General features: G+C 35.8%; 12 protein-coding genes, 1 non-coding gene and 2 pseudogenes across 17 annotated transcripts; 3 read left to right on the forward strand and 12 right to left on the reverse strand.

Annotated features, from left to right (window-relative positions):
* The first annotated feature begins 4196 nt into the window (after positions 1 to 4196).
* LOC132627015 (uncharacterized) lies at positions 4197 to 5252 on the forward strand. Its single transcript, XM_060342065.1, has one exon. The coding sequence runs from the start codon at positions 4197 to 4199 to the stop codon at positions 5250 to 5252; it is 1056 nt and encodes a 351-aa protein (XP_060198048.1).
* Positions 5253 to 10147: 4895 nt separating this feature from the next.
* Positions 10148 to 28190, reverse strand: LOC132628761 (plant intracellular Ras-group-related LRR protein 6). Of its 4 annotated transcripts, none has more exons than XM_060344531.1 (21): positions 27908 to 28190; positions 25451 to 25514; positions 25213 to 25349; positions 25015 to 25101; positions 24862 to 24937; positions 16452 to 16526; positions 16280 to 16349; positions 16117 to 16194; positions 15936 to 15996; positions 15720 to 15798; positions 15417 to 15507; positions 15066 to 15126; positions 14911 to 14978; positions 14764 to 14825; positions 13926 to 14075; positions 13333 to 13437; positions 12728 to 12852; positions 12554 to 12650; positions 12398 to 12472; positions 11509 to 11564; positions 10148 to 10473 (listed from the first exon to the last, which is right to left on the reverse strand). In XM_060344531.1, exons 1-21 carry the CDS (start codon positions 27970 to 27972, stop codon positions 10398 to 10400), a joined length of 1758 nt encoding a protein of 585 aa, XP_060200514.1. In that variant the 5' UTR covers positions 27973 to 28190; the 3' UTR covers positions 10148 to 10397. The 4 variants fall into 4 exon arrangements, with proteins under 4 accessions (XP_060200514.1, XP_060200520.1, XP_060200509.1 ...); XM_060344537.1 differs by having other exon boundaries at positions 13926 to 14063; positions 27908 to 28189; XM_060344526.1 differs by having other exon boundaries at positions 14764 to 14834; positions 27908 to 28189.
* Positions 28191 to 31341: 3151 nt separating this feature from the next.
* LOC132627022 (uncharacterized) lies at positions 31342 to 31944 on the reverse strand. The gene has a single exon (XM_060342076.1). It carries the CDS (start codon positions 31942 to 31944, stop codon positions 31342 to 31344), a length of 603 nt encoding a protein of 200 aa, XP_060198059.1.
* Positions 31945 to 36651: 4707 nt separating this feature from the next.
* Positions 36652 to 38503, forward strand: LOC132628775 (putative F-box/kelch-repeat protein At1g15680). The gene has a single exon (XM_060344543.1). The coding sequence runs from the start codon at positions 37025 to 37027 to the stop codon at positions 38243 to 38245; it is 1221 nt and encodes a 406-aa protein (XP_060200526.1). The 5' UTR covers positions 36652 to 37024; the 3' UTR covers positions 38246 to 38503.
* A 10704-nt stretch (positions 38504 to 49207) lies between these two features.
* Positions 49208 to 50375, reverse strand: LOC132627028 (putative F-box protein At3g23950; annotated as a pseudogene).
* A 385-nt stretch (positions 50376 to 50760) lies between these two features.
* Positions 50761 to 53248, reverse strand: LOC132639512 (E3 ubiquitin-protein ligase RMA3-like; annotated as a pseudogene).
* Positions 53249 to 54144: 896 nt separating this feature from the next.
* LOC132628779 (uncharacterized) lies at positions 54145 to 62880 on the reverse strand. Its single transcript, XM_060344547.1, has 2 exons — positions 62546 to 62880; positions 54145 to 54713 (listed from the first exon to the last, which is right to left on the reverse strand). Exons 1-2 carry the CDS (start codon positions 62766 to 62768, stop codon positions 54400 to 54402), a joined length of 537 nt encoding a protein of 178 aa, XP_060200530.1. The 5' UTR covers positions 62769 to 62880; the 3' UTR covers positions 54145 to 54399.
* A 1258-nt stretch (positions 62881 to 64138) lies between these two features.
* On the reverse strand, positions 64139 to 69330 carry LOC132628785 (3-deoxy-manno-octulosonate cytidylyltransferase, mitochondrial). 2 transcript variants are annotated; one of them, XM_060344554.1, is made up of 8 exons: positions 69005 to 69330; positions 66228 to 66273; positions 65980 to 66066; positions 65754 to 65878; positions 65345 to 65484; positions 65204 to 65255; positions 64999 to 65109; positions 64139 to 64620 (listed from the first exon to the last, which is right to left on the reverse strand). In XM_060344554.1, the coding sequence occupies exons 1-8, from the start codon at positions 69230 to 69232 to the stop codon at positions 64528 to 64530; spliced, it is 882 nt and encodes a 293-aa protein (XP_060200537.1). In that variant the 5' UTR covers positions 69233 to 69330; the 3' UTR covers positions 64139 to 64527. The 2 variants fall into 2 exon arrangements, with proteins under 2 accessions (XP_060200537.1, XP_060200542.1); XM_060344559.1 differs by having other exon boundaries at positions 69022 to 69044.
* Positions 69331 to 72693: 3363 nt separating this feature from the next.
* On the reverse strand, positions 72694 to 84809 carry LOC132628798 (uncharacterized). Its single transcript, XM_060344565.1, has 13 exons — positions 84192 to 84809; positions 81851 to 81963; positions 81679 to 81735; positions 81076 to 81171; positions 80886 to 80956; positions 79383 to 79425; positions 79210 to 79290; positions 79040 to 79099; positions 78164 to 78214; positions 74975 to 75072; positions 74822 to 74870; positions 74420 to 74464; positions 72694 to 73594 (listed from the first exon to the last, which is right to left on the reverse strand). The coding sequence occupies exons 1-13, from the start codon at positions 84493 to 84495 to the stop codon at positions 73151 to 73153; spliced, it is 1512 nt and encodes a 503-aa protein (XP_060200548.1). The 5' UTR covers positions 84496 to 84809; the 3' UTR covers positions 72694 to 73150.
* Positions 84810 to 87709: 2900 nt separating this feature from the next.
* Positions 87710 to 95730, reverse strand: LOC132628806 (probable ubiquitin-conjugating enzyme E2 26). The gene is made up of 8 exons (XM_060344572.1): positions 95544 to 95730; positions 93907 to 94009; positions 91181 to 91276; positions 89818 to 90663; positions 89672 to 89735; positions 89343 to 89482; positions 88955 to 89266; positions 87710 to 88294 (listed from the first exon to the last, which is right to left on the reverse strand). The coding sequence occupies exons 1-8, from the start codon at positions 95573 to 95575 to the stop codon at positions 87986 to 87988; spliced, it is 1902 nt and encodes a 633-aa protein (XP_060200555.1). The 5' UTR covers positions 95576 to 95730; the 3' UTR covers positions 87710 to 87985.
* Positions 95731 to 103814: 8084 nt separating this feature from the next.
* Positions 103815 to 119417, forward strand: LOC132628812 (vesicle-fusing ATPase). Its single transcript, XM_060344578.1, has 21 exons — positions 103815 to 104052; positions 105857 to 105953; positions 106045 to 106126; positions 106819 to 106869; positions 109764 to 109931; positions 110050 to 110204; positions 110337 to 110445; positions 113999 to 114098; positions 114174 to 114229; positions 114349 to 114414; positions 114532 to 114614; positions 114743 to 114876; positions 115278 to 115488; positions 116045 to 116176; positions 116245 to 116305; positions 116409 to 116468; positions 116582 to 116640; positions 116775 to 116862; positions 117841 to 117963; positions 118678 to 118743; positions 118930 to 119417. The coding sequence occupies exons 1-21, from the start codon at positions 103896 to 103898 to the stop codon at positions 119071 to 119073; spliced, it is 2202 nt and encodes a 733-aa protein (XP_060200561.1). The 5' UTR covers positions 103815 to 103895; the 3' UTR covers positions 119074 to 119417.
* A 1366-nt stretch (positions 119418 to 120783) lies between these two features.
* LOC132628820 (cytochrome c oxidase copper chaperone 2-like) lies at positions 120784 to 125025 on the reverse strand. The gene is made up of 2 exons (XM_060344586.1): positions 124884 to 125025; positions 120784 to 121245 (listed from the first exon to the last, which is right to left on the reverse strand). The coding sequence occupies exon 2, from the start codon at positions 121231 to 121233 to the stop codon at positions 120997 to 120999; it is 237 nt and encodes a 78-aa protein (XP_060200569.1). The 5' UTR covers positions 121234 to 121245; positions 124884 to 125025; the 3' UTR covers positions 120784 to 120996.
* A 4654-nt stretch (positions 125026 to 129679) lies between these two features.
* Positions 129680 to 131631, reverse strand: LOC132628825 (uncharacterized). The gene is made up of 2 exons (XM_060344590.1): positions 131379 to 131631; positions 129680 to 130789 (listed from the first exon to the last, which is right to left on the reverse strand). The coding sequence occupies exon 2, from the start codon at positions 130579 to 130581 to the stop codon at positions 130147 to 130149; it is 435 nt and encodes a 144-aa protein (XP_060200573.1). The 5' UTR covers positions 130582 to 130789; positions 131379 to 131631; the 3' UTR covers positions 129680 to 130146.
* Positions 130055 to 130161, reverse strand: LOC132618556 (U6 spliceosomal RNA). Its single transcript, XR_009574169.1, has one exon. It is a non-coding gene; the product is annotated as a U6 spliceosomal RNA (small nuclear RNA).
* Positions 131632 to 136579: 4948 nt separating the features above from the next.
* On the reverse strand, positions 136580 to 141681 carry LOC132640247 (beta-glucuronosyltransferase GlcAT14B-like). Its single transcript, XM_060357116.1, has 5 exons — positions 141358 to 141681; positions 139348 to 140387; positions 138612 to 138687; positions 138397 to 138512; positions 136580 to 137248 (listed from the first exon to the last, which is right to left on the reverse strand). The coding sequence occupies exons 2-5, from the start codon at positions 139958 to 139960 to the stop codon at positions 136755 to 136757; spliced, it is 1299 nt and encodes a 432-aa protein (XP_060213099.1). The 5' UTR covers positions 139961 to 140387; positions 141358 to 141681; the 3' UTR covers positions 136580 to 136754.
* Between the last annotated feature and the right edge of the window lie 2498 nt (positions 141682 to 144179).

Below are 144179 nucleotides of genomic sequence, written 5' to 3' on the forward strand. Positions count from 1 at the left end.
GCCTATTCGGGTGAAGTTATATAGAACCTATGCCTTGTCCGGCAAAGGTTCGTGAAAATGAAGTTATGCCTTAATTTCGCAACTATGCCTATAGGCATAGATTCTATGTAGTTTCATAGACACTTTTATTGTGTTCGGCATAGTTTCTATGTAACTACATAGCGAATAGGCATAGTTTCACATGAACTTATGCCTTGTGCATATTTTTTTTTTGACTAAGTGTGGTTCGAACCCAGAACCTCGAGATATTTTCGACCACCTTCCAAGTAAAGGGCAAAAATTAAAGACCAACAATTTAAGGGACAAAAATTAAAGACCAGCACCCTTGAACGGCAATCGTGCAAGTTGCCCTAGTTCAAGTACTTATACCTTTTCTTTTTTCAGAAAATAAAAAATTATTTGTTGTTACTTTTTTCCAACCTACCTTTAGGAACGACTACTTTATGACAGAAGTACATTTTTTAAATGGTATGCATAAACTTTAGAAGACAAATAATATGAAAAATACTTTTGTATTTCATGATTATCATTTACCAAACACTTGAAACTCCTTTTTTGTGGAAAAAAGGGGAACTTTTTTCAGTTACCCCTCACGCCTCACATGCTAGTGCAATAAGTTTAAGTCTAATTTGCGTATGCAATCATGTCTTTGCTTTTAGCAAAGGCATATGATTAGCCCAACCTTAAGCAATTTCTATTTAAGTTGAGTTAAGAAATCAAGAATTTTACTAAGAGTGTTTAGAAATATTAATATGTATTTATATTATTAATTTTTGACATATATAAAATATAGTTTATATATGTAGTAGGCGTTTGGACATACGATTTCATGTTATGAAATGATATCAACGTTTGGACATGCGATTCCATCTCATGAGATAGATCCTAAAGCATTCAAAAATGCATGATTTGAGATTTCAAATCATGATTTTAAAATTTTTAAATATAAACTTGACCCATAAGTTTATATTTTGTAAAAAAAGACTCATAAGTTGGTAGATATTTTTAACAATTACTCCCACCAACCATTTACCAACCTCATTAACTTCTACTAACCTTTATTTATGTGGGAGGATTATATTAAAAAGTAGTTACATTACTATTCATATTAAATTTTCCCTTTTATTGAACTAAAGTTGATCAATTGATGTTGTATTTTTTAGAAAGGTCTTTTAGTAGCATATTAATTTTGTTATGAACTATGACCTGCTCATTTGGTTAGATTGTATAAGAATTGAGAAAGTTTTGATAGTTTTCACAACTTGTGGGGTTTTTATGTCTATAGAAAAAATACAACTTAAGAAATTCAAATTGCCTGTATAAACATGATTTCATTTCATGGTTTCATCTCATGATTTCAAATCATGTCCAAACGGCTCCGTAGTACTCCCTCCGTTTCGATTTATGTGAACTTATTTGACTGAGCATGGAGTTTAAAAAAAAAAAAGACTTTTGAACTTGTGGTGTAAAATGAGGCATATATATTTTGTGTGGCTATAAATCAATGCATAAAGATAAATTGTTTCCAAATATGGAAAGAGGTTATTCTTTTTGGCACGAACTAAAAAAGAAATAGATTTACATAAATTGAAATGGAGGGAATATAACTTTTCAATAAATGATTTTGAACTGATCACCTTTCGGTTTATGTTTGTTACACCACTATCAATTACCACCAACTAATTGGTGAGAGGCGAAGCTACAATTTTACTTAGGGGTTCAAGGGTTTAGCAGAACCCAATAACGGCCCAAACTACTATTCTTTTACTTATTATGCAAAAATAATTTCTCCAAAATTCAATATATATACATTCAAAATCTGACCTCTGGCTCTTTTTTCCTTTTTCCTTTTTTTTTTTTTTTTTTGGTGCAATGACCTCAGTCTCTACCAATAACTAAAGAATGGAAAAAGGACACTATATCTTTCACTCCATTTTGCTAATAATAGTACTACACAGTTAGAAACGTGACATGAACAGAAAGGCCCACTAATTTAGTGGGTGTTACAGAAACTTGGAATAGGGATTAGAGTGTGTGCTTTATAAAATAAGGTATTACAATTATAATAATGCTTTGAGTTAGAAGCAAATCAAGAATCTAGCATAATTAAGCAGATTTGACATTCTGTTCTCTCGAAATTTTCAAAAGAGATACACATAAGATGAAGAATTAATAATTAAATGGTCTTCCAATAAATTTGGGTTTTAAAAAGATTTATTATTCTCCTATGCTTATCTATGGTAATAAGGTTTTAACAGAGGTAGGTAAGATTTTGGCTCCGGTAGGTGTTAAAAAGATATCATGAAAGATTGCAGTGGGTTATAAATACTTTTTCATCCTTTATCAGAAGTTTCAATTTCGAGCTCTTTATTAAGAAATATTTTACCCTCAATATGAAACTTCATGACACGAATCTAAATTTATTAAGTTTCAAAGTGAATATCGAACACTAGGTAGAAAAAAAAAGTGTTTAAAAGATACACCAAAGATTGTGTGACGTGGTAAGCACTCTTCCATCTTTACCGTGAAAATAAGGCTTCAACATAGATCTTGAATTTGAGCCTTACGTATTAAGTCACCTGGTAGGAGGCACTTTGCCCTCCAAAGTGGAAAGGCGCGGAACTCAATTAATTGGTCCCAAACAGGGTATCACAACAGGTAGAAAACAAAAAGAAAAGTGTTTAAGAGATGCATGCCACCAAAGGTTGTGATGAAATGACAAGTACTCCTCAATACTTAATAGAGATCACAGATTCGGTCCACGGATATGGAGTCTCCTTTGGTCGAATTAATGAGCCTTGAAGTGGTATCAAACACCGGATAGAAAATAAAAGCAGTATTTTGACTAGTTGTTTATTTATTATTTATATTATATTTTAGCAGTCTTCAAATGAGGGTAACATGTCTCTTGGGACTCGTGCATATGAGTAGCTTCATTGGCGCTAAATTCTTGGGGATCTGATTGTGATTCTTAGAGGACTTTTGGATTTAGATTTTGTTTAGTGTTTTAAAGGATTTATTTTGAGAATAAAGTTGGAAACATTTTGGAAAATGGTTGCTTGTTTAAATTAGATCTTGTATTAGGTTTGCATTACACTGCTTTCCATGAACAAATTGTTGAATTAGATTGCTTCTAGAAATCAGAATTTTTTTCCTTTTAGAAAAGTTGAGTTTGAGTTGATTTTTGTTAGAGAAAATGGAAAACTAGTCTTCAAAGTAGTTCCTTAAATATATTCTTGAACAATTTTGATCCTTTAAATTTTGTTATGAAATATAGTAAATATAGAGTATGGATGTCCACTACACAAATATAATGCCTCTTCCATTATCTTCCACCATTTTAATGGATCTTCCACCATCTTAATGGTTCTTCCATTATCTTCCACCATCTTAATGGTTCTTCCATTATCTCATATATTGAATGCATATGTAGCACTATAAATAGAGGCATAAGTTTTCATATGGGAGATACTTGAACACATTTGGATGAATAAGAAATCTCTCCTCTCTTGTCTCTCTATTTCTATTGTGTTCATCCTTTACTATTGTGACTCTTTTAGCTTCATTTTACAACACGTTATCAGCACGAGTCTCTAACTTCATTACCGTCGCTCCAATCACTCCAAGTTGAATCTACTTTTTCATCTGGTATGCGTTTTTACCACCCTTCTAATATAAGTTATGCAAACAGAAAGTTAATTAGCTTCTAAGTCATCTGCCAATTCTATTTTTATGCAAATATTTTTGTACCATACATTTGGTCTGTCAATTGATATTCCGCTGCCAATTCGCTTTTAGTATTCTCATGAAATAATAAATCTTTATGTGCTATAGTAGTAAACATTTAACAGTTAACAACACTAATATGGTAATTTTTATAAAACAGTACTTTAAATATATATATATTGGTTGGTGGTTGTGGATTAGTTGTTCTTTTAATAAGACCATGATTATATGTTACTGTTAATTTGATTGGGTTATATTGACTACAAGTTTGAGAGAAGAAACAGGTTGTTTTGTGAAAAAATAAAAATAAAAAAGTATTGTTTGAAAAAAATAATGTTTTTGTGAAAAAAAAAAGGAAGGTACTGTGTTTGTAAAAAGGTATTGTTTTGTGGAAATTAAACTTACTATTTTTGAGATTATGTTGTTTAACTGTATCTAACTCAAATATTTCTATGATAGTTTTGATCATCATGTCGAATTTGTCGAAGCTTGAGTTTGTGGCACTTGATATCTCGGGAAAGAATTACCTATCATGGGTACTTGATGCTGAAATTCACCTAGACGCCAAAGGTCTTGGTGCCACTATTACTCAGGATAATACAACATCAAGTCAGGACAAAGCGAAGGCAATGATTTTCCTTCGTCATCATCTGAATGAAGGATTGAAGGTTGAATACCTGACAGTGAAAGATCCACTTGAATTGTGGACTGGTTTGAAGGAAAGGTATGACCACATTAAGGTAACGGTATTGCCCAGGGCTCGTTATGAGTGGATTCACTTACGGTTACAAGATTTTAAAACTGTATGTGATTATAACTCTGCTGTCTATAGAATTACTTCCCAACTGAAATTATGTGGGGATAATATAACTGACGAGGATATGTTGGAAAAGACTCTTACGACTTTTCATGCCTCCAATTTGGTATTACAACAACAGTACCGTGAAAGGGGTTTTAAAAAGCATGCTGATTTGATATCATGTCTTCTTGTGGCTGAGCAGCACAATACCCTTTTATTGAAAAATCATGAAGCCCGTCCCACTGGAACTGCTCCATTCCCGGAAGCGAATGTGGTAGCAACACATGGCCCAACTGAAAGAAGACAAAATAATCGAGGCCATAATAATGAGCGTGGGCGTGGCAGGGGCAAGGGACGATATAATAATCGTCGTGGTGGTGGTCACCATAAAAGGGAGAACAATATGGGTTATCAAGGCAATCCTTCAAGGAACAACTGTCATCGTTGTGGTTTGAAAGGTCACTGGAAAAATGAATGCCGGGCGCCTGAACATTTTGTCAGGCTTTATCAAAATTCCTTCAAAAGAAAGGCAAATAGAGGTGGTGCCTCTTCTGCTAATGCCCGGGTGGAGTCACACATGACTTTTAAAAATAACGATGAGGCAGGGCCTTCACGAAAATATGATGATAATGTTGAAGCTAATTTGGCTTTGAAAGATGATGATTTTGATGGGCTTGATGATATTACTCATTTGGAAGTTGAAGACTTCTTTGGAGATCGAAATTGAGATTTGATCGTTTCACTGGGGAATGTGTTATGTTATTATTTTTATTTATGTGTTTTAAGTTGTCTTTATGTTGTTTTATTTTCGAGAAGTACTTAAATTCTCTATGTTGTTTTATCTTCTGGATTAGTAATTAAGTTTATATTGTTAGTTTCCGTATTTCTTACGATGTATTTTTGTTTTTATGAAGATAAATAAAATTCCCCAGTCTTTAATTGGATCCAAGATGAGTAATAGAGATATGTGCCTTTTGGATAGTGCTACAACTCACACTATATTAAGAGAAAAGAAATATTTCTCTCATTTGGTTATGAAAAAGACTTGTGTTAATACAATATCTGGTAGTACAAAATTAATTGAGGGCTCTGGAAAAGCGACCTTATTACTACCTGGAGGAACAATATTGGCCATTAGTGATGCACTATATTGCAGCAAGTCTCGAAGAAACTTATTAAGTTTCAAGGTTATTCGCCAAAATGGCTATCACATTGAGACTGCCAATGAAGGAAAAGTTGAGTGCCTTTATATTATTACAATGAAAGCTGGGGAAAAGTTTGTGCATAAAAAATTACCCGCACTTTCTTCCGGGTTGTACCATACAAGTATTGGTGCGGTTGAAACACATGTTGTAGTAAATAAAAGGTTTAATGATTCTAATGATTTTATCATTTGGCATGACCGGTTGGGCCATCCCGGTTCTAGTATGATGCGCAAAATAATTAAGAATTCACATGGGCATACTTTGAAGAACCAAAAGATTCTTCAATTTAAGGAATTCTCTTGTGCTGCTTGTTCTCAAGGAAAATTGATTATTAAACCATCAGCAACTAAGGTTGGGATTGAATCCCCCGCATTTCTGGAACGTATACAAGGTGATATATGTGGGCCAATTCACCCTTCATGTGGACCATTTAAATATTATATGGTCTTGATTGATGCATCTACAAGATGGTCACATGTGTGCTTATTATCAACTCGCAATATGGCTTTTGCGAGATTGTTGGCTCAAATAATAAGGTTAAGAGCACAATTTCCAGATAATGCGATAAAGAAAATTCGTCTTGATAATGCTGGTGAGTTTACATCTCAGGCCTTTAATGATTATTGTACGGCCACGGGAATAACAGTTGAACATTCGGTTGCTCATGTTCATACTCAAAATGGTCTGGCAGAATCAATGATTAAACGCCTACAATTGATAGCTAGACCATTGCTAATGAGGACAAAACTTCCTGTTTCGGTATGGGGACATGCTATTTTGCATGCAGCAGCACTTGTGCGTATAAGGCCAACCAGTTATCATGAATTCTCCCCATTACAATTGGCTTTTGGTCAAGAGCCAAATATTTCCCATCTTCGAATTTTTGGATGTGCGGTATATGTTCCAATTGCTCCACCACAACGCACAAAGATGGGTCCCCAAAGAAGGTTGGGGATATATATTGGGTATGAATCTCCTTCAATTTTAAAATATTTAGAACCGATGACTGGAGATTTATTTACAGCAAGATTTGCCGATTGTCATTTTGATGAATCAGTATACCCAACATTAGGGGGAGAACATAAGCAGTTGGAAAGGAGATAGATTGGAATGCATTATCACTATCTCATTTAGATCCTCGAACAAATCAATGTGAGCAAGAGGTTCAAAAGATGATTTATTTGCAAAATGTCGCAAATCAACTGCCAGATGCATTTACTAATCTTCCAAGAGTTACTAAATCTCATATTCTAGCTGCAAATACTCCAGTTCGAGTTGATGTCCCGGTAGGACAAACGGTTAATGCAAATGATTCCAGGCCACGTCTGAAACGTGGTAGACCAATCGGTTCCAAGGATAAAAATTCTCGAAAAAGAAAAGAAATAAATGATCAAGATGATCATCCTGTGAGGGAAATTGCTCAAGAAGAGGCCCGAGACATAATAAATGATAAGCCCACAGAGAAGGTCCAGATACTTCAAAATAATGATAGTGAAGAGATCTCGATAAGTTATGTCTCGACGGGGAAAAGGTGGAACCGAAATGATATTGTGGTCGACAATACTTTTGCATATAATGTTGCTGTTGAGATAATGCAACAAGATGAGGATCTTGAGCCAAAATCTGTTGATGAATGTAGACAGAGAAATGATTGGCCAAAATGGAAGGACGCAATTCAAGAAGAATTGACTTCACTTGAAAAACGTGAAGTTTTCGGACCAATAGTCCGAACACCTGAAGATGTCAAGCCAGTGGGGTACAAATGGGTGTTTGTGCGAAAACGAAATGAGAAAGGTGAAGTCGTAAGATATAAAGCACGACTTGTGGCACAAGGATTTTCGCAAAGGCCTGGCATTGATTATGTGGAGACATATTCTCCTGTGGTGGATGCAATTACCTTTAGGTATCTAATAAATCTGGCAGTTCGTGAAAAGCTTGATATGCAACTGATGGATGTTATCACAGCCTATTTATATGGCTCATTGGACCAAGAAATTCTTATGAAAATCCCTGAAGGATTCAAAGTGCCCGAAACATACAAAAGTTCGCAGGAAACTTGTTCAATAAAACTTCAGAAATCTTTATATGGATTGAAACAATCAGGGCGGATGTGGTACAATCGTCTTAGTGAATATTTGCTAAAGGAAGGATATAAAAATGATCCTATTTGTCCTTGTGTTTTTATAAGAAGATATGGGTCTGAATTTGTCATAATAGTTGTGTATGTTGATGACTTGAACATCATTGGCACTCCTAAAGAGCTTTCAAAAGCTATAGAGTGTTTGAAGAAAGAATTTGAAATGAAAGATCTAGGTAAGACAAAATTTTGTCTTGGCCTACAAATTGAGCATTTGACAAATGGAATATTTGTCCATCAATCAACATACACTGAAAAAGTTTTAAAGCGCTTTTACATGGATAAATCACATCCGTTGAGTACCCCGATGGTTGTGAGATCGCTTGACATAAATAAAGATCCATTTCGACCTAAGGATAATGATGAAGAGCTCATTGGTGATGAAACTCCATATCTCAGTGCAATTGGGGCATTGATGTATCTAGCCAATAATATCCGACCAGATATATGTTTTGCAGTAAGTTTATTGGCAAGATTCAGCTCCTCCCCAACAAAAAGACATTGGAATGGTGTTAAGCATATATTCAGATATCTTCAAGGAACAATTGATCTGGGATTATTTTATTCTTATGAATCCAAGTCAGATATGATCGGTTATGCAGATGCAGGATATTTATCTGACCCACATAAAGCCCGATCTCAAACAGGCTATTTATTTACATATGGAGGTACAGCTATATCATGGCGTTCAATGAAACAAACAATAGCTGCCACTTCTTCAAATCATGCGGAGATAATAGCCATTCATGAAGCTAGTCGGGAGTGTGTTTGGTTGAGATCAATGACTCAACATATTCAGGAAATGTGTGGTTTTATTTTGAAAAGGGATATTCCAACTATATTGTACGAAGATAATGCTGCATGTATTGCTCAACTGAAGGGAGGATACATTAAAGGAGATAGAACAAAACATATTTCACCAAAGTTCTTTTTTACTCATGATCTTGAAAAGAAAGGTGAGATAGATGTTCAACAAATTCGCTCGATCGATAATTTGGCGGATCTGTTCACTAAAGCATTACCAACCTCGACATTTGAGAAGCTGATATACAAGATTGGAATGCGTCGTCTTCGAGAATTAAAGTGATCTTTTCATCAGGGGGAGAAAATACGCGCTGCACTCTTTTTTCCTTGGTCAAGATTTTATCCCATTGGGTTTTTCTGACAAGGTTTTTAACGAGGCAGCAAATAATGTGTAACGAGGCACATATATGGACATCCAAGGGGGAGTGTTATGAAATATAGTAAATATAGAGTATGGATGTCCACTACACAAATATAATGCCTCTTCCATTATCTTCCACCATTTTAATGGATCTTCCACCATCTTAATGGTTCTTCCATTATCTTCCACCATCTTAATGGTTCTTCAATTATCTCATATATTGAATGCATATGTAGCACTATAAATAGAGGCATAAGTTTTCATATGGGAGATACTTGAACACATTTGAATGAATAAGAAATCTCTCCTCTCTTGTCTCTCTATTTCTATTGTGTTCATCCTTTACTATTGTGACTCGTTTAGCTTCATTTTACAACAAATTTGTAAAACTGAACACTTTTGATTTTCATCATACAATTACACTTCAATGGGTGGTAATCTATTGGTATTTAGTACTAATTCCAAGAAATTGCAACAAAAGGGGAAGAAAGAAGCCACCTCCATTATGGTACCTAATTTATTTATTCATTTTGCTTTCCTGTAACATTCATTATAAGACGGATTTCTAGGCTTTGAAATCAGAGCAAGAATCCTTTTGATGAACAATTGCGTAAATCGCAATTTACGCAACATTGTGCAATCTTCAACTATTTCAGGCCAATAAATGGTTCTTTCTTTTTGGGACCATACTAAGATTGGAACCTTGGTGCTCGAGGCTTATTACTTGTTTGATCAAGTTTCTAAGAAACCAAAAGTGTTTATTTTAGAGAGGTATTTTGCCAAGCTTTTAGGAACAAAGATAGAGTGAGTGTTTTTGGGAGTTAAACTTAAGGTATTTTGCCAAGCTTTTTGGCCAAACACAAATTGATGAACTAATATTAAACAAACGTTTTCCAAATTGATTAGTCAAACACAAATTGCTACTCTCCAAAAGTATATTTCGAAAAACACTTCTAACGAAGAGTTCTTTTCAAACGAAGTAAATCTTAAAAGTTTGGCCAAACAAATTATCAAGACTCATTTCATCAATCATAAGGTCACACCCTTATATGCTTTGCTAGGTGAACATTAGGAATGACACCAGTAGAAATTTTTACGAAAAAAAAAAAAAAACATGAGTAGAACTTATTAGCATTCATACAAACCAAGATGGTCGTTTGTCCAATTTGTCCATCTGGTCATTCTCAGCATTACAAGAATAAACAATGGGATACAACAATTGTACACTCCAAGTACACCTTAAATCGGGGATTATATCTCAAATAAGTGGTAACGTACAAATTTTACATACTGGACTCAGAGACAAGTGCTCTGATTAAATTCACACACCCACAGGCCTCATTCAGGAATCAAGATTCAAACAGGCTAATGCTCTACAATTCTCTCCTTCAAGTACTTCAAAACGCCTTTTGTTCCTCGATCCAAAATGGCCCTTCGAATGCTGGGGATTCAAAAGAAAGAAAGAAAAAGGGAAATATGGTCACAACTGACAGATTAAATGGGACAACCAAAATGAACAAGAATTTACAGCAGGATACTGTATGAACATCTATAAGTACGCGTTTGGACATGAATTTAGTGATATTTGAAAGGGAAAAAAAAAAAAAGAGTAATATTTGACGTTGAAAAATGGTATTTGAAAGTTGAAGTTGTGTTTGGACATGAATTTCACTTGAAAAATAGTTGAAATTTCTGAGTGGGAAAAAAAAATTCACTTGAAAAACTGGTCAAAATCAGTTTTCCAAATTTGAAAAACTAATCTTTAAAAACTAACCAAAAATCATTCTAATTATTACCAAACAATGTTTTGAAAATATCTTTTGAAAAAAAATCAAAATAATTCATGTCCCTTAGGAATCTTGTGGTACTTTGCCAGTAAAGTTGGTGGAACTCTTTTAGGTGTTAGTGGTTATGTGTGCTACGACCAGAAAAATGGAAGGAATCCAGCAGCAACTATTTTACTACTGTGTTAGTTTTCAAGTATTGGACTAATTGGCATATCGAAAATCCACTATTGAATAAAATGAGGATAAACATGACGGGCATGGAAGAAGATGAAAAACAACAAAGCTGAGATAGGAAGGAAGTTCTATAGGAATGAAGCTAACACTAAAAGGAAGATTTATACTCGCAGAACACATTATTCTTTTTAAGATGGTGGTGTTCGGGCCAACTAGTGAGCACCTAGACTATTCCACCAGATACCTGTTATCTCCCACCAACACAATATCCGGTAACTCTGTCCACTAAAACTTAGGCGAATGGAAAGAAATCTCTACAGAACGAAGTATTTTGATTTCTTTGCTTTCTTGTTTCAGTATTAACTGTCACACTAGGCGGACTTTATGTTCATGCTTTTGGTGAAGTGCTTCTTTTCTTGTTTTTCATCCTTTTGTATGTATTCCATTTATTTTAGCGGATAACATCACACAGAAGATAGATAATCAAAAATACTAAAGGAAGGAATTAAATTCACCTTCGCAGTGGGTTGCCATCCAGTCTTAACACCTGCAGAGTAGGTTCAAGCAAACCCTACAAAACCATTTTTTGGAAAAAGTTAGCACGTATAAAATCATCTAACCAAACAACGTGCATACAAGATCTGTTAGATTGCAACACGCATGTCCAGACCAGAAATACGCCGTTCATTATCAAGAGTTTTTCAGTAACAGCACCATTGGTTTCTTCACTAGTTAACCTACAACAGTAGCATTCAAGCCATGGGAAAAATACTAGGATGTCTTTTTCTCTTTTACTTTTTCCAGCCATAATGAAGTTATACACTTCCTGATGCCAATACAGGTAGATTTGGATAAAGATTCAAGAAAAGAACCACCTCGGAAGTGCATGTACAGAAAAGCAAAGATGAAGTAGCAAAATACTACAAAAGAGAAAAAATATCATTCACAAAAACTGAGATACAATAGCACAAATTCGGAGGACATAGAAATACACTTATTTTTTCAAGATTTTGATGAAACAAAAGCAAAATGATTTTCGATGCAGGAGGTAAACATTAAAAATATATCATATTGTTGGAAAAAAAAATGAAGTAAAACTGTTATTGGCTCTGCGAGGATTTGAACCGGTCGTCCATATGTCATTTCAACTTCATTGTCTGCTAGGCCACACCTTTAGTGCTAAATGTACTAGAACTTCATGAATTTGATTGATAAAATACTTGCAATTCAGGAAGTTTATAATGTATGTTCAGGTAAACCCTTGGTTATAAAGAAATAAGGCTTACAAAAATGAATGCTGTGCCAAATCTTTATCTCAGTATGCATATAGCAAGATATTTCAAAAGGCTTATGTTGCCTATTTACTCAAATTATAACTTCTTGAGATCCAAATCTTAAACTTACCAATTCTGGTGGAAGAGAAGAAATGTTATTGTCTGACACGTCGAGTTCAGCAAGAGAATCCAAGTTTACGATATCCTGTAGACAAATGATACCATATTAAACCAAGGTTTCAGTAGGATTCAGAACTCTGTTTGCTAATGAGAATATAATTTTTACCTGTGAAATTGATTGAAGGCAATTTTGGCTCAAATCAAGAATTCGTAACTGCTTTAAGTTAATTATATCGCTTGGGAAAATAGATATTTGCATCCTTCTGTTCAACCAAGTACCAACAATATGTCAAGTCTAAGATTTAAGAAGTTCTATCAACTATAAGCATTGTTAACTGACCTCAGATAAAGTTCCTGCAACTCTGGTAGGCAAGAAAATGCAGGATGCTCTGGTAAAGAACCTATATTGCCACTCAGATCCAGAACCTGAAGCTTGGATACAGCTTGAAAGGCAGAGGATGGTATCTATGATTAGGAAAAAAAGTAGGATTAAGAAAAATTTGGCATAGAAAATATGATCAAAGAAGAATAAAAAGTTAAAAGGGGAAAACACTAGAACTTTCTCCATGTACTTATTTACTGACAAATTTGATGATAGTTTTCTCAACTAACTCATTTCCATGTTTTCAGGTGCTGACAAATTTAATGGTAGTTTTCTCCTCTGGTGATCTGTGAATTTTATCCTTTTGTCCCTTAATATGCCAATCAACTGGCTACCTCTTCCCTATTCAATGAGACACTTCTCAGTATGAAACACCTTCAGATATTTTAACACTTCTAAAATACCAATACCAATACCGATACCAACAGCCTATTTATTCAGTGTTTTCTTGTACAAGGTTATATCGAACTCATTCATTAGTCTTCCTCTATAAGGGTGTCTCGAACTCGGTAACATCAACAAATCTTCTGTTAGTAGCGAAGGACCGACCCAAAGCCATTTACCTGTCTGAGGGGATTATTGTCAAGCTTCAAACATGTAAGTGCAGGAAGAGATGTTAAGACTGAACCAGGCCAATCTTTTATCTTGTTTTTGGATAAAATGAGAGCCTGCAAATTTAAACAGATTAAGCGATTAGCAATAGGCAAGTCAATCCAACCAACCCTAAATTCTTTGTTCACAATTTTCACAATATAATGGCAAACTAAATAAGCATGTCCTAGAAAGTGAGAAAACTCAATAGTTAAATTCGTTATTTTTATCTTTTCATGGATCAAAGGACTATATATAACATGCCAAAAACAAGAATAAATCATGTAGAAATGCAGAAGATAAGGGGGTTAAAGAGGGACTAAAAGAATCAGATACCCAACAAATGTAAGTTGACCGCAAACAAAGGCAATTGAGTGACAATTCAACTACTGCATAATGACAACTATCACTCTACTAAATAAAATCAAAGATACATAAAAAGATCCTGCTTTCAGTGATATCTTCCGTAACAATAATGATTGGCCTTCCTTTTTTTTCTTTGTCAATCAGGCTTGATCATCTTTTCCATGCAAACGTGGGGAAAAAGGGAAATACATTGTTTTACCTCCAAGGAAATACAAGAAGAAAGTTCAACAGGAAGTTCTTCGATTGAGTTCCTTGACAGATCACATTTTGAGATATCATGCGACTTCCAGACATCTGAAGGGACAGCAGTCAAACCAAGTCCTCCTAAAGAAAGCTCCTGCAAATACAACTACTCATGATGATACGGTCACCAGACAGGGAGAAGAAACGAATGGACTTCTCTATAGAATGTAGCATTACGTGCAAAGGCACTTAACATTCATTGCAGTTACCAAATTAAGTTATTTTTAGAATACAGAGAAATACTAAGCATCCTCGACTATCAAGTTCTCGCTTCAGGGTACAACACATGCTTTTCACACACATTTGTTTCTAGCAGCTCTCTGAAAACAAACTTCTTTTCATTTGTCCATTGAATTAACAGAAGATTTTGATAGAAACTATAGTGGAAAGCTAGACAGTAGATGTCATAATATGGAATTTATAAAATGTGTAAGCTCTACAAATTAGAAATGCCCCTATGCACAAATATTTTGAAGCTTCAAATGAAAACAAGGTTGTGATAGTAGCTAAACTGTTTTTAATCTCATAGTCATGTCTATATCGCACTTCCACTGCCTCCAGTCCATTGAAAAGTATTAGCAATTAATGGAATGGAATTTTACCCAGATCTGCATTTTCAGACTTATCAATTTTGATATGTAGACTACAAAAACCAATTGACGACATTAGGAAGCTAATTTTATAGTAAGATTTAACTTTATTCGTCTCCAGTGGTGGCCTAACATCCAGCAGAATAAATATATTTTACTGGCATGAGGATTGGGAATTTTAGAATTATAAAGTTAGTGAACAACCTTTGAAGACAGGGACAGCCTAGATGCCATGGCAACAACATCCTCCTTTCCGGGTGTAGAAGCTGCAGACTCTACATTTAGAGTAGTTGCGTCAAGAAAACAAAAGGTAGAAACTACGCCCTTACTGAGCAAATAACACCAGCTTACCTTCATCAGTTGGGAGTCTACTTCGAAGAAATCTTAAGAGAGCAGGTGTAGGTCCGTTTACCAAAGAGCTGAAGATATTTTTCAAGTTAAAAATAATTTCAGCACCGAGGAAACAACTTAAAACAACAATAAAAGCACCAAGATCTAATTACAACCTCCGAAGCGTTCTAATTGGGTTGCCAACAAGCAGAAGCTTCCGCAAAGTTGTCATTAAGCCTGAGTTATGAAGTTGTAACAAAGATTAGCTCATATAAACACAATATAATAACAAAATAGCATTATATGCTCTTGCACTTCCAAGAAAAAAAGGGGAGAAAGCAAAAAAAATTCCTTTATGCTTTTAATATAGTAAAAGTTACACTTAACTCAAAAAAAGGACAGCAAAAATGATAGTGAGAACCAGAATACTAATGACACAATGTCAAACAACATAGCTACCCCCAAATACACTATAATTAAAAAAAAAAATCATAAAACACAGGAAGTGAGCCTCTAATACAGCCTACCAATCTCTGGAGGCAATCCAGACAATGAATTGTTAGATAAGTCCAGCATCGAAAGTTGCAATTTACATGCCTCTGCTGGGTACTCCTTTAACTGCAGACAAGAAGAAACAACTTATTCCAACTGGAGACCCAGTTGACAAAATGATTTCACCAAGAGCAACTGGCCAACACTACAGACCAAATTACAACATTTAATTTTCAGGGCACTGCTAATATTTTCAGCAGATCTTTTTTTCCAATGTAACATTTTGGAATAATTATGAGAATCTCCGAGTGAATTGAAGATTAAGAATAAGTAATAACCTGGTTGGAGTGGAGATCAAATATCCCCAATCTATTAAGTGCACCTATCTCCACAGGTAATGAAGCAAGTGCATTATTCCTGTCGAAGTGGACAAAACCAAAGAATGGGGCAGCAGATGGGGGTGGTGGAGAGGGAAAATGTAAATGTAATGACATAGGATACTTTTAAGCCACTAAAAAACCCATTAAAACACAAGCATTAATGCCATGAAATACCCGATATAAAACTCCAAAAGAGATGAGCAATCTTTTATTGAGGGTGGGATTGATGAAATTCCTACAGTGTTCGAATAAAGAGAGCAAACCAGGTCACGTTAACTAATATAAGATAGACAATGCAAAAATCAGCATTATTTAGAGTGTTGCAACAATGACGAAAAAAGCTTGATGAACTCACTGTTCTGATGAAGGTCTAGGCGAATCAAGCGTGAAAGGCTTCCAATATTCCCTGGAATGCTATTGAGCAAGTTTTTCGCTGTAGAAGTTATATGTTAGGTAAATCCAATTCCTTATTAAGAATCAATTTGACAGTACAGAGAATAGAATATTCAGAGTTTTACATGCATCGAGTTCAGTAAGCATTCTGCACGATGCCATCAAACTCTCAGGTAGCATAGTTAACTTGTTTCCCTGGCATGAAAATAATAAAATGCTAATGTCAAGCATGACTTTCTGAGTGCAGAACTATAAAAAATCATCATCAAGCAGTAATAATTCTGATGGTTTTCGTACCTTGACATCCAACTTTGTTAATTTTGAACACTTTGCTAGATCTTCTGGCAAACTGGAAATGCTATTGTTTGATGCCTGATTGAAGGAACGGCCAGAAGGAAAAAACAAACAGGTATGATATAATGGAGGAGAGGACTGGAAAATGTCTGATAGATTATGATTTGATCAACATGAGGAAAGATTGCTTCTTCGAGTCTCAGCAAGTCTCCATGCTAATAAGACTTAAATGTAATGAACTCCCTCAAATGAATCACTCTCACTAATGAGAATAATCAATATTTTTGTGAGTCCGCCTACGTGAGCATCAAGCCCAGAAAAAGGAAGACAATTGCAATAGGATACAACTAGTGCAAAATTAGTTTAAATACAAGTATTCCTCTAAAATGAACCTGAATGGAACAAAATGGGATACAGAGGATTCATCTAGCCACCCCCACTAATTTATTATTAAGACATAGTTGATTGATTGATGTTGGGAAAAATGTTATTCAACTTATAAGAGCTACATCTTGGACAAACAGCTCCAGACATACAGAACAACTGGATATGGATCAACAAACTAATTACTTTTCACCTTATTATGACAAGTAAGTTGACATGATCACCACATTAAGAAACAAGCTCATATATTAGCAACAAGGATCTTTTGAGTGCATTTGAACTTATTGTGCATGTTACATTCCGTCATCAAGTAAGTGAATCTTCAATGCTTGGCTTCTTGCACTCTTTATCGAACATCATCTGGTAAAATACTCAAATATCTGGTTATTAGATGAAGAGATGGTTTGGGCAATAAATGCAGAATCTGATGATCTCTAACGATCACAATAAAATGCGTCCTCCTTTCCACGACAAAAAAGAAATGTCCTTCAAAATTGTTCGCCATCTCATAGCTTTCCAATATCGTGTTAAAAAGTGAACTTAAAATCATTTATCTTAAAATGACTAGTTATTTGTGAAACACCAAATCTCTCCACAACTTACAACTTTTACAGAGAGTGGATCATCAGATAGACCCTTTAGGAACTTGAATATTACATAACATTCAAGCTAAACTTTTCTGACATAGTGATTTTGGGTCTAACTTATGCTCCTTGATATTTGCAATTTTTATGCTCGACAGGCATTTCCTACAACAGTAATGGAGAAAATGGAAAATTGGTGACTGAACAAAGTGGATAATGAAGAAAAGAAGCCATGGAAGCTCCTTTATTTTTCAGGGGGCATAAGAAATAGGAGAGCTTTTCCTTCATCAATAAAATTAACTTACTTGATAAAAGAAATAGGAAAGCTTTGGAAGGGAGAGGAGATCCATGGTTGAGGGTCAAGTGGAACTACCAACTTGTGTAGAGAGTTTATTTGATTTTTGGAGGGTTTAATCTGTATTGCAGTACATTTGCAAATATCACGCCAACTTAGTTAAGTATAAATAACTCTTTTGATTTATCCAAAAAAGAACATCCAAGGCCAAACTTTTTTTTTTTGAGACTTGTAACAGTTAATCTATATATCCACAGGTGTACTACATCAAAATATGTAGTCCCCCTCCAAAAGGTTACATTTCCAGCATTGATCTCTACAGTTGTCTATTCTTACAAGAGATCTAACACATCAAAAATATCTTCTGTCTGATCTAGAATTTCCTGTTTACACCAAAAATAAAAAAGAGCTAGGCAGTTCATCTTTAACTTCTGTAAATTATTCTGCTTGTTCTCAAAACATCTCTGGTTCCTCTCTTTCCAGACAGCCCACCATATACATGATGGGACAATCTTCCATCTCTCCTCTTTTCTTGTTACATTCCCATCCCTGTTCCAGCATTTTAACACTCCTTCTATGCTCCCAGGCTTCACCCATATGATCTTCCTCAGGTTGATAAACATCCTCCATAGCTGGTCTGTCCATTTGCAGTGCAAGAAAAGATGACTGATTGTCTCATTATGATCCCCACACAAAAAACATCTCGAACATAAGTGAAAACCTCTTTTGTTCAAGTTTTCATGAGTCAACACTGCCTCTTTTGCCAATAGCCAGTTAAAACAGTTCACTTTATAAGGTACCTTTGTCTTTCATATCATCTTCCATGGCCATCCTTCTTCTTGAAAACTTGATACATTCAGGTCTTTGTATGCTGAGTTAACAGTAAAAATTCCTGTGCTATCCTTCTTCCATTCCAGAATATCCCTTTCCCCTGTTAAGTTGTTGAATGCTGCCATTGTATTGTGAAATTCTGCTACCATCTCCATTTCCCAATCATTCAAGTGTCTTCTCAGATCCAGATCCCACCCTTGTCCAGTCCACATCTCAGCAACAGTAGCATGTTGCTTTTGGCTAAGGATGAACAAGACAGGAAATTTCACCTTTAGAGCTGTGTCACCCAACCATATATCATTCCAAAAGGATACCTTTTGACCATTACCAGCTTTACATCTAATTCTTGCAAGCATTATTTGCCAGTGATTCCTGATTGCCCTCCACACAGTGCATCCATATGGAGTATTAACCATGTTTGTCATCCACTTATCCTCCAAACCATATTTAGCAGTAATGACTTCCTTCCATATCATGTTTTCCTCTGTAGCAAATTTCCATAGCCATTTCATCATCAAACTTTGGTTTTGCAATTTCAGATCTTTGATACCCAATCCCCCTGTCTTCTTGCTCACAGTCAGTTCCTCCCACTTGACTAAGTGAAATTTCTTCTTATCTTCATTGCCCTGCCACAGAAAGTTCCTTCTAAGGATATCAATTCTCTTGATTACATTGACAGGTATTGGGAATATGGACATCATATAAGATGGTAAGGCATCTAGCACACTATTGACCATGGTCACTCTTCCCCCAAGAGAAAGATATTGGCTTTTCCAGTTTGTCAGCTTCTTCTCACATTTTTCTAGAACTCCATTCCATATTCCTTTTGACTTGCTCTTGGCTCCCAAAGGCATGCCCAAATATGTAGTTGGAAGCTCCCCTAATTTACCTCCTAATTTATCTGCCAAGCTCTCCACCTCTGCAACCTCATTAATTGGATAAATGAAGCTTTTATCCCAATTAATGTGTAATCCTGAAACTGCTTCAAAGATGATGAAGATAGTTCTTAGGATTAAAATGTTCTCTTCCACTGCTTCACAAAAGACAAGATTATCATCTGCATATTGCAGATGAGTAATCTCCAAATTTCCTGCACCCACCTGAAATCCCCTTATCCAGCCATTCACCTTAGCTGTCTGAAACATATTGCTCATGCCCTCCATTGCCAGGATAAATAAGAAAGGGGACAAAGGATCACCCTGTCTCAATCCCCTTTGAGAAGGAAAAAAACCACAAGGAGTTCTGTTGACCAAAACTGAGAACTTAACAGAACTAATGCAATGTTTTATCCATTTGATTCATCTAGTTCCAAACCCCATTCTCTCCAACATATTGATTAGAAAGCTCCAGTTCAGATGATCATATGCTTTTTGAATGTCTAACTTGCATAGAATACCAGGTTTCTTACTCCTCTGTCTAGACTCCACACACTCATTAGCTATAAGAACTGCATCCATGATCTGTCTTCCTTTAATAAATGCCATTTGTTGCTTGTCCACCAGTTTATGTATTACCTTTTTCAACCTCTCTGCCAGTAGTTTAGCAATGATCTTATAGACTCCCCCAATCAAGCTAATAGGCCTGAAATCATTGAGCTCTATTGCTCCAGCTTTCTTTGGAATCAAAGCCACAAAAGTGGCATTCAAACTTTTTTCAAAATAACCTTCAAAGTAAAAGTTCTGTATAGCAGCTACAAGCTCTATCCTTATGATATCCCAACACTGATTGAAAAAAGCCATAGAGTATCCATCAGGACCTGGAGCTTTGTCCCCTGCACATGCCCTGATGGAGTCCAGTATCTCTTGAGGTTCAAAAGGGGCCATAAGAGTTGCATTATCTTCAGCATCCAATCTAGGAGAATTCCTCATCTCAAATTGTGGTCTCCAATTTTCTGTCTCTGAATACAGCTTCTCATAATATGACACAATTTCTTCCTTCACTTCTCCAGGATCCTCCAGTATTTCTCCATTTACTCTTAACTTGTCTATAGTGTTTGCCCTTCTGTGTGCATTTGCTGTTCTGTGAAAGAAACTTGTGTTTCTGTCTCCCTCTTTCAACCAAATTGCCCTTGATCTCTGTCTCCAAGCAATCTCTTCATGCCTAGCAATGTCTTCAAATTCCATGGTTAGGGCCAGTCTAGAAGTTATCTCCTCCTCTTTTAGGATTCTATGATCTTGTATCTCTTCCAGTTCAGCAAGCTGAGCCAATACCACTTGTTTCTGCATTCCCAAATTCCCTTGTGCTGTTTTGCTCCACTCTTTCAATTTTCCTTTTAAAGCTTTCAACTTTGCTACCAGTATAAAATCTGGCTTTCCACTGTAATTGAAAGATTCCCACCATGTCTTCACTCTCTCATTAAAACCTTCTGTCTTTAGCCACCAATTCTCAAATTTAAAATAAGAATTGGTTTTCTCCCATTCTCCACTTTGAAGTAACAAAGGTGAATGGTCAGATGTCACCCTATGTAATATGGACTGCCTGATGTTCCTGAAGCTAGCATCCCATTCTTCTGATATCAGGAATCTATCAATTCTTGATGCAATATTGTGTCTATCTCCTTTCTTCCAAGTAAACTTCCCTCCTGTCAGGGACAAGTCCACCATTTCCATGTCTTCAATGAAATCAGAAAAATCAGTCATTGCTTTGTTGATTCTTCTGCAGTTCTTCTTTTCAGATGGATATCTAACTGTGTTAAAGTCACCACAAAGGACCCAGGGCCCTGGAATAAGGCTCCTTGCTGCACCTATTTCCCCCCAAGTTTCCTCCCTTTCCATTCTATCATTTGGTGCATAAACTCCAGTCATGTTCCAACTGAAATCTTGACTTCTTCCAGTGAAACTACAAGAAATAGAGTACATGCCCTCACTACTGATCACCCCTTCCCAATCCCTTTTGTCCCACATAATTACTATCCCCCCTCTTGTCCCACTAGCTTCTAATTGAACATAATTGACCCACCTGCTCCCCCAAACTTCTCTCATTATATCAGTGATATCCCCTTCCACTTTTGTTTCCTGGAAGCACACCACATCTGCTTTCCAGGTGAGTAAAATATTTTTTATCATACTCCTTTTTTTACTACAGTTTAGACCCCTAACATTCCAGGACACTATACTCAACTTCATTGATCTTTTATTGCTAGATATCCCCCCTACTTCTAGTACCATTACTCATGAATTTAGTATCTAATTCTAGCCCCTTCAATTCATTCATCCCCTTCCTTTTGGTGATTGATTGTTCCCCCTTATTCTCCTGCTTGTTGCTATCTATCTTCATGAATAACTCTTTGGCTTTCTCTTCACACCCTTTAAAGCTAGCACCAAACTCTGTGCTAAGTCTGATTATATGTTGTTGAATCCATTCTGGAGTTATTGATGCTGGAATGGTTGCTTCTTCTGGTAATTGAATTTTCAGAGGGGTAACATCTTCATTTATCTCTTCTGTATCTATTTCTTGCATCTGTATTTGTAGATGTAGGCCCTTGTCTTCTTTTTCTGTTTCTGCTGGTTCCTCTTCTTCAGATGAATTTCCCATGAACTGTTCAAATTGATTATGTTGAGTCTCCTTTTCTCCATCACTGTTCCCCAGTGGTTCAAACATATTCTGGGTTATTAGTCTTGACAAGTTAGCTTGTATTTCTATACTAACCATGTCATCTAAATGGGCTTTAGAATTTGACTTATGAATTACTACAGCAAAAGGGTCAAAAATTCTGCCCACTTGCTCTATTCTATTAACTGGGCCCAAATGCTCTATTCTTTTAATTGAACCCGCAACTGCCTCCATTGGCCCTTTCCCTCTTGTTTCCAGCCCACTTGTCCAATTCAAATTATTCCCTTTTCCCAAGGTCCCCACATGGGTTCCCCTAATTTCTGCTAACTTTTGATAAGACCCTACTCCTTTATTGACCATTGGACAAAAGGTTTCTTCCTCTCTCCTCCTTTCCTTTGCTCTGACTTCCACCGGAACTTCACACCATATCGGAATAGTGTAGGTATATTCTTCATTGGACACTTCCACCTCTCTCGGAATCTGCTTCCTATCTCCTGCCACTTTGATTCGAGCCCAGTGAAGATGGTTCTTGAGTGAAGTCTCCTCCTCTGTTTCTAAAAACCCTCCGCATTGATCTCCAATTTGTTTGAAGATTTCTTGTGACCATAGGCATAATGGAAACCCTAGCAGTCTGATCCACACCCAATCCCTTTTAATTTCTGCAGGCCAGCAACCTGTAGTTGGTTTCCACCATTCAAGTGCCAACTGCATCTTTTTCCAGGTCCATTCTCCGGTCATGATGTGCTCTGCTTCTTTCCTTGATGGGAGCTCAAAGAGAAAATAGCCATCATTCATGGCATGGACATTTATACCAAAAGCAGTCTTCCAAGTGTTGCATGCCCATCTTCTTACATCATTTAGAGTGGCTATCTCTTGTGTTGGGCTCTGAAACTTCCCAACTACACATCTGCTCAGCAAGTCTATCTCAGAGATTGAAGTCCCCCCTGAGATTTTTATATTGTCTTTCGTGCTCTGAACTTGTGCTTTTTTCGTGGCCTCCGTCACCCATCTATTGCTGCTGCAGGCCTCTTTGAAGGTTTTATCCAGCTGTTTAGTTGTAGGTTCCTGCGGCTTCTGTGTTTGTTCTGGTTCATATGTAAACTTTGCAATTTTGTGAGCTATATTCCCCCATCCTCCATTGAATGTAGTCTCCGGTGTAATAATGACAGATTTGCTCTGGCCTTGTAATGCTATGAAACTGATGTATCTGCCACTCTCGTTGTGTTTTAGAGTGCAGAAAAATTCAGAGAAGTGATCCTTCAAATTCCATCTTTTAACCACCTTCCCCCTGTAATTTGGATGCTTCAATAAATACTGCTACTATCCACTTTAAAACTTTAATGCTAACTTTGACTCGTCTCATTAAATTCCTGCTGCGTTCGACCCATTCGTACCAAGATTCTGCACCAGATTTGCATTTAGTAATATCATAGGACTTAAAACCGGCATTGTAGAATATACTATTTTCCTCTAGAGAAAAGGATCCGGCCATAGTAGCCTGAAAGGACCCCTGAAATGGAAACTAAAACTGAAATTAGACTACAGACTCAGAGACCTCGAAAGCCGTGTCTGGGAGCATTTTTTTGAATTAGGTCACTGGCTAACAATTTAATTCCAAGGCCAAACTTGAAGATCACTTTCAACACTTTTCAAACAGACAATGACCAACAAACACTGTTTCCAGGTAAAAGGCATCAAGCAGCAATCAGCTCGGACTGAATAAAATTAAGATTTACTTTCCTAGAAAAACACATACTCATATATATATATATATATATATATATATATATATATATATATATATATATATATATATTTCAGGAAAAGAAAGTAAGCAATTATTTTCCTCACAAACTTGACACATTTTGCAAAGGTATTATCAGGGAGGAGAAGGTATATATAAAACTGTCACAGTATCATGAAATTTATAAGATTCCATAAGCACCTTAGTGATTTAGCTCGGCATTACTTACCTTACTTATCCAAAATTGGAGCCACATCCTTTTAAAACAGAGAAATCAATTAAACCACTGATATATGTTATTGCCATTTATTGCTCAGGGCTTATTAAGTGCAACAGCTGAAAAACTACACACACCAAAATCATTTTTTCTTCAGAAAAAATGTCTATTTAACAAAAAATTAAGCCCGGCCATAGGTTGTTTCCCCACTTGCAGGAGAGCAATTGAAAGGGTTGAGAAAATTTGAAAGGGTTGAGAAAGATTTTTTACATATAAGGAGTAGCCTCGTCTCGTGTCTCTAATTTCTTTTATGTGAATCTATGATGTTCCTGTTTGAATAGATGATTAGCTAATCTCTAATTTTTGGTAAATTACTTCTAGACGCAGATTTCCTCAACATTAATAAAATAATATACCTTATTAGTTATTAAAAAATTAAGCTTATAATAAGATGCAATTAGTTAGTAGAACACATTGATGAAAAGTTTTTAAAATTCTAAGATCAATACTCGCTAATGGGATTAAAAAGTCCAAAAAAGTTTCTTTTTCCTGTGGCAATTTTCATGTTATTCATGTGAGTATTGGAAAAGAACCTCCTTGTAAGAATGACATCAGATAGCCATTCTCACTGATGCCCTTCTAGAAGTAGACATTCTGAATTTAAGGTGGCGAATAATTCACTAAGATATGCAAAGTGACTGCTATCTACTATCTAAATACCAAGATAAATAGTTCAGCATTTTAATCAGAACCATCTTTTCTTAACGTAGTAACACTAACATATCATCAGAAAGATGAGGTGCTACCTTGAGGTCTGATAACTCCACACATCTTCCAAGGGAGTTAGGGAGATCATTTAGTTGGTTGTTTGAACAATCAAACCTGGAGACAGTAGATGTTTAATAAGACGGTAGTATTTCAAATGTCAGTCAATACAGTGGTGAAATGCCCAAACCTACTTGACTAGAGAAGCTGCTGTTCCAATCTCTTCTGGAATGTTCACTATCAAATTAAATGATACATCTAAGGACTTCAGCATATGAAGCCTAGAAGAATGAAAAGAGAAGTCGTTAAAATCTCTGGATCAGTTTTAGTGGAAGATGCTAAAAAGCACCAGTCCAAAGTATGTCAAGATTGAAGAGGTAAAAAAGACATACTCTCCAATTGCAGCTGGAAGATGGGTAAGCTTGTTGTGACTAACATTCAACACTGACAGTAGAGGTAAATTTTGAAGGTCTTCCTTCAGTGTTTCTATATTGTTATGAGCCAAAATCAGCTTCTGTAGCTCGACGGCCTAAAAATAGTAAAAGGCATTAAGTTGCATTAGCAATTCTCAAGGAAATAATCCAGGTGCCTAATGAACTAAAAAGTATAACTAAGGAGAGATTCATATACCTCCCACCACTTCTCATCTTCACTGGCTGATTCCAAACTTTTGTATACATCATTGGGCACCTCGCTGTACATAAAGAAGCAAGTCATTTTTCCTACTTTTCTCTTACTGATACAAATCAACCATTTACTATGTTTCTTCTTAACAAATGTTAAGATATTACATGTTGAACTTATTATCTACATAACAAGTATAGTAGTCAACTAGTCATTCAAATTCAATCACCTCACTGACGCCTTTTAAAATATAAATGGAGAAAAGACTATTAAATGTCGTGGCATAATATAAATATCTATATACCAACACTTAAGTAGTCAGATGTATAAGATACTGCAAATAATGTGCTTTTCGGCAGAATGGTACTGTACTTTCCTCTATCCAAAGGTACATTATTCAATTGATTCTGACACCAGCTATTGTTTTTTGTATTAGTAGTGCAGAGAAGAAGTAGGATCAGAGTCATTAGACATAAAATCTAATTTGGCACAATGGAATATACAGGAAACTTTTACATCTTCGATCCAAAAAAAGTACCATCAGTTGCTCGTCTTCATTCATGGTTTGAAAATTAATGAACTTTATACCAATAGATAGATTATATCCAGCTACCACTAATGCACCTAGTAGCTTCATTTCCTTCCAGCAGTGACTTCAACGAGACAGAGTCCAATTTCAATTCGTGAGTAACTCTAAATCTCTATTGAATTCATAAAATTTATTCATATTTTGATAAAATTGTTCATCAGAGTACGACTAAGTCCAGAATCGTTAAGGATCTTCATATCCTAGATGCTTTTTCCAACTACACATCCATCCTGAGTCCTCACACAACATTATTACCATAAAAACCGATTGTGCAGGCTTTAGAATGTTCTCATTTCACCATTTTAGGCACAATGCTAACAGCAAACTAAGTCTATGTTGAATTCATAAACTTTTTTCATAAATTCTGCGAGTACAAATAAATTCAGAATCGTGAAGGATCTCATATCCTACATACTGTTATCCAACTACACAACCATCCTCAGTCCTCACTCAACATTATAACATCAAAAAATAGACTTTTGCAGCTTCAAAATTCACCGTTTCATGCACAATGCTAACAGCAAACTGATCATTCAGTGAAGGAGAAAAAGAAATAAATAAATCAACTTAACAAAAACAAAAAGTGTGATAATCAGAGTACAACTAAGTCAAGAATTGTCAAGGATCTTCATTTCCTAGATATTGTTGTCCAACTACACATGATACATCCATCGGAGGTCCTCACACAGCATTATTACCAAAAACACGATCTTTCAGTTCTAGAATATTCCAATTCACAATTTTAGACATAATGCCAACATCAAAATGAATAAATCGATTCATGTGAAACTCTAATCTATACTCCCTCTGTTTCAATTTGTTTGAACCTATTTCCTTTTTAGTCCGTGCCAAAATGAATGATCTCTTTCCTAATTTGGAAACAAATTCACTTTATGAATGATTTACAGCCACACAAATTTTCAAGGCTTATTTTGAACCACAAGTTTCAAAAGTCTTCCCTCTTTTTTAAATGTCGTGCCCAGTCAAATGGGTTCATATAAATTGAAACGGAGGGAGTATTAAATTCATATTGTTTTCATACTTCTGATAAAATTGTTCATCAGAGTACAACTAAGTCCAGAATCGCGAACGATCTTCATATCCTAGATACTATTATCCAACTACACATCCATCCTCCGTCTTCACACAACATTATAACAAAAAAAAACACGATTTTGCAGCTTTAGAATGTTCTAATTTCACCGGTTTAGGCACAATGCTACACATCCATCTTCGATCCTCATACAACATTATCACACACACACACACACACAAAAAAAAAAAAAAAAAAAAAAACCTTTTCAGCTTTAGAATGTTCTAATTTCACCGTTTCACGCATAATGCTAATCCGTCAGTGATGAAAACAAGTAATGAATGCGAGAAATGTTCTATTACCAAAAAAAGGACCCATTTTGCAGCTTTAAAATGTTATAATTTCATCGCTTTATGCACAATGCCAGCAGTAAATTGAATTTTCAGCGATGAATAAATCAACTCAATAAAAATAAAATAAAATAAAATAAAAAACTCCGATGATCAGAGTACAGCTAAGTCCAGAATCATCAAGGATCTTCATATCCTATTTCCAAAAAAAATAAGGATTTTTGCAGCAGTAAAATGTTGTAATTTCACCGTTTTATGCACAATGCCAGCAGTAAATTGAATTTTCAGCGATGAAAAATAAAATGAATAAATCAACTCAATAAAAAAAAAAAAACTCCGATGATCAGAGTACAGCTAAGTCCATAATCATCAAGGATCTTCATATCCTATTACCAAAAAAAGACCGATTTTGCAGCTTTAAAATGTTCTAATTTCACCGTTTTAGGCACAATCCTAACAGCAAATTGAATCGAATGAAATGAATGACTTGCCTGAGCGAGCGATTAGATAAATTGAGAGAACCAGATGTTCTAGCAGCTTTCAGCACTCGATCCATACTGTTTTTCAGATTTCAGAGGAGAAATGTCAATATTTCATCACCAATTAGATTATAAAATACAACTTAATTATCGGTTGTTCACTTAATTATCGGTTTTTCAGATTTCAGAGGAGAAATGTGAATATTTCATCATGAGTGATATGTTGGCGAGTAGCTAACACGATCTCTCTCTTTGTCGCTCGATTGGTGATTGAAACTTGAAAGTGAAACACTTTGGCACCTGCCACAGCCTTATTTGTCACCATAATTAGAGTCCGGAACCAAAATGCCCCGGAAAAATAATTTTGAACCAAAATACCTAACAAAAAAAATGTTACCAAAATACTTTTTAGCGTACTGCGCTAAAGCAGTTAATGGGATGGCTCCGTTAATTACTATAGTGCAATAATTTATTGCGCTATAGTATTTTCCATTTTTTTCAACCCTTTTGGTTAACCCTTCTTCCATTACACTTTTTAACGTACTTTGATCATAGATTAATCATGCTTCGGGATCCTGAAACTTCAATATTTTATATAGAATCCTACTTATTTTTGTGCGATTAATAAGGTAGGATCAATACATCAAGGATACACAAAAGTTCGGATGGCCGATTTAGTGATTGAAAAGTGCTCGAACGTCATTTTCATTTGAAGGCTCGGTGACATTAGCTTGAAGTTATTTACGAATACTTAAACTTGTTTATTAATAATTAATCAAAAGTTAGTCAAAATGGCAGCATTCATATAAAAAAAAACTTAATTAAATTGCATCATTCATAACCTTGAGTAAATGAAAATACTTAACATACTAATATTCTTCAAATAACGGTATAATCATAAATTAAACTTAAAACTAAAATCACAACATTCTTAATCATCATCAGAGTACAAGTCCTCAATATCGTCCTCAAAAAAATAATGGCGGTTTCTTAAGACACAAATTTTTCAGTAGCAGTTAGTTCTCTACCGATTGATGATGCTTGTTCTTCGGCCAACTTTAGCATGTAAAATCTACATCGTCTTGCCAGCATTATGTTGTTTTCTTTTCTAATCCTTTGCACGGCAAGCTCGCAAGTTTCTGGACCTACTTGAGGCATGGTTAAGGAGTACCTTGTTGGGATTGGAGTGTTGAGATTTTTCAAGTCACGAACAAGACGTTCTGATTCTTCGCGCTCAATTGGTCATGTTATTTGTCAAAAGTTTTGCCTATAGATAATTCGATTACCCGCACATAATCGGCCATGTAATGTTTTGTGGCAAAAAATGATCCTTATTTTTGCTAGTAGGTTTAAATTAGTCCCTTAAGTACCACTTGAGTAGTTTTGATCTTTTAAATTCACTAAATATGAGTACTTTTAGTTTTCGTCAAATATGTATCAACCTGATTCACATTTAAAAGTACAGATTTTGTAGTTTATGTTATTTTTTTGATCTAATTCAAGGATCAAATGTAACTTTTTGAGGTGCATTTTCTATTATCTTTTTATCTATTTAATATATATGGTTTAGTTTTTTATATTGAGGTTTCTAAAAGTTTCACAATAAATTCATGTGTTTCTTGTTAAATTTTCTATCTCACATTTTCAGTTAAATTTAATAATACGAGCTTGGTACATATTTGATGAAGGCTAAAAGTGCTCACTTTTAATAAACTTAAAAGATTGTTTTACAAAGATGGACTACATCATGTATACTACATCCTGACTTGTAATACTCCTTATTTTATTCTTGATAAATACTTTAGACTAGTCAAAATTCAACACATAGAATTAAAAATTTAAAATAAGATATACTTTAAATTCATCGTTATCTTGATTGCAAGGTCAAACAAATCAGGATAAAAGAACTTGAAATGCAGAACGTTGTAAACCAGTGTTTTAAAAGGCAGGGGCGTAAGGCGAGACATTTTACGTCTGACTCAGCGAGGCGTAAGCCCCAAGGCACGGGGCGTAAGCCTCATGGGATTTTAATTTTTAGCATTTCATAAAAGGATATAATTATAATAAATACTTTTTATTATACGAACCACACCAAAGGATGTGGTGCAGCGGATGGAGTTTCTTCACTCTTAACCAGAAGTTTCGAGTTCGAGCTCTGGGAATGGAAAAATTCTTGGTAGGGAGCGCCTTCCCCCAAATGAGGTCCTACGTGGCGCAAATTTAAATATAATTGAGCTTCAATATGAAAACCGAACACCGGATGGACACCAAAAAAAAAAAAAAAAAAACAGCTAACCCGATCTCCCCCTCTCTTCGCGCTCAATTGGTCAAGTGTAAGCTGTAGGCTTTGGTGGTTGATTTGGCACCTGCCACCACGTTATTTGTAAAGTTTTGTCCATAGATAATTTGATTACCCGCACATAATCGGCCATGCAATGTTTTGTGACAAAAAGTGATCCTTATTTTTGCTAGTAGGATTAAATTAGTCCCTTAAGTACCACTTGAGCAGTTTTGATCTTTTAAATTTACTAAATATGAGTACTTTTAGTCTTCGTCAAATATGTATCAAGCTCTAATTATTAAATTTAATCAGAATAACGGGGACTCACATTTGGAAGTACAGATTTTGTAGTTTATGTTATTTTTTCGATCTAATTCAAGGATCAAATGTAACTTTTTGAGGTGCACTTTCTATTATCTTTTTGTCTATTTAATATATATGGTGTAGTTTTTTATATTGTGATTTCTGAAAGTTTGACAATAAATTCAGGTGTTTCTGTTTAAATTTACTATCTCACATTTTCGGTTAAATTCAATAATAAGAGTTTGGTACATATTTGATGAAGACTAAAAGTGCTCACCTTTGACAAATTTAAAAGATTATTTTGTACTATTTTCCAAAGATGGACTACATCATGTATTGCATCGTAAATCGTAATACTCCTTATTTTATTTTTGATAAATATTTTGGACTAGTCAAAATTCAATACATAAAATTAAAAATAAAATATACTGTAAATTTCATCGTTACCTTGATTGCAAGGTCAAACAAGCCAGGATAAAAGAGCTTGAAATATGGAACGTCGTAAATTACTTCCTCCGTTCCATTTTATGAGGCAAGGTTCGGATTATAAGAATCAAAGTACTTAGTTATTGACGTGAATTGGATGTTCTTTAAGTTGTTGAAATAAAATTTATATGGTTGCTAACTATATAAAAAGTATATTATAAATCATACTATTTGATGCTTTCATATAAATTAGAACAGAAGAGAGTATACATATAAGTAAAGTAAACCATTTCCGATTATTATATATCTCATCCATATACGTACTACAAATTAACGTCCAAAAGAGATTACACATTACTTTGGTGATTGGCCTCGATACACATTTTATTTTATTATTATTCCTATTCTCGAGGGCACTTTAATTATATTTCATATCCTAGTGACCATCTCGTTTTCTCTTTCCCATGGGCTTAGGCTGATGATCCTGCTTAATTTCCTTTTCCATGGGCTTGGGCTGATCCATTATGGTATTGGGCTTGGGCTTATCCATTATGGTATTGGGCTTGTGCTTTTCCACTATGACATTGGACTTGGGCTGATCCATTATGGCATTGGGCTTGGGCTGATCCATTATGGCATTGGGCTTGGGCTGATCCATTATGATATTGGGCTTGGGTTTATCCATCATTGTATTGGGCTGATCCATTATTGTATTGGGCTTGGACTGGCCCATTATGTCATTGGGCTTGGGCTGATCCATTATGGTATTGGGCTTGGGCTGATGATGATTATGTGCTGGGCAGCCCGTACCGGCTGGTGGCCTACATCCATATGGACAAGGATATTGTGATCTGTGGCTCGGGCAATAGCATTCGGGCAGTTCCCATACTGGAAAGCCCGGTGTTATAACGGCCCGTGGGCTCACATTTTCTTGTTTTTGGGCTTTCATAGGGCCCAGGATTGGCCCATTACTAGCAGAGCCAAGGGTTAAGAATAGTAAAAGCAATGTGCCCAAGAGGAGAGATTTTTGAGAAGCCATTATATTACTATAATATTGTATTAAATGAACTAATTAATGAGTTGATTAAGTGCTTTAATCTGTATTTATAGCTTAGAAAATCTAGGGGCAATAGTTTTTAGCAGTTCATTCTTGTGAGAAATTAAGCACCACATGCATTGTGCGTATTTTCGTGAGGTATTAAGGTGTCATAAATCTTGCATGCATGTGGATACACAAAAATGAGTTATCCATGATGTCTATATTATATTACTATTACTAGACATATTTTGTTTACGCTGATAAAATTGTTCATCAGAGTACAGCTAAGTCTAGAAACGTTAAGGATAATAATACATTATTATTTTCTCAAGGTACCAGGCGGATTCAAATCCCTAACATGATTCAAAGACTAAATCAAGCATGATAATAAGAACTATCAATATTTATAATTTAGTGGTATTGACGAAAATCGCTAACAGGATGCGAATTTGATCCTCACTATCTTTTTTCTTTTTCCCGTTCCTATATATTCAATGAAAATAAATAAATAAAAATCATTTGAACCCTGTAAATCTCCTTGGGAAAATAAATTGCATTTGATATGCCAAAATTGTGTGGAGTATTAGGTAGCTATACATCATGCATTTTAAAGAATTAAAACATGCTTCTTTTCTAAATAAAATCAGTTACAATAAATAACTAAGAAATGTGGCTCGTAGCACGCCACTCCAAAAAAAGGAATTTCATATACGGTATGGCTGTTGCATGCCATGTGGCGTATACATAATTTGTAAAAGCAACTTTAGTGTTATTAGACACTTGAGTTATTTTTTAGACACTAAATATATTATGATAATTGCGAATTGAGTAGGTGGGCTACTGTAAAAATTACTCTTATTCGTTTCAATTTACATGACAATTTTATTTTAAAATATTTCAATATGTCTGACACTATTTTATTTTGGTATACTTTTATACGAGTAACTTTTATGAATTTAAATACATCAAACTATTCACACTTTAACTTTTGCAGCGGACGGATTGAGTAATACTAACACATAAGAATTTATCTGTAAAAAGGGAATAACATCTGAAAGCGGCTACTAATACCACATAGGTTAAGGAGGCTCTGATCGTGTCTTACATATCTTATTGGCCACCAAAGATTGCGGTGTGGTGACAAATACCCTTCCATCATTAATCAAATATCTCGAGTTTGAATCGTAAAAATAGAATCACCTCTAATAAAAAGAGCTATACCTATACCTCTAAAGTAAGGCTTCTTGATCCAAATTAGTTGAGTCACAAAAGTGAGTACCGGACGTTAAAAACCCAAAAAGTAAAAAAGTGGTTTACCTGAAACATGTTTAGATAATTAGATTAAGTATTATATGGTTTAATAAACTAAAAAATTCAACTTCAAATGAAAAGGACGTTATTTCTCGAAACCTTATTCTCCTTCTAGATGACCGGGTACACAAGGATTAAAAAAAGGGGATGAAAAGAGACCTTTGACCCGAAATATACGGTGACAATTGCCCAATTGTCTGGTTAAAAAAAATTGCCTAATTGTCCAACTCTATTTTCTTATCTCTAAAAAAAAAAAAACTTTAAAATGCTTCCTTTGACCAAATAGACACTTCAGTTATTTTTATTCATAGTATATATAATACTCCCGGTTCAATTTTACTTGTCCAGTTTGAACTGGTATGGGTATGTTACCACAATACCCATATTAATTGATGTTTAGTTTTAGATCTTGAGAAATGATTTGGGGAATAAATAATTAGGACTAAGGGTAAAACATGAAAGGAAAAAAAATTCGGTCTATACTAAAAGTGACAAGTAAAAGTAAAAAAATAATTTTAGTATAGTGGACAAATAAAAACGAACAGAGCGAGTAATATAAATAACGCATTACTTATTTTGTTGCGTTTTAATGCTCTAATCAAATGAAATGCCATATATAAAATAATAAAAGACAATATTTTGAGTGTCTTTCCGGTTTGAATTCTGTACTTAATTAATTATGTTTTTTTTTTGTATAAAACGAAATTAAAAGAACAGTAAAGTAAAAGTCTCGAAAGAGTGGAAGAATTCGTCAGCCGCCGGAAGCCAATTTTAATGGACCTGTCATATCGCAATATACTAATCCTGTCTCAATTTACGTAACACTTTTCATTTTTCAAGAATTAATTTGATCAAACTTTAAAGTTAAATTGAATTAGATTAACTTAATATTTTAAGATTAAAATTTATATATTTGAAAACTATATGAAAAATACTATAAATTGCAACTTTTCTCATATCAATTTGGTGAAAAAATATATCTTAAAATATTGATCGAAGTTCATGCAGTTTGAATCTCAGAAAGCGAAAAGTGTCACATAAATTGGATTAGAGGGAGCACTAATTACTAAATGATTGAATGACAAACTAATTAATTTTTTTTTTTGTTTTCCACCGGTTTTAGGTACTCGCTTTGGGGCCCACTAACTCAGATTCGCGCCAAGAAATCTGGTGGGTAAAACACGCAGTACGTAATAATGCATGCTAGCTAGCCACTTTGCAACCCTACAATTGAAGATAACATTGGCTAATTTTCAATTAAAGGGGCTGAAAAGTGTCTATCTGTGAATTTTATCCGCAAAATGTTCCCTACAGAAAGTGATTTCATTTCCATAATTCAACCCGAGATCTCTATTCGTAGGAATTCACTTGTGAAATTTAAAACTTAATGACAAAGACTATTTTTTAATCATAAGGGCTGAAAGTGGTTATTTATGTGTTTTATTCGTAAAACGTTCTCTATTTAAGATTACTTAATTTCAGAACTCACAGACACCGTTAAAGATAAAGGATTATTTACCGCCCATCATAACTTTTGATGGTTAACTAAAATATTGTTTTTTTCAGTTGTTGAAGGACCATAATAGACTCCCTACTCACTCTCTTTCATTTTATGTTTTGTTATTTTGCTTGAAAAGTTAATCATAGATTACCCAAAAAAAAGTTAATCATAGTAAACGCTACAGTGCATAAAGCATAGGCTGAGAATACCTCACGGATAAAGTTAATCAATAATAGTAATGTAATTGCGACATCTATTGATAATCATAACCTTGATGAGTCTATACATTTACCTTTTCAGAAATTCCAATTTAATAAATTTTGGCGTGCTCAAATGAAGTCCATTTGATTTGACTACTTCATTCACTAATTGAATCAAGATTAGCAAATATTGACTAAAAGTAATAAAAGTATATAATGTATTAAAGAAATCACGTTATATAGTTCTAGAGTAAGGTGTTTCAAAATGTATATTAAAAACAACAAATTAATTGCTTTTTACGTACTCACATTACTTCCAATTATGTCAATAGTTTTGTTATTAGTCAGCAAATCATGTCTAAGAAAGTCTTGTCTGCGTATAAAAGACTTCTCAAATTAAACAAATATATAGTTTGTTAACTATGATATGCTTGTTTGAATGAGAAAATTATAAGAAGTTAATTACCTATTTTTTGTCTTAATTTCTAAAACAGACTTTGAATTCAAAGTAAACATTTGAAAATTCTCAGCAATTTTAAGTTTGAACAACTGTAGTTAATAACTATCTTCTCCGTCGTTGCAAGATAGTGACACTTTTCCTTTTTCGATAGTCAGTTTGATTAATTTTAAAGTTGAATTGGAATTAATCAACTTAATATCTTAAAGTTAAAATTTAGATATTAAAACTTATAGCAAACTAGTATAAGTTGCACTTCTTCCATATCAATATGATGAAAAAAATATAATTTAAAATATTAGTTAAAGTTCACATAATTTGAATCCGCAGAACCAAAAAACGACTAATAATTTGGGATAGATGGAGGAACATTTATCCAAATTTCAAACACAAATTTTCAGTATTAAAATTAAGATCTTTTGAGAATTTCCAACTAGTTATTCTTCTAAATAAATAGTTTGCAGTGACTAGTAATACATGTTTGATAAGGGTTTATAGTCTAGTAATATCGGCGGGAGTAGTTTCACACAGTATGAATAGGTTCCATTTGAATTACCCCTTTCTCTTATAATTTCTTCTTTTTGATCTCCGGAGAAGATGGACAAAAATTTTGGAAAGGAAAAAAAAAATTGTTCCAGCAAGTCAAGATTCAAGAGTTCATTACACAATGAGATGTGTAAGTTAGGCGCACGTCGCACTCAATCCGTTTAAATGAAGAAAAGTAAGGGGATGAGATTATTATTTACGAAATTTCAGACGGTATGCCAGTTTATTGAGTTTCCACGTCCGTGGGAGGATGATGAGTTATTCGGTTTTGGGCAATCTTTTCCTCGTGAGATAACTTCTATGAAATTTAGGCTCAAAATCTATTTCCTTGTCACAGTATCAGAGTCAGTCACATCCCGATTCATAATTTATCGCTCTTAGTGGCCCATCTTATATTGTCTACGCTTCAAATATCCTCTTTTGAGCGTGCGGGATCAACAAGTGATGAGTTATACTTACCCTCCGAGATTTCTTGATTATAAAATAAGAGAAGAATAAATTACCCAAAATGCACACTATAATAAGTTATACTACTCAAGATACCAAAATGAGTTACACTTACCCTCTGACATTTCTTGATTATAAAACAATAGAAAGACTACATTACCCAAGATGCACTCTACAATAAATTACAGTTGTACTCTACATAACTACATTTTAATATAGTCTTTTATTTTATCATTTTCATTAAAAAAAGCATACTAGCATATCGAAAAAGAATCAACAAACTTGAGTCATTCTTAACTGCCACAAATGGTCACAAAAGCAAACCCCACGAGGATAGAGATTTTTTGTCCAGTCCTCTATAGGCTGCTTGACTTCTAATCCACACCCCATAATTCTCAAGATTATAAATAGGTAAATTCACTCACTCATTTCTTCATTATTTCCTAGACTCACCAAAAGATTTGGCTAAAAAGTTTGCATTTTTTTTGTGTGTGTGTGCGTGTTTTTTTTCCAAAGTCTAAGCTAAAAAAAAAAAGGATGGATTTTGTGTTTATATCTTAAAGGAAGCAACTTTTTGAGAACCCCATTTGTGGATAACTTGTAAAACCCAAATTAGAGATGTTTATCAATAATGGGTATCTTCCTGATTGGTTCTTGATTGAAGTTTTATCAAGATTGCCTTTAAAATGTGTTTTTAGGTACAAATGTGTATCAAAACGATGTCGTTTCTTGATTTCTTCACCTTCTTTTGCTTCCCTTTATATTTCTAGAGCTTCTTTATTACCACAACCTTGGACTATTCTTACTAACACTCTTTATGTAAAGGGTGTTAACTATTTAGTTCAGTCATTTTTGCCTGACTTGTTCGTCGATAATATGGTACATACAAGATTTAGTACAATTCATTTCCCTTATATTGTTCGCCCTGAGGGCAAACAATATAAGATTGTAGCAGTTAGTGATGGGCTAGTATTGTATGAAAGTGATATGAGTGTTGAAGTAAGTGATTATCACATTTACAATGCTATTACTGGTCATTGTGTTGCTCTTCCTCGAACTTCCACACGTTTTGGATATGTTAGTACAGGATTTTTAACGAAATCTGAAGGGGGGTCTCTGACGAGCTATAAAGTAGTGAGATTCGATTGTCAGTTTGGCGAGTCGTATATGCTCAAGTTTGAAGTATTCTCGTCCGAGACTGGACGTTGGAGGAAAGTTGTCGTGCATATGGATCGAGCAATTGAAATCGTGTGGCTCAGGAGGCCTGTCGCTCTGAATGGGAAGCTACATTGGATTGATCGTCGTCATGGGATTTTGGCGTTTGATCCTTTTAGTAACATCAATCAATGTCGCGTAATTGGACTTCCTGCTGATATTGATGAGCAATGCATTGATGCTAGAAATAATGGAAGTCCTGTTTTGCTTGACGTTCATCAGGGTCGGTTGAGGTATACTGAGGTGTCCGTTAAGCCTGTATATCCCTTTGGATTTTCGGGCTTTTCTGTTTGGGTTCTTGATGAGTATGACTCTTCAAGTTGGATTCTGCAGCACAGGGTGAAGATCCGGGACATCTCATTCGAAGATTGTTTAAGTAGCAAAGCGTTAAATGGGATCATTCCTACTCCGATCGCCTTCCATCCGCTTGATGCCAACGTATTTTACCTTGGTTTTGGGGACACTGTCGTCTCATATGATATGAAAACATTAAAATTGAATGCCCTTGTCGATCCAGCTGGCATTCGAGGTAGCCTTAAAGGAACACCTTGCTGGTCATCAGCGTTCGTGTTGATGCTTCCTCCATGGCCAATTTCTCTTCCTAGTATAAGAAAGAAAAAGTAAGCAAATGCTGATGGTTTCTGTGTATTGATGAACTAATAAAGAGCTGCTTGCTCTCCAGTCATTTAGTTTAGAAACATTTTCTTTTACTGATCATTTCTGCAGTGGCCTAATGGCACAAGATTCCTCGTGCTTTAACGTGCTGTTGAGTATATTTGCATGCTATTCATAGTGTATTCTTAATTTCCTTGCTTGTTCTTTTTTATTGAATTTTGTCGTGGTTCTTTCCCCGACGTGCTACTAGTACTTTTAATGCACCAAGTGAACGGGCAATAGAACTTTTGGTTTCCTATTTCTTGCATAGTCAGTGGCTTTTCAATGCTGCAAAACTATTTTTTTGTGGATTGTCTTTCAGGTCCCAAATAACATTAATGTTGTTTAAACTTCTCAAATATGGATGTTACAATTTTTTGCTCCTTTTCTGGATTATGTTACTAGCTTGTAACAATTTTGTTTACTTTTTGGACTATATTAGTATTAGGTATTTTAATGAGCATATATTATCCCATATTGAGAAACACGTTTGCTGTTAGCTGCTTTCTGTTTCAAACCTGAACGAGAGCCTTGGAGCAACGGTCAAGTTGTCTCTGTGTAATCTATAGGTCATGGGTCCGTGCCATGAAATCAGCCAATCATGCTTGCATCAGAGTAAACTACTTGCATCACACCCCTTGGGTGCTGACCTTACCTAAACACGCGATGCTTCGTCCACGGGGCTGCCCTTTCTGTTTAAGATGTGATGAATTGTTACCTCACATCACTTAGCAGTTAGCACTGACTGGGCATTCTTTTAGTTGTCACAAGTGATACTCTGTTCTATTAAGTTCCGTTAACAACTTTAATAGTCGTAACTAGTTGAAGATTGTAGACTGTACACTTGTAGGAGTGGTTGAAACTCCGATGTGATGTCCGAGAGAACATCACATCTGAGTTTTCAAACTTGAGTAGTTAAAATGAATTTGAATCTTGGAAGTTATAAATATTGGTTACGTGGGGTCAAACATTTTGACATATCCGAAAATGAAAAGCGTGCCTTAGAAAGTAACTTGATTCATTTTGCCTTCGAATTTTCTTCATGTTTGGTGATTGAAGGTTAGCTAATAGATAAAATATGTCGGTACTTGGTCCTTAGTGTTTCCTTTTGGAAGTAAGATTTAGAATAACATCATCTAAAGAAAATTTTGAGGAATATATGTTTCCGTTGTAGATTTGAATCCCACTGTTAAGTAGTCATTCATTGTGATCGGAACTGGAACACACCTAGTTCTCTAGCAAATACAACTCTTTTGATCGTTTCGTGCAGTAGATTAATGCTAAATTTGCTTCAATCTGTGCTTTATAAATTGCTTCGACAGAAAATGAGAAATGACCTCTTCAATGCATATATGGTTGTAAGTTTACATATATTCTCATTATCTTTGGTAAAATCAAGTCTACTGTAAAGACGTTCATACACAACTCTACCACATTAACCATCTTTCAAAGTTGCAAAGTTTGTCACATTGATAAGTCATCTCGTCTGCATTTTCTCTTAGAACTTTGGTTTCCTGTTTCTTCCATAGTGGCTTTTCAGTGCTGCAAAACTGTTTTTGTGGACCGTCTTTCAGGTCTCAAAAAGATTAATGTTGTTTAATCTTCTCAAATATGGATGTTACAATTTTTTCCTCCTTTTCTGGAATAGTAGGTATTTTAAAGAGCATTCTATCCCATATCGAGAAATACGTCTGGGATTTCAAGAGGATGAGTTTACCTTAGATTTTTTTTTTTTTAAAAGATGCAAAAGTGTATTTAGTAGGGTTCGATCCCACAACCCTAAGAGATTAAACGCATCTCTTAACTAGTGCTCCATTCAGTCCAGTTTGACCATGTGTTCCTTCACGTAATATTCGATATATTTTAAGAATTATATACATAATATACCGAGTTTAGTCGGGTGACCATGGCTTCACGTGACCCATTTTTTATACATGGATTCGCCCTGCTTGGAGCAACGGTAAAACTATCTTCGTGTGACCTATAGGTTACAGATTGGCTATCGATGCTTGCATCAGGGTGTAGGTGTGAGGACCCACAGCTGGGCGCTGACCATGCTGTGAACCTCTGGGTATCTGACCCCATAACTGACTGTTGTGGCATCTGCGCCCTGCTGACTAGTCATGACATACTCAGGTATTGTATGAGCAAGAGACACAGACAATTCGATATACGCTGCAGCGGCTGGTATCGAACCCGTGACCTCTCCCCTTTTGTCAATTGGTGAGAGTCGTCTCCTTCGGGAGGACAAAAGGGGAGAGGTCACGGGTTCGATACCAGCCGCTGCAGCGTATATCGAATTGTCTGTGTCTCTTGCTCATACAATACCTGAGTATGTCATGACTAGTCAGCAGGGCGCAGATGCCACAGCAGTCAGTTATGGGGTCAGATACCCAGAGGTTCACAGCATGGTCAGCGCCCAGCTGTGGGTCCTCACACTGCAGCTCAATTGGTGAAAGTCGTCTCCTTCGGGAGGACAAAAGGGGAGAGGTCACGGGTTCGATACCAGCCGCTGCAGCGTATATCGAATCGTCTGTGTCTCTTGCTCATACAATACCTGAGTATGTTGTGACTAGTCAGCAGGGCGCAGATGCCACAGCAGTCAGTTATGGGGTCAGATACCCAGAGGTTCACAGCATGGTCAACGCCCAGCTGTGGGTCCTCATAATGCAGTTCAATTAGTGAAAGTCGTCTCCTTCGGGAGGACAAAAGGGGAGAGGTCACGGGTTCGATACCAGCCGCTGCAGCGTATATAGAATCGTCTGTGTCTCTTGCTCATACAATACCTGAGTATGTCATGACTAGTCAGCAGGGCGCAGATGCCACAACAGTCAGTTATGGGGTCAGATACCCAGAGGTTCACAGCATGGTCAGGGCCCAGCTGTGGGTCCTCACAGTAGGCTACCTAAACTGCATCCCTTGGGGTGAGGCCCTTTCCCAGATCTCGCGTCAACGCAGGATGCTCTTTCTAGTCAAGACCTGATGAATGCTACCTGACAGAACCTAGCCTCTTGAATGTTACCTCACGAAACCTAGCGCTGTCTGTGTATTTTTTTAGTTGTCACATGCAGAGGCGAATTCAGGATTTCAAGAGGATGGGTTCACCATTAGATGCGGCTTAAAAAATTTAAATATAAAAAAAGACATAAAAGTGCATTTAGTCAAGTTCAATCCCACAACCTTAAGGAATCAAACCTAGCACTTAACCAGTGCTCCACCAAGACTTGTTTGACCATGTGTTCCTTCGGTAAATATTAGATATATTTTAAGGATTATATACTTAATATACCGAGTTTAGTCGGAAGACCATGTGTTCACGTGACCCATTTTTTAACCATAAATTCTCCCCTGGTCACATGTGGTACACTGGTACTCTGTTCTCAACTTATGATTGAAACTAGGGGTGTACATGGACCGGGTTGGTTCGGATTTTTCAAATACCAAACCAAACTAATTGTATCGGGTTTTTAAATCGATAAACCAAACCAAACCAACAAAAGTCGGGTTTTTCACTCTCGGATTTTTCGGGTTAGTCGGGTTTTTTTGGGGTTTTTTTTTTTTTTTTTTGGTTCAATACGAAGCATCTTATAGTAGCATTTGCTTGACCAAAAATAAGCATCTTACCCTTCTATTTCTAAATGTGTAAAATGAATGTGTGGTGAATTCATTGACTCATTAAATAAAAAATTCATAACAATTGAATCAAATAAGTATAGAACATGCATGTGATGTATAACTATAACAATCAAACAGAATGTAGTAACAAACAACTTCAATATTGTTCCGTAAAATGAGTTTTAGTTAGCTTTTAAACATTTACTTAAAAAGCCTATCGCTAAATGAACAAAAAGATTATAACTCAAACTTAACATGAAGAATTAATTATACACCACAAATACTTACAAGGAGGATCATACAAGAGGTGTTTGTTAGAGGTTCCCAGTGGACAACACTCACAAAAAAATTGGATGAGCTAATTTTCTAACCTTAGTCTACTAGTTTTGTTTATTGTTTGAGTTGTTTTGATGTGATAAAGGCTAGTTTTGATCGCTGCTAGGCTGTTATGCTATAGTAGTGTTTTGACATTGGACAACAGTAGCTATTTGTAATGAAAAAGTCTCTTTTAATTGCCAAAAAAGAATTAATTATACAATCGGATGTGGTACCAATTCTTAAACGGATTGCATCACGAACGAAGCTGACTAATCAATGCTTAAAAGTGATAAAGTTATACATGTATTTATAAATTATATATGTATAAAAATATTTATAAATTGTATATATATAATCGAATCGGTTTGGTCTCGGTTTGACTTTTTTTTAGTTAAAACCAAACCAAACCTATTATGATCGGGTTTTTTTATCCAACACCAAACCAAACCAAACCAAACAAACCACTACTCGAATTTTTTTTCCGATTTGGTTCGATTTGTCGGTTTCGTACGATTTGTCGATTTTCTTTGTACAACCCTAATTGAAACTAGTTGAAGCTTGTAGACTGTAGACTTTTAGAAAAGAAACATCACATCGAAGTTCCAAACTTTAGATAAAATGAGTTTGAATTTTCAAAAGTTATAAAAATTGATTACACGTGGTCAATCGTTTGGAGATATTCCAAATTGAAAAAGTGGCATATAAAGTACGTCGATTCATTTTGCCTTTGAATTTTCTTCATTTTTTGGTGATTAAAAAGGTTAGCTAAGAGATAAACTATTTTGGTACTAGGTCGTGAGTGTTTACTTTGGAAGATTTAGAATAACATCATCTAAAGAAGTTGCAAATTTTGCTAAGTCAAAAACATTAGGCGATCGCTTCCCGACTGTCCAAGGCGTGATGAACACTGGACAGAGCTACTTCATACCTTATGGAAGGTAGCAAGTACCCTTTAGAATTAATTGAAGTGCGCGCAAGCTATGTTTATTAAAGAAAGAAGAGAAAGTCGAGCCTTTTGCTCTGCATAGGGCGTCAACTAAGTGATAAATGGCAGAATCTATTCCTAAATGTCTATATAACAAATACTTTGGAGTGTTTGTGGAAGCTTGCTAATGAGTACCATGTCTTTCTATTGAACTAGAGTCGTCTTCGTTGGGCATCAATGATCCCAGTAGCTAGTGGCGGAGCTAGGATTCCGCCAAGGGAGTTCAAAATATAAAAAAGTAAACATACGAAGAAGCCCAAGGGGGTTCAACGTCTACTATATATACATAAAAAATAATTTTAACCTTGTAAAAATAGTGTTTTTTCCCACCGAGGGGGTTCGGATGAACACCATCGGCATAGTGTGGCTCCGCCACTGCCGGTAGCCATGTCTAAAGCGTGACGGACCGAGTCAAATCGTTTCAGATAGGGCATCAATTAAGTGATAAATAGAGGAATTTAATCCTAAATATTTATGTAACGAATACTTTGGAGTGCTTGTAGATGCTCGCTTTTGAGCACCACATCTTTTCATTCAAGTAGAGTCGTCTTCATGAATCACGGGGCATCAATATTCTTGATGGCGATGTCCAAAGTGTGATGGACCGACAAACAGAATGGTGAAGGAAATATGCCATTCAGCCACTCAGCATGGACAAGTACTTTATAGCCTGACATTATTCTTCCTCGTTTTTATTATTTTTCCATCAACACTTACCTAAGATAACGTAATGTAATGGACAACGAAAAATACTTAGCTTACACCGAATGTACTTTATTAAAATCAATGAAAACATGATATCTGTTTTTTTTATTGTACTTGTTTTGTTTAACTATACATACTCTTATATGAATTTGTCACTTAACCATAATATACTAATATGATTTGATGTAAACAAAGGGTGCGGGCAAACATGGTGGAGGTAAGGTACCGGAAGGGTGTTCGTACAAATCCCCTTCGTTGAAAAACACTGTATATACATTATATTTTTATATGTATATAGTTGAATCCGCTTACCTTTTTTGTATGTTTATTTCTTTATATTTTGAATTCTCTTAGTGAAAATCCTGGCTCCGCTAATATTAAGTTACTTCCAAAAAAATAATAATTCAATATCCAGCCTAAAACAAGAAAGTGCAAAGTTCAAAATTTCTTCTGTTTTTCTCTGGCCGTCATGCTAATATACACTAGTCTTTATCTGGTAAGACATTAGCAGCCAATTATTCTCATTTGAAAGTTGAAACAAAATGAAAACATTGTCCTCTATTTTTATTTTATTTTTTGGTTTTGGGGGTGGGGTGTTTAAAAGTCTACGGCAATATGGGAAAAATGATAGTGTACTGATCAATTCTCCAATTCGTACTAATCAATTCTCCAATTCGTAGTACTTTTTGGATTAATGGGAGAATATAAATCTACTTCAACATCCACCTCGCATGTGAATTGATCCGCTTTTAAGATCAACGACAAAATCTTATCTAATACAAGAATTTATATCAATATCGATCATATCAAATTAATATTTTAATATTTTATGGAATGAAGTAGCTCAAGCTAGCTAGATCTCAAAAAATATTCAACTAATTAATTCAGGAGAACGCCTATTAAGAAAGAAACAGTAAGTGAAGGTAAATCAAGAAGAGTAAATGAGAGAGAGATGCAAAGATGTAGAGAGAACATTTCATGTATTGAGTATAGAAGTATTGAGTATACACTGATATACAAGGCTATATATAGGCTGATATTCAACCTCCTCATAACCAACTTAACTAACTTTGGGACTTTTAATTCTAACTACTTAACTATAAGAATTTACACTAATGCTGATGGTTTCTGTGTATATTGGCGAACTAATAAAGAGTTGCTTGCTCTAGGAATTTAGTTTAGAAACTTTTTCTTTTACTGATCACTTTTGTAGTGGCCTAATGGCACGAGACTTCTTGTGCCTTAACGTGCTGCTGAGTAGATTTCTGTGCTATGCATAGTGTATTTCTAATTTCTTTGCTTGTTCTAGTTTATAGAATTTTGTCTGTAGTTCCACTACTAAAAAACCTCTATTTTCCCACTGATTTCTTACTGAAAAATGTTCAGTGATTATTTCCCACTGAATGTCGGTGGAAAAATACCTAAATAATAGTGTTTTCACACGGAGAAATTATGAAGTTTCCCAGCGTTTTAGTGGAAACCTGTTTCCACCATGCGTTTTCCCAGTGAGCTGGTTTGGTGCGAATGAGGTGGGAAAATTATGTTTTATAGCACAAATTTCCCACTGAATGTGGTGGGAAAAAACCTCTTTTTCTAGTAGTGTTCTTTCTCCGACGTGCTACTAGTTCTACTATACTTTTCAAAAAAAACAAAAAATGTCGGAACATTGACATAAGTCGCTTGCAGGGTATTAAGTAGTAACAGACCAAGTGACTAGGCAATATAACTTAGGTTTCATAATCATTTGATTTTCAGTGCTGCAAAACTGCTTCTGTGGACTGCCTTTCAAATCTCGCAAAAAGATTAATGTTGTTTAATCTTCTCGAATATGGAAATTACAATTTTTTGCTTTTTCCTGGAATATATACGCTTGTAACAATTTTTGCTGCTTTTTGGAATATAGTAGTAGGTATTTTAATGAGTATACTATGTTAGCGTGCGTTCTGTTTAAGACCTGATGAATTGCTACCTCACAGAACTTAGCACTGTCTGTGTATTCTTTTAATTGTCACATGTAGTACTCTATTTTATAATGTTTTATCGACAACTTAATAACTGAAACTAGTTGATTGTTGTAGCTTGTGGACTAGTTAATTAGCTTAATGCTCATTTTGTTCTTCGTCTGCAAACTTCCGTTGCAGCACCTGACGAAATATGTTGATTCAATCATCTGAGGCAACAATTGCTTGCTCGCTTTGGTTTATTTCCATCTATGTTGCTCGGGCTGTCCAAAATTTTGTCGCATCCTTATCGGATCCTTTAAAAAATGCACGACTTTTGAAAAATCGGACATGTATTCGGTGACATTTTTTAAGAATCCGAGCAATATAGATTTTCATCAGATCCGACTTTTACACTTAGATAAGTTTCACTTTATATATGACGATATTTGTCTCAACAGAAATAAAGTGTTTATTTGATTAATTTGTATATTAGTGATAGCGAAAGAAATATATATAGTTGCTGAAAAGTATTTTTATCGAGAGGACATCACGTTAAGAGTTTCAAATTTTCTGTAGTTAAAATTGGTTTTGAATTTTCAAAAGTTATGAAAATAATTCCGTATAAAGTAAGTTGATTCATTTTGCCTTTGAATTTTCTTCATGCTTGGTGATTAAAGGTCAGCTAATACCCACACTATTTTGGTACTTGGTCCTTAGTGTTCCCTTTGGAAGTGAGATTTAGAATAACACCATCTAAAGAAAATTTTGAGCAACTTATTTCCTTTATAGATTTGAATCCCACTGTTGAGTAGTCATGCGTTATGACCGGAACTAGAATACATCCAGATCCAGTTCTCTAGCAAATACAACTCTTTTGATCATTTCGTGCAGTTTTATTCGAGTAATGCTAAATTTGCTTCAGTCTGTGCTTTATAAATTGCTTCGACACAAAATGAGAAATGACCTCTTCAATGCATATATGGTTGTAAGTTTACATATATTCTCATCATCTTTGGTAAAATCAAGTCTACTGTAAAGACGTTCATACACAACTCTACCACATTAACCATCTTATCTCAAAGTTGCTTAGTTTGTAACATTGATAAGTCACGTCGTCTGCATTTCCTCTAAGTGTGAGAAAGCTTGGTCGACATCTAGTTCTATTCATCAATTAAAGAGTTTGAAAGTTATCTTTAAGGAAGCTTCTCTAGATTCCTAGATGTTTACGTAACAAATATTTTGAAGTGCTTGTGGATGGTGTACCACTTGCTAATGAATACCATGCCAGTGAAGTAGAGTCGTCTCCATGAGGAATAAATAATCCTGATGGCGATGTCAAAAGCATGACGAACCTAACACATTGAATGGAGAAGAAAATATACCATTCAATCACTCTGCATGTACCACTCGATTCCTTTCATATTCTTCCTCGTGTTTATTGTTTTTCAACGCATCAATACTTGTCTAAGACAACGTAACGTAATGGACAAAGAAAAACTTATCTACAGCCGTATTTACTAAACCAACGAGTGCATGATAATTGTTTTTTTCAATATACTTTTATTATTGCTAAACTATAGCAGTCAATTAATATATACTCTCACCTTAATTTATCAGTTGACCGTAATATATTAAAGTAACTCAAGGCGTAAAAGATGGAAATGCCAAAGTAGAAATTTTTTTTTCCCCGACAATGACTAGAGTTACATACTACTACATTTTAGTCTTTATTTGGCAAGTCACTATCAGCCAATTCATATTTTATTCTCATTTGAAAGTTGAACCAAAAATGAAAACATTGACCTCCATCTTTTATTTTGGGGCGTGGGGGTGGGGGGTGAGAATAACAATCTATGTCTATTTGGAAAATATTTACCCGAAATAGCCCATATTTCTATTACCCGAATGGCCCTTTTATACAAGTTTATACATTGTCTACAGTAAGTGTATAATATTGTGTAATGTTATATATTGTGTGTGTAAACACTGTTGCAAAAAAGAAAAGTTGGCTATGCAGATGTAAATTAAAAATATGGCTACGTGGATGTAACACAAGCATAACACAAGCACATGGTTCGAGCACTTCTAGGTTCAATGATGGTGTAGCCCAAGAGACAAATCTGTGAGATCAATTGAACCAAAACAGACAATACGTGTCATGAGCTTGGGTCGTGACAATAAACCCTTCAAATCAGGAGACGGGGCCAAAAAGTCCAACCTGTTTTTTATGTCATCAGTATTTTATGGTTCATAATATTTTCTTCTGAAATGAACTCAGCGACTTAGAAGCAATAACAACAAAGTGACGTAGAAGCAATAACAACAACTCCAACAAGTTAACGGTATACAAGCTTCAACAAGTTTAAACTACTAAGTTGTTAAAGGAACTTAATACAACAGAGTACCACATGTGACAACTAAAAGAATACACAGACAGTGCTAAGTTCTGTGATGTAGCAATTCATCAGGTCTTAAACAGAAAAGTGTGCTAACAACAAAACGAGCGCGTTTCTCAACATGCGATAGTATCATAGTAACAACAACATCATGCCCAGTGTAATGCCACAAGCGGGGTCTGGGGAGGGCAAGATGTATGTAGACCTTACCCCTACCTTTGTGGGGGTAGAGAGGCTGTTTCCGATAAATCCTCGGCTCAAAGAAAGTAAATCCATTGTTAGAAGCGAATATATTCCTAAAAAGGAGCAAAAACTTGTAACATCCATAATTGAGAAGATTAAACAACATTAAAAATTGAGACCTGAAAGACAAACATAGTTGTGCAGCATTGAAAATCCACTGACCAGGCAAGAAACAGAAATCAAAGTTCCATTGCCTGTTCAATTGGTGCATTACTAACTAAGATTCTGCAAGCAACTTACTTCAATGTTCCAATATTTCCCACTCAAACAGCTTATGGTTCCTAGGAAGTACTTTTAAAAAGGATGGTAGAACACGTCGGAGAAGGAAACACTGACAAAATTCTATAAACAAGCAAAGAAATTAAGAATGCACTATCCATAGCATACCAAACAACGACAAATCTTTTTTTTAGTGATGAAGTAGTATCATTGACCGCATCAAGAAGATGCAGATAGTACAAAAGATACTAAGTAGTCTTTCATTGAAAGACATCAAGAAGATGCAAACAAAATTACAAGCAAATAGAGAGTTTGTCTGCTCAAATGCAAAGCTAATCTACAACTAAGGAGACACAATCCGAAAATTGATCACAGCTAGATACCCCTAATTTCGCCAGCTAAATAAGGTCAGTAAGCATTTAGCTTTAAGAAATTGAACAAAACACTAAATAGAGGCAGACACCAAAAAAGCAAGCAGCAATTTTTAGTTCACCAATACACAGAAACATCAACTTCTGGTTTCTGTTTCTTTCTTAATAGGAAGAGAAATTGGCCATGGAGGAAGCACGAACAAGAACGCTTGCCAAAAAGGGGTCCCTTCAAGCCAATACCATTCGCGTGTTATTAAACGAGCTAGATTAGTAAGGGCATCCAATTATCATGTTTTCATGTTGTATGAAACAACAGTGGACGAAAATTCAAGGTAAAAGACGTTGGCATCAAGCGGATGGAATGCGATCGGCCTAGGAACGAACCCTCTTAACGCTTTGCTATATAAAATATCATCGAACGATAAGTCACCGTCACCCATCTTTACCCTGTGCTGCAAAGTCCAATTTGAAGAGTCATACTCATCGAGAACCCAAACAGCAATGCTCCGAAATCCAAAGGGATGCCAGTGCTCAATAGACACCTCAATATACCTCAGTTGACCCTGACAAACATCAAGCAAAATACGACTTCCATTATTTCTGACATCAACACATTGATTATCGATATCAGCAGGAAGTCCAATTAAACGACATTGATTGACATCATTAAAAGGATTAAACGCTAAAATCCATGTCGACGATCAATCCAATGTAGCTTTCCATTCAGAGCAACAGGCCTCCTGAGCCAAACAACTTCAATTGCTAAGTCCATATTTTTTTGAACAGCATTCTTCCAACATCCCGTCTCAGATGAGAATACCTCGAACTTGACTACATACGACTCTCCAAACCGACAGTCCAATCTCACCACTTTATAGCTCCTCAATGACCCCCCCTTCATATTCTGTTAAAAACCTGTACTAACATGTTCCAAAAGCATGGAAGGTCGAGGAAGACCAACACAATGCCCCGTAATAGCATTGTAAATGTGATAATCACTTAGTTCTCTATCATTGTACCAGATATCTAACTTGCTACGTCGATCATACAAGACTAGCCCATCACTGACTGCTACAATATAATATCCTTCTAATTCAGGACTAAGACAAGGGAAAATAATGGTCTTAAAGCTTGGATGCAATCGATTATTGGAGAAAAAGGCAAGATCGACTGAGCAAAATGTGTATCACCCTCCACACGCAGAGTGTGAGCAAGAATGGTCCAATGTGTTTGATGAGGTGGCAACAAAGAAGCTCTAGAAATATAAAGGGATGCAAAAGAAGGTTCAGAAATCTGGGCTGCATATCAGCCCAGTTTTTAAAATAAGGAGACCCGCCCAAACCTAAACGGGTTGAGCGGGTCATGATTTTATGGGCTGATCGTGGTGTCCGTGCGACTTTGCACTCATATGGACTGATTCCACGAGGTACCTACTATCTTCCACCAGCACAGGTATCAGATAGTTCCTGTCCACCTAGTACCTTGACTAATATCAAATAGCTCACATTGTTGGTTTGAAATCCAAATGATGAAAGCATAAATCTAGTCCATTCATGATGAATCCTCTTATATAAGTATCCGCCACAAAATTAACTGCAACTGCGTTTGCTAAATTTACATGTATTTCGAATAATTCACGCGAAGTATCTATATTCATATCGCACTCGTTCAACACGAATACACCAAGGCAAAGTGAAAAGATGTAAATAAATTGTGGGAATAAAGCCACAGAAAGTATATAAGCAACCTTTGCAAGGTATATATAGCCTTTTCTGTTTAATCACTATAAGTTTTTTTTTTAAAATCTATCAACTACATGCCTGACTGCTGATGCCACCTATGCGTTTCAATAGGCCGTCCATAGGTATAGGGCACAGTCACATAATTTTGTACGTCTGTACAATGATGAAGAAGCATATAACAGGTGTAATCAGAATAGGAGAAGGCACAAGATGAAGGCACAGAAGAGAAAGATGGATAATCTGTTAAGAGATTTGTCCACCTGCATTTCTTGCCTTCTCATTCTAGAGCTACCACCGCCTCCCGGGATGGGGTAAAACGAGTTTGCATCTGAGCCCCCCAACATCCTTGCGAGGAACATTTCACTAAACATCACGACCATCGGGCTGAATAACCGAGTCATTGCAGTGCCTCCGAAGCTAGACGGAGCTATGGCTGCATAGCCGCCAAAAGCATTGGTGATGAATCGAGGGTGGTGGATAATACAACGAAGTGTGATGAAGTTGTTGATGGACGTGAGAAGTTGAAGGTGATGATGTATCAACTTGTGTGGTTGTTGTCCAAATTCCTTGAGGCCTGCGAGGTACGGTGACATCAAGTTGGGACTCGTTGGATCCGCATTCTGCTGATGATGTCCCGCGGCCATATAGAGGTACCAGTGAGGAGTTTGAGATGTGGGATTTGCAGACTGGACATTTATGCGTCTCTTCTGATCCCGAGGCAGAGTTCTCAACTTGAAGCCACTTGTAAATGCAAGGCCAGCAGTAGAGGTGACCGCAGAGGGTGACTACAGGATCGTGTGCAGAATCAAGACAAATGTTGCAATCAAAACATCCCATCATATTTCCAGAGTTTGCCGTTGGAACTGGAACGGAGTTCCTCTTCTTTAGGGAAATATCTTCATCAGTTCCAAAACTGATCGTAGGTTCACCAAAAGATTGTTCTAGAGCCATGGAATCTGTTAAAAAGACGGGGGAAAATCAGAAATAAATCAACCACCTGACCATATTTCTTTGAAAATCATCTAAGAAATAAGCATCAAAGTGAAGAGCTGATATTCACACATCTGGACTTTGAGAATAACTGATGATGAGAGCTATGGTTATGGTCTTAAGCTATGTTTCTCGACTCTCCAAATATTGTCTCACGCATGTCGGATTCTCCAAAAATGCACTACTTTTGGAAGATCTGGACACACCCGACAACGTTTTTTAAAAGTCCTAGCACCACATAGGTCTTAAGCATAGGCAATGCTTCAATCAATCACCTACAACTCAATCTCAAACTAGTTAAGGTTGACTAAACAATCCTTTATATCCATTTACCTTTATTCAGATCCATTTATTCCAATTCTAAATAATTTACCTTTCACAAAAAGAATCTAAATAATATACATTAAAATCATTGACTAAACTTTAATCAATTGACAATACCAGAACCCTTGGCCATTGACATAAAGGCCTATAAACGATCTGAAGCATCAAAAATACCCATCAAACGAGATCAATCATCCAACGTATTACGGTGTATATATAGGGTAGATTTTCAGTTTTTGTGTACATATATAAGTTTTGAATACGAAGAGGAGCCTTGACGTAACTGGTAAAATTGTTGCTATGTGATCAGGAGGTCACGGGTTCGAGCCGTGAAAACAGCCTCTTGCAGAAATGCAAGGTAAGGCTGTGTACAAAAGACCCTTATGGTCCAGCCCTTCCCCGGACCCTGCGCATAGCGGGAGCTTTAGTGCACCGGAATGCTTTTTTTTTTTTTTTATATATATATATAAGTTTTGAATACCCTAAATAAATCCAAAAGGTTAGCTCTAGTGATTCAGGGTATTCAAAATTCTCTCCAACGTCTAAGATTCGATAACCTAGGGGGAGCATTTTTTTTATGTTTAGCTTTTGTTATTTTTTCGAACCCCCTGAACGAAAATCCTGATGCGCCACTGACTACCTGTCTACCTCCCATCCATCACAAGCACTAGCTAACCCGGCCTACCAATGATTAGACAGATGACCCTGAATTCGAGCACATAATTTTCAAGTTTTTTGAAATAAAATTTACATATTTGAAAACTAAGTAAAAAAAAATACTATAAATCCCAATCAATGATGACAATTCAAAAATATTTAAAAGATACCAGAGACGATTACGGTCAAAAAAGAAAAAGAAAAAAAAAGTTTTTTGCATCTCGAAATTCGAAAAGTGCAACATAAATTGGGACATACAATGCAAATTAAGAAAGAAGAAAATGAAGAATGTACCGTTAGAAGTGATTATTGGAAGAGAAATTGAAGGAAGAAAATGAAGAAGCAATGAATTGAGCGTGTATTTAAAAACAGAAAAATGTTTTCTCAACCGCAAATAAAGCGAGAAATATGGGCATTACTCTACACGCAAGAAATTCAAGAAAAACTAGACTTTTTTTTTTGTCTTCCAATAAGCCTGATATTTGGACACAGCTTATGCACACCTAAACTAAGGTCTTGGAGACTATTATAATGCACAAGTACAAGTGTCCAATAAATTTATCAATTATGAACCTACATGTAATATGCTTGGAAGAAAAAGAAAAAAAGTTACAAGTGTCGTATAATATGGGCTAACATGTGGGGCTAGTTTGGTTCACATACTAGCTATGTGATGATTATAATGCGTGAAGTATTTATGTCGTGATTAATAATGAAGAAATTGTTATGCGATGATTAGCAATGAATAAATTATCATGCTAGAATTAATAATTAATGCATTGATATACAAAATTTACGTTGAAGATATTTTTATTTTAAAACAGTTTAATTCCTATTTTGCTAATACATGTATCCATGTTACACATTCAATTCCACATAACTTATTAAAACTATTATTTAATAAGATTGCCTTTTCTTGTGCAATCAACCAGTCACTACATTATTTCATCCGAAATTTTATGCCAAATTAGGGTGCTATAGTTGGAATTCGAAATTTTCTTGGGCGCTGGTGCGAATAAAAAATAGAAAGAAAGAAAAATACTGGGGCAAGCAAAAATTAATCAATCAGTCAGATCATTTAACCATATCCGAGGCCAAGTTAACGACGCTGCGAGGGTTTGCCTTCTTTCCAACTTGCAAAGTTAGTGTAGAAGTGTTTGTCAATTTATACCCAACAAATTCTACTCTTTCGTCCGATGTGGAACATCCATTCATTTTCCATTCACAATGCAATCTCAGGGAACTGAACAAGATGATGTACAAGTTTTTGGCTAAAAGCAAATTATACAATGACAAATGTGTAAGGTTCATTCCATCAGAATAAACATTGGATATTACTTCAGATATGATGACTTAAAGTGTAGAGCAATATACCACAGTATTCTTTTTTCTGAAAATGAATATACCAGTGTATTCTACACGTGAGAAACATTAAATTACTAACATAATGCTGAAATAAGAAGAAACATAGCTCCAGAATTTATACTGAAGCATTTCAGGTTTATTAAGTACTATATTCTAGCTGCATTGAAGGCAAAAATAGAATATACATAAAGAAAAGAGAAACAGCAAAAAATTCTTACAAACGTATCTATAAGCGTGTGTGCACCATTCTACTACAAGAACTTTTCAATGCTGGTTGCCAAAGTTGCTTTGGGAACTGCGCCAATCACCGCGTCTTTCTTCTCTCCGCCCTTGAAAATCATGACGGTTGGGATACTTCGGATCCCATATTCGCTTGCAGTGGAGGGGCTTTCGTCTGTATTCAGCTGGAAGAATTTAAACTTGCCGGCATATTCTTGAGCTAGCTCGTTAATGATGGGGTGGATCATTCGGCATGGACCACACCATGGAGCCCAAAATTCAACCAGGACAGGTAAATCAGACTCGATTACAAGTGACTTCCATGTCTTATCAGTAACAGCACCAGCTGCATTTTCCATCAAAAACATGTTAACACAAAAAGAGAAGCTGGTAAATTATGGAAATTCTGCAGAAGCAATGCATCTTTAGGAGCAAATCATGCTAATACCAAAGCAACCTAAAACTAAGAAAAAAATAAAAATAAAATTACTGCCCAAGATAGTTGATGCGTCAAATATCTTAAACATCCTATTTAGTCAGAAGCCAAAAATCAAATTTTACTACATCTGATCTCATTTTCCAACTAAGGATTATTAATTTTAGATACTAATGCAATCCCTATACTCGCGTAACATCGCAATCGATGCTTCACTTTACTGAAGAGTGAAGCATAAAGACTCTTGCAAAGCTAACCACATGCATTTCCGACATCTGAAGTAGTCACACAAAATCAAAGAAAAGGCACGTCATACATAACATATTACATACTCCCTCCGTTCCAATTTATGTGACACTCTTTCCTTTTTAGTCAATCCCAAAAAGAGTGAAATCTTTCTATATTTAGTAACAATTTAACTTCAAACTTCTCATTTTACTAAAATGATTTATAACCACAAAATTTTTTGGCTTATTTTAGACCACAAGTTTCAACAGTCTCCCTTTTTCTCTTAAACTCAGTGCCCAGTCAAACACCTTCACATACTTTGCATTAGAGGGAGTAATTGCTTTTACTCAAGATGCAAAGTACTCATAGTCGTCTGGAAGTTGACAAAGAAGCTGCTTGAGACAATATACAAGCTTCTATGTTGTTCCAAAACATACCTCTTCTTTAGTAATCCTCATGCAAGATAATGAGTATAACGAATTTTAACATATTACCGAATAACCTTATCTCAATAAATGACATATAAAGAATTCCAATGATATCTTATAAGGTAATAGAAGCTCCGAGTCGAGTTAGAATGAGAAGCTTAATTGACTTAACTATTGAACACAGGTTTTGATAACAAATATTACTGCTAGTTTTCCTCTGCTTCTGTTCCGAAAATGACAGATTCATTTTTCAAAAATATAGTTGAATGCCCATAAAACACTTGATGATTTCTTCCCATCTGGCCAAACGTTGATGGGCAAAGTTATCCAGTAACCTATGCTGACCAGGGGCGGATCTATGTGTTGTTGAGGGTGTTCACTGTTAGGATTTAAATCCCAAATCCGACCTTTGTAAGCAGGTTCTCAGGAAAGATTGGAGGGTCACAGCTGGACCACTTAAATACCAACCTCCTTAGACAGAACCTACTTACACCGTGATGTAAGCGAAGAATAAATAACACACACAGATTTATAGTGGTTCACCCTCAATGTGAGAGCTACGTCCACGTTGCTGCTGCAGATCTTATTAAAGAAGAAATATTACAAGTGTTTACAACACTCAACCTCACAACCCCAATCCCAATTACACTCAAGAATTTTACCACAGAAAATTCTCTCAAAGACCTTCTCTTACTTAGGCCTTTCACTAAGAGTATTTCTCTTAGATTTTTCCTCTCTTGGGATGTGTATAGCAAATGATCTTAATGATATCTTACAAATGAACCATAAGCTACCTATTTATAGGAATGAATTTCCTATGATGAGGTAAGCGCTTACATCACAACTATTATGAGGTAAGCGCTTACATCACGACTATGTGAACAAAAGAATTGACTTGTTTGGCCAATTCCACACCTAACAAATCTCCCACTTGAAGACTAATTTTAATTTGTCTTCACACTTTGATCGATGCAGCAGCTCTTTCCTACTTTCATACTTCGTGCAGGCCAACTGAAGTTGAGCATAGCTTCAGTTTGTCTATCGTCACTGCCTTTGTCAGCATGTCTGCTGGATTCTGACTCCCTGCGATCTTCTCAAGCACTAGCGCTCCATCTTCCAAAGCTGATCTAATGAAATGGTACCGGAGTTGTATGTGCTTCGTTCGAGCATGGTAAACCGGGTTCTTTGCCAAATGAATGGCGCTTTGGCTATCACAATATAGCACACTTCCCTCGTGGTCCTGATCCAATTCCCGCAGAAAAGATTGTAGCCACATCATTTCCTTTGTGGCCTCCGTCACAGCAACATACTCAGCCTCACAACTAGAGAGAGCTACTATCTTTTGCAACTTGGAAACCCAAGAGATTGCAGTACCTCCGAAGGTGTAAACATACCCGGATGTGCTCTTTCTGCTATCAATATCACCACCGTTGTCAGCATCAACATACCCTTGCAACCCTGTTTTTGATTTTCGGAAATACAGAGCTGAACTCGAGCTGCCTTTCAGATATCTGAATATCCACTTCACAGCCTCCCAGTGTTGCTTTCCCGGATTGCTCATAAATCGGCTGACAACTCCCACTGCATGTGCAATGTCTGGCCTTGTACATATCATTGCATACATAAGACTACCGATTGCAGATGCATAAGGTATCTTGTCCATCTGCTTCTTCTCATCCTCGGTTGTCGGCGACTGATCCTTTGACAACCGAAAGTGTCCAGCCAAGGGAGTGCTGACTGGCTTGGCATCATGCATGTTAAACCTTTTGATAACTTTCCTCACATATTCTTCTTGTGAGAATTTGATGCCCTCCTTGCTTCGGTCGATTCTCATCCCAAGGATTTGCTTTGCAGCTCCCAAATCCTTCATTGCAAACTCTTCTGATAACCCTTTTTTCAACCGATCAATCTCCTGTAGGTTTGCTCCTACGATTAGCATGTCGTCGACATAGAGTAGCAGTATCATGTACGAGTCTTCAAATTTTTTGAAGTAACAGCAGTGATCTGCCTCGCACCTTGAAAAATCAGCTTTCTTCATAAAGCTGTCAAACTTTAAATACCACTGTCTTGGAGCCTGTTTTAGTCCGTACAGACTCTTTTGAAGTTTGCACACCAGATTCTCCTTTCCTTTGATTTTGAATCCCTCCGGCTGTCGCATGTAGATTTCCTCGTCTAGATCACCGTGAAGAAATGCAGTTTTCACGTCCATCTGTTGCAGATGTAGATTTTCCTTTGCTACCAGCCCAAGAACAGTTCTGATAGTCACCATCTTGACTACGGGAGAGAAGATCTCCGTATAGTCGATGCCTTCTTTCTGTTGAAATCCCTTTGCAACCAGCCTTGCTTTATAAAGCTTGCTTCCATTGGGTTCTTCCTTTATCCGATAAACCTATTTGTTTTGCAATGCCTTCTTATCCTTTGGCAACTCGGCTAACTCCCATGTATGATTTGCCGATAGTGAATCCATCTCATCCTTCATTGCCAGCTCCCACTTAGTCGATTCATCGACTTGCATTGCTTCTTCATAACATTCCGGCTCCCCTCTGTCAGTGAGTCGAATGTAGTTGAGGGATGGAGAGTACCTGTGAAGCGGCTTCCTGATCCTGGATGATCTACGCAGTTCTGTGATTGGCGTCTGTTCATTTGTTTCAGAATCAGCATTTTCATCAGCACCTTCTCGGATTGTTTGTTCCTCTGCCTCGGTTGTACCTGGCTGCGGCTCAGGTGTCGGAAAGTCCCTCAAATCGACTATTTCCGATTCCTTGTCCTGACATTCTGAATTCTTTTGCAGCTTGTCTTTGTACAGTACCTCTTCGTTGAAGACAACATTCCTGCTTCGGATGATCTTCCGATTTTGTTCATCCCAAAATCGGTACCCAAGCTCGGTGTCACCATAGCCAATAAAGTAACACTTCTTTGATTTTGGATCAAGCTTGCTTCTAGCCGTATCATCATTATGAACATATGATAAGCAACCGAACACTTTCAGAAATGAAAGATTTACCTTCTTGCCACTCCAGACTTCTTCTGGAATTCTGAAATCCAAGGGAACTGACGGTCCTCGGTTAATTAAGAAGGCTGCGGTATTGACTGCATCTGCCCAGAATGTCTTGGGCAGTCCAGAGTGTATTCTCATACTCCGAGCACGCTCGTTCAACGTTCGGTTCATTCTTTCGGCTATTCCATTTTGTTGCGGCGTTCCAGGAATAGTCTTCATCATCTTGATCCCATTATCGGCACAGTACCGTTTGAAATCACCATCGGTGTATTCTCCGCCGTTGTCGGACCTCAAACACTTCAACTTGAGGTTTGTTTCATTCTCGACCATGGCTTTCCATCTTTTGAATACACTAAACACATCGGATTTATTTTTCATAAAATAAACCCATACCTTCCTGGTTGAATCATCAATGAAGGTCACGTAGTAGTGTGATCCTCCAAGGGAGGGGACAGTGGTAGGTCCCCACACGTCTGTGTGCACCAATTCCAACTTCTCGACCTTCAACTCCCTGCCTGCATTTGAGAAGCTTACTCGCTTTTGTTTTCCGAGAATGCAGCTCTCACACGTATGAAGGTCCACCGTCTTCAGCTCCGGAATTAAGCCATTTTTCACCAACAGCTTCATCCCCTTCTGGCTGATATGTCCCAGCCGACAATGCCACAAATCTGTCTTCTTTGTGTTGTCAACCACAGCAACAGTATCACGACAGCTAGCCGTCATGTAGAGAATGCCAATCTTCTTTCCTCGGCCAACTACCATAGCACCTTTCGCCACCTTCCAAGACCCATTACCAAAGTTGAGATCATATCCCTCATCATCAAGCTGACCTACTGAGATCAGGTTTCGCATCAGCTTTGGAACATGTCTAACTTTTGTAATCTTCCACGAGGATCCATTTGACATCTTCAAATTAATGTCTCCCGTGCCAACAACATCTAGCGGCTCTCCATCGGCTAAATAAACTTTGCCGAGATTCCCAGCCACGTAGTTTGTCATTATATCATGATGTGGGGTGGTATGAAAGGACGCTCCTGAGTCAAGCACCCAAGAGTCTATTGGGCTGTCAACCGATAGCAACAACGCATCGCCAATGTCTTCCGTAGCAGCGTTGATTCTAGCCCCCTTGTTATCCTCCTTCTTTGGCGCCCTGCAGTTCTTCTTGAAGTGACCTGGTTTTCCACAGTTCCAACACTCATGTGTTCGTCCTGGTCTGGATTGACCCCTGCCATTCCTTGACTTCGATCTGCCCCTATTTCGGGTGTAGTTTCTGTCATAATTTCTGCTTCTGTTTTCAACATTAAAAGCAGAACTCGTCGATGCCTCTCCCGAATCTGTCCTGCGCACCTCCTCAGCAAGGATACGATCCCTAACATCGTTGAACTTTATTTTGTCACTGCCGACAGAATTACTAACCGCTGCTCTCATTGGCTCCCAACTATTTGGTAGGGATGCCAACAAAATTAGAGCTTGTACTTCATCATCGAAATCAATTTTTACCGATGACAATTGATTTACAATGGTATTGAATTCATTTATGTGTGCAGCAACATGAGCATTTTCCATCATCTTTAGATGAAATAGTTTCTTCATGAGAAATACCTTATTATTTGCCGAAGGTTTCTCATACATGTCAGACAATACCTTCATCATATCTGCGGTGGTCTTCTCCTTTGCCACGTTGTGAGCAACGTTCTTCGACAGCGTCAGTCGAATGACTCCCAGAACTTGTCTGTCGAGGAGATCCCAATCTGCTTGCTTCATCTCCTCTGGTTTCGGACTCAGAGGTTCATGAAGCTTTCTGCCATATAAATAATCTTCAATTTGCATTCTCCAGAACGCAAAATCTGTACCATCGAATTTACCGATGTCGTGCGTCGTACCATCTTCGCCTCCCATCGTTTCTAAATCACAACACAACCTGTTGCTCTGATACCAGTTGTTAGGATTTAAATCCCAAATCCGACCTTTGTAAGCAGGTTCCTAGGAAAGATTGGAGGGTCACAGCTGGACCACTTAAATACCAACCTCCTTAGACAGAACCTACTTACGCCGTGATGTAAGCGAAGAATAAATAACACACACAGATTTATAGTGGTTCACCCTCAATGTGAGAGCTACGTCCACGTTGCTGCTGCAGATCTTATTAAAGAAGAAATATTACAAGTGTTTACAACACTCAACCTCACAACCCCAATCCCAATTACACTCAAGAATTTTACCACAGAAAATTCTCTCAAAGACCTTCTCTTACTTAGGCCTTTCAGTAAGAGTATTTCTCTTAGATTTTTCCTCTCTTGGGATGTGTATAACAAATGATCTTAATGATATCTTACAAATGAACCATAAGCTACCTATTTATAGGAATGAATTTCCTATGATGAGGTAAGCGCTTACATCACAACTATTATGAGGTAAGCGCTTACATCACGACTATGTGAACAAAAGAATTGACTTGTTTGGCCAATTCCACACCTAACATTCACCCGAACACCCTCGGCAAAAAATTACAGTGTATATACAGGATAAATTTTCTGTGTTTACGTGCATATATTAACTTTTGAACACCCTCGGCAAAAAATTGCAGTGTATATTTAGTTTTTTTTTTTTTTTAACACCCTGAATGAAAATTCTAGATCCGCCACTGATGCTGACGGGAGGCAACAAGAACTAGAAGGAATGTCGAGGTGTGTGCAAGTTGGCCTAGACACCACCATTATTAAAAAGAAAAAAAGAAGTTGAATGCCTTGGAACTAGTTTACACATATATTTATAGATTGATTGTGTTTTCTATAGCTCCCTGCAAGGTGTTTTCCTTCATAGAATCATTTTTCAATCTTTGGTAATCTTATTTTAAAAAATTCTCCATATTTTCCTTTAAAGTTGTGTAATTTTGCTTTCCACATATTCCAACTCCTGCTCTGTATCACTTACTTCAACTGTCAACATTTGATACTCAGAATAATATCAGCAAATCACTATCATCATGCCTTATCTAGATAATAGTACTAAAAACTCATAGAGAAAATGATTACTCAAAGTAAAACACTATTCATAGAAGAAAACATTCTACCTATAGTTTAAGGCCTGAAGCATCACAATTAAAAACAAATATCCATTTAAGTACTCTCTTCATTTCAATTTGTTTGAAATTCTTTCCTTATTAATCCATTTGAAAAAACTAAAGCATTTCAATATTTTCTTAATTAGAAAGTTTTTAGTCACTAAAATGCTAGGATATGTTTAAGACTCCTAAATTTCAAATATTTACACCCACACAAATGTTATGAAATACTCCAATCCAAATTATATGAAGGTGTTTTATTGGGCACAGAATATAAGAACAAAAAGAATACTTTTGAAACGTGTGGTTTAAAATAAGCCATACATAATTGGGTGGCTATAACTCATTAAGATAAAATGAAAAATTTAGAGTTGAATGGTTACTAAATATAATAAGTTATCTCCTTTTGGGACTAACTAAAATGGAAAGATGTCACATGAATTGGGACAGAGGGTCGGTATTTATTACTCCCTCCATCCGTCTCAATCAATTTATGTTATATAATTTGACCAGGCACCGAGTTTAAAAAAGAAAGGAAGACTTTTGAAACTTGTAGTCTAAAACAAGTCATATTTATGTGTTCGTAAATCATTTCATTATTTCTAAATATAAAAATGTATGTTATTTTTGAGACAGACTAATGTATGTTATTTGTTGGAATAGGATGGAGTATTTAATATTGTAAGTTTCAATTGTCGTTCTTAATTTTATTAAACTTTGTTAAGTACTTTCTATATGTTATTTCTTTTACTTTGACTATCTTATTACAACTGTTTCTTTTTTCTCAAACTGCTTTATCAAGGTTTTTTCGCTTTCATTAGGCTATTTGTATTTATCTGACCTTTTCTCGTCATGTTTTCTCCTGAGCCAAGGGTATTTCGAAAACAGTCTCCTTATCTTTCGAGATAGTAGTAAGGTGTGCGTACACTTTACCCTCCAAGCCCCACATCGTGGGACTTCACTGGGTATGTTGTAGTATGTATATCAAGTCAAACTAAGACAAACGAGGAAAAGAGAAACACACCTGTAACAGCAGTTTCCTGAGCTTCACATACAATTCTTCCACCACGTCGAACAGAACTTGAACGTGAACTGAAAGAAACCTTTGACTGACTAACTTGCACCTTAAGTCCTTTGAACTGAGAAAAACTTACGTTGGACCGACAACCAGAGACCAAAGAATCAGCACGCGCCGACGTGAAAACGGAGGCGCGTGGAACTGCAATGGTTTCCAACACACCAGCCATTGAAAATAGTATAGTAAAGAGTGAAATATGGCAATGTGTAAGAGAGAAAGAGAGAGAGTAGTGATACTTTTCTTCAGAGAGAAGAGAGTGAGGTCTGTGGCTGAGTAGAGTTTTGTGGAGATTTTTCATGATGAGGCTCAGTCCTCCACGTGGCTTTTATATATGCCTCCACAATTTTATTTTTTTCGTGGGTACAATGTTTTCCGAGAATAATATCTCCTATGATTTTTTTTTAAATTTGTTTGTCATATTATCAAAAGCATTACTCTCTCGGTTTCTTATTATAAGTTGACAATTTAAATATCTTACATGATAAGTTTAAAATTACAAAATTTAAATGACATTTTAATATATTACATACATAGATTTATTTTTTAAACTTGTGCCAAGTCAAACTAATAGCTCGCTTGTCAAGCTTTTAAAATCAGCTTATTTTGGTGAAAAGCAGTTTGTATTTGACCAATTAATTTAAAAAGTATTTCTGAGCAGCAGTTTGTGTTTGGCCAAGCTTTTAAAAAGTATTTTAAGTGTATTTTTCGTAAAGTGCTTTTGGACAGAAGCTACTTTTTTAGCTTCTAAAAAATTACTTCGGCTACTCCCCAAAAACACTTAGTTTCTCCTAAAAGCTTGGCCAAACACCTTACTTCTTGGAAAAAATAAGCACTTAATAAGTTGGGCCAAATAAGCTATAAGACACTTAAATTAGGACGGAGAAAATATTTTAATATAAATATCTCCATATGTCATAAATCTTTTATCAGTATGTTATCAACATTCGATAGCAAGTGGGGAGTTGCGAATATAACCATTGCACTTTTATTCTCTTTTTTTTTTTTTTTTTTCGGATTGCCCTTCATTTGGGGTGGTCTTTAATTTTTATCCTTCGACTAATGTTCCGAGGTTCTGGATTCGAGCCCAAGCTCAGTAAAAATATATATATATATATATATACATGTATTTTCGCAAGGCAGATGTTTGAAGGCAAAACTCTGTCTTGCGAATCCAAACTCTACCTTGCGAATTTTTTAAAAATTTTTGACTGAGCAGGATTTCGAACCCGAAACCAAGAGATTTTTAGCGAAGGACCAAATTACCACCAATTTGAGGGACAAAATTAAAGACCACCCCCAGCGAAGGACAATCCTGCAAATTGCCCACTTTTATTTGCATACTATTACACAGCCCACAATGAAAAAATAATCCCAACACCGCATTCGGATATTACCAATGACTAAACCAAGCAGAAAATATTGTCCAAACTCATATAAAATACTAAAGAGTAACGTACCTCAAAATAGCTCTCAAAAGGTGTCCCCAACCTCAACAACTATCAACACACACTTTTTTTTTTTTTTTTTTTTATGAGAAACTATCAAACTGATCAACATACACATATAGGAGTAAATACTTATCCGCACCGGTGTTTACACCAACCAATAAATACATGACACGTCTCTTCACAAATATGGTTATCACTAAACCATAGTTAACTAATACACATTAATTAACTACAAAGTATGAAAGAATTAAGAATACACAACCTTTGCCACAACAAGGGATACGTAAGTGAAACATACACCAAAACTCTAAAATATGAACTATTTGCAGGATTATACAGCAAGTTCCTATTTCTTTTTTCTTCACAAATTTTAACTCTGAAAGATAATTGACGTGTTAATCCAAGTGCAAATTGAAACCAAAGAACTCCACCTTTACAGCTATAGGAGTCATGTAAGTCATCAAAATAACTCATTTTGCTCTAAGCCAAATTCCTCTCACGCATGAACCGCTCTATCTTCTCTACATCTTCTGGTGTGTCAACACCGTGAGCCTCGTGGTCAACTTTTATCACCTGCCCAAAAAAAAAAAAAGATCCATGCAGTTATATACAACAACTTTCTGACAAGTAAAAATCAGAAACTATAGTTAACCAAACAAATCAGAAGAAGAAAAATTGTTGGAAAGGTTAATAAGAATTTCCCTTGTCATTCAAACATAGATATTTAGCATAAGAATATACAACTGTGGCCAGATGCGGAGCTAGTGTATAGTATAGGGGTTCACGGAAACCCAGTAGCTTTTGTGTAGACTTGTGTATATATTAAGAAATTCATTAAATATCTAATAAATATGTGACTATGAACTCAGTTTTATATATTAACTTCAGATCGTTATAGAAACACATAAACTTCAAATCCTGGATCCACCTTTGATGTGGAGGGTATGTTACCTTCATTTTGTATCCATTCTCAAGGACCTTTAGCTGTTCAAGATCTTCTTCTAGTTGCAATGGTGTTGGTGTTAGCTCGGGATATATTTTCAGGAACTTTGTATCATAACTCTAGAATGAAATAAGAGACGCTCTATCATTCAACCAGATAAACTTTTGCAGAAAAACTAGTTGATAGGTGCACCAAAATTGTACAACTTGATACCTGGATCCCAAGGTGCAGCAAGTAAGGAAACTGAGGATTAACCTTGCCTGACCTGAATGTTTGCAAAAGTAGATCAGGTTATATAACGGAAGATATAACCGGCCACTGCAATAGGGTTTCTCAGAGAAAAAATGGACTAACTTGTTATAAGGAATAAGCCCTCGTGAAAAATATATTGCATAACCACGATTGTCAACCACACATTTTACACGATTTGGATCAAATGCATCCTCAGGTTTCAAGGACGTTACTGCAGTGCTAAAGACTGCATCTGGTGCAGCCTGCACAAATCATAGAGTAATGTTGTTAGTCATTTAAAGCCCAAAAGACTAAGCTACGAAGAGAGGAGATTCAATGAGAATTCTCATACAAAGTAAACTCCAGTTATCAAAAAGAAGTATGATATGATGTAACATCCAATTTCATGGTCAATTAGTTCCCCAACATCTCATGGCTATCTGTATGAGATAATACCCTAAAATATCTAGATAATCTCCTAAGAATAACGACAATTCTTATCATCATTAAGAAAAGAACCAAGGAAAATAACCTGCAGGGCTTTGACGATGCCATCTATTATTTCAGGTTCAATAAGAGGTTCATCTCCTTGTATATTAACAACAATGTCATACTTCTTAGCAAGCTTTTGAAGAGCTTCATTACAACGCTCAGTTCCTACAAGTTAACAACTAAGCATCAGGCCTTCAGCTATTCACAAACTGAAGTTCCAGAAGTTGCAAAAAGAGTATTGAGAAAATAAATGGCATCATGTTTACCATTTCTACATGATTCAGCAGTCATTATCACTTCAGCACCAAAACCCCGACAGCATTCAGCTATCTTTTCATCGTCTGTTGCCACAACTGTCAAACAGCCAACCAAATAAGCAGCTGCAATAACCCTTTTCCAAAACTGCGCACACACACTTTCTTTTTCTTTTCTATTGGTGGAGGGGATGGTGGATATGGGAAGGAAAAATAGGCTAAGTTATAGTTGCATCAAGGCAAGTGAAATGGATACATACCAACTTCATCCAATGTCTCAGCAAGCTTTGCCCTTTCCCATGTTCTCTGCGGCATTAAGATTTTGAATATGGTGAGGGTGTCAATTTCTTGTAGCAAGAAAATGATGGCAATCACACTGTTTCTTGATCAAAGCTTCACCAAGGGTAATGGTAAAAGAGAGAAATAGCAAGAATGACATACAAATTTCCAAAATTTACAACCCTCTGACTAGTTTGAAGTTTTTCCGGATTTTTGGGATCTTAATGTTGCCAAGGAAAGCACCTCCCAAAAGCAATAAGTGGATCTAGAAATTTTATACGTGACGATAATAGATCCCTTATTTTAAGTAGTCAAAGCAAACCAATAATTTACTCAGGACTGGCATCATTCTCGGGTATTCAAAGAGATGTTTTTGTTGTAACATTGATTTTGTAACCTATGTTTCATTAGGCATTAGTAGAGTTTCTTCAGTGACTAAACATCCCGCTACCAATATAAAGAAGGGAAGAGGCATGGGTCTGGACTCTGGAGCTATGCCACGTAGAATCATTAATATGCACGAAAACTACAAAAATTCTAGGATCTCTACCAGATACCGGGGCAGGCATGAAACTAAAAACATTATCAGAAACTCTTATCAAAGGATTTGACCTCTGTTGGACCCAAAGCCTTAAAATCGGAACAAGTTTCTCAGTGTTCCTATTCCCTTTTTTTTTTAATAACCTCCGCAAGAGTCAATTGTGCACGGTCCAAAACTCTGTGGATAACGGAACAAGTTTCTCAATGTTCTTACGAGCCTCAATTTACGCTTCATTCCACCACTTCAATAAGGTCCACAAACCAGAACTACGCATTGCTCTATCAACAATCAACAGAAAAGACAATAATCACCTTCTTTTCCAATAGTTCTGCTTGACGAGCGAGTCATTCAGTTTTCCAGTCAACCAATTTGAAATTATCATGCGCCAATCGCCATACAAATATATTGAAACTGGGAGCTGAACTCATTATTAACCGTATTATACTGTGAAAGAGCAAGTAATGACGCCTAGCATGAATCTTTCCGTAGGGACGGGTTACCACCATCATGGCGGAGCTTAGGGGGGACGCAAAGGGCATCCGGATCCCTATTATATTGTATAAATCAAGGTCAAAATTATTTTTTATGTAAATGTAGTAAAGTTGGCCTTTCCATCTCCTCTTCTGCTCTTTCTTAGTAGTATTATTTTTATTATGGTGCCGCGTAGATCATTATCCTTATGTGTGTATTACTGTGTTACATTATTTGTTTGATATCTTCATATTTTGCTGTCTTATTTCTCTTACATTTCTGCATTTGACTACGTTCTTTTTAGCCGAGGGTCTATCGGAAACAGCCTCTCTATCCTATAAAGGTAGAGGTAAGGTTTGCGTACATCTTACCCTCCCCAGACCCCACTATGTGGGACTACACTGGGTATGTTGTTGTTGTATATGTAGTAAAGTTGGAATCCCTTATCTTCTTCGTTTACTTTTTTTTTTTTTTTGATTAGCGCCAGGTGTCCGAGTCTCTTTGAGCCCCGACTAATCCCGGGGGTGCACAGGCCCTCGGCAAGGAGTTTCCCGCAAGTGCACCACGGGTAATTCAGGGTTTCCCCAGTCCGATGGCCCTCAGAAATTGTTTGCACCCAGCGGGTTTCGAACTTGAGACCTTGAAAGGGAGCACCCCAAGGCTCAAGTCAATTGCCACCAGGCCAACCCCTGAGGGTTTCTTCGTTTACTTTTTTATATCAGTGAAAATCCTGACTTCCGCTCCACCATTGATCACCAAGGGTAGATCTAATCATATCGAATTTTGGAGTCACTAAGTTCAATGTACTTCTACTCCCACTCATCAAGAGAGAAAATTCTACCATACATTTCACACTCAATTACAAATATAAATATTTCAAAATTCTTCTTAACTATACATAATTTAAATTGAAGTTCATACAGCTCTAGAAGTACCTGGATCATGAGCTTTCCTAGGGTATTCAATCGTGAACCCATTTATTTAATGAGAAAATTACACTGTATGTTAATTGGGTAACAATGCTACCAAAATTGACCCATTTTTTAATTCTTACAAAAAAAAAATGTCCCGAACTTTTCTCTCTCTGGCGCTCTCTCTCTCTCTGTGCCTTCTTATATGTTTGTATATGTTGGTATAAGTGTCTGTATATGTTTGTATATCTTGGGCTATTTTTTGTAATGTAAGTTTTGGGCTATTTTATTGCAATGTAAGTGACCAACTTGTATATTTCTGAAATTTTCCCCATTTCAGACTCAAATTACAAATATAAACATTTCAAAATTCTTCTTAACTATACATAATTCAAATTGAAGTTCATACAGCTCTAGAAGTACCTGGATCATGGGCTTTCCTAGGGTATTCAATCGTGAACCCATTTATTTAATGAAAAAATTACACTGTATGTTAATTGGGTAACAATTCTACCAAAATTGACCCATTTTTTTAATTCTTACAAAAAAAATGACCCGAACTTTTCTCTCTCTGGTGCTCTCTCTCTCTCTACCTTCTTATATGTTTATATATGTTGGTATAAGTGTCTGTATATGCCTGTATATGTTTGTATATCTTTGGGCTATTTTTTGTAATGTAAGTTTTGGGCTATTTTTTGTAATGTAAGTTTTGGGCTATTTTATTGCAATGTAAGTGACCAACTTGTACATTTCTGAAATTTTCCCCATTTCAGACTCAAATTACAAATATAAACATTTCAAAATTCTTCATAAGTATATATAATTTGAATTTTACCTGGATCATGGGTTTACCAAGGATTTGAACAAGTGGTTTGCCTTGAAACCGGGTTGAAGCAAAACGGGCGGGTATAATACCTATGACCCGACTCCGAAACTTGTTGGATCGGCTAAGGTAAGCTTTAGCGCCGATAGCTACGGCTAATGCAGCTCCAACAGCTAAGCCGTGAAGAATCCATAATTTTGTTGAGCTAGATGATGATGATGATGAATTACAGATGGACATATTTTTGTTAATGTGATTTCACAATTGGGAATTTGTCGGTGTTATTTCAGTGTGCAAATTCGATTGTGAATGATTATTAATGTTAATTGTGGAGTGAAGTAACTTGCATAATTCAATATTGAAATTATACAAATGTAATCCTGTTTCAATTTGCTTGAACTTATTTCTTTTTAATTCGTGTCAAAATGAATTAACTCTTTTCTAATTTAGAAATAAATTCAATGATTTACGGTCACACGAATTTTTAAAGCTTATTTTAAACCATAAATTTTAAAAATCTTCCCTTTTTCTTAAATATCGTATCCAATCAAATAGATTCATATAAATTAAAATAGAGGGAGTAATTTGACAGGTGGCTCAGACGTGTATGTCTAAAAAATTAAGTTTTGTGTACGAAAAAATGTGTATGTAACAAGTTATCAAAAATAAATAAATAATGTGTATGTTTTTTTTTCTAGCGCAAAAGTGAGTAGTTTTGGAGAAATTGGGATGGGATTTCGGATAAACTGAGGAAAATAGTCATCCCTAAATTATTACTTGAGCAATTTTGATCATTTAAGTTTCTCAAAAAATGAGTACTTTTAATATTCCGTAGATATACAAACTCTGACGGTTAAATTTAATCGAAACTATGAAAATAGAAAATTATTTTAACGCAAACTCATAATTAGAAATACAAATTTTGTAGTTTATGTTGCTTTTGGTTTATTTCAGGAGTTTGCTAGCAACTTTTTAAGGTGTAATTTTTATAATTCTTTATCTGTCTGTTTGTGTCTTGTGTAGTTTTATGTGTCTCGATTTCTGAAATTTTGACGAAAACTCTGATATTCCTGTTTAAATCTTTTTAATCACGGTTTCTATTAAATTTAACAATCAAAGTTAGCGGATCATGGGCTTGCCAAGGATATGAACGAGTGGTTTCCCTTGAAACCGGGTTGAAGCAAAACGGGCGGGTATAATAACTATGACCCGACTCCAAAACTTGCTGGATCGGCTAAGGTAAGCTTTAGCGCCGATAGCCACGGCTAATGCAGCTCCTACAACAAGCCATGAAGGATCCATGCTTTTGATGATGATGATGATGATGATGAGTTACAGATCGACATATTTGTTTATGTGATTTCACAATTGGGAATTATAGGTGTTATTTCAGAACTTACTTGTAGAGTGCAATATTGCAACTATAAATATGTATCTCTCTTTTGGAAAAACAAAAACGATAAAGGATCGAATATACCCCTTTACTGGCTAAAGTAGTCAAATATATCACTCCTGCTACAAGTTGGGGTCAAATATACCCATATCGCTAGTAAAGTTTCAAAAATGCCTCTTATTTCTAACATATTTCACTTTGGACTGTGGAGTGAGCTAACTTAGGAGAATGCCAAATTTCAATTATTCAATTTTACAAATTCAATAGGTGGATCAGACATATATCTCTTAAAAAAAAAAAAGTTTGTGTATATGTAAGAAGTTACAGCTAATCTGGATCTATTGCCTTTAAATACGCCCAGTTTGACAGCATATTTGTGGTGGCGATCTACTATTTAAGCTTTATATTTCTAAATTTTAAGATTTTTAGCATTAAATTTATTAGTATATTTTAAAAATTATAAGTTCAAACCTATTACGTGTTGCCATTTAAGTAAACTTTTAATATAAATTTAGCTTTGTGTTGTAAATATTGGGTTCAGATGAACCTGGTGCCTCGATGTTACATCCGCCTCTAATCATCACAATTCAGAGGTGGATGTAGTTAAGTACTTAGGGGTTCTTCCGAAATCAACAGATTTGGCTCAGATCACGTGTGTAATAGAGTTTAACCCCAAAAACTTAAATGGAATGTGGTAAAATTTCAAATCGAATTCATAATGTTCAAATCTGGAGTCCATCCCTTTCGAACTTAATTTCATACTGTAGATGGTTTTATCTACGGGTGTTTTAGGGATTTCAAGGATAACCATAAAGGTTTGTTAGAAGTGTTTGAATGTAAATTTGCGATTGATCTATTTTAAATTAGTGAAAAGATAAAGAATACTTACAACTGGCACATTACTACTATGTATAAGAGACAACCAAGGGGCTTTTGTAGTCCTCATAAAAGTTTCCAATAAAATATCAAATTTTTCAATTAATTACTTCTAGGTCCTAATCTTATTTTTTAAAGTTAAATTTATTTTTTGTACTTATGATCTACTTTTCAAAAGCCTTCAAACATCCTACCGTATTTTTCCTATTTTTTTTTTATTTCCTATGCGGTGTCTGGTGTCCGTATTGGAGCCCGATCAATCTGGATTCGTGTCGCGTAGGGCCTATTCGGGGAAAGCGCTCCCTACTAATAAAAGTTCCAAACCCAGGCTCGAACCTAAGACACCTGGTTAAGGAGGAACGGCCACATCCATTACACTTTATTTTCCCTGTTAGTTTCCTCTATTGATTTTATCTATTAACCTAAAAAATAGTCATTTCTTCGCTAGATTCGTGCTTCTTGTTGGTCTCTCATTTTCTCCTTTTTCATTTGTTGTTTATTATAGATTTTTACGTATAGGCATTTGTACTTTATATTTGTATTATAAAATTTGAGGATTTCTTGAAAACTCTTTTACTTACATATAGGCATTTTTTTACTTTATATTTATAATTTTAATGAGCTCACATGTGTTTAAAAAGATTATTACAAAAATAATTTTCAGCTAGATTTAAAAATTATTAAATGATGTCATATAGTGTTGAAAATGAAGTTAGTGTTATCAGTCAAGATTGAGTTATCTTTAAAATCTCTTGTTTGGTTAACTATTATATTCATCTTTTAAACACAAAATAAGTTTGAAGTAGGGCGGATTTAGAGTGTCGGCTACAGGTTTGATCGAATTGGGAAGTTAAAATATTAAAGGAGTGAAATGAAAATTTTGCTTTTAGATATTGAAAATATAGTTATTTGAAATTTAATTATTACCAAAATAAATTATATTTCTTTAATTAAATTATCTACTTTTATACTTGCACGGTCCTCATGAAACTAATAGGGAAAAAAAAAGGATATTAATGCTCAACAGTTGAATTGTCAGTTCTACCCCTCGTGTGTTATTCTGTTTTTTGTTGTTTTCTTTTATTCTTATAGTACAACCTTCATGAGCACGTTTGGTATGGCACTTCTTTGAGATTTGTCAAGTTCACTCTTTGGAGAAAAGGAGAAATAAAATATATATAGAGCCTCATAGATCAGCTCATCAGTACAAATGAAATCCAAGAAGGATTAGGGGTGAATGATAATATTCTTTTATCCTTAACCAGAGATTGCAAGCTTAAACTCCAAATATGAATTCGGGTTTGAACCCCGAATATAAAATCGCCTTTATTAGAAAACGCTTTACCCCAATGTAAAATTTCCCAGTGCAAATCCGAGTTTAGGCCCCAATGCAGGTACCGGGGGGAAAACGAAAAACACTTCTGGACGCAACTACGTAAAACACTGTATTCATCCACATCTCAAACTACATTTGGCATACACTTTGTTTTAGGAATACATTAACTAGGCAAAATGATCAAATGGTATTTTCAGAAAGTCTCTTTATCTTTAAACTAAAATACAAAGAATAGTCTTACAACTCTGATTTTCTTTCTAAATTACAACAGCAGCTCACTCTTGTCAAAATTGGCATGTTACAACACTGAAGATGATGTTCACTCAATATGAAATCCCACTCCAGTTGCACCTGATACGGAAGCTCACACGTCAATGTTGCCACCATAGAAACTACCTGAAGAACTTTGCCACATAGGCATCTCCTGTGATACATCAGTATACTTACGGCAAGGTTCCTCATGATCTGACCATCTGATGTAGGCTAAATATCATGTAGAGGCATCCCCGTAGATGAACTCTGACAACTGTAAATAAATATCATTGCTGCCTTATCACCATCTGTTATGTTTCCAATGCTTCTTCGAACTTTTCTCTTTCCTCGAGGAATTTTCTTCATCTCTGACATTACTACTATGCCCGTTTTCCTTCACCTTCTTAGCAGAATGTTTTTCCTTTGACGATTTCCTCTTCTTTCCTGAGGATTGAGCACCACCATCCTCAACAATCCCATTTCCTCGCGGGAGTGCTTCTTCATCGTCATCATTTAATTGCCAGTTACAATAGATCTCCTGCTGGTCACCATACTGCTGCAGTCCCTCCCCAGCGCCTGGAAGCAAGTTGTTAAAAGTCACTTCCCCATTTGAACCCCCTTTCCTTTCCACTAGTACTTCATCTGGTCTAATTATTGTGCCAAGAATACTCTTGTTGGGACCTAGGCCAAATATGGCTTTTGCATTTGTCAATGTCGTGAAAGCCATTGCAAAAGCAGATCTGACCTGCACCAATACAAACAAGAACCTCAGAATGTAGCTCCGGAGGAAGAAAGAGGCAACAGGACCAACTGTGTGTAAACACGTAACCACCAAAATCATACAGAGCTAGTGTGTTCTTGATTGAAGTCAGTAACAAAACTACTCTATGATCTCCAGTTCTCATACACAAATCTGAGCAAATATCAAAAGGGATCACATCAAAATTAGGATCTGCATTCAATCTAAACTTATTATTCAAACTTTTTTGATAATTGAGAAGAGAGGGTTGCTCAAGTGGTAAGCATCCTCCACCTCCAACCCTAAGGTTGCGTGTTCAAGTTGGGAAGGGACCAAAGTGGGGAAGCGACCAGCGACGCACGGTCCAAAACTCAGTCGATAATGAGCCCCCCCCCCCCCCCTCCCCCCCTCACCCACAAATTCTACTTAAATACCAAGCTTTTATCTGCGGCAAGGTCCGAACCCGTGGCGTGCGCCTAACACACACATCACGAGCTGAACTCCAACCAGTAGACCAAAGCCCAGGGGCCAAACTTATGTTTCAAACTTGGGTGCTTGGAATCACAAAGCGTATCAAGAACAGCTAAGATAAACCTACATGATAATACATGCTGCTTGACAACAAGCTGCCTCTAAAATACCCCATGTTCATGACAAGGGAACATGCAAAATTCACAATCAGTGAAACTCATATACATTGCTAGACAAAGCAGCTTCTTATATCACCTAACGAAACTTAAGCAGTATTATTGACGTGCAATGCCTCGAGCATGATTTTGATGAAAATGGATAAAAGAAAATGAGCAGAATCTGAAATCATGTGGAATTCACCTGAAAATAATTGAAGGAGCTCTTTCCTATGTCATTTTCTGGTGTCTGCAATCACAAGAAAAAAACTAGTTTAATACTTTGTTTATAATGTATACAACCTTCAAAAGAAAAAAGGCACTCAATTACTATTTACTAAGTATAAGGTTCACCCAACATATAACTGAACAAAAAGGAAAGGGACATAATCCTTCTCTTCATTGCTCCATAAGAAGATAAGACCAACCGAAATAACTGACACCATAGTCAAGCTTAAAAATAAAATTAACTAGAATAACTAAAATAAATATAATTAGGAAAAGAAAGAATGCAAGAACAGAGACAACAATGTTGGCTCATGGATGTTCTTTGTGATATCCAAACAGAAACTAGGGAAATATTAACAGCTCAGATATAAGAGGTAACCTGTGGATCCTCAATGGAAATAAGCGATTGCTTTCCTTTAATTGAGAACCTGAAGACAAAAAGAAGGCAACAAAGTAAAATTACCCAACAGATATATTTATGCAACTCAAAGTAAAACACAGATATAACTTAGTATATATGAAAATTTCATACCCTTTGCTACTCTTCAGGAAGAAGGTACCTTCTCCATTACAAGATACACCAACATCTGATGTATTTAATTTGCGTCCATAAATATCAAAGAAATTAACCTAAATCAAAACATATGAGCAAATGTTTTCAACTTAGCCTGAATAATATGAACCTGTAGGGCGATTTTGCAATAGAAAGTCCCAATATGCTGAAACAACAGAAATAAGGGACTGGAGAAGGAATGAAAGCAGACAGAGATAGCAGGTGAGGAGGAACTGTAAAAGGTAGTCGCTCAGCTTAAGAATTAATTCTGGAATCAAAGATTAAAAAGGAAAGAAGTAGGCACGGGACAGAAGCAAGACGAAATGCACAACCTGCAGTGCACTGCACAAAACCTAAAACTTTCCTTTCTCTTAATTGCTTCTGGGAAGAGGAAACTTCCTTCAAAAACCTTTTAAGTGACAAGAACTATACATCCTAGACCGATAATAATTAGAGCTGTATAGTCTTTCTCCTATAAATATAAGTGTTAAGGCTTTGGTTTTATAAACTTCCTATTGTTCCCAAAATTTTGCCTTTTGGCTTTGATCTTTTTCAAAGACCTCTAGGAATCTGCTTGAACAACCCATTAAAAATTTATTTCTTAGTTCTCCCAGACAAACTAAGATTAGATATGAGTCGAGGTAAAATTTTATCCCCCCGCACTCGCCAGCATTAGTTGGTAGTAGGGTCAAAATAATCTTCTCACCAATGGCAATAATTGCAGCAAAAATTTGAAGAGACCAAAAGAAATTAATAGCAAGTCACAACTTCTAGTAAAGCATAAAACAGATTGAGGTCCAAGGTAATTAGGATATATCATAAAGTAATCTGGAACAAAGGTTCTTTTTAGAAGAGCGAAAAGACCGTTGGGATTCTGGACTATCTATGATGTTCTTGAGGCAAAGATAAAACAGTGAGTTTGGATCTCTATCAATCCTCTTCGGTAGTCTTCAAGAACAACACAATTTCTTGATGATTTTGAGATTGATATAATAGGTGAGTAAAACTATCCTTGGAATTTCTGAGAGACAGCTGCGAAGCAAGGTCAATAAGGCAGTCGTTGTAGAACATGACAACCGTGAACTATCACATTGGAAGTTTGGAACTTTAAAGGAGGAGATTTCTGTATTAGCAAGGAACATATAAAGCTAACATTTTTGAACATGGTTTCGAAGTTCAGCACATCAAGTATTGTTATTATTACTCTCCTAGTATCTTATTCTTCGGTTTTAGTATTACCTGTTATTTCCTTTACTTCAGTTATCGTATTATTTGTTGTTGCTATTATTCTCTTCTTCAAGGACATGTATGAGGGAGCCAAAACCAGGGTAAGGACAATAGGAGGGGACTCAGAGCACTTCCCAGTTGTGATGGGGTTGCATCAAAGATCAGCTCTTAGTCCGTTTTTATTTGCCTTGGTGATGGATGGATTGACGCGACAAATTCAAGGTAAGGTGCCATGGTGTATGCTTTTCGCGGATGACATAGTCCTGATCGACGAGACTCATAGCGGAGTTAACGCTAAGCTGGAGGGTTGGAGACATACCTTGGAGTCTAAAGGGTTTAAGCTGAGTAGGACCAAGACAGAGTACTTGGAGTGCAAGTTCAGTGAAGCACCTCAGGAGGTTGGCGTGGAAGTTAGGCTTGGTACCCAGGCCATCCAGAAGAAAAGTAGTTTCAAGTATCTTGGGTCTATCATGCAAGGCAGCGGGGAGATTGACGATGATGTCACACATCGTATTGGAGCAGGGTGGATGAAATGGAGGCTCGCTTCCGGAGTGCTATGTGACAAGAAGGTGCCATCACAACTTAAGGGCAAGTTCTACAAAGTGGTGGTTAGACCGACTATGTTGTATGGGGCAGAGTGTTGGCCAGTTAAGATCTCTCACGTTCAAAAGATGAAAGTTGCCGAGATGAGAATGTTGAGATGGATGTGTGGGCACACCAGGAGTGACAGGATTAGGAATGAGGCTATTCAGGACAAGGTGGTGGAAGATAAGATGCGAGAAGCGAGACTGAGATGGTTTGGGCATGTGAAGAGGAGAGACACAGATGCCCCAGTGCGGAGGTGTGAGAGGTTGGCCATGGATGGTTTCAGAAGAGGTAGGGGTAGGCCGAAGAAATATTGGGGAGAGGTGATTAGACTGGACATGGCGCAGCTACAGCTTACCGAGGACATGACCTTAGATAGGAGGGTTTGGAGGACCCACATTAGGGTAGAAGGCTAGTAGATAGTCTCGTTATCCTTCCTTATTAGTAGGCGCATTATCTCAGTATAATTTCTTGTGCTTTGATTTCTGCTATTATCTGTTATATCCTGTACTTTGATTATCCTATTTTATCTGTGTCGCTTTCGTTATTTGCATTTTCATATCGCTTTGAATTTCTTAGCCTTATCTGACCTCTTTTTATGCTTTTTATTGAGCCGAGGGTCTTTCGGAAACAGTCGTCCTATCTTGGTAGGAGTAAGGTTTGCGTACACTCTACCCTCCCCAGACCCCACGTTGTGGGATTTCACTGGGTTGTTGTTGTTGTTGTATTGTTCTCTTCTTCATTGTTTTCAGCGTGGCTTTTTCACTACTGTATTTGTTTTACATACTTGATTTTTGATATGATTTACTTGAGTCGAGGGTCTTGGAAACACCCTCTCTACCTTCACAAGGTAGGGGTAAGGCTGCGTACACACCACCCTCCCCAGAACCCACTCGCGGGATTTCACTAGGTATGTTTTTGTTGTTTTTTTTTCCCACCCGGTGTCCGGTACCCGCATTGGAACCCGACTATATCCGGATTCGCGCCGAGTAGGGCCCCATTCGGGGGGAAGCGTCCCTAGTCCCTACCAAGGATTTTTCCATACCCAGGGTGTTTAGAAGTTCATCACACGAATACTCTCATACAGGTGCTATGGCTTTGTATTTATACACATTAGAGAAACTTTGCCTTAGGCTTTCATCTTTCCTAGAAAGAAGTTTGTTTGTTAAAACCATCCCCTTTAAGGATTTTTCTCTTTTGCCCGTCAAAGAAACTAAAGCTTTGATTCTTTTACCCCGTTTCCCCACCTGCAGCTTGACCATTCTCTTCAAAGACAAGAACATTGTTGGGTCATTTTAGGTACAGCATTATATTCTTTGAAAATTTTCAAGGGATACAAGTTTGAAGAAGACGTACCAAAAGAATTCCCAAATTCTGTTCCGCAGAAGCTTGTCCACTTCGATGATTCTGGCAAACGAATTACATAGCAAACCAAATAATCAAAACATGGTAAAACACACAAAAAAAAAAACATTGGTGATAACTACTACTACATGACAATTAGCACACCACAACAATACCCCACAGGGAGGAGGAACTAAAATATAAAGTATCAAAGAGTGGTCTGCTCAAAAGACTCATTCTTTCTTCTTTTTTCAAGGTGATTTCACTAAAACTCTTTTAAAGTAGTTAATACAAAAGTGATGAACAATAGAAAAGAAATCTAGACTTTCAAGATGGATTTAGTATCAAATGCAAAGGTGTAGGAATCAGAACAGACATCCGCAGTACCTCAAATCTCCATTTCTTTCCCATCTCAACCTATGTCTAATAGAAGACACAATTAAGTTTTTCAAACCTTAATGTCATACCAACAGCGGAAAAGGTCAATTCTACTTGATGAAATTAAAGATAACATGCTCGAGTTGTCTAATTTCAGAAACTTGCTTTAATCCATACTCTTCAAATCACAGATAGAAATTCCACCTTTCTTTCATGTGAAAACAGAGCGGCAGTAATATCCTGCCACATGCATTTGGCAAGTGAAAAGCAGGGGTTGGCATAGTTGAGAAAAGATATAGGGCCAGTGAAACATAAAGTGTAACAGAAACAAGAGGGCCTTTTCTGCTTGAGAATTTTAGACCAAGGTGAAACTAATATTCGACTTAGTCACGCCACAATTTCACTCGACTATCTACTTGTGAGACCATAAGTCCAATTATTCAACATAAATTTATGACCAGTCGCAATTTACCATTCACACTACTAGAACATGTGATTAAGTTGATTCACCTGCAGCATTGCTATGAGCATTACAAGCAGTGCATAAGAACCAATCCCACCAGTATAAACCTGCAATATAAGAAGATTATGAATCAAAGCAGAAAAGATTGAACCTTATCATCAGCAAGCAACCTTAACATGCTTTTTACGCATTATATCAGAAGATATTAATGTTTTACCTCATTTAACTCTCTCTGTTGCAAGAACACTTTCAATATCAAGCATAATGGACGCAGAGGAGGCCAGCTAGACATAGCATCCTATAGAAAATGCAAAAACAATATGATCAGACATAGTTAGTTTCAACATCAGTAGATTTTCACTGTTCAGCGAGTAGAACATCGGCACAAACCTTAATAAATTCAGCAGCTTTGGGTCCATTTTCCACATCAAAGCTGTGGCCACAAAACAGGAAATTAGTAATATACAGTTAACTAAATAATTTGCATGTTACAGCAAGAGATATGAAGACAAAATAATTTGCATGTTACAGCAAGAGATATGAAGACATCTTTTTTCAATGAAGTAATTATCATTAATGAAGGCATCCAGAAGATGCATAATTACAAAAAATAAACAAAATGTTAGCTCCAGAACAATATCTATGCTAGAATCAGGGAGCCAACGAAATCCAAAAAATTGTCAACACTGTTTACAGGAGAATGAAAATGCCAACTAAACAATCTAGCTAAGCATGGACTGATCTCACTGTCCAGGAATGAATCTCCTTGTCTTATTTAACATCAGAGGGAAAAAAAAATCAAGTTGGAGCAATGAAGTAGAAGCCAAAAGAGGCCAAAACCGAGAGAGAAAAACCAAACCAAACCAAATTCAAATTGACGATTAATTTGCCTACCTAATCAAATTAATCCAAAACCGAAATGACTCACAGAGTGCATACCCTACTTCTCTCACCACCATCATCTCACCATCTCAAAAATTTGTGCCAAAATTGCCAATTACAAACTCCTGACACCTAGGCATACAGTCATATTGCAGGATAGGGAGGGAGGGCTGCATAGGTTAGGTAAATTCTAGTCTTATAATCAGACATGCTCTTTACTCAATATCAGACTTAGTCATTTGTGTTCAAAAGGTTAGCAGTCTTGTTTGCATAGCAAATATTTGGATAAACTTGAAGCTGCTATAAAACAATGAGGTATATCAAAGCTATTTCCAGTTACCAACGGTGAGGAACGGGTCGTCATAGGTTTTTTCTCTAACTTCCAAAGAAGTGCAGAAGGAGAGAGTTTGATTAACCCTCCATTTGACATTGTTGGCTTGTTAAGATAAGGACTAAAGTCTAAACTAAGATGGACAAATTGCTCAAATGCACCAAGTGAGAAACTCAAAAAAAACACGAGGAAAAAGACTAGCCCAAAACACAAAAATGAATTGCATAATTTTTTTTTGAGAAACAAAAAAAAAATGAATTACATAATTAAACCTGCAGAATTATTTTCCATTAGATAATGAACTGAAACCAAGTCTGGAGAAGCTGAAAAGCAAAACTCAACCTCTCCTTATCCAGTGACCACCAAGTAGGGGCAAGACAATTTGCAGTTTTTGTTTTTGTTTTTGATAAGTTAAGTTTTATTAAGAAACAGTACCAAGAAAGTACTGCAGCAAAATACAAGGGCAATACAATTTGCAATAAGAGACTAAATGGAACAAGTTCTAGCTAATGCAAAACATAGTTTTCTTAGCTATGATTTTGGGATAAAGACAAGACAAATAAACATCAGAAATAAGAAATTATCTTCAACAAACTCACAATATAGTCCGAATCTCATTAAAATAATGCATAATCAAATCTCATGTCGGTCATAAAAAAAAAAAAAAAAAAGAATCGAACCTTATGTCAAATGAAATGCCACTTTTCTTCTCCACAAATTTGATTATTGGTACACGAGCCTTTGAAATCACCTAATTTGGTAAAGTACATGAAAACTCCAGATTGTGAGATTTCTTTGCAGAAACCTATGGTTAGGGGCAAGAAAACAAAAGAAAATGTTCCTCATTGATCACAGGGTCACGTAATGAACCTGTATCTTCTTTGCAACTCCTTTTTGTGAAAGAGCTCTGGAAAGAGCTTGTAACCCAATTTGAGGACTTCTAATATCTGACCCTAAAATCACCAGCTGTATTTCAAAGAGCAGCTCATCACTTCTATTGTAATCTCAACCATGTTTGCAAATACCACAATCAACCAACAAATCATATATGTAAAAAGATCTATCATCGCAGACAAAGAAAGTCTACAGTCTTAAAAACATTTATAACAAGCAACTTGTTTTCTTATAAAAAAAAACATGCTCTTTAGTTGGGTACAGCAGCCTTTACAGGTAACTTCACAGAATAAGTGATCAAATACAGGATTGTCCAGCTTAGCATGACGCTTTTTGTTGCATGTCATGTAGGATTTGAGAACCCAGCTAGTTCAGTATCGAGGGGAAGCTGTTGTTGCTGCCGGATTTTTTTTTTTTTATGAATACGGTATTGAATGGTCGTTGACTAGTAGTTATTTCAAGCGAGGATTTAAATTTAGCCCAACTTTTGCCAGAAGTTACAGCACTTCAGTGAGAAATATATTGTTACCAAGAAAACAAATCTGAAATTTACTTGAAAAATAAGCAGAGTAGGCTTACATCAACATCACTAGTAGGAAGATAAAGTCCTGTCTTGAATGATCCGAAGACCTCTGACTGGAAAAAATAATTAAAAGGAACTTTAACACAGTGAAACAATGTGCTTCTGTACATCACAAATATAATGTACTATATAAGGATGGGATGGGAATGGAAAAGTCTGAGCACAGACCTTACAGTTGGGCCAGATATATCTGATAACATCAAAAACACATTCTATTGCTTCATTACGAGATGCTTGTTCCTCCGGTGTCGGTGATAAAAACTCACAAAAATCTATTATCTCTGCAAATATCTCGCACAGCATGTTTAAGAAAATTTAGCTGCAAAGCTTTTAGGTCAAAAATATGAACTCTAAATATGCGCACACACAAACACGCATGTGTGTGTGTTTACGGTACAGGCATACATACATAATCCACACACATAGCAAATTTAGTCGCACTGTTTCTCAGAAGAAGAATAGTACACATGCATGCATATACAACTCTGTGTCCGTGCAAGCTTAATCATTCTAAGAATTTATCTATTAGTTGAAGCTTGGTTAGAGATCAATCACAACCAGAAGAAAGATCAAGGCTTAATACATAGGTAGCCCTTTAAACTTTCTAGGATATTCCGTTTAGACACTCGAACTAAGCTCTGTTTCAATTGAACACCTCAACTCCTAATAACGTGTTTCAATTAGACACTTACGGTTCAAAATTTGGAGAAACAAAAAGTTGCATGTGTTTCCATTCGTCTATTAGGTAGTTAAGTTAAATCACACAAAATATGTCTATCTCCTTTAATTATACACATTTCGTTAAATTAACTACCTAATAGACAGAATGAAAACACACAAAAAAAAAATCCCATAATTTGAATAGAAAGTGTCTAATTGAAACACTTTATTAGGAGTTGAGGTGTTCAATTGGAACCAAACTCAGTTTGAGTATCTAAATGGAGTATAACAAGTTTAAGGGGCTGACAATGTATAAAGGAAAACAGAAAACAGAATACAAAAACAACGTCGTTCTACCTTTGTGAAGCTGGAGCATAGGACTCTTAAACCAATAATTAGAACGAAACTAATTGCCTAAATATGCACACACACACAAACATACACATTGTGTGTTTACAGTACAGACATACGTACATAATTCCACACACACAGCCAATTTACAGCAAATTTAGTTGCACTGCTTCTCACAAGAATAATATTATACGTGCATTAGGTGTACATATAAACAAACACATATTTAATGGAAATTAACCTTCGTGTTTGTGTTAACAATACAGGCATACATACATACAAATTTAGCTTCACTTCTTATCAGAATAACAATATTATACATGCATACATATACACAAACATATCAATTCTTCGAAACTATCTTTCAGTTGAAGCTTGATTAGAGATCAAGCAGACCCAAAAGAAGGGAAATTTTCACAAGTATACAGCTTTTGAAAATTATTACGCCACGTAGCCTAATTAATATACAATATTATACCCAGGCGGAAAGCATTATACATAATATATCAACCTTGTTTAAAAGCGCATAAAAGGTGTTTTTTATACATAAGTATGGGCTAAACAGGGTAACAAACTCAAAATATAGGCTAAACCAGGTAACAAACTCAAAATATTGTATAATGTTGTATACTGAGGGGAAAGCATTATACATAATGTATTAACCTTGTATAAAAGGTGTTTTTTATACATAAGTATGGGCTAAACAGGGTAACAAACTCAAAATACAGGCTAAACCAGGTAACAAACTCAAAATAGTGTATAATGTTGTATACCGAGGGGAAAGCATTATACATAATGTATCAACCTTGTATAAAAAGGTGTTTATACACAAATAGAGGCTAAACCGGGTAACAAACTCAAAATAGGGGCTAAACCGGATAACAAACTCAAAATATAGGCTAAACCAGGTAACAAACTCAAAATACTGTATAATGTTGTATACCCAGGGGAAAGCATTATACATAATGTATCAACCTTGTATAAAAGTGTATAACAGTGTATAAAAGGTGTTTTTTATACATAAGTGTGGGCTAAACAGGGTAACAAACTCAAAATATAGGCTAAACCAGGTAACAAACTCAAAATAGTGTATAATGTTGTATACCTAGGGGAAAGCATTATACATAATGTATCAACCTTGTTTATAAGTGTATAAAAGGTGTTTTTTATACATAAGTATGCGCTAAACAGGGTAACAAACTCAAAATATAGGCTAAACCAGGTAACAAACTCAAAATATTGTATAATGTTGTATACCCAGGGGAAAGCATTATACATAACATAATGTATCAACCTTGTATAAAAGATGTTTATACACAAATAGGGGCTAAACCGGATAACAAACTCAAAATAGGGGCTAAACCGGATAACAAACTCAAAATAGGGGCTAAACCGGATAACAAACTCAAAATAGGGGCTAAACCAGGTAACAAACTCAAAATAGGGGCTAAACCGGATAACAAACTCAAAATATAGGCTACGTGGCGTAAAATATTACCTTTGTGAAGCTGGAGCATAGGACTTTTAAACCTACAATTAGCCCTAAACCAATTGCCTTCAAGTCCTTTAACCGTTAACGGAGTAGTAGTAACAGCTGGCACCGGCGTTAAAACGGAACTGTTATCCACGTCAGCACCGTCACTGTTAAGGTCGAGTGAGAAATAATCAGGTGCGGCGGTTTCAGGTGAAGGACACTGTAGTGTTGATTGAGAAATCTCGTTACGGAATACGATGTACGGTTCATGTTCGTTGGGGGAGAGAGGGGTTAGAGTATCGTATAAAATACCCTCAGCTGCTGCCATTGTTACGGTCGCGGAATTAATTTGGACCGTTTTCAAGTTGACGGGTAGACTAGAAACCCTGGATCCAATTGTAGAGGGTCGCAGCTACGTTTTTTTTGTCAAAAATACCCTCCAACTATTCGAATAGCTTAAAAATATTTTTCCTACTAACTGTTGCTGCAAATAAAGAAAAATAATCCATTTTTACCCTTGACCAATTTGAATTGGGGGGTTTTGCTCTCCCTGTAAAATTTGAGATTAGTGCGCTTACTTGTAAAGTATTTTAAATTGCAACTTTTATACAATGTTGATAGAGAAATTTCATTACGGAATGCAGTTCATGTTCGTCGGTGGTGGTGATGGTGGTGGTGGATAGAGGGGTGAGAGTTTCGTACATAATGCTGCCCTCAACTTCCATCAGTACTACTGAATTGATACAATGTGGGTTATAGTGTCACGGTTGAGGAATTAAATCGGATCCTTTTAAGTGGCTATTTTTGACAAAAGTTGACAGGTAGACTGTCTACAAAACGCAGGATCCAATTGGGCTTTTGGTTTTTTTTTTTTTTTCAGTGGAAAAAGGACCAAAAGTATCCCTAACTATTTAAAATAGGTCAGATTTATCCTCCATTATATTTCTGTCTCAATAATACCCGTTAAATTGTTGGCTCAAGAATATTCTGTAACCATCCGAATAACGCAAAAATACTCTGCCTACTAACGGATGCTACAAAATAAGGAAAAATGAACCGCTTTTACCCATGAATTATTTTACCCTCCGTGAGGTATTAATTTGGACCGTTTTAAGTGGGTAGTTTTGATACCGTCGAAAAGTTGGGTAGATTAGAAACCGTGATCCAGTTTAGGGCTTTACTTTTATTTTTTATTTTTTTTGTTTCCCTCCTATACCAATTTGAAGTCCTTATCAATTCAGATTCACGTCGTGTGTAAGGAGTTGTTTGGCAGAGTGTACAAGCTCAATAGAGTATATTAGTAATGTTGGTATTATAAAAATATAATATGCTTAATTCATTCAAATTATAACAGCAAAACTAACTGATAAAAGTTGACTAGCATAAAAGTTGACGGGTAGGCCAATATTTAACTCGGTATTCAATATTCACTCTAAGGCCCTACTAATTCAGATTTTTGTTGATTAAGGTAGATATTAATCCATAAAAATAAATTCACAAAACTCATCCAAGTTTAATTGAACTAATAACCCATTCATTTATTAACACAACTTATTTGAACTCCTAAATTTTAGTTCGTCCAAAAACTGGACAAGCTATATATGTCGCTCGAATTGACCCATGTAAAACTTGGTTAATATGTTTTCTTTATTCGATATGTTGTATATAACCATAGAAGAAAAAATATTAGGTAATTAACAAAATTATAAGATAAAAATCAAACGAAAAAAAAATAATTGATAAGAGTTGGAGGGTCGGACTATGACCCTCGGCCTAAGTAACATTCAGGCACGTAATGATCCGCCCATTTATTAACTCGCACATAAAAAAAATTGATAAGAGTTGGAGGGTCGGACTATGACCCTCGGCCTAAGTTACATTCAGGCACCTAATGATTTGCCCATTTATTGACTCGCACATTTGACCCCTCTAGTGGAGCAATTTTGTTTAAATTTTGCCCCTCATATTTGTAATCTTTAAATTTTGCCCTTTGGCTAAAACTCATGGGTTCCAGGTTCGAACCCCCACTCAGTCAAAAATTTAAAAAAAAAAAATCGCAAGGCAAAGTTTAAATTTCGCTATGCCCCCACCAGCAGAATTTTAGTTATGTTTAACCAAAAGTCTGCCCATAGGGGCAGACTTTGCCTTGAGGCATATATTTTTATTTTATTTTTACTTTTCAAGGTAAACTTTTAGTAATGCCTTAATTAAAAGTGTGTCCCATAAGATATAACTAAAAGTATGCCCCATAAGACGGAACTTTTTCTTAAAGAATAACTAAAGTTATGTCGGACTCGGCATAACTATAAGTTCCACCTTATAAGGCAAAGTTTATGCCTTAAGGAAAAGTTCCGCCTTAGGGGCATACTTTTAGTTATGCCTTAACTAAAAGTCTGCCCCATAAGCGAAACTTTTTCTTAAGGCATAACTAAAAGTTTATCTTATAAGGCAAAGTCTATGGCTTAGGGAAAAGTTATGCCTTATGGGTTATGCCATAACTAAAAGTCTGCCCCATAAGCTATGTTGCTCGGACCCTTCACTTTTGCCGCTGTACCGTGTCCGACACGACACTACACGAGTTTGGGTACGGAATTCGTGTCGGATCCGGTCAATAGAGATTGGATACTTTGACCGAAATTCATGACCAAATTAAAGAAAAATTTTGAGATTATGATTTCTCAAGATAACAAAAAGTAGAGATTTGAAGACATGAGATGGCATACCTTCAATATTATGTAGAAAATTTAACTAGTTTCTCGGAGCACGCAGTCTAGCACCTAGTAGAATGGAAGATTGAATCACATGTCTAGTACAAACTACATGTAGGTGCTTCCACAAAAAGCTCTCATAATCTAGGCATATTCTTGTAGCTATATTATTAGAATTTTGAATTATTTTTACCGAATCCCCGGACCCGGATCCGTACTCACGAATCTTAAAATTTAGATCATGCCGAGTCCGACCTCTAGATCCATACCCGTATCCGACACCCGCACCCGAGTCCGAGCAACATAGCCCATAAGGCATAACTAGAAAAAAAATTTAGTTAAGGCTTAACTAAAAGTCTGTCCATAAGTATGCCAAACCCAGGTCCGGCATACACTTATTAAGGAATAACCAAATTATACCGGACCCGACATACTTATGCCAAGTCTGCCCATGAGGCATGAGTATGCCGAGTCCGGCATAACTTTGGTTATTCCTTAACAAGTGTATGTCGAAGTGTATGTCGGATCCTGCATACACGCGACTCAAACCTTACTTGTGATTTTTTTTTAATTTATGCTTGAGTAGGGGTTCGAACCCAGAACCTCATGATTTCTGCGCGAAGCTCACAGTTGCAACGCGAAGGGTAAAAATTAAAGACCAGCAATATGGGGAGCAAAATTTAAAGACCACAAGTATGAGGGGCAAAATTTAAAAACCACCCCAAAAGAAGGGCAATCCGCGTAAAAAAATGCCTCTAGTGTCGGGAAAAGCCCACTAAAGAGGAAGTACTCCCTGCCGATTTCGCATAACAGATAATTATGCACAGAGAGAGAGAACGGGAATAATAAGCGTACATAAATTATAGTAGCTGGATCTATACATGTCATAAATCAGATGAATACAGCATTCATCATTCTCTAAAGAGCTCTCCTTATGCTGTTTAAGAACTCAAAAAAACAAGAATCTGAATAAAGCTGGAAACAGCATTAGTATAAAGCTATATCATATTTTACCCCATTAAAATTGAACTAGTTGGTCAACATTAGTCTCAACTCCATCTATTGTAAAAATTCAATGTCAGCATCTCTCTACAACCATTCTCATATGGGTCAACCATAATAATAGCTCGCGTTCGCAGGAACAACTGGCACTACTCCTCCGTTCCCTATCTGTGCCAAGGGAAGAAATTTGTCGCAATCCCTTGCACCAATCTCTTTAAGTGTATCTATAACTGTCTTGATGAACCCGGCTAAAGAAGCCTTGAAAGTTGGTGAGCAGCTTTTGTCGCCCTCATCAACGTCCTGAACACCACCCCGGACAAGGCTACCTACCTGGGCACCTTCCGTGTATGCTTTACACGCCACGAGAATATCTTGAGCACTTTGAAAGAAATGCCCTATTACAAAATCCTCAAAATGCTGCAGCAAGTAGCACGATTGGAATTAGTAGTTGATTTAGAAGAGAAAATGAACATAGCATGCACTTAAGGGCTCTGGTCCTTTAAGTTAAAAGTTAACACTTCTATTCTCCCTCAAATATTTAACAATTTATGTTCGTCAAATTTGACGAAAACAGTGGAAAAAATAATATTTAACGATAAACACCCAGACGTCAAATCCTAAAATATGCAACATAAAAAACTGCACGAGACACTAAAAAGATATAAAAAGTAGCAAAAATTACACCTTAAAAACTACACCAGACTCTAGAAATAAATCAAAAATAGCAGAAACTACAAAAATTGTACCTCTACATGTGAGTTTCCCCTAATTTCCTTTTTCCATAGTTTCCCGTCAAATCTAACAGACAGCTGAGTAAATATTTGACGGAGACTAAAAGTGTTAACTTTTGGCAAATTTACAGGACCAAAACTGTCAAGTGCATACTTCAGGGACTATTTTGAATCTACACTTAAACATAAGGGACCATTTTTGTCATTTTCTCTGATTTAGAACAAAAGCGTAAATGAAGTCAAGAAATAATTTGAAGCATAACAAAAGAACCTATTTGTTTGGAAATAGATGGTCAAGAACCATTGACGAACACAGCAGGCAAACAATTTAAGAAAATATGGTTACCTTTGGTGGCCGCCTCATGGAGAAGACCATTGTTTTCAGATTTAGAATGAACGTATTCTCACTATACCGCAGTGAGCTTTCATCCCCTCTTTTTGTCCCTTCCGAGCTTGCATGACCTGGCTCATTGAAATAGGGCTTTGCGTTTAATATCAGCCCCTGTATGGATACCAAAACTTGTAACATAGTAGAAGAACGAGGGATCCATTTCTCCTTCCCTTTGCCACTCCAAGTGTTAAGAAGACTCAGGCAGACTTTTCCACAGTTATACAAATTAGGATTGATTCGAAGGCCAAAGGAATGGTAGTGCACAAGCTAGAAACAATAGGTTGGGAGGTGTTAGGGGTAAAGGTCGGAAAAGGATAAAGTAGTAAAGTACTCAGACACATACCGGCGGAACATTGGGATAATTGCTAGGAAAGAAAACATCAAAGAAGAAAAGGCCATCATGATATGGAGTCCCATCAGCTCCCATAATAACTGCCCTTAACAGATCCATTCTTGATTCGTACACCCTGACAAATATTGTATCTGCTCAATAAAAGATGACCAGATGAGTGTGTGGTTAAGAAAATTGCAAAAAACAAGTGTTTAACTGCATGGAAGGCCGAGCATCTCAGACTTCCATGACTAGACAGAATTTCTAGGATTTGTATGTTAAAATTTCATGGCTCGATGAAAAGGAAAATCATAACACCATGTGAAACTTCGCTTGTTTACCAGGCAGATCTTTCTCCAGTATCTTCCATTCTTCCTGTATTTTCTTGGCCCAATTCTTAGGAGGCTGCAATAGAATCATAAGAAGATGAAGCCAAAACTAGTTGAAGTTAGTTTAATAGTTTAAATCTTCCTTAGGATAAACTAACCTGGTTCCCTGAAGAAGCCTGTTTAGAATAGTGATGGTCCGAATGATCATCAACAGTATCAAATTTTTTGAAAAGGCGGAATTTCTTCAGAGTTTCACCTAATTGTCCCAAGGGAATTGAAGGACTTGCTGCAGTTGCTGCACTTTTATGCAAACTCTGAGGGAAATAGTTCATAGAACCTGATGCATGAGTAAGTTCAGATGAAACCGGAGTGGTTTGATTAAGTAATACATTGGTCCAATCAGACACGGGAGTGGGTCCCACGGAGTTCATAGAACCTGATGCATGAGTAAATTCAGATGAAACCGGAGTGGTTTGATTAAGTAATACATTGGTCCAACCAGACACGGGAGTGGGTCCCACGGGGTATTTTGGGAAATAAGACCTACTAGGAGGAATGGATTCGTTGCCCCAACCATAAGAGGCTGTAGCATCGGATGAACCTATTTTCTTTCCATACTGAGATAATGACTCTTCATATATTTTAGATTGGTTATGCCAATCCAAAGAAGCTGTAGCACCGGATGAGTGGATCTTTGAACTATTTACTCCCTCAAAAGTCTTCTCATTTGAACTTCCAACAACTCTCCCTGAAGTACTGGTAGTGGTTGACACCGTTTGTTCTTTGACGGGGCCCGACATCCATGGGATTGTAGCCTCAACTCCAGTGGGAATATCCATGTAATCAAAATGAGATTGCAAAACAGAATAGTCGTCATACGGTGAGTCGTCATACAGTAAGTCATCATAACCAAAATCATCTAACACAATTGGATTATCAGATGCTGAAGGGCAGTTCTTCTTTGAAGACTGAACCCCATCTACTGGTCCACCGACCAAAATATCCTGCCAGAGAGGCAATTGACAAAATTAGACCCACAGAAAAAGAGCTAGCATAGAAGACAGACAAATAGCATGTTTGGCCAAGCTTCTCCAACGCTATAAGTGCTTTTTTTTTACTTCAAAAAGTGCTCTTTTGTTTCAGAGTTGAGGTGCTTGGCCAAGCTTCTCCAAGGTCAAAAGTGTTTTTTTTCTTCAAAAGGGTGCTTTTTTTTCCAAGGTAGAGGTGCTTGGCCAAACTTTAAGGAGAAGAAAAAGTGCTTTTGAGTAGAAGTAGAAGCTGAAAACAGTAGCTTCTCCCCAAAAGTACTTTTTTGGAAAACATTTTTTAAAAGCTTGGTCAACCACTATTGGTGCTCAAAAATGTTTTTTGCATTAACTAGCCAAACACAAATTGCTTCTCACCAAAAGTACTTTTTTGAAAAGCACTTCTCAAAATAAGTTGATTTTAGAAGCTTGGCCAAACAGGCTAAAAGAGAAGAACCAGTAGTTTGACAAGAGCACGTTGGCAGTCTCTGATTACCTTTCCCTTGCCACTAGATTCTACATTTCCATCAACGCGCTTAACATCACTACAATCTTCATCCACATCAATATCTATTATTTCATGGAAAATAACCTACAAATAATACATTAGCACTAGTATCACGGCCAACAATAAAGTTACAAGGAAAAAAGACTCAAGCCAACAAAACAATGCTTGTCTTGCCATTAAAACCAAACGTCCAGCAGAATGTCTCTGCAAATTTGGACTAAAAAGCATACAGTCGTACACACAATCAATTAACACAAAAGAAGTCAATTTTCTATTTTCCTGAAGAGGCACTCATACATGGCAAAAGATTTCTGAGTTAGGAAAAAGAAACCCTTTTTCAGTTGAAAAGAAAACAATATATGCAGGTATCCCTAGTTTTTGCTCACATAAAGGAAGAGGATTATCGAAATGTCAACCTAATGTGTAGATAAGTTCAAATTAACTTCTACAAAAAACAAATATTAAAAAAACAGTACAAGATCATGCAAGTAAATGCCTTCGCATTTTTTTAAAATAACGGTGGTGTATAGGCCAACTCGTGCTCACATTAACTAATTTACCAATACCTACTACTTCTCACAAGCACAAAGTACCAAGTAACTCGGTCCAAGATTTATACAAATGGAAGAGATCACTTTGTGCATCTTGCCTCTGCATAGATTTTTAACTCCGGCCTCCCATGGTTCATTTTAGCTTCATTGACTATTAGGCGACACCCTTTGGGTGCAAATGCCTAGGCACTTTATACTCATTAAACGGACAGCTTGATGCACAAAGCATCCCGCGTTAGTAGGGTCAGGGGAAGGGTCGTACCCGAAGGGGTGTGATAAAATAATAATTTATTGATGTGAGAAAAACGCCAATATAGAAGTGGTACAAAAAAAGTAAACACGCCTAGGCAAGTATGTGGTTCTCTATAAAAGACCCCCAATCATCTATATGCTAACAGGAATTTTGTGGATGCACCAGAATTTAATAAAACCGAAATATTAGCTCTCAACTGTACAAGAACATTTTCCACTCCCAGTATAAATGAGGTATACTTCTCCCAATTCTGTAAGGAGTCCATAAGTCCCAAGATATCTCCCATATCGGTTACGAAATTCTTTTTGTTTCAACAGTATTAAGTTCTGAATAATCTGATTTTCATATGAGGAATACAATCTGTTATACCTTCAAATATCCTACAATTCATTTCTACCGAGAAAATCAACGACATGTAATGGAATAGTAGTACTCCATACTCAGAGGTGTTCACTATGGTGCAAAATAGAGTCTGAAATTTGGTGAGAATAAGGGTGTATGTTTTTCAATTTCTCATGTTTGGTTGGTCAAAATATTTTGGAAAACATTTTTTCTAGGAAAACAAGTTCCTAAAGGATGAGGAAAATGACTTCCCTAATGGAACTAAAGAAAAAAAGTTCCTTTAGTGAGTTTCCAAGTTCATTGTCTCCTCCCAACCCACTCAACACCCAAACCCTACCCCTTGACCATCCCACCCTGGAATCCCCACTCCCCACCTTATCCCACCTCCATAATGTTTAACCTCATTGAAGAATCCAAGTAAGATTTTTTTCTGACAAAAAGAAAAAGATTCAATTTAGTGTGTCTTCATTCTCTTAAAATCCTTCAAAAACAGGAATAGCGAGGAAGAAGAGATGAATAAAGTCAGCAGAAAGAAATTGATCGAGATCCACAAAAATGGTTAAAATTCTGTAGCCATTAATACAATGAAAGAAGAAGCTCAGCATGAAGAACCCAAGTAAGATTTTTTATTTTTATTTTTTATTTTTAAGTTCCAATTTAGCCTGTCTTCGTTCACTCAAATCCTTAAAAAAACAGGGACAGAGGAAGAAGATTTGAATAACAGCAGCATAAAGAAGGTTACATTTGATCTAAATGTATCAATCCATAATGAAGGCTTATTGGCAAACCAAGAATCTGCAAAGTGCTCGGAGTTCAATTCGCAGAAACAAAACGAAAAAGAAGAAGCGAACGAGCTTTAAAATTCAAGCGTGTCAAGCTATATATTTATCCTCCAGATCATAGATATCATTTCTGCAGAAACAGCGATAACGAATTCAGAAATATTGATCTGGAAGACGACATTAACAATAACAATAATGGATTAATGATTCAAGAAGAGTCGTTGTCTTATGAGTCTTTATTTTCACTCTCCATAGACTCTACAAGGAAAGGAAATAATAATCCTCACCAGAAATGGATAGGATTTGGATATATTTCGTACGGGTTTAGTTTCATAGGTGGGTCGGGGCAGGTTCAACAAGGGGTGTGGGTTATTTTTTAGAAATCGGGTAGTTTAGCTTATATGGGTATATTTGTTAAGTTTCATAACGGCAGGGGCATAAATAGCCCCAACTTATCACGGAGGGTAAAGTTAGCTAATAAAAGAAAGTAGAGGGGTATTTTTGACCCTTTCCCTAAAAAGAAACATAAATTATCTACAAAGCCATAAGCTTTGAGGATGCACATTTCAGTACTGCCATGCGCAATTCTCAAATCAGACTAAATAAGCCGAGAAAAGACAGTAAACTGTACATTGAGGTCAAATGTGTATCAGCAAGAATAATTCAAAGATGCCATTAACATATATTATAGCTGAAAGCGCACTAGCAAAAGGTAAGTAATCCGTTCAGAAACAAAAAAACTGCAAAGAGATAAGACCTTGGTACAAAAAGTACAGATTTTTATACCTCCTTTTGCTTAGGAGACTTCGATTTCGAACTCCAATTGGCAGGTCGCGAGATTTCCACTACCTCAGCATCAATTGAACTCCCACCTGGAAATACTCTTTTCCTGTGCATCAATAATATCATCACAAATCACAAAGCCTCAAATACTTAAATAATGACAAAAACAAGAAAATGATCAACTCGTCTGTGTTTTACTTGGAACAATATACCACCAATATCAAAGACACCCAAACACTTAAAAAACCAAGAAAATCATCAAGTCTGTACTTTGAATTCAATAATATCAAAATCGCAGACCCCCAAATACTTGAACATTCTTTTCTTAAAAGAAAATCATCAACTGGGTATATGTAATTCACTTGAAAATCAATACCACCAAATCATAAACCTCCAAAAAATACTTAAGTAGGGATCTACTAGCTCAGTTGGTTGGCTACCTAAACTTTTACCTTGTTAGTGAGGGTTCGAATCCCCACATTGTAATCCCCTCCCCTATTTCCCCTTCCCGGCTTCCCCCTATGTAATAAAAAAAAATAAAAAATAAAAACTTAAAAGAGTTCTTTTCCCTTTCAAAGAGACAACACAATCAGCAACACACTCATATTAATGGTGGAGCATATGCAAAAGAAAATCATTCTTTCCCTATTTACATATTAGAATTTTTCAAAAAATTGAACCTCGCACCCCTCCCCCTCCCCAATTCAACTGGTTTGTCTTTTACACTTTTCACTTGGAAATCAATATGGTCAAAAAACACAAAAACCCCATAATACTTTCTGAAAAAACTAAAGCTAAAGAAAAGAAAATGATCAACTGAGTTTGTGCTATTTACTTGGAATTCTTGGAAGTCATCAACACACTCATATTAATGGTGGAGCGAGGATTCAAATAAGGGAATTCAAAAGAAAAAAAAAATGATCAAGTGGGTTTGTGTTATTTACTTGGAATTCTGAGACATATTAATGGTGGAGTGAGGATTCAAAAATCTTATACGAACGGGGATTTAACAACTTATATATACAACAACAACAACATACCCAGTGTAGTCCCATAAGTGGGGATTTACAACTTATATATACAACAACAACAACATAATCAGTGTAGTCTCATAAGTGGGGATTTAACAACTTATATATACAACAACAACAACATAACCAGTGTAGTCCCATAAGTGGGGATTTAACAACTTATATATACAACAACAACAACATGCCCAGCATAGTCCCATAAGTGGGGATTCAACAACTTATATATATATATATGGAAAAAAAAAAAAAAAAACATTTTTCCCTATTAACATAGAAAAAATTTCAAAAAATTGAACCCTCTAGCACCCCTCTACACTTGGAAATCAGTACAATCAAGAATCACAAAAAAACACCAAATACTTTCTTGAAAATAAAGACAAAGAAAACAAAATGATCAATTAGGTTTATTGCTATTTACTTGTAACAATATACCATCAATATTAGAGATACCCAAACACTTAAAAAAAACAACAAAATCCTCAATTCTGTACTTTGAATTCATTAACATCAAAATCACAAACCCCCAAATACTTAAAACATTCTTTTATTAAAAAAAAAAAAAAAACTTTCTTGAAAATAAAATGATCAAGTGAGTTTTGTGTTATTTACTTGGAATTTTGAGAGACATATCGTGTCTCCATTGATGATGAGATTTTGCAGGGAATTGAGTAGCGGGCGATTTTAGGTCTAGCTAATTAAATTCCACAGTTTACAAACTTCTATATATATAACACACAAAATTGATTGAAGTAGTATCTTCTGTCTCTTCAGTGGATTTTATATTTAAAACATTATATTATATATTTTGTGTGTCTTTTGGGTAGTGCTTTTTTCGTTGCAATGTGTCTTGTCTTTATGACACACACACCTTCCCACCACCCCTGGTCAGTGGCGGAGCCACAATATGTCTAGAGTGTTCATCCGAATCCCTTCAACGGAAAAAAATATTATTTTTATAAAGTTAAAATTATTTTTTATGTATATATAATAGATGCTGAACCACTTTAGGCTTCTTGGTATGTTTACTTTTTTTATATTTGAACCCCCTCGGAAGAAATCCTAACTCCGCCACTGCCCCTGGTGTTATTTTTTTTTTTTTCGTAGTTTCTCACGTTTGTGTTTGGTATCTGTGTTGAGGCTCGTCTGATTTAGATTCGTATCGCGAAAGGCTCATTTAATTGAGATGAGAAGCACGAAACGAAACACTCTATAATAAAAAGATTTTTTTTTATTCAGAAGTTGAACCTGGATGAAGAGAGCGTATTCATCCCACCATAATCCTTATTGGTGTTAATACTTATTTTTAGTTTCTCACACGGCATTTGATATTCGTATTGAGGCTCGTCTAATTTGGATTTGTGTCACGTATGGCTCTTTTAAATGAGATGAGAAGCACGGAGTTGCTCTCTAACGAGTCTTTTTCCATATTTATAATTTGAACCTGGATGAAGAGAGCGTATTCGTTACACTACAGCTTTTATTGATCCCACTAGTATTAATTGCTTTTTCTTAGAGTGTGGCTTGTAGGACGGAAGATATTTTCTTATTTAACAGTGTTTGATTGTCCATGAATATTGACTCCGTCCACTTTTGGACATAAGTCATTTTTTATTATAATAATAATTTCCGGTTAGAGCTATCCAGATGTTAGTAATATAATGATTAATTATGAGAGAATTTATGTAGTATTATTTTATGTATAGATTTATTTATTCATCTATTAGTTGTTTCATCCTCTATCCTACATAAAATAATACATAGATTTCCTCTCAACTAATATAGGTATTAATTATGCAGATTTCTAAATCGCAGACCAAACACCGTACTAATTTTATACATGAATAACTCACCTAACCAGCTACCAAATGTGATATTACTTATGCAGAATTTAATACCTGCATAACTTACCAAACCAGCTACTAAATGACCCCTGAGGTGCTTTGAATTATGAGATATGACCAAATCTCTACATGGTGTCGTTTATTTGAATATTTTTTTGTTATTATAACGAAATGTTGTTATACACAATTTACTCCATTCTTCTCAATTATGTGACACCTTTAGAACATTGAGAATCAAACAAGTTTTTTTTTATCGGGATTTTTTCATAGCCGTATAAATATTATAAATAGGCTTTTGACGGCGCGGAGAAAGATCTTATTTGAATTTAGGGGATTCCTCTAAAGAATAAGGGAGAAGATCTACAACCTAGCAAACTAGCCTCCATTGTGAATTATGATGCCTTTTACGTAGTTTTCAAATATAAAATTTTAATTTTAAAAAACTTAAAAAAATTATGTCTCAATTGACGCAAAATTAAGAATTTTGACTCTCAAAATCCGAATGGTGCACCATATTTTGGAACGGAGGGAGGATAAAAAGGCATAGGTTTCAATGAAAACTTGACCGTTATAGCGAAATGTCATTATAATAGTAGTTGTTACAGAGAAATTCGACCATATCTTTTATAAAAGTAAATTATTTTATTATATTGGTTGTTAGTAAATATTTTTGGGTGAAAGGAGGAAAACAAAGTTATTTACTTTGGGGGAAGTTATTTTTCATCATTATATTTCGATACTTTTTTTGGTCATAATATTTATTAGATACACTGTAATCGTATCTTCACGTGTATGTTCATTAATCTCGATAGTTGGACTTTCTAATTCACACTAACCATTATATGGCTAAAACACGAATGTAGAATTTTGAGGTTGATTCTCTCAATCTCAATTCTCGATTCTCAACCCATTACTCCGTCCTTTTCGAGACTTTTTATATTACTTAATAATAAATAAAAAATTAAAATATATTTTATATGCATTAATAAATAAAAATAAAACATAATATTTTTAATATTCATTCACTTACTTTATACCTCATATATGAATGGTAATATTTACAACGGAAAAAAAAAATGAAACCCTTAATAGTCATACCATGATGCTCAATTTTGGAAAGAAAAACATAGATTAAAGTATGCCACTTGGACAAAAAAAAAAAGAAAAATACTAACTCACCTCAAATAATTGATGTAATGTATTTATTTGTTTTTTGGTCGAAAGGAAATTTTTTATTTCAATCATGTATGATAATTACAAAGCCACTAGTTCACGGGCCTCTAGAACTAGATGTCATCTATATCTCTTTTTCCTATCTTTACAATATCTAAGGAACAACTTTTAAACAGGGAAGCAGTTCAGTTTCTCTAATATGCTTATCCACTTCTTCTGTCTTTGTCCTCTGATGTGAAGCTGTAGAACAATCTCTTTAAGTCTGAACCTATAATCTCTGCTGACATGCTGAAATCTCCTGTTGTTTCTTTCAGACCAGATATGGTATATAGTTGCTGCAAACAGAAAGCTCAGAATCCCAGCTTTTGGCTTGTTTCCACTAGCTCTTTTAGACATCCATTGCACTTCAGTAGCCTAATCCTGGACATGTCTTCCTTCTCCCATCCAGTTGAGCAGAGCACTCCAAATCAGTTTTGAGTAAGAACAGGAGAAGAACAAGTGTGCAAGAGTCTCTTCTGATGATGAGTTGCACAAGACACACTCTTTTGGTACTTGAACACCCCATTTCTGCAACCTGTCAACTGTTGCCAATCTACCTTGTATGGCTAGCCATGTAATAAATTGGTGTCTTGGTATTAGGTGATGTCCCAACACCAAGCTCTTCCATTGAACTTTATGATATTGGGGCATGAAAGATTTGTAAGTCTTTTGGCTACTAAACTTTCCTTTGGTACAACAATTCTGAAAAGTAGTTACAGTATCAAAGTTTGTGAACCAACCTCTAGCATCAAACACTTTCCTGATAACCCAGTAGGCTTGTTTTGGGGTGAGCATAAAATTGATGTCTTGATCTTTGATGTAGAAGGTATGTACCCATCGTATCCATAAAGTGTCTTGCTTAGTACTAACAGCCCACAGTAATTTGCAAATTGCTGCTTTATTCCACCAACAGAAATCGGTAAGATTTAAACCCCCAGCTGATCTTGCCATACACAGACTGTCCCAGGCCACTAGTGCCTTCCTTGAATTTTCATGACTTCCTGTCCAAAGAAATGTTCTGCACACACTTGTTACTAGCTTGATGACTTTCTTTGGTAGAAGGAACACTTGAGCCCAATAAGTTTGCATTTCAAACAACACACTTTGAATTAATTGGGCTCTACCACTATAATACAAAAAAAATTGTTGACCAACACCTCACTCTTGCTAGCATTCTTTCTACAATTGGCATACATTGTCGTATAGTGATCTTCCTACCAGATAAGGGCACACCCAAATACTTAAATGGCATTTCACCAAGAGTAAACTGCATTTCTTTTAAGATCTGATCCCTGAATTCAATAGAAGTGCCAGCCATGTACAGAGAACTGTTTTCCATATTAGCTTTGAGTCAAGAGACATCAGAAAAATGATTAAAAGCCTGTAGCATGGCTTGTATTGATTGTCTATCAACCTTACAACACATTATCAAGTCATCAGCAAAGCATATATGTGCCAAATTCATTTTTGCACATCTTGGGTGGTACTTGAAATTTGGATTGTGTTTAAGTTGCTTAAGTGACTTGTTGAGATACTCCATCATTAGGACAAAAAGGTGTCCCCTTGCCTAAGCCCTTTTTTTGCTTGAAATTTAGGAGTCAGCCTACCATCAATCAACAATGAGTAACTAACTGTTGTAACACACTCCATAATCAGTCTAACAAACTTATCAGGAAAGCCAAATTCCAGTAAAATCATCCTCAAGAATCCCCATTCAACATAATCATATGCCTTCCTTATATCCACTTTTATGAGACATCTTGCAGAAACTCCCTTTGATGTAATGTAATTAATAACTCTATTGAAGTTAAATTAATTGAACTTGATACTAACACCAAACATTCCTTCGGATACATTGTATTGGGCAAAATGCGGAGTATACATCTGTACCAATACGAGTTGGACACGTGGTATAGAGGACAAGTCATAAGGTGAGTCAGCACTGTTACCACCGGTGGTAGCATTGTGGTACCGGAGGCCCGGTGGTCAAGTATAATAGCTCCGGAAGAGACTCCAACGGTCTTCGTTATAAGTCAAGCCATATCTCCTTATTTGGACGTGATAGTAAAACTCTTTAATTAGATTCAGAACAAAATTCAGAAGTAGCATTTATTTTAAATTTAATTTCAATTATGATATTTTTTTGTCCAAAAGGGTATGAAGGTCGTTTAATATTTGAAGTATATTTCGGTCAACCACCATTTATATTCATGCTAGTAGAAGGGGTGGTTTCAACGTGCCCGCTTAATCATGTCAATAAAAATCAAATTGAGGGTAATTTAGATTTTTTATACACTTATTGATGTTAAAAGCAAAATTGAACAATTGAGACATTTCCATTGGTTTTCTTTGAAGATCGCAGAAAAAGGCACTGTGGTCTCCCAGATTAAGTTATGATTAGTTTTTTTGTTTTCTCACTTGCTCTTTACAAAACTTTTTAGCCCAAGGAGAGCATTATTCATCTTAAAAAACTTTCGGATAATCAATTTAACTCGAGGAAATTGAGCTATTTTCAAAGTCCCAATCTTCCTTGTAAGATAGTGCATCTAAAAACGGTTAGTTATCTGATGCTATTCTGCCGTAATCTCGATTCAACTTGGGGGTCGATATATACATTATTAAATATAATGTTGTTTATTATATTTGACTCAGACTATATTATACAATAGATATAAGATAAATATAAACGCTTCTTGTGATAAAATATAACTATCTAATGTGTAACACCTCGTGCATTCGGATTAAGATTTGACTCATAAGATGGGGGTCTAATGAACCCAATATGAGTAGTGTAGAAACTGTGTATGAAACCCAATCAACACATATGAAGAGTCTTTGGGCAAAGTAAAGTCGGAAGCTACACTCCGGAGCGTGTTTTCAAGTGAGTTTGCACCAGGTCTCACTTTAAGTGAGTATATCGAAATATCTATACCGAATTTGGGAAAACTTCCTATTGAAAGTTGTAGATCTTTGAAATATCTTTTCAACAGTATATTATGAAGGTCAAAAGGCCATCTGTACAAAAAGTTATGTCCGTTTTACTAAAACAGTGTTCTGTCGATTTACGGCAGAATTTACGGGCCGTAAAATTGTCCAAAAAATCCAGCAAACTTTTACGGATTTACGGTAGGATTTACGATCCGTAAATCTGATTTACGGGCAGTAAAATGGGCCTAAAGTTAGCATAAAACAGCTACGACAACAACTTTAAAACTTTATTTTAAGGTTTTTTCACTTCGTTCTTTACATCCCCAAGCCTTAGAACGATCATTCTCTCTTCTCCTCATCCTCATACATCAAGGTAAGTCCCTCCTGTGAATTTTAATGATTATACATGAATTCTAAGCGAAATCCTATGTTAACAACCTAGGGTTTCAAGAAAACCCATCTCAAGGTTCAAGATTCAAGATTTTGGAATTCTCTTCAAAGTTCAGATTTTTATTACAAGTTTGGAGCATTACTAGGTATATAATGCTTCTATCCACGTGTGAGAATATCTTTGTTCTTTCCCACCACGTTCCTCCATGATTATACAAGAGTTCACCAAAACTAGTGTTTTAGACATGTTCATGATAAACCTAAGTCTATATACCATGATGTACCATATTTCTATACGTAGTTCGTTATTGTGTTCTTGATATTCCATTTAGGTTATTGAGAATCTATCCATAATCCATGAAAAATCCATCCTTTGCATTTCATGGGTTCTTACATGCAAGTTATTAATTACTATGTTTATTTTTCATGAAACACTTTACATGTTTACACGTTTTCATGCAAGTATATTATGTAACTACATCCATGTATAATTCAAGTCATATTTTATGAAAAATCATGGGCTCAGATGCCACCTATATTATGTTCATGCTTTTGGGAGTTGCACAGATTACCGAGAAGGCTTTAATAGCCTCAAACTACACTAGCCACCGTAGGATAAGGATCGCTCCGCCCATGTTTAGGACGATCCCTTCATGCTTTAGTGATTGGATCCTTTCATGTCATGTTTATATCTTATACCCCTGGCAAGATATTAGAGCTCTGCTAGTCGGGTCAAGTACCAGACTCTACGTACCCACGTGATGATTCATGTTGTCGGTTATATTTATGCGCTCCCCACTTAAAATGTTTTTACTCATGTTATCTGTATATATATGTGTATTCATGTCCATGATCAGGTTTCAGTTTCAGCTCTCATCATGTTATTTCATGTGCCATGTTTATTTCATTCAGTTGCTTTACATACCAGTACATTCAATGTGCTGACGTCCCCTTTTTATTGCCCGGGGGCCTGCATTTCACGATGCAAGTACGGATTTACAAGACGACGCATCTGCTCAGTAGGATCATCCACGTATCAACTTTTGGTGAGCCCCATCTTCTTCGGGGTTTAGTCATTATTTACATTTATGTTAGTTATGCAATTAAGCTATGCAGGGGGCCTTGTCCCAGCAAGTATGTTCTACAGTTCAGATTCATGATAGAGGTTTTATAGACTAGACAATTATGTTATGTTAGATATTCGGAGTCGTCTAGCAATTTTGGCTCGTTATTATTATGTTTATTTATTCAGACTATTCCGCATTATGATATTTTCAGACTTATGATTTATGGTCCCGCGCTTTACTTAAATTATGCATGTTCATCAGTTATTCCGCATCAGTACATGCCCATATTGAGTCAGTAAGCCATGTGATTCGCTCAGTCATATGCAGTCAGGCATCGAGTGCGTATTACGTCCAAGCCATGGTTCGGGGCGTGACACTATGTTTCAGCGACATAAATATCCTTAAATTGCAAACTTCAAGCAATATTATTGACATTTCTCAGAGTGCAGGACTTGGTAATAGAGAAAATGAAATTGCAAGATTATTTCGTATTGATATATGGTTATTCGCAGCGCAAAATTTGAAAAAGGAAGCAATGTTGACTTTTGAAATATTTCTTATTGGGTACAATCCATATTTTTTTGTGCTCATTTGTTATAATACAGATAGGACTACCTTCACTTATATGTTTCTAAAATCATAGCAACTACATTACATATTTATTAATATTTGGAAGTTTCAACCATCTATTGCAGGTAGATATAGTGTAGAGAATTGACATGATTAAAATTTAAATTTAATAACAATATAAATTTGTTGGGCCCGTGCTGTCACGGGCAAGATATATATATATATATATATATTAGCTCGGGTCGGGAACATTCCGAAACTCAACCCGGATTCATTTCCCTTAAGAGCTATATAAAAACACCAAATATATCTCTTAAAGTTTCTTTATAATTCAAATTCATACATTAATCTCTTCTATTTGAGATTTTTTTTTTAAGAAAAAGAGATATTTTAATAGGTATATTTTTTTTTTGAAAAGGGAGTTTTTTTTTTTTTTTTTTTTTTTTTTAAGACAAAGGGGTGGGGAAATGGGGGAAAAATTATAAGGTGGAGGAATCGAATGCTCGCCATAAGTTAACGAACTGAACTACAAATTCCCCTAATAATTATAGTTTAGTTGATCTAAGGTGCCGTTTGGCCATAAATACAAAAAAAAAATTCACTTTTTTTGGAATTTTTGAAGTTGGAGTTGGAGTTGTGTTTGACCATAGTTTTTGAAATTATAGTTTTTGGTGAAATATAGTGTAAAAAGGTGAAAAAGTGATTTTTTTTTAGAAAACAAATTTTTCTTGTTTTTGGTATTCTGAATATTTATGGCCAAACGCCTAAAAGTGAAAAATTTTTTCGGGAAAAAGTGAATAACTTTTATTCTTTATTTCGGGTCGGGTCATTCCGATATTCAACCCAGTTTCATTTCCCTTAATGGCTACGTCATTTTTTTTTTCACCTTAATAGCTAAATTGAAGTTCATATTCATTTGATCTCTTCTATTTTGAGATTTCTGATTCAAAAAAATGGCAGCAAGGACGATGAAAGTAGCAAGTACACCTGAAAAAGATCTGGTTTATACAAATTGTGCGTATTGTTCACCAAAAGATATAAGAGATTTCCTTGTTCCTGGATCTAAACATGCTTATGCACTTGTTGCTGATGCTTTCGTTCTCACTCTAGCATATCCTTTTTTCATTTTTTTTTTTAATCGAGCAAAATTTGTGCGATTATATGATATAATTACTGTTTTTATTCCTAATCGAGCAAAAATTCGAGATTTTATGATATCGTTACTGTTTTTATTTTTTTTAATTATTTTAATCGAGCAAAATTTGTGCGATTATATGATATAATTACTGTTTTTATTCCTAATCGAGCAAAAATTCGAGATTTTATGATATCGTTACTGTTTTTATTGCTGATCGAGAAAAAATGATGCGCACATTTCACTTTTTTTTTTTTTTACTGTTTTTGTTCCTTATAGAGTAAGTTTGTGCGATTTTACTGTTTTTGTTTCTTATCGAGCAAATTTTGTGATTTTTATGATGCGTATTTCACCTTACTCTTGCATATATATATTTTTTTTTTTTAAATTTCGATTGTTACTGTTTTCGTTCTTAATTGAGGTAATTTGTGCGATTATATGATATCATTACTGTTGTTATTCCTAATCGAGCAAAATTCGAGATTTTATGATAGCGTTACTGTTTTTATTACTGATCGAGCAAAAATGATGCGAACATTTCAACTTTTTTACTGTTTTTGTTCGTTATAGAGTAAGTTTGTGCGATTTTACTGTTTTTGTTTCTTATCGAGCAAATTTGTATGATTTTATTGTTTTTGTTCCTTATCGAGCAAATTTTGTGATTTTTATGATGCGTATTTCACCTTACTCTTGCATATATATATATATTTTTTTTAAATTTCGATTGTTACTGTTTTCGTTCTTAATTGAGCAAATTTGTGCGATTATATGATATCGTTACTGTTTTTATTACTGATCGAGCAAAAATGATGCGCACATTTCACTTTTTTTTTTTTTTAAATTTCGATTGTTACTGTTTTCGTTCTTAATTGAGCAAATTTGTGCGATTATATGATATCGTTACTGTTTTTATTACTGATCGAGCAAAAATGATGCGCACATTTCGCTCTTTTTTTTTTTTTGGCTGTTTGAACTGATGAACATATGTGAGTTTAGTAGGTTGAAGGTGTAAAATTTGTATAACTTTGATGAATTTTAGAAACCGATCCTTTTGAATTTCAAAAATTTGCGATTTTATGACTTTTGTTCTCACTATTGTATATCCTTTTTCGAATTTATGTTATTATTGTTCTTATTGAGCAAATTTGTGCCATTTTTATGATGCGTATTTAACCTTACTCTTGCATTTTTTTTTTTAGAATTCGATCGTTACTGTTTTTTGTTCCTTATCGTGAAAATTTGCGTGATTTGATGACTAATGATGCCTATTTCATATTTTTTCTGTTTTGAACTGATGATCATGTGCGAGTTTAGTAGGTTGAAGGTGTAAAATTAGTTAACTTTGATGAATTTTAGAAATACTGAATTCAATAGGCCGATCCTTTTGAATTTCAATTATTACTGTTCGTATTCCTAATCGAGCAAAAATTTGTGATTTTTTGACTTTTTTTGTCTCTTTGAACTGACGAGCATGTGCGAGTTTAGTAGGTTGAAGGCGTAAAATTAGTATAACTTTGATGAATTGTAGAATTACTGAATTTAATGGGCTGATCCTTGTTAGTTTGCGTATTTGCTTTTGTTTTCACTCTCGCATATCCTTTTGAATTTCAATGATAAGAAAGGCGGTGAAATAGCAAATGCTAATGAGCAAATTCCGACAAGCTTAAGGAGTTTGTGATCTATTGTTTGTCTTTCTTTAAAATTTCCATTTTGTATTCTATTCACTCTGTAGCATTTTATGAAGATAATACACTATGGGGTTGCCTTAACTGTGAAACACTGCCCACGAAGGCATTCTTAGCGGTCAGCTTGGTCTTAATGCAATTCAAAGACGCTATGCCAAAGTTTCCACTGGAGACGCTATATCCGTTAGCAGGTTTGGCAGGATTATTCAGATATTATTGATTACAGTGGTCTAGTTTTTCCATAACATCAGTTAATTAGTGCTTTCACTGTTCAAATTGCAGATTTGTTCCACCTGAAGACTTCAACCTTGCTTTACTTACCCTTGACTTGGAGTTTGTGAAAAAAGGGAGCAAAGATGAGCAGGTAAACTGTCCTGTGTCTCAGCATAAGTTTTTTTATATTCGCCAATGTCTAGTGTGCCATGCAATGGCTCTATTCCCTTTGAAAGAGTTAAATTCTTCTTGTTAGAGTAGTCAAAAGCAATAAGTGCAAACAAGCTTCAAGTCTGTTAGATCTTTAAGCGCAAAGCGCGATTAAAGCGTGGGATTTAGGGAAGAAACCCACCTAGGCGGAAAATAAAAAATAGAAATGTAATGCAAGAAAATATAACTATAAACACAAATAAGAATTATTTGGACAAAAGAATGGAAAAGCTATTATAGAACTATATACATGGTGTTGTGCCCTTAAAGGCAGAACTCGTTGGTGAAGGTGCACACACCTTAACACCTTGATTCCTGCACTAAAACGCCAATTAAGCGAGGTAAAGCGCTCAACCTGGGCTCACCGAACTTCAGGGCTTAAGCGTGCTTTAAGCGAGCATTTAACAACAGTTCTGGTAAAATTTTGATTGTACCATATTTTTCAGATAACGTAGCGAGTCTGGTATTTAGAGGATGCAGATATTTTGCAATTTTTGTTATGGTGTATTTTGGTTGTATCCATCTTCTATTTTAGTTGGTTCTCTTTTAGGCTTAGGCATCAGGAGTACTCTAGTTACAAACGCTTCTTTTGCTGTAGACATTGCAAGTTTACCAAGATATGTCTCTTTGTAGGTGGATGCAGTTCCTTTGGCTAACCTAGTTCGCAAGAGATTTGCCAATCAGGTGAAGGCGCTATCCCCCTTCCACCTCTTAATGATTTCTGTTCTCTTATTATCTTGTACCTGACAAAGCTTATTGTGCAACACATATGGTGTGGTTCTTCAAATCTGTACTTTCAAGAATGATTTTCATATGTCGGTTTCCTTTCTCTAAAATTTTGGGAGATAAGGCTGAATAGCGCCTCGAAATCGAACAATGAAAATTAAACGTAGTCTATTTGTTTTATTTTTCTTGTAATCAATTTAACATATTACGAATATGCTCCCCTCTGTGCTGACTACTTCTGTCTATGAATCATTGCCATAGAGACTACTGAGGAAGATGACTGTCTTATAAATGAGCAGTTTGGCTGTACTTATTCATTTTGCAATGTACATGTCTATTATCTGCTTCAATAGCCAAGATACATATTGAAATGCCTTGGGGTGTCAGGTGGAATCAATATATGAAAACCAATACGCAATAACAATGTGGCATGAGGTTTTCTTTGTAGCTGATCAATTATATATTTGCCCCACATGGGGCGTGTAATTGCTTTCGTAGGGGTTTATAGGATCTGGACTACTCCAAGGCTTAAGATTTGGATTGGATGTTCACATTTTTTCACATGGTATCAGAGTCAACCTTTAGTAAACACATTTTGCACTGGTAGACACATATTAAAAGTTCACAAGTGGATTCCAAAATCGAGTTGCATTTTCAGGAGGATGTTGAATTATAGGTGTCAAGAGCTTCTGAAGGGGTTGATAGAGGTCTTGGTTGCTTCACTTACATTTTCAGGAGGATGTTGAATTATAGTTGTCAAGAGCTTCTGAAAGGGTTGGTAGAGGTCTTGGGTTGCTTCATCTAAACTTAAGATTTTATATTAGATGCTCTCAGTCTGTTATAGTAGCCATTGGTCCCGTTTAAGTTATATTTTAATATTCTTAAGTAAGATGTTATTAGTGAACAATGAAATTGGTTTAGTATATTGTCCCCTTTCTCCCCCTCCTGACCAAAAGAACAAAAGAGAATAGGCAACATCTTTATCTGGATATGTCAAACCATCAAAGAACATTGGAGCATTTGGTGTACCCAGGCACATGACTCTCAGCATTTTTTAGGGCCAGGGGTGAATTTGGACCAAACTGAGGTGGGATCGATTTGGTAAGTGGCAAAGCAGTGGAAAGTAACAGGTTATGAAAGAGGTTTAGGGTGGTCTAGTAGTAAACTTGGATTGGCTTGTGATATTCAAGGAATAATCTTGCTAACTCTGCGATAGTGGGTTCTTGTTTAGTCGATTAGAGCAGGGTTTAAGAGGATCTTAGAGGTGTCTATGTACATTATAGCTGGTTAATCACTTGACAGTTTATATATTGGCACTCCAGTATGATGTTTCCTGTAATTGATACTGTATAAGAAGATATAAAGTGGCTGTTCTAACCTCTAGCTCCCAGGCTTACCATTAAGTTGCAGTAGATGTTCCTCTATAGTTTTGATGAAAGTAACTTATGTATGGATTATTAACTTTACCTATGCAGATTATGACAACTGGGCAAAAGGTGACATTTGAGTATCCGGGCAAAACATAGTCTATTTGTTTTATTTTTCTTGTAGTCAATTTAACATATTACAAATATGCTCCCCTCTGTGCTGATTACTTCTGTCTATGAAATCATGCCATAGAGACTACTGAGGAAGATGACTGACTTATAAATTAGCAGCTTGGTTGTACTTATTCATTTTGCGATGTACATGTCTATTATCTGCTTCAATAGCCAAGATACATATTGAAATGCCTTGGGGTGTCAGGTGGAATCAATATATGAAAACCAATGCGCAATAACAATGTGGCATGAGGTTTTCTTTGTAGCTGATCAATTATATATTTGCCCCACATGGGGTGTGTAATTGCTTTCGAAGGGGTTTATAGGATCTGGACTACTCCAAGCCTTAAGATTTGGATTGGATGTTCATATTTTTTCACTTGGTATCAGAGTCAACCTTTAGAAAACACATTTTGCACTGGTAGACACATATTAAAAGTTCACAAGTGGACTCCAATATCGAGTTGCATTTCAGGAGGATGTTGAATTATAGTTGTCAAGAGCTTCTGAAGGGGTTGATAGAGGTCTTGGTTGCCTCACATACATTTTCAGGAGGATGTTGAATTATAGTTGTCAAGAGCTTCTGAAAGGGTTGATAGAGGTCTTGGGTTGCTTCACCATAAACTTAAGATTTTATATTAGATGCTCTCAGTCTTTTATAGCCATTGGACCATAGGCACATCTCGTTTAAGTTATATTTTAATATTTTTAAGTAAGATATTATTAGTGAACAATGAAATTGGTTTAGTATATTGTCCCCTTTCTTGTCCCCCCCTCTGACCAAAAGAATAAAAGAGAACAGGCAACATCTTTATCTGGATATGTCAAACCATCAAAGAACATTGGAACATTTGGTGTACCCAGGCTCATAACTCTCTCAGCATTTTTTAGGGCCAAGGGTGAATTTGGACCAAACTGAGGCGGGATCAATTTGGTAAGTGTCAAAGCAGTGGAAAGTATCAGGTTATGAAAGAGGTTTAGGGTGGTCTAGTAGTAAACTTGGATTGGCTTATGATATTCAAGAAATAATCTTGCTAACTCTGCGATAGTCGGTTCTTGTTTAGTCGATTAGAGCAGGGTTTAAGAGGATCTTAGAGGTGTCTATGTACATTATAGCTGGTGAATCACTTGGCAGTTTATATGTTGGCGCTCCAGTATAATGTTGCCTGTAATTGATACTGTATAAGAAGATGATATAAAGTGGCTGTTCTAACCTCTAGCTCCCAGGGTTACCATTAAGTTGCAGTAGATGTTCCTCTATAGTTCTGATGAAAGTAACTTATGTATGGATTATTAACTTTACCTATGCAGATTATGACAACTGGGCAAAAGGTGACATTTGAGTATCTTGGCAGTGGTTATATATTCACTGTGAATCAAGCTACCTTGGAGGGTGAAGAAAAATTTAATATCGAAAGAGGGATGATTTCAGCTGACACATACATTATATTTGAAGCTGCAAACTCCAGCGGAATAAAGGTTACTTCTGTCTTTAAATGATATACCAGTGGCTAAAAGTTGCCAAAGAAAATGGCTTCCCTTATGTTTACTGGAGTTCTTTTTGATTTGATTCTTGCTGCAACTGACTTCAATACAGATTATCAACCAGCGTGAAGCTGCTAGCAGCAGCATCTTTAGGCAGAAAGAATTCAATCTTCAATCATTGGGTATAGGTGGTCTTAGTGCAGAGTTTGCTGATATATTTCGAAGAGCTTTTGCTTCCAGGGTTTTCCCTCCACATGTGACAAGCAAGTATGGAGAGTTCTTGCTGAATAACGAAATTTCCTTTTGTTTTCATGAGAACTTGAGTTTATTTCTTGAAGAAATTATGTAGTAAAATTACTTCCTCACTTGGCCTTGGCTTTGGGATGAAACTGCTTTCAGGCTTGGTATTAAGCATGTTAAGGGAATGCTGCTCTTTGGACCTCCTGGTACAGGGAAGACTCTTATGGCTCGGCAGATTGGAAAAATGCTAAATGGAAAGGATCCAAAGGTAGGCCCATTGAAGCTCTAGAATTAATTCTTTCGATATTATCGTTGTTGTTCTGGAAGTTACACCGTACAAGTCATTTTGCTTTTCTTTTCTCACAAGTATGTGAATTTGTCTTTCCTGGTTGGTTATTCTTTTCCAAAATGTTTGTCTTTTTGATAATGTTTTTCCCTGCATGTGTCGCTGAAGTACTATGTTTCCTTGCACGCTCACCATAGTGTAGGATATATCCCCTTTACTTCTTATTCTCGTCTACTCTCCCTCTTAAATGGTTACTGATAAAAATATAGTCTGATGTAATCAGTCACTCTATAAACTTGGCACTTGGATTTCTTCCTGCTTCTCCTCCCTTATCCTTGATAGTGTGCATTCCCCTCGACTAAAGGGGATTTCACGTTTTATTATCAGTTTGCCTTCATTGTGACCAAATGATAGCATTCTGGGGAACATTGTTGTCTTTCTACGTAATCTTAAAACACATTACTCGAATAAAGTTGGAAGTGTCTTGAAGTACTCCTCAGGTTGGGAATCTGGATCTTTTTTTTCCATGATTAAATAATTTCATTGATGGCATCAAGTAAACAAAGCAAAACAACAAAAGTGTGCAACAATTAATAAAAGCTGTAAGTCAGGTTCTGAACATACTAGCTATAGTTCTAAGGAGCTACCAAAATCCAAAAAAGGCTCAGGGGAGTTTACAGGGGATAGGTTGCACCAGTTATAGAGGAGCAAAAAAGCACTAGTGTTGAGAACAAAAATAGAAGTTGATAAACCATCAAAACATCTGCTGTTCCTTCCTTTCCATACCGCCCCAAAAAATGCAAGCTGGAATCATATTCCAGATTGTCTTGATGGATTTTCCAACTTCCCTTGAGCACCAAACTTCCACAGCTTCTTTAGTACTATAAGGCATAACCTAGCTGAGCCCCAAAATAGAGTAGAACATACACCAAATGTCAAACGCCACTGGACAGTGTACAAAAAGGTGGTTGACTGTTTCTGCACTTCACCTGCATATGTAAGACCTGTTGGGGGATCTGAAAGCTTCTTTTGATGAGGTTGTCCCATGTCAGGCATGTTTCATTGAGTGCCAACCAAGTGAAACATATAACTTCCATTGGCAGTTTAGTCCCCTATATTAATTTCCAAGGCCAGTTGCTGATAAGATGATTCTGAGCATGGAAATGTGAGTAGCCTCTCTTCACTGCATATGTTCCATCACTAGCATTACCCCATCTCAAGCTATCTGTTGCTTGAGTATCCACTGTGTGCGCCGCAGTTTTAGCCAACATTCCCATCACTTCTTCATACTCCCAGTCATTTACGTTCTTCCTGAAATGCAGGTTCCAGCTGTTGCCTTCCCAATGCTGTGAAATGAGACTCAGAATCCCTGCTTAGCTTGTAGAGGTTGGGAAACTCAGCTAATAGGGTTGAGCTTCCAAGCCATTTGTCCTTCCAAATTTGACCTGCACCATGAGGGTTTTTTGACAATTTAGTGCACCAATGACGCTGGTTGCCATGTTTGGCCCTCACAACCACCTTCCATAAGTCATAATATCTTGGTTGGCCTGACTATACCTCATGACCATTTCAGCAACATGCTTTTGTTGTGTACAACAAGGTTCTTGATACCTAAATCCCCAAGCGCTTTAGGTTTAGTCACTTTTGCCCACTTTACTAGATGGAACTTTGGAGTGATGTTGTTGCCTTCCCAAAGGAAATCCCTCCTTAACTTGTCAATTTGTTTGAGCACTTCGCAGGGGATTGAGAAGAGTGACATGTAGTAGGTTGGGATACTATCCATCACACTAAGGGGTCGTTTGGTAGGATGTATAAGAATAATATTGAATAGGGTGTATTAGTAATGTAGGGATTAGTAATGCAGACATTAGTTATGCCGAGATTATTTCTTATCCACTGTTTGGTGTGGTGTATTCAGTGTTGTTAAAGGCGAGCGCCATCTCGCCTTTGGCGAGAGGCGTGGCGAGGTGAGGCTGCAGTGCCTTTTATGGCCATGGCGAGCAGACCTTCAAAAGGCGCTAATGGCGCCAAGGCGAGGCGCCCAGTTATGGCGAGGCGAGCAGACCTTTTTTTTTAAAAAAACAATTAAAAGAAGTGGAGGACTTAAATAAAAATAGCAGCTAGGGTTTTTTTTGCCTCCTCCTCTCTTCTCCTTCAAGGTTTCAGGTACGTCTCTTTCTCCTTCTTCTTTTTCTTCAGTTCTTCTTCTTTCTTCCTCCTGTATTTTCGACTTCTGCTTCTTCTTCTGTTCTTCTTCTTTCTTCTTCTTTTTTTCCGGCGACAACTGCCCTATTTCCGGCCACCTCTGGTTTTTTTTTTTTTCCTTCTTCTATTGTCTTCTTCTTTTTCTGTTTTTTTACCCTCTGTTTTTTTCTCCTCTGTTGTTTGCTCTGTTTTTTGCTCCTCTGTTTTTTTTTCCCTCTGTTTGGACCAGTGAGGCAGTGGTACTCCGAGCCCGAGACCGAGACCGAGCCCGAGCCGGAGGAGGAAGAAGATGAGGAGCAATATAATGTTGAGAATCTTGGATATCAAGAATTTGGAAATCTTGAAGATCTTGAATTTGAATAGACTTTTAGTATTGCACTATTGCTTTAATTTTAGTGTTGCTTGTCTTGTCACTTATGAATTATTGAGTCATTGACTCATTTAAGTTCTAGACTTTAGGTATCTACTATCTACTTTTAATTTTTGAATTGAAATATTTGCTAATATGTTATTGCTAGTGAGATTTTGATTATTTACATATGCAATTAAATATTTTAATTTTTTGGTATTTATTGGCGCCGCACTTCAAAAAGGCGAGCGCCTCGCCGCGCGCCGCGCCTTAAGGCGAGGCAGGCCCTTGTCGCCTTTTGTCGCCGCGCGCCGTCCAAAACACTGGGTGTATTAAAAATAACATGCATTGCATAATTTCTAAAAAATATTATATGTTTACAAAAATACCCTCGACATTCTTTAGCTTTGAGGGACTCCAAGGGCAATTATGTCTTTAACCATGCTAATGCATGTATTAATAGTCTTTGTATTGTAAATACCATGGTTTTCTATGTATTAGTTATACATAGGATAATACGAAATAGGGTGTATATTAGTTATACATAGGTGAAAAAGTGTACCAAACAAGGGATTAGTAATACACAAAGCTATGCATGCATTATTTCCTCTAATACCTCCTACCAAACGACCACTAATTGTCAGTCTGCCTCCCATGGACAAATATTGCCTTTGCCGAGTGGCCGCAATTAAAGATGAAAAACTGTCAAGTCTGTTGCATGTTTCCATGTGACGATATGTGATTCTTTTATTTCCGGTCTTGTTTCTGTACATAGAACAGTTCTTTTTCTATATAATGCGATCGGCTTACTTAAATAGCTTTTTCGGAAAGCTCATCATATGTTCCTTTTTTAATGAGGAAAGCTTATCATATGTTTACGAAGCTGTTTAAGCAAAATTCAGTATTTAATTATTTGTTGCTAATGCAACCTTGATTGCCTATCTGCTTCTTGTTTTTCCTGTTGGTGAATGCAAACTGTAGATTGTCAATGGACCTGAAGTGCTAAGCAAGTTCGTCGGTGAAACTGAAAAAAATGTGAGGGATTTGTTTGCTGATGCTGAGGCAGACCAAAAATCCAAAGGTAAGGAAGCTATCATGGCAATGAGTATTTGAGTTTTAAACTTGTTACTTTAATCCCCCATTTTTGTCTTTCCAGGTGACCAAAGTGAACTGCATGTTATCATTTTTGATGAGATTGATGCAATCTGTAAGGTGGGACCTCGTGGAATCAAGAATATTTGATTTTTGAGATTATTACTCATGTTTTGATTATATCCCATGTGGTTGATTCTGTAGATTTAGTTTCTCAATATGATGCTTTTGTTATGCAGTCTAGAGGATCAACTAGAGATGGAACTGGTGTACATGATAGCATTGTTAACCAGCTCCTCACGAAGGTTTGTGCAACAATTTCTAGTCATGTTGCCTGAGCTTATATTCGCTATATGACAACTGTAGAATGCTTTTACGGGTTATTGATTCAACAAGCTGGTTGATTGTTTCTTGCTGTTTAGATAGATGGGGTGGAATCTCTGAATAATGTTTTGCTCATTGGAATGACAAATAGGAAAGATCTGCTTGACGAAGCACTTATGAGGTAACGGCAGTCTCTCAATCATTTTTGCCTTATTGTTGAAGTTGATACAAATCTGTTTTTTCTAGTATTTCTTTAGTGATTTAAGTAATCTTTTATGGTGCATTATCAAAATATGACCATTCATATAGGCCAGGACGACTAGAAGTCCAAGTGGAGATTAGCCTTCCGGATGAAAATGGTCGACTACAAATTCTCCAGATTCATACAAACAAGATGAAAGAGAATTCCTTTCTTTCTCCTGATGTGGACTTGCAAGAACTTGGTATGTAGTCACCACTACTAGCATGTTATGCTGGCTTTTCTTTATGGTTCTTTTAGAATACATGATGATAGTTGTAAAATCCTGTTATATCCTTAATTCAACTTGATTGTTTATCAACTCTGTTAAGACTTGATATAACTAATCAAAAGTGTGTTCTCTTTAACTACTTAAGCTTTTCACACTTCAACACTATAATTCATTAAAAGTATGTTAGTTGTAATAACTTAAGCTTTTAGATAAGATGGTCACAAACTTCATCAAATCCAAAGATATAATGTTGAACTGAAGGTGTTCCCCTGTCACTTCTGAGAGTTACTCTCTGTTACTTTGCTTTGTCTGCTAACCTACACTGGTTACATAGAATTCTCAGAGTATTTTCCCCCATTTTCCTTTGAGTGCAGCTGCACGGTCAAAAAATTATAGTGGTGCCGAGCTTGAAGGTGTAGTCAAAAGTGCAGTATCCTATGCATTGAACAGGCAACTAAGTATGGACGACCTTACCAAACCAGTGGATGAGGAGAGTATTAAAGTCACTATGGAAGACTTTTTGCATGCCCTTAATGAAGTAAGACCTGCATTTGGTGCTTCCACTGATGACCTTGAGCGGTGCAGGTTAGTTTTCCTGTTCTCAGTGTACAACTGATTGGTACTATTTCTTGAAACTATGAAGTACAAAATCTATTTTCAAAATTGGATAGTTCTATTTTTCTTCAAGGTGGAAATCTCATCAAATGCTTGTAGGATTGCCGGGCTTGAAAAGAAGAGTTGTAGTATTACTGAGTTTGTGTTCTTAAAGAACTTTGGAGGGACAAGTTATATGAAGTTGCAAAGTAGATTTACTCGACAAAATGAAAAAACTTTAGTAATTTTTTTTTTCCTGAGGAAGGGAATACTTGGTTGATATTAAATGCATTTGTCTCCTGTGTATTAATTGGAGGTCAGCATGAAGATCTTAGGGCAGGAGAGACTCAAAGTTCTGTAGTTGAGGGAAGTGTTGTGCTATTGGCCAGCTTAAGTGAAGAAACTAGTCTGTCGAAGCTTGGATATGAGCTAAGAAATGATAACCGGATATTGAATAAAATCGTCAGTACTGGAGTCTAGTTTAAGGCCTGTAAAACATTGCTTAATTTGCTGCATGAAGGTGACTTTACGTCCCAACAATTTTCAGACTTAATGGCATTGTGGACTGTGGTGAAAGACATCAACACATTTACAGAAGAACTATGCTATTGGCAGAACAAGTTAAAGTCAGCAGGGGGAGCCCCCTCATTACTTGTCTTCTGGAAGGCCCAAGTGGAAGGTAGAAGCTTGTGTTATTCTTGTTTTTTATGTGGTCATTTATCTTGAGTCGTTTCTTTCCATGGACAGTGGCAAGACTGCAATGGCAGCAACAGTTGGAATTCAAAGTGATTTTCCCTATGTCAAGATAGTAAGTTTATTAAACCATTGGGAACTTGGACAGTTTCTGGAGATTAATCAATGCTCACTATTAAACCCATCTCTTATTGCCTCTTTCCCCTCTGAATTGTTAGATTTCTGCTGAAACTATGATTGGGCTCAGTGAAAGCAGCAAATGTGCTCAGATAGTCAAGGTACGCACGTGAAACTTGTGCATTTCTTTAGTATGGTCAGCTAGAATATAGACATTGTATACACTCATGTAATTTTGTGTGTAATAACTATGTCTTGTGATTTTATGTTGTAGGTATTTGAGGATGCATACAAGTCACCACTTAGTATAGTCGTCCTTGATGGGATTGAAAGGTAACTTCCTGATAAATAGCCTTCAATGCATTAGTATGTGTTTATCACACATGTACCTGTGCAAACTTCTGGAATATGTTGCTATAGATAGCCTTTAAACGCATTGTTATGTGTTTATCATGCATCCCCTGCAGACTTCTGGAATATGTTGCAATTGGCCCTCGATTTTCAAATTTGATTTCTCAAACGCTGATGGTGCTCCTTAAACGGCTTCCTCCGAAGGTATTTCTTCATAATTGCTCGGCATTGTATTTCAAGATGCTCATTTGGTACTCATGATTGCCTGTTTGCTTCTTTTTCCCAGCCCCTTTGTGTGTGGGGTTTGGAAGGCGGCTCATGGACATTTATAAGAAACTTAAGTGTATTAAAGTTATCTGGAACTTGCTTCTGTGGTGATGCTCAGAAGAAATGTGATCCTGGTCCCCCCCTTTTCCCCTTCAGGCATCGGTGTCCCTGTATATTTCCCTTTGGAATAATAGGGTTGTAACTATTGTACATGCTTGTGCCCCCAGTTTTTTTTTTTTTTTTTTTAAAAACAAAGTTCCACCTTGCTGGTGGGGGTTAGGCATTGCCCAACCTGGTATATTTAGCAAAAACCAAAACTACACGGAGGAGGACATAGACCTTTGCCTCCAAAACATAAAATAAGAAGGTGATACTATAATCAGATCCCTCTTGCCAGAACTTCCCAAAAACATCTAGAGAAAGTTCAATAATTACATGAGCTTTGTTAATCTTTTTGCTTAAGGAAGTTGGTTAAACCTTTCTGAAATGGCAAGTATGTAAAAAAGTTGTGGCAGCATGCAATTTTAATGGATGATTCTTCAAAAAGTTGCTCTCTATGCTCATAGCTGTGTATTAGCAGTTTGTCTACCCATCTAGATTTTTCTTCGGTGAGAGAGAGAACAGAAAAGCCATCCTGTGCCAAACTACACGACTTTTAATTTTTTTTGGGTGGTGGGGTGGGGGAGGGGAAAGAATTCTCCTATTTCCATCTTGAACCCATGAAGTTCTTCAGTTTTTTTGCCTCCTCTAGAAAGAAAAGTACAGAATAATTAGCACATACGGATTTTATGCTGTGGAGAAAATAAAAACATTGGGATGGCGTTTTTCTTTTCTATGAGCTGGATTTAATTACATTGTGGTTGGATATGCAACTGCTTTTTGCTGATGATTCTTACAACTGGTTTCACGTTACAGGGTAAAAAGATTCTTGTGATTGGAACTACTAGTGAGGTCGATTTCTTGGACTCAGTTGGCCTTTCTGATACTTTCTCGGTCACATACCATGTTCCAACACTAAAGAAAGAAGATGCCAAGAAGGTAAGAGGGCATCCAAACTACCACGATTTTTGTTTTTTATGAAAGTTCCTTCTCCTGTTGAATAGCTCCATTGATCTAAAATCAAGAGTCATACGTTTATATTGAAAAGAAAAAAGTATGTACTATTATGTCAAGTCAAAACAATAATGGTTGGATTGCGAAGAGCAGTGAAATTTCAAACAAGTTCTTATATTGGATGTCATATGACTAGAGTATTTCTTGAAAGGAAAAAGGAAGATATATGATACTTTTCTAGAGCAGGTAGGTGCGGAAAAGCTTAATTAGGACATATGGTTAGGTATTCCTGATAAAGACATAAAGTAGTGCAGTGTTAATGGCCGATAAACTCCTTTACACGTGGACTTCACATTCTACTAGACCAAGATCTTGTAGCAAGAAGATTACTGAACAGTAGCTTGTGAACTCCTCCCTATAACAAAACAATGGCTTTTGTCATTGATGCCATTTAATTTGTGCCAATATATCTGATATATCCATTGAGGTTTTGAGGATCCATTTTGTGTTTTGACTGATTAAAGAAGAGGAATGGAGCAAATAAAGTATTGTTTCTTGAGAAAATCTCTCATCAATCTCTCTCATTATGCTATATACTTTCTCAACTCTAGTTCATTGGTGCAATTACTGGAGATGTCCGACCTAATGTCATCCTTTTACTATATTAGCCGGGGATTGATGTTTTGATGTTCTTTGCAGGTGTTGCAACAACTTAATGTCTTCTCAAGCAGTGACATTGATTCTGCTGCTGATGCATTAGATGACGTAAGTTTCAAGGCTCTGCTCCCTGTCTTACCGACCAGCATGCTATTATGCATGTCTTTTCTTTATACCAGTAGTTCATATATGTTTCATCGCCTTATGATATTGTGGCGCTGCTTGAGATATTAAAATTTCAAGCACACGACGGGGAATTGATTGATAACTCATGTATGTTTTGTCTTGTGATAGATGCCCATCAAGAAACTATACATGGTTGTTGAAATGGCTGCTCAGGGCGAACATGGTGGGACAGCTGAAGCCATCTATGACGGCAAAGAAAAGATTGACATCGAACATTTCTTTGAATGCCTTAAAGATATTGTTCGATTTTGAGTGTGGTCCGGAGTAATTTAGGTAGGAACCGTGGTTTTCCTGTGCGTCCATTGTATTTTTCCATGGGCCGTTTTTCCAAATGCTCCCATTGACGGAGTTCTTCTATCCATGAAATATTTTGAGGTGTTCATTGAGCTTTTTTGGAAGCTCAGTTCTGTAATTGGCGATTTAGTTGGTATTTGTTAGAGCTTATTCCCAACTTCATTTACTTTCTTCCCCTTTTTTATTGGTACTCCTTTTTTTATTTATTTTTGGCGTCAATGAGTATTTAGTATTTTAACGTCTATTGTGTTGAACTTTTTACCTATGAGAATATAATAGCTTGAGAGAAGGATTGCTTGAAAGTTGAAACCTTACAATTCTCTTTTTGTTTGTAGCAAATGTCGTTGTTCTCGGACATCCGCTTTGCTTTTATTTGTTTGTAACGTAATTAGAGGTTCATGCACTGAATTGTTCAAGCAAACATACTTGGTTATATCCAGCTAAAGATTTTCGAGTATATTAGTATATATCATATTTCTAAACCAACTGTGAAAACAAAATGCTTAGAAAAAGCAATTCGATTTCAATAAATCAAAACTGAGACAGCATTTAGTTTCATACTTACCTTTCCTTCACCTGTGATGTATGTAACAAACACACTAATACTACTATTAAAAGAAACACTAATACCCGTTTCTTAACAAAGCATTTGTTACTACTTATCCATCGGCAGAGTATGTATGGATAAACATTTGATGCACAAATAATGCTCTCCGAGGGCTAATTCCATCCTTTTAAATGCAAGTCGATCAGTCTTTCAATCATCAAGTAATTCCATCCCTTTAATGCAAGTCTATAGATCAGTCTTTCAATCATCAAGTCATTCCATCCCTTTAATGCAAGTCTATAGATCATTCAATCATCAAGTAACACTTATAGTGAGAACATAACTGATCTTCGGCGCTTAGGGAGCCCTATTATTCAAATGCGCCATCATAGTCTTCATAAGAACTCTAAGGAAAGGTCTTGCTCTTTTTTCGGATCTTGTAAAACACAAAAAACGAACTCTAAGGCGAGAGCCAAGGTGAACTCAAATTAACGATAGAAGCCACCAAATCAGTAACAAAGGCACCAAGATGGACTGTTGATTAAATCAACGTGATAGCTTCACAACCGATAGCTCAGTGAGGTATGCCACTGACCCTACTTCTAATGACAGATAAAAGTGATATGATCTAGGAATTGGGCAGCTTTGGGAAGTAGTACTTTCTGTTTCTGGAGTTGTACATCCGAGTTGGGCTAGTAATTTACCTACTAGTTATTAGTTTTTATATTTGAGTCCAATAAGTAATTACTTTATTTTCCCCTATGTTTCTTTTATTTCACTTTGCCCTAGGTCATGCCTTATATGTAACAGAGTTGTCATTTCAAAGTAATGAATGAGAATATTGCTAGTTTCTTATTTTTCTTTCTTTTCTTCTTAGCTAGCTGAGTTATTTTCTTGCAATTCCTTTCTTAAATTTCCCAAGTTGTATCAAAAAGTGGGGGAGGGGCTGAGGGACGACAAAATTACAAAAACAAAAACTACATGACATACATTCTTAAATGATAGACCAATTACGAACAATCATTAACATGGTCTCCAATCTCACTCGGCTCACGGCGATCACTTGAACACGGCGGGATTAATCGATCTACATCAAGAAATGTAATTCACAATACAAATAATGAAGAAAACTTATCTTGCATTTCCTGCCCCCAGCAAATCCATTATTCAATTCCCTAGCTTTATTCCTGTATTCTGATGAACAAATTCTTTTGTATAAATGATCTGTAAACATCTAGCTAATTGAGCTTGTATGGTCCCAAAAACAAACTGGGCATTAGAAAAAAAAATGTATCTTCCTTTGTCCATATAGAGGTCTGCTTCTATTCACCCATTTAGACTTTGAAGCCTTCAGCTCGAAGGCATTTACGATGAGCTTCTATCCATTTCTCACACGCGGGTTCACCATGCTCCACAATGCATTCATCCCTCAGCTTCTTAGTTTCGGGGCAAGCGCAGCAAATCTTCTTTTTTGGCTTTGAATCAGGCATCGTAGACGCGGCTTTCTGATCTTTTGGTACTTTCGACAAGGATATTGTTGAGGATGTATTCTCTAGCGGTAGTCCACCCATCGTCAAATATTACTGAAAAAAGTTAGAAATGAAAGATTAATGATGGCTACCGGTGGCAAAAATGCCATAACCCACCCAACTCGCCCATACTTGAGTGTGTGATATTTTAGAATGAGTCAAATATGGTCCAACCCATATTTCAGCCACTGCAAAATGGGCTACCTGCTAAACCAACACCAACCTTAAGACCTTCCTCGGTTAGTAGATAAAAATTGTGAAGAACTGATTTAAGAAAAGAACAAATCAATCTATTTTGTTAACCATTCTCCGTTGGAGAATAAAAGCGTCAACTCGCTTAAACAATAAATTTTTAACTACCAGATTTCCTTTGAAACTCAAATATAGTACCCAAATAAGGCATCACTCAACCTGTTTTTTACCTGCAACAAATATGGGCGGGGTTTCAACCTATTTCTCAACCTGCCCAAGCTTAATTCAACCCACCCATTTGACACTACTAATTAATGGCTATCTGAAGGAGGCTTTAGCACTGAAATAGACACCAACTGAATTAACCAACAAAAGGAAGAACAAGATGCGTAAGAAGTGTTTTTTTAACTCATCAAACTTAAAAAGAAGTCTGCTTGTCGTTACTGCTTCTTTTTTCACCTTTCCTTGAACCGAGGGTCTTCAGAAACAAAGGTAGTGGGATTAGGTTTGCACACACACTACCCTCCCCAGATCCCACTGGGGGGACTACTCTGCCACTTTCCTTAAGTTCAGTTTTCACTCACACATGAACTAATCAAAAGCTGGTTAGACATGAGTAATCGAGCACAACAATTGCTGACGAAATCCCATTTCAAATGCTTAACCACAATCCTTAAGAACATAAGTGGAGAAGGAGATCGCAAGTGTTAGGATTATAACACATTCTGCTTTTTTTTCTTCTCCCACACTCTGAAGAGGCAAAGCTCTAGTACCTATTGTCCAATACGTCTTTCCAACCACATTGCTTCTTTGTTAAACAACATGCCAGAATGTGTAATCTATCATTTCCTCGATAATCAATATTTAAGGAACTTATCAGATTTAAAATTCAAAGGTATAAGTAATCTATATAACTTGGATACCATATAGAGGATGTGACCGAATTTCCGAGTATTCTCTTTTACACTATAAAGCAGCAATTTCTTCTCTTTTATCCGCTTACATTTGGAACCCTGTCCCAGCAAACATTACTAGGGCAAATTACTCAGCAGCAAAACGGGTTCACGATAGCAAGGCAAACAATTTCAAAACACGGCCACCACAAGTGAATCTCTTTTTTCGTCCCCCCCTCCCCTCTCTCCTAATTTGGTACCCTTTCCCAGTTAAAAATCATTACAAAAAGTCTCACACCTAAGTATGTACAAGCATTTTTGAAACACTGTTATGAGCTTATAATATATGATGAATGGATTCTACTAGTGGAAAACTAATAGTTTTCCTTTTCTCTTGAGACTAAATAATATTTCTAATCGGACCTATTTCATTCCAACATTTTGTAATAATTAGTCTCCCAAGGCAAATTAAGAGTTCTCCATTGAAAATTAGAGCCTCCCTTCAATCAATAACTTCTGCGCTAAAAAAAATTTAGGGGAAGGCATAAGTGCTTGGATAACTGTTGCAATCTAAATTGGAAGAGGCCATGAATACGATCATGATAAGCTTCATGGGTTGTAGTAGGTGCATGTTGAGTTGTTCATCATTGTTGGAAGGGTTGTTTTGCAGAAGATGGCCATAAGTTTCATTCTTCCAATTTAATTACCCTAAATTTACCCCATTACCTTTGTAATAGTTTCAGTTACACCCTATCAATTAGTTAGGATGTTGACCTTATATAATGCTTTGTAACCATTTTTAGAGTATAACAATGAAATTATCTGTTAGCTTTCTTTAGTGTAGTTTTAGCTTAGCTTAGTCCTTAGCTAGATTTCTATCCAAATTCATTGTTGCATCAATAACAAACGATTCACATTGGCCCAGAGAGATGTGTATATATATTACATTTCCTCCGTCCTAGATTAGTTGTCATGTTTCGCTTCTTGAGAGTCAAATTATGTGAACTTTGACAAATACAAACAACAACAACATTTTTTTTAGCTCAAGTAATAATTTTCATATAAATAGGGCAGAAAAGTACCCGTATACAAGAAGTATAACAAAAAGTAGGGAACCGCACAGCAAGACATGATTTTCTACCAAAGCCACCCAATCCTCTAAACCTATGGGAACCTCATGGATGCACCAAAAAGAAATAAGAGCAAAGAGACGATTTCTGAAATAAACAAAATCTTTCTCTATGCCCTCAAAAGCTCTCCTATTCCTCTCTCCATATGGTTCACATGAGTGCCAAGGGAGCAACATCCCATTCTCAGCTTCTTCCCTTCCGTCTTCTAAGGGCCCAACAAACCATTCACAGTGCCCGGCATCACCCACTCAACTCCAAACCATCTCAGAATTCCCCCCCACAAAGACGATGGTAACCGACAATGTAATAGAAGGTGATTTACGTCTTCTCCAGATTCTTTACACATGAAACACCAACTGACACAAGTGGTTTTCCACTTCCTCAAATTCTCCGCCGTCAAGATACCCCTCTCACAGCTAACCAAGTGAAGAAACAAACTTTCCGGGGTATCCTGGGGATCCATATCGCATCGTGCGGAAAAGTCGATTCCTCCCTAGATAGGAGCTTCTCATAAAATGGTTTCACTGAGAAAACACCACTACCTCCTGTCCCCTATCTCCATACATCAACAGTATCCACAACAACAACATATCAAGACCTTACCCCTACCTATATGGATTAGCGAGGCTGTTTCGACAATTCAAAAGTTGGAGAAGGTTTGTTTTACTAATAAACCAACATTCAAATCATTCCATTCAGGATCTTTCGACATAAGAGTCAAAAACACACCTGAAGTATTACTTGTTCACCTTTCCTACCTTAACTACTGATTCTTGAAGTGTGTTTTGCTAACTAGTTGGTAATAGTTTAGGTAGTGAACTGTCACGCCTGATAGTTCAGGAAGGAAACTCAAAAAAGAGTTGATACCTGAGGTGTGTTTTTGACCTTTAATTTGGATCTTTTAATATGTCTAAACGTCGGATTTCTAAATTTTTGATAGACCCTCAGCTCAAAAGAAGTGAAATCAAAGCAAGATTGAACGGAAAATAGATAAAGCAAATGAAGCAACAAGTAATAGTACAAATTAAAATCAACCAACATTTTAAAATATATTTTACCAGAAAAATTGCAACTTGCAGTACATTTCCTATAGTTTTTAGATACTTTCCTTTTAAGTGTCTTACTTAAATTTTATCCCTCCGTCCCAATTTAACCATCTTACTTTCTTTTTTAATTTGTCTAAAAAAGAGTGTCTCTTTTTATATTTAATAATATTTTTAATCCCTATACTCTACATGACAAGTTTAAAATTACAAGATTTAAAAGACTACAGACATCTTTAATGTAAAAGTCTCTTTTATTTCTTAAACTTTATGTCAAGTCAAAACTAAAATACTTAAAATGAGACGGAAGGAGTATCTATATTTTAATAACAAAATATTAAATTGATCTAATCTAATTTAATTTCAAAAATTAATCAAATTGATTCTCGAAAAATAAAATATGAGAACTATTTGTATCTGGATATGTGCCTTACCTTTCTTCCCCGGCGTAACGACGGCGTTTTTGCGTTGCTCTGTGAAGTGTGGACCAAATAACTTAGCTACGTTTATAAGGAATGTGTCAAATGAGTCTCTCATTTTCGTATTTTGACATATTACTCCCCATTGTTTTATTAAATGACAAAATGCCCCTTTGAAGTTTAAAAAATAGATGCTTACCCACTATCACTTTTTGCCCTTTATCTCTGCAAAATACTTTTTTTCTCTATCTCTTTCTTATATTTTCGCATTTGTATTATAGGGGATCATTTTAAGTTGTTAACTTATTTACGTAATGTGTATTTGAGATCACGCGAAAAAGTTTTCCCAAAATTTGAATGAATGTGTTTAATGGGAAGAATTTATCATGTGTTCAGGTACTTAACTGGAACAAATCGTAGTTTGAGCGCCTAAATGAAATTTATTAACAAGTTTATGAAGTTGTCCTTGTATTAAGCCTTTTTGGCCTTTTTCTTGGCAATACATTTTCTCTTTTTTCTTGCGTTTTTCATCTGGCCTTTGACACGCACGCACTAATTTTATAGCTACATAAATATTTATGATTTATTCTGAATTACATAATTCATTTTTTTTTTCAAAGTTATGTTTAATCAAACAGTGTAACATAACATGAGACGTAAATAGTATTTGACCATTTGAAATTCAAATAAGCTATAGATAATAGTTAACGAATTTACAGAAATATAATCATAAAATTGACAGACATAAATAAACATGAAGCGTAAAGAATATGGTTTAATAAACCATGAAAAGCAGATTGAATAAAAGTTGTAATCGTCGATGAAACTTCATCAATTTTAACTTCAAACAAAAGTATGTTGAGATGCTATGTGTAGTGTGGACCAGACTTTTGTTTTTCCTTTTACTTGGCAATACTTTTTCTCTATCTTATATTTTCTCTCTTTTTTGGCATTTTTCATCCCAGCCGACGTCCTGACCAATTATACAACATACAAATATATATGATTTATTTTTAAATTATATATTTCAAAAATCTTTTTTTTTTTAAATCGTTATGCTTAATTAAATAATATCCATAAAATGGATCAAGTTTCGTAGTTTCATGTCCTTCGATTTCTGTAACTATTTGTTATTTCTTGTGCTTCCATTATGACATTATTTTCATGCTCTTACTATTTCTTTTTTGTTTTTTTTCTAAATACTATGTAATACTTCTATTGTTTGCTATGTCTTATTTACTTTGATATTTTCCTTTTCAAACTGTTTAAATATGCGTTATTTGAGCTACGATCTTTCAGAATAAGCTTCTCTACCTTCACGAGATGGGGATAATAAATGCGTATACTTTACAACCCCCTCTCCCCCATGGGATTAGACTATGTATGTTGTTGCTGTTGTACATAAAATGGGACAAAAAACATAATGTGATGGTTTGAAATTCATATAAACTATAGTAAGCATATAGTTTAAACGGAATTTACAGAAATGTACATTAAGCTCATAATACTGACAGGTGTGAATCTCAGGGGCGGAGGGAGGAAGGGTCAATGAAACCCCTTCGACAAAAAATTACACTATTTATATATGGTTAAAATTATGTTTTATTTATATATAGTAGACGTTGAACTCCTTTGACTTCTTTATGTGTTTACTTTTTCATATTTTGAACCTCTTAATAAAAATTCTGATTCCGCCACTGCTCAGAATGTGCATGAAGCATCAAGAAATGGTATTTGACAGAAATCAAAGCTTCGAGAAGTTGATCAAAGGGTCCCCCTTGACTGATAAACTTAATCTGCCAAGACTAACGCAATTATATTCAAATTTATTATGTCCAACTTGTGCCCCCTCTGTCAAATCTAGAACTTTGAAGTTTCTGCTTTCTTTTCTTTTATTCGGCCGACATAAAATTACTACTTAAGAAATCTGCTTTATCAAGTCAAAAGAAAATCCTTTTCTTGACATGGAAGCCTTACAAACTAGAATGAGCTTATGCCCTCACGATTGTTGTCTACTGGTAATGAAGTTGGTGTAAACTTTAAAAACTAATGCTCAAGTAAAAATGTTAGATTATTTTTATGTGTCTTAGTTTTGATTGATAGAATTGTCCAATACTTGTGCTGATAGGAGGTGATAAGAGATAATGGATATTCGCTAGGTGTGTGCATGGTGACCCAACTATCATCACAAAAAATACACACTACTATGATTTTAAGGAACACCAATAGAGACCAAGCGATTTCTTCTTATCTGTCTAAACCTTGTTAAACAAAATTATTCAATACTTGCATTGATAGGAGGTAACGAGTATTCAGTAAAATAATCGAGGTGTACCGTGCATAATTTTAGGAACATCAATAGAGACAAAAATATTAGGTGATTTATTCTTATCCGTCTAAACCTTGTTAGGCAGAATTATCCAATACTTGCATTGATAGGAGGTAACGAGTATTCAATAAAATAATCGAGGTGTATCCATGCTAACCCGAACACTACTATCATAAAAATATACACTATTACGGGTTTACAGGCACACTGGTAGAGATAAAAACATTAGATGATTTCTATTTTCTATCTAAGCCTCAATAGGCAGTATTATCCAATACTTATTCTGATAGGAGCTAATGGGTATCGACAGAGGCGGACCCAGGATTTTGAGTTCGGGGGTGCTGGACTCAGGAATTTTGAGTTCGGGGGTGCTCTATTAACTATTTATATATGTTTCCTTTATATTTTCTATACAATTATACACTCCGTGATTAAGTTTAATGGGTGCCGGAGCACCCAAACCTTACACATGGGTCCGCCCCTAGGTATCGATGAAATAATCGAGGGTAAAAACTTACCCACACCGGGTGTTTACACCAAACCAATATATGCATGTCATGTGTTTGGATGTAGAGTTCTTTTACTTAATCATAGTTAATTAACATGTACTTTTACTTCATTAAATCACTTAACCATGGTAAGTTGAATTATTTTGGTGTAAACACCCGGTTTGAGTAAGTTTTTATCAATAATCGAGCTGCACGCGTGCTGACCTTTACACCATTATCATACAAAATATACATTGTTACTCCCTCTGTCCCAATTTATGTGCACTTTCCTTTTTAGTATGTCCCAAAAGGAATGATACATTTCCTTATTTGACAACAATTTAATTTTAAACTTTACCTTTTACACTTAACGAGATAATTTATAACTACACAAATATCTTTGATTTGTTTTAAACCACAAGATTCAAAAATCTTACTCCCCCGTTTTAATTTATGTGAACCCATTTGACTGGGCACGCAGTTTAAGAAAGTAGAGAAGACTTTTAAACTTGTGATGTTAAATAAGTCACATATATTTTGTGTGGCTATAAATCATTGTATAAAAGTAAATTGTTTCCAAATTTAGAAAGAGTTCATTCTTTTTGGCACAGAATAATAAGGAAATGAGTTCACATGAATTGGGTCGGAGGGAGTAATTTATTTCTTAAATTTCGTGCTCAGTCAAACTATATCACATAAATTGGGTCGGAGGGTGTATTATTTACCTTACATACCTTTCTTACCTTCCTTGTCTGGTTTGTCTAGTACAAGAGGGTTGGGAGTGGGGCTGGTTATTCAGTTTTTTTGTGGCCGGAAAAACTGCAAGCTAAGCCTTTACCTTACATACCTTTCTTACCTTCCTTGTCTGGTTTGTCTAGTACAAGAGGGTTGGGAGTGGGGGAGGCAGTGGGGCTGGTTATTCAGTTTTTTGTGGCCGGAAAAACTGCAAGCTAAGCCTTTATGAGAAAAGAATCTTATACTAACAGCATTATTATAGGAAATATCTATGAACTGATGAGATAAACACTATAACTTCATTTGTTCTTTTCAAAAAAGACTTAAGCATACCAACAGTAGTACTATTTGAAAGTGATGTACTAATACATGACATCCACGGCATTAGTTCCCGTTTTGGAAGATCTAATAGAGAATAATATTAGAGAGAAAGAAGGAAGGGTATCACCAATAATCTTGACGTTGATGTCCTAAATAGTGAAAAAGACTCGATCGAGAATCTGATCATCTAACGGACAAATCGACCAGCAGAATTGAGCTAAAGCGGTCCCAACTAAAGATGCACCAACGGAATTGAGCTAAAAACGGTCCCAACTAAAGATGCCCCAAGGCACAGTTCAAGTGGCAAAGGTTGAGACACTTGTGGCTTAGATTACCAATTTGAGCCTACATATACAAACTAAGCCTGATATTTCAACAAAGGAAAGTAGAGGGACGAGTTCATTATCGCTACAAAGGGACCTTGAAGATGAATGGTAAAGGTTAAGGGACTTGTGATTTAGATCACATGTTTGAGCCCTGCACATGCGAACTAAGTCTGATATTTAAGTGAAGAAAGAAAGGTAGAGGGACGAGCTCATTATTCCAGACGGATTTGTTGGTCATTAAGAAAAAAGGGAGGAGCCCAACTAAAGATTCCTGAGGAATGCGTCATAGGCTCTGTATTAATTAAGGCCACTATCATTAAATATTCATAAAGCTGGCTAATTACATCAATGTTGACAAGAGTACAATCATTTAGAATAGAACAACCACACATTTTCAAGTGGTGTCTCTCAGAGCTTTGACAAGGTACATTGGCAACTAATATGGTTTCTTTTTTCTACTGACTCTGGATCAATTCACAGGGGACAGCAGGAAAATCAGAAATGATGATAACTCTATAGAAGAATTCATAAAACTATTGTACATTTGAAATCTATATCTTGTGCTGAAGAGTCTTGAGGTATAAAAAGGTAAAAGTTTCCAACAGAATCAGGTGATCACAAACACTTCTCATTCTATCAACAGAACTTACATCAAAGATAATTAAGGCAAAAAATGAAGTACTATACAAAAATTGTCAACAAAAAGAGGAGAAGAAAGTACCATACAAGATTGAAGCAAAGAAGCACAATCTGGTTGTGTTTCAACATCTCACTTGCAAAGTAGTCTCCTATCACACAAGCATATCCATAAGTCCTTGATGATGCATACTTTCACATAACTTTAGCCCAATCCAACTAGTTCGGAATTGAGACATAGCTGATTCATTCTTTGAACAAGAACAAATTTTATCGTTCTTGTGGAATACAAATGTAAATATGGACTTCGATGTTTCTTTCAAGGCATGAACATGGCAATCACAAGTAAACAAAGACTAATCACACTTTCCTCGATTTGTTCATGTCATCCTTGCTAAGGCGCCATGCTAATCTTCTCTGTATCGTTCCAATTTTAACGACGACTAATCATACTTCTCTCTCCAAGAATACACAAGAAAGAAAACCCAAGAAAGTCCTAAAGCAATGTCAGCAACAACAAATCTCAGCCAATCACGGCCGAGATCCTCAAGTTTGCTCTCAAAGTAAATTCTCCAAATAGACATAGCTATATGAAGGAAGACACATCCCTTAGCAAAGAAGCTTTGGAACTCTCTGTCTTTTACAAATGCAACCATGAACAAGAAAAAACCAATTGCAAATAAAAGCAGTCCTGAAAATGAATCTGATGTTTGGATTATCAATTGGTCATGAGGCGTCGATCCAAGAAGCTTACTAGCCCGTTCTCTGCCATGGCTAAATATAAATACTTCATTGCTATAAAACATTAGTAAAGCTCCAGAAGTTAAGGCCACCATTGAATGAAGAATACATAAGAGGAAAAAACCAGATGACCCCATTGATCCACTTGAAACAACAAAGAATTTACCTCCTTTTTTAGCTCACCAAATCTTCAATCTTTTCTTTCTTTCTTGAAATGGTCCAAAGCTTCAATCTTTATGAGTGGAGAATACATAAGAGAAAAATCAAGATGACCCCTTTTGATTATTTGAAACAATACCCAAAATTACCTTCTTTTTTAGCTCACCAAAGGTTCAATTTTTATGCCTGGAGAATACATAAGAGGAAAAATCAGGATAACCCTTTTGATTATTTGAAACAATACCCAAATTATCTCCTTTTTCAACTCAGCAAAAGCTTCAATCTTTATACAACAAAGACAACAACTATGTCTCGATCCCAAACAAGTTAGATATCGGCTATAAGAATCCCACTTCTTCATTTAAGCTCATATCTAGAAAAAAATACTCAATATTATCTCCATATTTTTAACTCACCAAAGCTTCAATTTTTATGAAAAAACATAGAAGACCCTATTGATCATTTAAAACACTCATAATTATTTCTTGTTTCAGCCCATCAAAGATCCAATTTACCCTCAAAACACCTTCAAGATTGACAAAAAAAACCAGGACAAAGTACTGATTCAGGTAGAGGACATAACACCAGCTTTTAAAGCCTGAGAAACACAATGAAATAACATATATCCAATCTTTGTTCTTAGATTTTGCCCACCTATTTCCAAGAACCCCACAAAGCAAAATAGTGAAAAATAATACTAAATGTTCAAAGAAAGATTTTTCCTTAAATCACAAGAAACCCTGAATTTTTATTCCAGAAAAAAGGAGAAACTTACCCTCAAATCAGTAGAGCATATACAACTGAAATAGAGGTCAGCATGGGATATTGACAATGGAAATATGGCCCATTTACAGCTCCCCAAGTGTCAAGTTTTTAGGATTTTGAACTATTCTTTTTTGTGACTGATTTGGATGAAGCCTTATATAGACATATGGACTTCAAGATTTGGATCCAAAAACCCAAGTACTTTTAACAGCTGGAAAGTGATGGAAGAAAATAAAGGAATATGGAAGAGATATTTTTTTTTTTTTTTTTTTTTTGGGGGTTTTGACAAAGGAGTATGGTAAAGATATTTTATAGGAAGTGCATATGAAAGAACATTAAAGTATAGGGACTGTTACTAAAGATAAAGATACAACATCAATTACTCTTTCTCTGTCTCAATTTAAGTATTTTAATTTAACTAGACACAAAATTTAAAAAATAAAAAAAAAATCTTAAATTTTGTGATTTTAAATTAAGGATGTATAATATACTAAAAAGTCATTTGAATCTTGTTGTTTTAAACTTTCTAAGTAGGATGTTTGAATTGTTAATTTATCAAATATAGAAAGAGACTATTTTTGGGATAAACTAAAAAAGAAAGTAAGATACTTAAATTGGGACGGAGAGAGTATAACACACCCTATGTAATCCCATGAGTGAGATATGAGGAGGGTGGTGTGCACGGCTGTACGCAGCTTTATCCCTACCTTGTGAACGTAGAAAAACTGTTTTCGATAAACTTTCGGCTCAAGTAATGCATATAAAAAACAGTACAAAAAAGGACATATAGTGTGAAAGATAACTGAATCAAAACAACAATAATGAAATGATAACCGAAAGAAAAAGAAACAACGGGTAGTAATAACAATCGAAAATAACGATAGTAAGAGAGTAATAATAATAATAATAATACTGATAAAGGAAATCAGACAACACTAGATTACCTAATAATCTCCTGCCCTAACCCTCGTATTTACGTTACTAAAGCTATAGCTAAAATTTTCTATTTATAAACAAACAAATGAAGATAAAACCTTTGATGTAAATTATACGTTTCCACTATTTTCTATTTTTGTTCTTTTTCTGTTTTTTTCCCTTATGTTTGCCCTTTTTGGTTCTTTTTGTTATAGGTGGTGATTATGTGATACTGCTTTAAAGGGGTTAATTGCATTTTTGGTTCCTTAATTATGAAATTTTAATTTTGATTTAATTCATGTGATATCTGACTAAGCACTTATACTCTTAATTAATTGAATTGTACACTTTTGATAGCTTTGCTCGTGAATATTCATAAGTTTATTGTAATTATTAACCTTTCACTACGTAATTACTCGTGTCTTATAGTAAATATGTATTGTTACTCCATATGTAATGACAATATATTTCTTATAAATAGTCAAATATAACATATATTCTACATGAAAAGACCAATCACACACATTTTAATCAATTAAAAATTAAATACACTGAGTCATACATCATAAAGATTAAAAAAGAAATTTATCCAATAACTAAAAGACAAAAATGTTGTTATCCCTAGTTAAAGGAGTTTGGATCAAGAGTAATAAATGATACAATAAAGATGTTAGCCATTGGTTGGACAAATTTAAATAGCAAATAGGTCGGCCATCAAGAGAGTGTAAATCATATCACTATACTCTATATGTGATAGTGATACTATTACTATTCGAACAGTCAAAAGATATTTTAACCGTATTTTTTTTTTCTATTTTGATTTATCTTTCAAATGTTTTTATCACTATTATTTTTTGCTTTCTTCATAAGGGGAAACTGTTTTGTACCATTGTATATTAAATTGATCATGTCAAAAAATTCTAAAGTCATGGGCTTACATGATCTGTTATAATAATCATCATTATTTTGGATTTGATTGTTTAATTTAATTTAATTTTCTTTAAAGTGATGAAATACAATTATGGCTGCAGATATTTTAAGGTTTTTGTAGGTCCCCTCCATTCTAACTCTAATGATAGAAAACAAGTTTTATACCCTTTCCTTTTCCCCTTTTTGCAGCTGGGGGAGGACCCTGAGTAGTGAGAAGAAGGGAAAGTAAAGATTGAAAATTTGTGTAAGAATTTAATAGGCTTGGCCATGCGATATGAAATCAAATCATGTTATGATTTTAAATCAGTGTTTGTTTATGCAATTTATACAAAATTTAATTTCGACTTCATATTATGATTTCAAATCTCAAATCATCCAATAAGACATGATTTGGGATTCCGAATCACGATTTCAAAATTTTTTAATATAAAACTTGACTCATAAATTGGTAGATGTATTTACCAACCATTTATATCAAATATTAAGAGATATGTAAGTTAGCAATATATTTATAACAAATTTATTCTTACCAACCATTTACCAATTGCATTTACTTATACAACTCATGTTCAATTTTGTTTTTATTGAACTAAAGTTTGCTCACTTGATGTTGTATATTTTAGAAAGGTCTTCTAGTAGCGTATAAATTTTGTTATGAACTATGATTTGGTCATTTGGAAAGATTGTATAAGAATTGAGAAAATTTTGATGGTTTTCACAATTTGTGATGTCTACGGAAAAAAAAATACAACTTAAGAAATTCAAATTGCATGTTCAAGCAAAACTTCAACTTCAAATCATCATGATTTCAAATCGCTGATGTCAAATCATGTCCAAACGGCTCCTTAGTCGCACCCGGGTGTTTACACTAAATTATACTCCTTCTATGCCGGAATTAGGATGAGAGACGGACGGCCTGAGTGGGGCTGGAACACGTGAGGGTAAGAATATGAATGTATTGATTAACTATAATTTAGTAATAAAAATATTTATCATGTATTAATTGAATTGATCTAAACACCGAATGCGAATAACTTTTTAGCGAAAGTGAACTTGGTTGAGACTTTAGTACTCAAAATGTGCAAACCATGTACATTAGGTATAAACTCAACCCTATGTAAGGGTTACAATGAAAATTACTTTATTTCTTTCTTTCATTCTTTTTCCTTTCATTTTAATGCAAAAAATCTATTGTCACTTTCATATATAAGGCTTTATTTGCATGGGAAGTTGAAGGTTGAAGTGTGTGTTACCAATGCTTCTGGTGTGAATAAATTAATGAATGTATTAGACATGTTAGCAATGGTTGGTTAACAATGTACATTGTGTGGGAATAAACGAATGTATTATTATATGTACTGTGTCAGTGTATGTCACATTATTTTTAAAACCTTTCACTAAGTTTTCTTGATAACTCAATTTTCTAGTTTTGGAGCCTGAAGCAAAAGCTTTATTGATCTAGGGGTGAAGTCACTCTCGATGAAAAGAATGTTCTCGTGTGTATTAAACCTGTTGGTAGTTTCCTGATTTTACTGGCAAAAAGATGAATTTATATATGAGCTTGAAAACATACATTTTTAGTAATGCAGGGCTCATATATGCTCATTTTTTACCGGTGAATTTATGGAAATTCCCGACAAGTTTAAACATAAGAGAATCATTCTCTCCGTAGAGAGTGAATTCATCCTTCAGATACGTACTAAAGGAAATCCACGGTAGAGAATGTGGAAACCATGATGGAAGCAGAAGTGTAGCTAATTAATAAGGCAATCAGAACGGATACGGCTCTTCTCCATTTATCTTCTCTCCATTTTCCCCAGGTTCGTACTTGAATGATAGACATTTGTCATAGTTAACAAATAATGGTTAAGATTTAGTTAAACAAACTAAAATTTTAATCATAGTTAGAATAATAAATCCACCATATATTTACTTCCAAATCTTTTGGCAATCCCATAATTATAGTTCCAGAAAATCTCATCCATATGTACATTCTTAAATAGACTTTTTCTTTTTGAACAGCCTAATGCTTCGTGGGAGTAAATACAGTAAGACCCAATTAAATTAATGTACAATATCAAAAATTAAAAGAATGAAAAATAATATTATAAAATAAAAATAATTATCTGTCTAATGTTAAAATTTTAGTGGAATCTTGTCAGTTGTTAACAAAGAAAAAGAAAAGAAGTACCGTTCATCAATGAAAACGAGGAACACATCAAATTAAATTAGCAAGTAAATATTAACTCAAAATACAAAATTACTAATCAGGAGCTCAAAAATCTAGAAAAAAGGAAGAACTATCAGAAAGTTCAAAAATTCATAAGTAAATCTTTGGTATATTTATTATCCTAACTATGATCAAAACCTTAGTTTGGTTAATTAAATCTCAATCATTATTTGTTAACTATGACACATGTCTCTCATCGAAGTAAGAATTTGAGGAAAATGGAGAGAAGAGAAATGGAGAGGAGCCGGATCCAATCAGAACTAGATATCACTGGCCAACGATTGAGGAAGAACGCCCATTCACTGGTAAAAAAAAAATGCGACAAATGCCAGAGGCACACCAACTATTTGCACATTTTATCACATAAAAAAATAAAAAATTGTCGCTTATTGATCAGACAACATAGTTGAAATAAGCTAGTTTCAACCTTATCTGAATATTGAGAAAGGAAAGATAAAAGAGGCGAAAAACTTGCTTGGAATCAACAACAACATACTCACCATAATCCCACAAGAAAAAAAACTTGCTTGGAATATATAGTACAAAGTGAATATGTAATGCCACGATGGTCCAAGTTAAAAACCTGATATCTATACAAATTATGAATAATGCCACAATAGCAACTCATGTTAGCTTTTTCTCCCCACCTAGTGACCTAGTCACTTTGAGATCCGATTAATTTGGATTCACGTTGCGTAAGGCTCACTCTCGAGCTGATCTTTGCAGCTCTTTATTTTCAGTTTGCTTTGCATTTTGGTTTTCTTTGATATCAGAGAGAAGACGGAAATTTGATATGGGTTCACGCGCCGAGCTAGGATGCCAGATAAATTGTGTGGTTATTTCATCTAAAAGCTCTAGTTGTTACAGAAAATACGCATGTTTAACAAAATTTTATCATCAAACAAAGATATCACGGTCCTTCTATGCCGGAATTAGGATGGGAGACGGACGACGCGAGTGGGGCTGGAACACGTGAGGGGCCAGAGGAAGTAATATTATAAAATCGAAAATGAAAATGGATTTAAGTTATTCGCGCTGACAATATAAATATTTTTCACACCATTAATATAATTTGACAGATAGCACCAGTTCAGAATTTGACAGATAGCACTAGTTCAGAATTCATTATAGGCAATTAAAAATCATAGAGGTGAGGTCAAAATTAAAGATAAATCAGTTTTCCAGACTTGTGTAGTTCCAAAAACACCACCACCCAAAATTAGTACAATGAGTATAACAAAAAAGAATCTCTCCATGGACTTTATACTCTTTTGATCATGAACCAGCAAAAGTATAACAAAAAAAAAAAATCTACTTACACTGGTTCTGACTAGCTGTGTCAACTAATCTATCGATGAGACGTCGAAGCCTCTGAGCCCCCGGACCCGGTCTAAGCTTTGCCGGATTCTCAACTTCCGAACACATTTGAATTCCCGCGCACCAACCACCCGGCGTGAAGCTACCATTACCCCGATGTAGAAATTCTTGATCAATCTTGTCCATAGCCGGATCATCTTTCTTGAACTTGCGTGCGAACGCGGCCCCACTTGCTATCATTTTTCCAATGTCATTGAGTGATAGAATGTGTGGATGTTGTTTTGGAGGGATATCCCAAGAAATATAGTGTAAGTCATGGTTAATAACTGTTGATGAAAATTCAGGGGCATTGCATACAACAGTCTGAAAGTAGCCTTCAGGAGAGGACACGAAATTTGAGTAGTACATAAGTAGAGTCCTTGGAAGATTATCCCAACCCCATATGCAATACTCCACAAATGCACGCGAGAGGACCGTCCAAGCTGAGCCTATATCAAAATTTTAACATGGTCAGTGAGTATTCATATAGTCGACCTTAGGCTTGGGATTGAGGCGTAGCAGTTGTTGTTTATAATTGCAAAAACGGAAAAGAGCATAAATATGGTGATTCCAAATCAATTCAATAGTTCACTTGATGGTCCAGGCAGATGGTGCGGATGGGGAGTACTCTTAGTCCCAGAAATTCCATATCTAGGTAGTGGCGGAACTAGGATTCTTAGTGAGGTATTCAAAATATAAAGATGTAATGATATGAAGAAGCCAAGAGGATTTAATATATACTGTAGATACATAAAAAATAATCTTAATCTTATATATACATTGTAATTTTTCAGAGAAGGGGGTTCACCCTAGCTCCGCAGAATATCCAGGGTGGAGCTACCTGCTTACGGGGTCGTCAGAACCCAATAGCTTTGTCTAGACCTTGTATTAATCTAAAAAATCTACTTAATATGTAAAATTAATTTATCCAGAACTAGTAAGTTGTCTTTTCTAGAATCCAGAATCCATAACTCAAAATTCTAGCTCCGCCTCTGTCAGATTCTAACAAATTCATTTCCATCTCTATATACTATTGGTAAATTTGCTTAGTGATGTTTTACAAACAAAATAGTAGAGTACGTGGCATCAAGTATCTGTATAACCTTGATCAATATTCAAGTTCAATGGAAATAATTCGTTTTGGATTCAGCTTGACAAGAAAACTTCATCACTGAAACACATTTTGCAGACTGAACTGTATTTGTGGAAAATTTTTCAGACGGCAATACTAAATATGCATATCGATATCATTCACATTTAAAGACTGAAGACGGGTGTCAAATGCGTCTTAACTCGGTGCTTTTTCAACTCAATAAGTTTTGGACTGAGAGTAGTACCGGTAGTTTAGTTTCTTTAATCTTTAAAACAACAACAACAAATACGCCTTAGTTTCTCTAGCTGCCATAATTAAAAGGTTAAATGTTTTCACATATTAGATTCTAGGACAATGAGAAAGACCACAACAACAACCTAAAATTATATGGGATCGAATATTTTTGACGTTATTGCACTTTCTATTTGCATTTGTGAGGCATAAACATTCGCAAACATGTTCAAGAATGCTTAAAGTATGCAGGTTTAACTGTTAAAATCTAACCAGTGAAGAGTCTAAATGCTGTGGGAAGAGTTCTTCTTGGTGACACCCAAAATATATCAGACTTAGTATTCTGATAGAGTCCGGGGTCTATAATAAGCGGCATTGCCCTTTGTGACCTGCAAAAGGATAAATCAGGTGACATTAAAAATTAAAGAATGTACGGCAAATACAGCAAAAGCCAAATTGAGAGACTGATCAGATAAAAGGGAACATACTCTTTCCATCTCAACCGGCTCGTGTGCTCGATGAAATTAAAGTCGCGTTTTAATTGAGAAAATGTGTAGAGAAGATCTGTAAAGCAATAGGATAAATCACATTTCACCTTCAAGAAAAGAAAACAGAACAATGACTAATCAGGACTAAGTTGTGACCAAAAGATTATGGTGTATTTCTAGACATGTTGCTCGGACTCTTCAAAAATATCGATAGGTGGGTATTAGATTCTCCAAAACTAGTGCATTCTTGGAAGATCTGACACGGGTGCAAAAAATCTTGGAGGGTTCGATACAGTATGGTGTATTTCTAGCTATACTCCCAGGAATCTTCAAAAATATCGACATGTACGTGTCAGATCCTCCAAAAGTAATGTTTTTTTTTGAGGATCCGACAGGGGTGCAAAAAATCTTGGAGGGTCCGAGCAACATAGATTATGGTCTAGCTGTGTTGCTTGGATTCTTAAAAAATATCGACAGGTGCGTGTCGGATCCTCCAAAAGTAGAGCATTTTAGAGGATCCGACACGGGTGCGAACAAATCTTAGAGGGTCCAAGCAACATAGATTATGGTGTATTCTAGCTATGTTTCTCGGATTCTTCAAAAATGTAGACAAGTGCTTGTTGGATCCTCAAAATATAGTGCATTCTTGGAAGATCTGAAACGGGTGCAACGACATTTTGGAGAGTCCGAACAACATAAATTTCTAGTATGAGTGTTAAGAAACAAGAGAACTAACCGTCTTGAGTTATCAGGGGATAGTCAGAAGCACTCAAGTTAATAAACCAATCCCAATGCTTATACTTCTTCAGGAGAATAGAGGCAGCATGAAGCGTGTTTGAGACCATCGTTGGACCGCGGTAGGTCACCATGTTTGCTTTCTTAATCACGTACACGTTTCCAATTTTCACAAAAACAGGTTCTTTTGCAACTCTTGAGGCAAGTTCTAGTCTCTCCTCCGCCGATGATTTTAGGTCCAGGTGAACGACGTAATAATTCCACGGATGATACAGCGATTTCAACGTTCTCCAAAGTTGATCTAGATCACCATTCGATCCGGATATCAAATAAGCAAAACGCGGTGGAGGAGGAGGAGGAGGTGGTGGAGAAGGTGGTGGAGGAGGCGGAGGAGGTGGAGGAGGACTTGGAACTTGCTGAACTTTTACTTCACCATAATACGAGCTAGTTTGATTCGCCATAGAATGGGATGGGAAAATCGAGAAGACAGAATTGAGCGTATGCAATGAGGAAATGAGGCCCATGTCGAAGGCGGTTGCAAGAAGGAAAACCGACACAAGTGAGCTTATAATAAGAGGAAATATCCATCTTTTCTCCACGTTAAACGATCTCATTGCTTAAACCTTATGATGTACGCTAAATGAATGAGTCTATTTTCTCTTCTCTGAAGTCTACGACAAATAAACAAGCGGTAGAGGCAGGGTTTGAGCCGACCTAGAAAAAACTTCAAGAGATTTACACTCTGCTGCTTTTGACCACTCGGTCCCTTCAGTATATCCCTGAAGGAACGATTGACAATAGGTGGATTATCCGCCTCTGTTATCTCAACATTGGAAGTTCAATCTGACGGTTTATCAATGGAACATGACAATCATGCACTCCGCCTTACTAGATTTCTTCACATCAAACTCAACTCTCATTTACTAGGCAACCGCGAACCAAAAGGCCCCTCAATCGAGCCCCTCGTTGATGAGAGGTTTATTGGCTTTCAAGGATTGCCTTCTTCAAATTGATCCCCTATCTTATACATCTCTGCATATTCTGTTGAATAAAAAACAACCACATCAAAGATCAGCATCAGCATTATTTAAATTAAAATGGTGAAGAAAATTTCTTAATGAACCATTAAACTGTCCATGAGCTAAAAGTTGGTAGAACGACAAAACATAACTCCTACTACTGTAAACACTGGTGGAGCTAGGATTTTCACTAAAGGAACTCAATATACGAAGAAGCTAAGGGGATCCAATATATAGTATATATACATATAAATTTTTTTAACACATCCACACATTCAGCAAAGGTGACTCCGCCACTGATGGTAAACACGCTAACGTTCAACTATACTATATTCCAAGAATCGCGCACCTAAAGGTGTGGTTAGTGCGTGGTCAATGAACTGGCTACCATGAGGTACAGAGTTACCCAATATCTATGTTAGTGGGAGATACCAGGTACCCCGTGAAATCAGTCAAGAAGTGTGTGAGCTAACCCGAACATTACAGGTTTCAAAATATAAAACAATTTCTTCAAATATACTATATTCCAAATGGTGGACATCCAAATGAATCTTTTTTGATAAGGGAAACAAACAGAAGTAAACATCCAAATGCATCTTTTTAGTAGAATAAGGCCAGAATGTTAACATCAGGACTGCATTTAGGATCAAAGAAAGCAAAAACATAGGCCAATATTACTGTCCTAAGCTAAAATCTTATATACTCTTCAATACATTTTGCAATTTCCCTAAACCCCCAAAAGGGGTCACAAAAAACAGAATCTAATATAATAGTTCCAGAAAAAAAAAATCCAGAATTCTGTCTAGCAAGACAAATAAAGACTAAATAAAATCAATGGCTGCAACTTTTCATATATACACACATTTTTCTTTTTTTTTTTAATTTTCTACATGCATGTATTTAATTAGTCTGAGTTATACCGATTAGTGTTTATATCCTGGATCTGCCTCTGTCGTTATAAAAACACGTAAAATGATTTTTTAAAAAGGTACCTTTAAATTGGAGAATTCATATATGGGTTTGGGTTAAATCTTGAAAAAATATGCTCCTTTTTTATTTTGTACACGTCCAAGAATGAAATGAAGGAGAAGAATGAAAATGGACGTGAAAGAAAAGAAAAGCCTCTTCAATTTGGTTTCGTTGAGCTATTTTCTGTTAACTGACTTCCGGGAAAACATCACACTTTCTCCAAAAAAAAAAAAAAAAAAAAAAAAAAAAAAAAAAAAGAAAGAAAGAAAAAACATAACAATTTATGTATATGTATTTTAGTTCATGCGTAATTAATCTGTAAACTAAATTAATTCACCTTATGTGATACTTTTACTATTTGACCATAACATTATATTTTAAATATTTTAATTCTAAAAGTTTTTATCTAGTTTCTTAAATTTATTCAATCCATAATAGATTCAATCACGTTAAGTGAGATGAGCAAACTTGATTTCTTTTTTTGTTTTAGTAGAGTTCCAAAAAAACTTAAATTAAGAGCATTAATAATTTAATAAAAAATAAACGGCTAAAATATGAAAGCTGCCACTAAACCGGCTAAATAAAAAATAATGCGGCTAAATAAAAAATTAACTTTGGTAGGTGGAGATTGTAATTATCTTTTTTTTTTAGACCAATATAGTATTTCCTCCCATACTTAGTAAAGAGAAAAATAATATTCTCACATCTTTTAATAGAGTACGCTTATGAATATGAACTCAGGTATCCCACGTAACATGAACTGGATTACATAATTAAATAAATAAATAAATAAATAATTTTAATCCCCCATTCTATTATGCTCAATCATCCCACGTGACATGAAATTGTATTAGATAGTTAAACTAATCAACAAAAATGGATACCCGTTTTTATTAGCAAACGTCCCATGAGACATGAATTTGAATTAGATGATTATAACCAAATAACAGAAATTAATCCCCCCGTCACCAGAGGCGAATTTATGCTTAAAATTTGGGTCACGTGAATACATGATCACTCGACTAAACTCGATATATTATGTGTATAATGCTGAAAATATATCTAATATTAATTGAAGGAACACATGGTCAAACTAGGTCGAGTGGAACACTGGTTAGGGGCTGTGTTTAGTTCGTCAAGGTTTTGGGGTAAAAAACGTGTTTTTTTTTTTTTATATATTACATCTAATCTAATGACTTTTTTTCCCTTTATTTATAATTATCCAAGTCCCAAAAAGCAAAAAAACAAAAAAAAAAACTCATAAGCATTAAGCTGAAACAAACCAAAGACAAAAAAAAAAAAAAAAAAAAACCAATAGCTAATGATGAAAAAAAAACCATCTTCTTAAAATCTTGAATTCTCCCCTGCCCGTCTCTATTAGCTCATTCGTCCCATGCAACACGAATCCAGATTACATCCTTAAACGAAACAAAAAAGGAATATCTTCCCATTCCTATTACCTACATGAATACAAAGTCTAAAACCTCCATAATTCTCTTTCCTCTTACTTTAATCTATTTAGCTAAGAATTTCTTTCTCACCATTGCTAACCTGACCAAAACAGAAAAAGAAATAGATATCTGCTTGTGTCTAACTTGTTTCTCTTTCTCACTGCACTATCCAATTGGAAGAGTCTGAAAATTATTTGCTTTTAATTATTATTTTTTTCAATTACTAGTAAGTGGTAAGCCTCTGCCATTCAAGTTTTTTTTTTTCTCTTCCTTCAATCAGTTTCCGTAATTTAGTCACGTACTGATATCAATACTTTAACATTGCACTTGTCCCTTTTCTTTAAATTAACTACAATATGAGATATGGGTTTTAAGGTAATTTTTTCAATAAAAATTGATCTTTTTTTAATTTTTGATACCTGATGATTTTCCCTAGCTATCGAGAAGTTAAATCATGGAATATTGAATAAAACGATGCAAAATTTGAGTTAGTATTGGCTATTTGAACTTATTTATTGTAATGCATGTGTGCTTCTTGATTTCTATGGATGATTCTGTTGTATCTCTGATATTCAGATACATGTATTCGTATCCAATGCATGTTGTCTTTATTAAAAGAATCTAATCTTTACTTACTATTTTGGATATGGATTTGTGGGAGTACTTTTTTTTTTTTTTACTCGTTCACAGGGGTCGAGCTAGAATTTTGAGTTTGGGATTTCTGAATAACAATTATTTTTGCTTATTGGGTCTAATTGATTATTTACATACATATTAAATGAATTTTCAAACACAAACACAGGGTTTGAGCCTAAGCTACGTCCCTGTAACCATAATGCTGGTTCCGCCCCTGCTTGTTTTTTTTTTTGGCCAAACAGAAAATTTTATTCAACCAAGTATAGCATTATGTACAATCAGCTCATTTGGACTCTAGAGCTAAATCTCAAAAATAAATCTCTCACTCAACATACTCTGCACTCAACCACACTGCGCAAGCCATCAGTAACTCAATATGTGAGCTTCTTCATCTAGCATCAGAGTGGGAGCAATTAACATGGGAAACAATTTAAACTATCTAATACTTTGGTCCATTTAAGCTTGGATCCCCCCACAATATATAGTTGCAGAGCTATCTCTTTGAGGATTTTGTGCTTGGTTTGCTGCTTCTGTTGAAATCTTCTATAGTTCCTCTCAGTCCAGATGTGGTATACAGTAGCAGCAAACAAAGTTCCTAGCACAAGGGTCTTTGGTTTACTGGGTCGGATGGTTGCCACAAGCCATTGCACTTCTTCAGACCATGATCCAACCTGTCTAGCTATGCCTAGCCATGTGAGGAGAGACTGTCAGATGTATTTGGAATATTGGCATTCAAAGAACAAATGATCATTAGTTTC

The sequence above is a fragment of the Lycium barbarum genome, chromosome 1 (genome assembly GCF_019175385.1).
Source record: "Lycium barbarum isolate Lr01 chromosome 1, ASM1917538v2, whole genome shotgun sequence".
NCBI lineage: Eukaryota > Viridiplantae > Streptophyta > Magnoliopsida > Solanales > Solanaceae > Lycium > Lycium barbarum.

Coding starts and splice junctions, on each gene's coding strand:
- LOC132627015 (XM_060342065.1), top strand. CDS start 4,197: ATGTCGAATTTGTCGAAGCTTGAGTTTGTGGCACTTGATATCTCGGGA.
- LOC132628761 (XM_060344526.1), bottom strand. CDS start 27,972: ATGGATCGAGTGCTGAAAGCTGCTAGAACATCTGGTTCTCTCAATTTA. Junction 16,195..16,279: donor GCTTACTGAACTCGATGCAT/GTAAAACTCTGA, acceptor TAACTTCTACAG/CGAAAAACTTGCTCAATAGC. Junction 10,474..11,508: donor GATGGCAACCCACTGCGAAG/GTGAATTTAATT, acceptor TTGAATCCCCAG/CATTCGAAGGGCCATTTTGG.
- LOC132627022 (XM_060342076.1), bottom strand. CDS start 31,944: ATGGCTTCTCAAAAATCTCTCCTCTTGGGCACATTGCTTTTACTATTC.
- LOC132628775 (XM_060344543.1), top strand. CDS start 37,025: ATGTTTATCAATAATGGGTATCTTCCTGATTGGTTCTTGATTGAAGTT.
- LOC132628779 (XM_060344547.1), bottom strand. CDS start 62,768: ATGGCTGGTGTGTTGGAAACCATTGCAGTTCCACGCGCCTCCGTTTTC. Junction 54,714..62,545: donor TCAGGAAACTGCTGTTACAG/GTGTGTTTCTCT, acceptor TGGAAAATGCAG/CTGGTGCTGTTACTGATAAG.
- LOC132628785 (XM_060344554.1), bottom strand. CDS start 69,232: ATGTCCATCTGTAATTCATCATCATCATCATCTAGCTCAACAAAATTA. Junction 65,485..65,753: donor GCATCGTCAAAGCCCTGCAG/GTTATTTTCCTT, acceptor TGATTTGTGCAG/GCTGCACCAGATGCAGTCTT. Junction 64,621..64,998: donor AGAATGGATACAAAATGAAG/GTAACATACCCT, acceptor TTTTTTGGGCAG/GTGATAAAAGTTGACCACGA.
- LOC132628798 (XM_060344565.1), bottom strand. CDS start 84,495: ATGGCAGCAGCTGAGGGTATTTTATACGATACTCTAACCCCTCTCTCC. Junction 79,291..79,382: donor AAGCTGCTGAATTTATTAAG/GTTTGTGCCGAT, acceptor CATTTTCTATAG/GATGCTATGTCTAGCTGGCC. Junction 74,465..74,821: donor TTTCCATTGAGGATCCACAG/GTTACCTCTTAT, acceptor TTGTGATTGCAG/ACACCAGAAAATGACATAGG.
- LOC132628806 (XM_060344572.1), bottom strand. CDS start 95,575: ATGGAGACACGATATGTCTCTCAAAATTCCAA. Junction 89,483..89,671: donor ACTGGAGAAAGATCTGCCTG/GTAAACAAGCGA, acceptor TTTATTGAGCAG/ATACAATATTTGTCAGGGTG. Junction 89,267..89,342: donor ATTATCCCAATGTTCCGCCG/GTATGTGTCTGA, acceptor TATTGTTTCTAG/CTTGTGCACTACCATTCCTT.
- LOC132628812 (XM_060344578.1), top strand. CDS start 103,896: ATGGCAGCAAGGACGATGAAAGTAGCAAGTACACCTGAAAAAGATCTG. Junction 105,954..106,044: donor GACGCTATATCCGTTAGCAG/GTTTGGCAGGAT, acceptor TTCAAATTGCAG/ATTTGTTCCACCTGAAGACT. Junction 114,099..114,173: donor GGCAGACCAAAAATCCAAAG/GTAAGGAAGCTA, acceptor TTGTCTTTCCAG/GTGACCAAAGTGAACTGCAT.
- LOC132628820 (XM_060344586.1), bottom strand. CDS start 121,233: ATGGGTGGACTACCGCTAGAGAATACATCCTCAACAATATCCTTGTCG.
- LOC132628825 (XM_060344590.1), bottom strand. CDS start 130,581: ATGGGGTCATCTGGTTTTTTCCTCTTATGTATTCTTCATTCAATGGTG.
- LOC132640247 (XM_060357116.1), bottom strand. CDS start 139,960: ATGAGATCGTTTAACGTGGAGAAAAGATGGATATTTCCTCTTATTATA. Junction 138,688..139,347: donor TCCCCTGATAACTCAAGACG/GTTAGTTCTCTT, acceptor ATTGCTTTACAG/ATCTTCTCTACACATTTTCT. Junction 137,249..138,396: donor AGCATTTAGACTCTTCACTG/GTTAGATTTTAA, acceptor ATTTTGATATAG/GCTCAGCTTGGACGGTCCTC.